Source organism: Triticum aestivum, chromosome 5A (genome assembly GCF_018294505.1).
Source record: "Triticum aestivum cultivar Chinese Spring chromosome 5A, IWGSC CS RefSeq v2.1, whole genome shotgun sequence".
Taxonomy (NCBI): domain Eukaryota; kingdom Viridiplantae; phylum Streptophyta; class Magnoliopsida; order Poales; family Poaceae; genus Triticum; species Triticum aestivum.
The window spans coordinates 3920881-4065059 of NC_057806.1; the positions used below are offsets into that span (position 1 = coordinate 3920881).

Here is a 144179-nt window from a genome sequence, read left to right on the forward strand (position 1 = left end):
AATATGACATCGTTGACTCCAAGGATATGATTTCCTTTAATAAGCTTGTCAAGGTTTCTCATGCCGACGTGACCTAATCGTCTATGCCACAACCAACCTTTTGAGGATTTAGCAACAAAGCAAGTTTTAGGTTGTGCCTTTTTAGAGAAATCGACAATGTAAAGATCACCTCTACGCATACCCATAAAGACCATTTTATGATTGTCTCGACGAAATACTTGGCAATCTACCTCAGTAAATAGGACATTCAAACCGAAATCAGCAAGTCTAGATACTGAAAGTAAGTTGTAGCCAAGAGATTCAACGAGCATGACATTTTGAATGGAACTATCATGTGAGATGGCCACCTTACCAAGGCCAACCACTTTACCCTTTGAATTATCACCAAAGGTGACATATTTTCGAGGGCCGTCATTTTCAGCAAGCTCACGAAACATCTCTTCATCTCCGGTCTATGATCAGTACATCCACTATCAAGAACCCATTCCTTTCCTCCTGATTCATATCCCCGAAGATTTGCCATAAGACCAAAGTGTCTCATTGCATCATCAAGATCGAGGTCACTATCATCATCATCATCATCATCATAATACTCATGTTCATCATGATCTTGTGACTCATCATTTCCTAGAGAGGGTAATTCATTAGATAAATGATCATCAAAGTGGTTACTTTTATGAATTCTTATAGCTTTGAATATGATATCATTAATGATTCCAACATCTCCTTTAGCATGCTTAAGATTGGCAAGTTCAAAAAGACATTTACCAAAACTAGGATCACTAGAGTTCATCTTACTCAAGGCAATAGATTTATGGAGAATTTCATCCAAAGTTTTCAAGGAATAATCGGGAAATCGTTCCTCAAGAAATTTCCATATGGTATAGGCACAATTGTGAGTAGGAAAACTAGCAATCAAATTTTTGGGCAATCCTCTAATGATGAGCTCAATAGTTCTAAGATTGCGAATCATGTCAATATCTTCATCTAGGGTAGGATGCAAGGGATCAATATGGGGTGCACAAGGGCTAGCAATATACTTGTTCAAATGATATTGATTGAAGATTACAAGCATCTCATTTTTCCACTCATGAAAATACTCTCCCTCAAGAATAGGCACTCTATGTCTAAGACTCCCTAATGTAGACACATCCATCTTCCTCCAATGGTGATTAAACCAAGGCAATGGAGACCAATGCTCTGATACCACTTGTAGGATCTAGAAGTAGATGTGTCTAGAGGGGGGTGATTAGACACTTAATGCTAGAGTTGCAATTTTTAAGCTTTTTCGGTTTAAGTGGAGTTTAGGCACAATTTCAACACACACAATACATATCAAGCAAGCATGCAAAGAGTATATGAGCAGCGGAATGTAAAGCATGCAACTTGCAAGAATGTAAAGGGAAGGGTTTGGAGAATTCAAACGCAATTGGAGACACGAATGTTTTTCCCGTGGTTCGGATAGGTGGTGCTATCCTACATCCACGTTGATGGAGACTTCAACCCACGAAGGGTAACGGTTGCGCGAGTCCACACAGGGCACCACCCAAGGGTAACGGTTGCGCGAGTCCACACAGGGCTCCACCCACGAAGGGTCCACGAAGAAGCAACCACCCACAAAGGGTCCACGAAGAAGCAACCTTGTCTATCCCACCATGGCCATCGCCCACACAGGACTTGCCTCACTAGCGGTAGATCTTCACGAAGTAGGCGATATCCTTGCCCTTACAAACTCCTTGGTTCAACTCCACAATCTTGTCGGAGGCTCCCAAGTGACACCTAGCCAATCTAGGAGACACCACTCTCCAAGAAGTAACAAATGGTGTGTAGGTAATGAACTCCTTGCTCTTGTGCTTCAAATGATAGTCTCCCCAACACTCAACTCTCTCTCATAGGATTTGGATTTGGTGGAAAGAAGATTTGAGTGGAAAGCAACTTGGGAAGGCTAGAGATCAAGATTCATATGGTAGGAATGGAATATCTTGGTCTCAACACATGAGTAGGTGGTTCTCTCTCATAACATATGAGTTGGAATGGTGTGTGTGTTCTGATCGCTCTCTCTCGGAATGAGAAGGAGGTGGAGGGGTATATATAGCCTCCACACAAAATCCAACCGTTACACAGTTTTCCAATCTCGGTGGGACCGAATCAATAAGCTCGGTCGGACCGAAAATGTAAACCTAGTGACCGTTGGTGATTTCCGGTGGGACTGACATGCAACTCGGTAGGACCGATATGGTTAGGGTTTGGGCATAACGTAATCTCGGTGAGACCGATTACACAAACTCGGTGAGACCGAATTTGGTAATTAGCTAACCAGAGAGTTGGTCAGGCAAACTCGGTGGGACCGATTTGCTCTTTCGGTGGGACCGAGTGGAACTCGGTGAGACCGAAAAGTTACAAAGGGTAAACACTGAGTTTACATTGCAATCTCGGTGGGACCGATTCGCTCTTTCGGTGAGACCGAAAAGTTACGAAAGGGAAAAAAAGAGTTTGCAACCCCATCTCGGTGAGACCGAGATACCTATCGGTAGGACCGAATTGCTAGGGTTTGGCAGTGGCTGATGACAAGTGAAACTCGGTGGCGCCGGATAGGAAGAATCGGTAGGACCGAGTTTGGCTTAGGGTTTAGGTCATATGTGGATGTGGGAAAGTAGCTGAGGATTTTGGAGCATATCATTAAGCACATGAAGCAAGAGGCTCATTAAGCAACACCTCATCCCTCCTTTATAGTATTGGCTTTTCCTAAAGACTCAATGTGATCTTGGATCACTAAAATATAAGATGAAGAGTCTTGAGCTTGAAGCTTTAGCCAATCCTTTGTCCTCAACATCTTGAAGGAGTTCCCACAACCTTTAGTCCATGCCACTCCATTGTTGAACTTATCTGAAACATGCTAGATCGAAATGTTAGTCCAACAAGAGATATGTTGTCATCAATTATCAAAACCACCTAGGGAGCACTTGTGCTTTCAGTCGGGAATGGTTCCAAGGTCGATGTGATCACCGTCGGCACGCTACCTCTACATTTACCTACGGGATTAGTTTTAAACCTCAATAATTGTTATTTAGTGCCAGCTTTGAGCATGAACATTGTATCCGGATCTCATTTAATTCGAGATGGCTACTCATTTAAATCTGAGAATAATGGTTGTTCTATTTATATGAGACATATGTTTTATGGTCATGCTCCGCTGGTGAATGGTTTATTCTTAATGAATCTCGAGCGTAATGTTACACATATTCATAGTGTGAATACCAAAAGATATAAGGTTGATAATGATAGTCCCACATACTTGTGGCACTGCCGCCTTGGTCACATAAGTGTCAAACGCATGAAGAAGCTCCATGCAGATGGACTTTTGGAGTCTCTTGATTACGAATCATTTGACACGTGCGAACCATGCCTCATGGGTAAAATGACCAAGACTCCGTTCTCAGGAACAATGGAGCGAGCAACCAACTTATTGGAAATCATACATACTGATGTGTGCGGTCCAATAAGTGTTGAGGCTCGCGGTGGCTATCGTTATGTTCTCACCCTCACTGATGACTTGAGTAGATATGGGTATGTCTACTTGATGAAACACAAGTCTGAGACCTTTGAAAAGTTCAAGGAATTTCAGAGTAAGGTTGAGAATCAATGTGATAGAAAAATCAAGTTCTTGCGAACAGATCATGGGGGAGAATACTTGAGTCACGAAGTTGGCACGCACTTAAGGAAATGTGGAATAGTTTCACAACTCACGCCGCCTGGAACACCTCAATGTAATGGTGTGTCCGAACATCGTAATCGCACTCTATTGGATATGGTGCGATCTATGATGTCTCTTACCGATCTACCGCTGTCATTTTGGGGCTATGCTTTAGAGACTGCCGCATTCACTTTAAATAGGGCTCCATCGAAATCCATTGAGATGACACCGTATGAATTATGGTTTGGGAAGAAACCTAAGCTGCCGTTTCTAAAAGTTTGGAGATGCAATACTTATGTCAAGAAACTTCAACCTGAAAAGCTCGAACCCAGGTCGGAAAAATGCGTCTTCATAGGATACCCTAAAGAAACTATTGGGTATACCTTCTACCTCAGATCCGAAGGCAAGATCTTTGTTGCCAAGAATGGATCGAGAAAGAGTTTCTCTCGAAGGAAGTAAGTGGGAGGAAAGTAGAACTCGATGAAGTATTACCTCTTGAACCGGTAAGTGGCGCAGCTCAAGAAAATATTCATGAGGTTCCTGCACCGACTAGAGAGGAAGTTAATGATGATGATCATGAAACTTCAGATCAAGTTGCTACTAAACTTCGTAGGTCCACAAGGACACGTTCCGCACCAGAGTGGTACGGCAACCCTGTCTTGGAAATCATGTTGTTAGACAATGGTGAACCTTCGAACTATGAAGAAGCGATGGCGGGCCCAGATTCCGACAAATGGCTGGAAGTCATGAAATCCGAGATAGGATCCATGTATGAAAATGAAGTATGGATTTCGACTGACTTGCCCGATGATCGGCGAGCCATAGAAAATAAATGGATGTTTAAGAAGAAGACAGACGCGGATGGTAATGTAACCATCTATAAAGCTCGGCTTGTCGCTAAGGGTTATCGACAAGTTCAAGGGGTTGACTACGATGAGACTTTCTCACCCGTAGCGAAGCTGAAGTCCGTTCGAATCATGTTAGCAATTCCCGCATTCTATGATTATGAGATATGGCAAATGGACGTCAAAACGACATTCCTTAATGGTTTACTTAAGGAAGAATTGTATATGATACGGCCGGAAGGTTTTGTCGATCCTAAGAATGCTGACAAGGTGTGCAAGCTCCAACGCTCGATCTATGGGCTGGTGCAAGCATCTCGGAGTTGGAACATTCGTTTTGATGAGATGATCAAAGCGTTTGGGTTTACGCAGACTTATGGAGAAGCCTGTATTTACAAGAAAGTGAGTGTGAGCTCTGTAGCATTTCTCATATTGTATGTGGATGAGATACTGTTGATGGGAAATGATATAGAATTCTTGGAAAGCATAAAGGCCTACTTGAACAAGTGTTTTTCAATGAAGGACCTTGGAGAAGCTGCATATATATTAGGCATCAAGATCTATAGAGATAGATCGAGACGCCTCATTGGTCTTTCACAGAGTACGTACCTTGACAAGATATTGAAGAAGTTCAATATGGACCAGTCAAAGAAGGGGTTCTTGCCTGTGTTGCAAGGTACGAGATTGAGCACGGCTCAATGCCCGACCACGGCAGAAGATAGAGAAAAGATGAGTGTCGTCCCCTATGCCTCGGCCATAGGGTCTATCATGTATGCTATGCTGTGTACCAGACCTGATGTAAACCTTGCCGTAAGTTTGGTAGGAAGGTACCAAAGTAATCCCGACATGGAACACTGGACAGCGGTCAAGAATATCCTGAAGTACCTGAAGAGGACTAAGGATATGTTTCTCGTTTATGGAGGTGACGAAGAGCTCGTTGTAAAGGGTTACGTCGATGCTAGCTTCGACACAGATCTGGATGACTCTAAGTCACAAACTGGATACATGTATATTTTGAATGGTGGGGCAGTAAGCTGGTGCAGTTGCAAGAAAAGCGTTGTGGCGGGATCTACATGTGAAGCGGAGTGCATGGCAGCCTCGGAGGCAGCACAAGAAGCAATCTGGGTGAAGGAGTTCATTACCGACCTAGGAGTCATTCCCAATGAGTCGGGCCCGATGACTCTCTTCTGTGACAACACTGGAGCTATTGCCCTTGCCAAGGAGCCCAGGTTTCACAGGAAGACCAGACATATCAATCGTCGCTTCAACTCCATTCGTGAAAGTGTTCAAAATGGAGACATAGATATTTGTAAAGTACATACGGACCTGAATGTAGCAGATCCGTCGACTAAACCTCTCCCTAGAGCAAAACATGATAACACCAGAACTCTATGGGTGTTCGATTCATCACAATGTAACTAGATTATTGACTCTAGTGCAAGTGGGAGACTGTTGGAAATATGCCCTAGAGGCAATAATAAAATGGTTATTATTATATTTCTTTGTTCATGATAATTGTCTATTGTTCATGCTATAATTGTGTTATCCGGAAATCGTAATACATGTGTGAATACATAGACCACAACACGTCCCTAGTGAGCCTCTAGTTGACTAGCTCGTTGATCAAAAGATAGTCATGGTTTCCTGACTATGGACATTGGATGTCATTGATAACGGGATCACATCATTAGGAGAATGATGTGATGGACAAGACCCAATCCTAAGCATAGCTTAAAGATCGTGTAGTTCGTTTGCTATAGCTTTTCCAAATGTCAAGTATCATTTCCTTAGACCATGAGATTGTGCAACTCCCGGATACCGTAGGAGTGCTTTGGGTGTGACAAACGTCACAACATAACTGGGTGACTGTAAAGGTGCACTACGGGTATCGCTGAAAGTGTCTGTTGGGTTGGCACGAATCAAGACTGGGATTTGTCACTCCGTATGACGGAGAGGTATCTCTGGGCTCACTCGGTAATGCATCATCATAATGAACTCAATGTGACCAAGTGGTTGATCACAGGATCATGCATTGCGGTACGAGTAAAGTGACTTACCGGTAACGAGATTGAACGAGGTATTGGATACCGACGATCGAGTCTCGGGCAAGTAACGTACTGATTGACAAAGGGAATTGTATACGGGATTGATTGAATCCTCGACATCGTGGTTCATCCGATGAGATCATCGAGGAGCATGTGGGAGCCAACATGGGTATCCAGATCCCGCTGTTGGTTATTGACCGGAGAGTCGTCTCGGTCATGTCTGCGTGTCTCCCGAACCCGTAGGGTCTACACACTTAAGGTTCGGTGACGCTAGTGTTGTTGAGATATTAGTATACGGTAACCCGAAAGTTGTTCGGAGTCCCGGATGAGATCCTAGACATCATGAGGAGTTCCGGAATGGTCCGAAGGTGAAGATTTATATGGGAAGTCAAGTTTCGGCCATCGGGAAAGTTTCGGGGATAATCGGTATTGTATCGGGACCACCGGAAGGGTCTCGAGGGTCCATCGGGTGGGGCCACCTATCCCGGAGGGCCCCATGGGCTGAAGTGCAAGGGGAACCAGCCCCTAGTGGGCTGGTGCGCCCCCCATGGGCCTCCCCCTGCGCCTAGGATTGGAAACCCTAGGGGTGGGGGGCGCCCCACTTGGCTTGGGGGGCACTCCACCCCCTTGGCTGCCGCCCCCCCTTGGAGATCTCATCTCCTAGGGCTGGCGCCCCCCTAGGGGTCCTATATATAGTGGGGGGAGGGAGGGCAGCCACACCCTAGCCCCTGGCGCCTCCCTCTCCCTCCCGTGACACTTCTCCCTCTCCCTGAGCTTGGCGAAGCCCTGCCGAGATCACCGTTGCTTCCACCACCACGCCGTCGTGCTGCTGGATCTCCATCAACCTCTCCTTCCCCCTTGCTGGATCAAGTTGGAGGAGACATCTTCCCAACCGTACGTGTGTTGAACGCGGTGGTGTCGTCCGTTCGGCGCTAGGTCATCGGTGATTTGGATCACGACGAGTACGACTCCATCAACCCCGTTCTCTTGAACGCTTACGCTCGTGATCTACAAGGGTATGTAGATTCACTCCCCTCTCCCTCGTTGCTAGATGACTCCATAGATTGATCTTGGTGATGCGTAGAAAATTTTAAAATTCTGCTACGTTCCCTAACAGTTACCACTATGGACAACTCATGCGGTGGGTCTCAAGCCCATCTCCATCGATGCATTATATATCACGTTATGTGATTGACCCTTTGTGAAGGGATCTGCCAAGTTTTTCGACGTTTGGATATAATCCAACGTAATAACTCCGGAGTTCCTCAATTTTTCGGACAGATTTTAGTCTCCTCTTCACATGCCGTGAGGACTTCATGTTGTCCTTAGAACTGTTTATCTTGACGATCACAGTTTGATTATCACAATTCATCAGGATAGGGGGTATTGGTTTTTCAACCATAGGTAAGTCCATCAAGAGCTCAGAGCCACTCTGCTTCAACAGTGGCAGTGTCTAATGTTGTGAGTTCTGCTTCCATAGTTGACCTCGTTAAGATGGTCTGCTTGCAAGACTTTCAGGAAACAGCGCCACCATCAAGTGTAAAAACATAACCACTTGTGGCCTTAATCTCATCAGCATCAGATATCCAGTTTGAGTCACTATAACCCTCCAGTACCCTTGGATACCCGGTGTAGTGAATCCCATAGCTCGCGGTGCCTTTCAAATAGCGCATAACTCTCTCATGCGCATGCCAATGATCATCACCCAGTTTTGACACAAACCGACTCAGCTTGCTCACAGCAAAAGAGATGTCAGGCCTCGTGGCACTCGCCAAATACATAAGCGGGCCAATAATCTGAGAATACCTCAGTTGATCTCTAGCAATCCATCGATTCTTTTGAAGCAACAAACTAGCATCATATGAAGTTGGAGAAGGCGCTATACCCAAAACGACTCAAGATCTTTTTCATATAGTGAGATTGAAGCAGTGTGATCCCACCATTCTCATCTCTCAACATCTTGATGTTTAAGATAACATCAGCTACTCCTAGATCCTTCATCTCAAAGCAGCGAGATAAGAAATCCTTAACCTCCTTGATTAAATCAAGTTTGGTTCCAAAGATCAGTATGTCGTCGACATACAAACAAAGAATAACTCCTTCGCCCCCACCATGGCGATAGTACACGCACTTGTCACCATCCTTTACTACGAAGCTAGTAGCAGTTAATGTTCTTTCGAACTTCTCATGCCACTCCTTAGGAGCTTGTTTGAGGCCATATAAAGACATTAATAACTTGCACACCTTTCCTTCCTGACCAGGTACTACAAAACCATCTGGCTGATCCATATAAATTTCCTCCTTTAACTCTCCATTGAGGAAAGCCGTCTTAACGTCCATTTGATAAACGAGAAGACCATGTGAGGCAGCCAGTGATAGTAGCACCCGAATTGTGGTCAATCTAGCCACGGGTGAGTACGTATCAAAGAAGTCTCCACCTTCTTTCTGGGTATAACCCTTAGCCACAAGCCGTGCCTTGTACTTTTCAATCGTACCATCATGTCTAAGCTTCTTCTTGAACACCAAGTTATATCCTATAGGTTTGCACCCATAAGGACGGTCAGTGATCTCCCAGGTACCGTTAGCTAAGATGGAATCCATCTCACTACGAACAGTTTCCTTCCAGTAGTCAGCATCAGGAGATGCATAGGCTTCTAAAATAGTCCTGGGTGTGTCATCCACGAGGTACACAATGAAATCATCACCAAAGGACTTTTGTCTCTTACTCCTCATAGGAGTTCCATTGTCACCCTCAACAGGATTCTCAACGTGTTCCATCGCAATGGTGGGTTCAGGAATTACAATGAATTCCTCACTAGATGGAGTAGGTATCTCCTGATTTGATGAACTCGACATATCCTTCATAGGAAATATGTCCTCAAATAAAGTTGCATTATTCGACTCCATAATCGTACCAACATGCATGTCGGATACCTCAGATTTTATTATCAAAAATCTATAGCCAACGCTATGAAAAGCATAGCCCAGAAGAACACAATCCACGGTTTTTGGTCCAAGCTTGTGCTTCTTAGGAATTGGTATATTGACTTTCGCCAAACAACCCCAAGTACGTAGGTAAGAGAGTTTCAATCTTTTCCTTTCCCATTCCTCAAATGGAGTCATGGTCTTATGCTTTGTGGGAACTCGGTTTAGGACATGGCACGCAGTCATTAGCACCTCCCCCCACCATTCCTTGGAATGACCCGATGTGTCTAACATGGTGTTAACCATATCAGTTAGAGTTCGGTTCTTTCTTTCGGCTACCCCATTTGACTGAGGTGAGTAGGGAGGCGTCCTCTCATGGATTATACCATGTTCCGCACAAAACAGATCAAATTCATTGGAAAAATACTCTCCACCATGATCGGACCTAAACCGTTTAATTTTTCGATCAAGTTGGTTCTCTACCTCAGCTTTATAGTTTTTGAAGAAAGTTAAAGCCTCATCTTTTGATTTCAGAAGATACACATAACAATATCTAGTGGAGTCATCAATCAACGTCATGAAGTATCTCTTTCCACCTTTTGTCAACACGCCATTCATCTCACAAAGATCAGAATGTATAAGCTCTAGTGGCGCCAAGTCTCTTGCCTCTGCAGTCTTATGGGACTTGCGAGGTTGCTTAGCTTGCACACATACTACACACTTAGAGCCTTTGACAGTAGATATTTCGGAATTAAATTCATATTGGCTAGCGGCGTCATGCAACCAAAGTTAATGTGACAAAGCCGTGAATGCCAAATATTAGACTCATTATTGTGGCAAACATTATTAATAACTTTAGTGCAAATATCTGACAAAGACAGGTGGAACAAGCCTCTGCTCTCATAGCCTTTTCCAACAAATTGTTCATATTTAGAAATTACAACTTTATTGGATTCGAAAACCAACTTAAAACCATCTCGACATAAACGGGAACCGCTAACGAGATTTTTATTAATGGACGACACATGATGAACGTTCTTCAGACGCACGGTCTTCCCCGAAGTAAACTTCAGATCGACCGTACCAACACCTCGAACGATGGCATGTGACCCGTTCCCCATCAGCACGGGAGAAGTCCCTGTGACCTGGTAAGAAGAAAACATGGAGGCATCAGCACAAACATGTACATTGGCACCGGTGTCAATTAACCAATCAGGAGATTGAAATACTGAACGGATGGTAGGAAGAATATAGTACCCATAATCCTTCATATTAGTATTATCGATGACAACATTAGCGGACTTGCCGCTCTTCTCATGTTCGCGCTCCTGAAAGCGGTTAGGACACTTCGGAGCCCAGTGATTAGGATCACCGTAGACATGGCAAAGTCCCTTCCCTTTCTTATGAGAATTCTTCTTGAAGTTGGTAGAATGTAACGGCTTGTTCTTTGTATCAAACTTGCCTTTGCCCTGAGTTTTGTTCTTGTTGTTTTTGAACTTGTTGGGCTGGAAGTTCATCTTTTGTACCATGTGGGCACTAGAAGCTCCCTCGGCAACTTGAGCATGTGTGTCCTTTGCTCTCGCCTTCTCTTCAACATCAAGAGTACCAATGAGATCCGCAACGGAAAACTCCTGTCTCGTGTTTCAGGGAAGTAGCAAAATTGTTCCACGAAGGTGGAAGCTTGGCAATGATGCCTCCGGCAACAAATTTGTCCGGCAACACACACTTGAAGTACTCAAATTCTTTTGCGAGCGACTGTATCTCATGAGACTGCTGTATAACAGAGCGCTCATCAGTCATCTTGTAGTCATAGAACTGCTCCATGACGTACAACTCGCTGCCGGCGTCCGAGGCACCAAACTTGGCCTCGAGCGCAGCCCACATGTCCTTGCCATTGTCAAACGACATATACGAATCCATAATGGAGTCATCAAGAACACTCAGAAGAGCACCTTTAAAGAGAGTATCGATCTTCTCAAAAGCTTCCAGTTGTGCTGGATTAAGATCGTCCTCAGGCTTGCCCTTGGTGGCGTCATAGCAACCCATGGTCTGAAACCAGTAGAATGCTCTCGTGCGCCACCTCTTATATTGTGCCCCCTTAAAGGCAGGCGGCTTCAGATGCGCAGCAAAACCACTCAGAGTAAATTGCCTATAATCAGGTTTTTGGATTATTGGAAATATGAGCAAATTACTACGAGATTTAATCCGAATGAACACAATATAAATCATGACAGCAGTAGCAGAGATTAAACTAATCATGCGAACTAGCATAGTAGATGAACATATCACATCTAGGGCACATACTAGAAACATGAATTCTACCACGATCTCGAACAGAAAGGATAGAATCACATACAGTGCAACGGGAGTAGCACCGCTAGCGTTGACGTTGTCGCCCATGTCATCGAGGATGAGGCTACCGAGGTCAGGGAAGAAGTCGTCGTTCGCGAAGTCGTCGCTGCCAGCAGTTGCGCGAGTGCGCTCCCCAAAAACCTGATCACCCCTCTCCCGTACAGGATCACGAGAGGCGGGGTTCCGGAGGCCTGTTGTCCCTTCTCCCGGTGCACGCCGAAAGAAGGGATGGAGAAGACTTGCTTGGCGGCGCAATGATCTGGAACGGTGGTGAGAAATCATACGAAGCGGTAGCGGTTAGGGTAGACGGCTGCCTGACTATATAGTGCGGGCCGGGTAGGTCGTGAGAGTAAACCCCACATCTGAGTCGTCACGATCCAAAAGAATCGGAAACGGTTTAGTAATTAACGCGTCCGTTAATTAATAATTAATGACTCATTAATTTTTTTTCCGAGCAGCAAAAATATAGATAACGTGCATAGCTCTGTCCTCGGCTCAATCCCGCAACCCGCGGCACGGCGTGGCGAGACGAGCGAGGAGGAGGAGCGCGCATGTATGTCTCCTCTTCTCATGCTCACACAAGTGGTAGAAGAGCTCACCTTATAAAGAGGTGCAACTCTCTCTCAACTTTCGGGATGGGACTAAACTTTAGTCTCACTCACTTCACTCACATGTGTACATGAATTTGCCAAGAGAATTTCAAAATTTTAGTCGAGCTTTGGCCAAAGGCCTACTAGCAAAATTTCAACACTACTTTGCTTGGTTCAAGGGTAGGTGGTGCTCCATCCTATCTCTAAATCTCACACCAATATCATTCATTTATTTTCAATCACCTACTACCTACCTAGACCTAATGCTTCTCTTCAGTTTGCAATAAGTTAATGATCATGCTAAAAATGGCCACAAGACAACGACCCCTTTCGTGTATTAACCGCGCAGTTGAATTTGACGACCAAGTAGGTGCGGTGCTTCAACTTCAACAATGTCACTTCCAGTTTCATGTTAGGTGGAGCATGCACCCTGTCAAAAAAAGAAGAAAAGGAAATGAAAATAACGCATGAATGAATGAATTCATTCATTGAGCCTCCATGTACTGCACAGTAAGATAACATTATAGAAAGCAAATCAAACTGAATCCTGCCAGAATTGATTGGAGAATTTGATCCCCCGGCATGCAAAATCTTTGACGACGACCAAGTTGGTTGATTTTAATTTGTCTGAAAACTAACAACATCAGATGATCAGAATGACAATGTGCACGGACAATATGTTGCGAGGTTCCTGTATCTGTCAAAATGAGACGTGAGATAAGCGCAGATCGGTTCAAACGTCACTGTATGTACCTGACTAACATTAACATCAGAAGGGAGGGTGTTGAGGTTTGACAGCCTCTTAATCACAAATTATTGCTTTAATTAGGGCACTGCTTGACAAATGGAATGTTGTACTACATGCATGCCTGTCCGAGTCTTGAAACATTCTATTGCTGCACTGGCCTTGTGGTACGACTTGCTCATCAACTAGTTGTACCGAGGAAAACATGATTAATGGTGTGCTAATTAAGAGGGACCGAATCAATTGGAACAGGCAGGCACTGCTCATTTGGAGCTTCATCCACCTCTCTTAAATAAAAAACAGACAGTAATTAACGATGATGATGCAATCTACATGTTGTATTATTCTGCTGTAGATTAGCTACTCTGGAACAGCTTGAGAATTTTCTTCCATTTCAGTACTTTCCATTCTCTCAGCATTTTTCATTGCGAGTACTACATTACAAGATATGATAATTCATATGCGACTATACGGATCAGATTGTGCAACTCTATGATCATGCATGTGCCAACTAGGACTACTATGTGTGCAACTACAACTACTGTGGATGCAGCTCCAAAAAATTGAGTTTGAAAAAAATTGCATTATGCAATACTAAAGTTGCACAAAGCAGTACTGAAATTGCACAATATAGCGCCAAAGTTTGCATCAAAAAAATTTCGTCGAAACATACCCATGCGGGATCTAGTTTTAAAGATCTCGTCGTAAAGAATTCAACAGTGAAGACAGATCTTAATTCCGACGCGCGGTTTGAAAGATATGACTTTTTAAAAATTCAGAAAACTAAAATAATTGTACGTGAAGTTGTTTCTTTCAAATCGGACTAACCAATATGAACACATTAAATATTAATAACGACATGCACTAGCAGACAAAAAAACAACTCATGCATGGTTAAGAAGCTCGGCCGCTTGTTGTCTTCAAATAGTGCGTATGCATTTTTTTAGATTTTAGGTAATTGATGACCATGTAACATATATACTACTCCCTCCGTTCGGATTTAGATGTCGCGGGGTTCTAAAATTTGAACTATGAAACATTTACAAGAAACCCCCTGCGCATCTTCAAATTGTACAAAAATAGACGACGACAGGCGTGCGCGGCTCGCGCGTGAAGAATCGGCCGCCGGCGAGGCTACAGGCCAGTGGAGCTCCGGTCGCCGGCCTGATCCCAATCCTTATCCCCTGCCAAAAATGTCCTGAAGCTCCTCCGCTGCCTCCGGCCGTGGATCAACGGAATCGAGGCCATCTCCTCCCACCACGACCGCCGCTGCCCCCACGAGCTCGACGCCGACGGGCGACCTCACTCCTCCCTGAGCCAGTCCGAGCTCCGCCGCGCCGAGAGCTACGCCCGCCTCGAGCCACGCTTGTCGGAAAGCAACGAATCAACTGAATCGCCGCCGTCCCCTCCCAATCCGGTCGCTGCTTGCCGCCGCTGAAGCTCGTCACGGCTCCTCCGGTGAACACAAAACGTCGGCGTCGTGCTTCTGCTTCTGCTTCTGCAGCCGGTCGAGCTCGTGCTTCTGCTTCTCCCCTGCAGCCGATGGAGCTCGAGCTGCTGCTGCTTCCCTGCCTTCGAGTTCTTCTCTGAAGAAGTTACAGGTTGTTGCTGCTGCTCCTTGCTCTGTAATTTTCTCAAAGAATCTGAAATTGCTGCTGCTCCTTGCTCTGTAAAAACATTCCCCACTGAAAGCATTGGAATAAATCATATACTCCATGTTCTGACCATGTTGCTCCACGGTAAGAAGAGCAACATTGTGCTTGAATTGGATTGGAGTGTTGCTGTCAGAGAGTTTTTGGTTTCAGATTCCTTAGATAGATACCAAAATCTTGCGCGGTTGCAATTAGTGTGTTCTTGGATTCAGATCTGGTTCAGGTTCTAGCCTACTGCAGCATGAATCAATCAAGCAAATCCCCATTTCTGAACCTATGCTAATCTTGCAAGCAGTATAACACCAGGCAATGTACTCCAAATACTATAAGAACTGGAGTAATCACTTCATCATGGAAATCCTCATGATGAAGTGATTTTGGGAGGCTCATTGGTTCTACATAGCCCTTTCTTTTTGCACCTTTTATTTGTGAACTGAACTTCCTTTAGCACTTGCGAATCCTCATAATGTTTGTAATGCTACAAGTGTTTATGTAGCTGAGGATTTTGGAGTGTACCTGTTGATGTTAAGTTGCAAGATTGGGCTCTACATACCACATAGCCCTTTGTTGCTCTTGATTGAAGTCGTCTTCCACTGCATCTCATTTGCTTTGCTTCTGAAGGTGAAAAACATGACAGACCTGCCGAGAAGCTACATTTCTGAAAGGGCATTTTGCCAGGCACCAAGTACCAGTGCAGAGATGTTAAAAAAACAAAAAGTACCAGTGTAGGGTTTTGTTAGCATTCACAGTAAAAGTAAAAAATAAATAAATAAAGTAAATGCATGGCTAATTTGTGTGACCAAAGAACACATGGCTAACAGGACAATGCTTTTCTAGAGACCAGCTGCGAGATGCTTATTCCATTTAGCTGCCTTGCATTAGTAAAGAATATCACTTTGTAAAATAAAGTAAATATGGAATTTGCTTTTCTGCAGGATATCACTTTGTAAAATACCTTATCAGTGTTGATTTGCTTTTTACTTTTTTCAGGAAAGAACAAGTTACTAACACTTCTTCAGGGAAGAACAAGAAATTATCATTTTTACAGGGAAAAGAATAAAGGTACCATCAGTTTTTAGTAGTTCAGTTTTGTGCCAGCAATTCCATTTTTCAGCTTGCTTTCATGTGCTGAGTGGGCAACTTGAAGGAGTGCTCATTTTTCATATAAACTTTCATGTTCTTTCTTATTGGATCATGAACAGTTACCTGAGCAAGTGCTCCACCGCCGCAATGATGTTTGGGATTGATCTCAACATGAGTCCTCGACAAGATAATGCCTCAGAACCTGCAGATCAACAGGAAGAACACAACAGTCAACAACGATACAACAATGAAGAACCAGTCAATAATGAAGCAACAGGTACTACCTCCAAAACTTTTGCATTTTCATTTTCATTTCCATGATCTACTCCTATTATTTGCAATAGCTACATGACTTATCTTTTGCTCCTTATTTGATAGGGGAAGAAACAAGTGGTGTAGAGGAACCAATTCATGAAGAAGCAAGTGGTCTAGAGGAAGCAATTCATGAGGAAGCAAGTGATGTACAGAAACCAATTCATGGGGAACTCACAAATGAGGAGATATATGGTATTTATTTTGCACTCATGGTGATCAAGACCCAAAATGGACAAGTTCTGAAAAAAGACAAGGAGGTCATTGCTAGCCTACTCGATACAACCGTAAGAACTGTTGAGAGAATATGGGAAAGAGCTCTTAAACAGATTGAAAAAGGGGAGAAAGTTGATGTCTCAAATCAAAAGCCAGGTAGAGTTGGCCGCAAGCGGAAAGATTTGGATCTGTCGAGGGTGGTGACAATCCCATTGAACAGAAGGAGAACATTGCGAGGTCTGTCAAAGGCATTGGGTGTAAGCTGCACGACCTTACACTCAAGGTTCGAGTGGGGTCATTTGAGGCGTCACAGTAATGCATCCAAGAGGTAATGAGAAACAAGGGAGCGATAAACTACTCGATCCCTCACATGAACAAGGTACGCCGGCAGGAAGAAGGACGGCTTCGTATAGCCTTTATAGAAGAGGCAGAAGCAATCTTAGCAGCAGAAAAAGAGCAGAAGCAGCAGGAAAAGAACAACAAGAAAAGAGCCCTAGCAGCCTTCAAGAAGCAGAAACACCCTTCGAATACCAGCAGCCTCCAAGCAGCAGGAAAAGAGAATCAGGAGCCTTCAAGCAGCAGGAAAAGAGTACCAGCAGTCTCCAAGAAGCAGGAGCGGAGCAGCAACAACCTTCAAGCAGCAGGAAAAGAGCACGAGCAGCCTCCGAGCAGCAGGAAAAGAGTACCAGCAGTCTCCAACAAGCAGGAGCGGAGCAGCAACAACCTTCAAGCAGCAGGAAAAGAGCAGCCACCTCCTTGAAGCGGCAGAAACACCCTTCGAGTACCAATAGCCTCCAAGCAGCAGGAAAAGAGAACCAGGAGCCTTCAAGCAGCAATAACAGAGCACCAGCAGCCTCCAAGCAGCAGGAAAAGAGCAGCTCTTCTTTACTCCAAGCAGGGGAGTACTTGGGATCAGCTAGTACTCTGGTTGGTGCGAGGAATAACCAGTTGGTTAAGCTGAATTACATTTGCAGCCAGGAGTACTTGAAGATTCAGATAAGGTGATTTTGGCAGAAGATTCAGATAAGCTGAATGACCAGTAACCGTTTTTGCATCTTTCTCTGTAAAATACTCCTGCTTATAATTAATTAATTAATTTCTCAAGGGAAGAAAGAAGAAGAAGATAAGAATGGGATTTAATTGGATAGCCCTGCCATCTCCTCTTGCTTAATGAGCTGTTAATGTGCCCCCCCCCCCTCTTTGTTGATGGATGTGGAGGCTACATTATTTTCCTGCAATAGAGAACTCGTGCTACAGTGATTTCAGGCTCCAAAAAAGTGATCCATGTGTGCTGTGCAAAACTAACTTTTTCATCTTGCAAGTTGCAAGAGCTCTACCCATAATGAAAAATTACTGTTGCTGTGCTTAATCAGAGTATACTAATTCATGTGGAAGATGAAAATACCTTTAAGAATCAAACATTCATTTGGCTAGTCCTTAATCAGAGAATAGTAACTAGAGATGTTCAGATCCATAGAGGTGGAAAGTGTATCAAACAATGCTTGTTTTGCTGGGGGGATGAATCTACTCCCCTTTTTTTCACCTGTCCCCATGGCTAGACAGGTTCAGTCTAGAAATTGTCAAGTGTGTGCAGTGAGTTGCAAGTGTCTCACTGAATCAAGATATGGTCTTTTAATGTCTGATATCTCATGGAACAGTGGTGTCTCTGCAAGTGTGGTGAGTCTTGCCAGTGTCTCTCTGAAGCAAGATAACACCATTGAAAGAGAAGAAAAACAAAAAAAACCATTGACCTCATGACCCATTAATTGTTCTGCTATATGTTTTCTATTCTTGTTCTTTTCTTCCAACATGCATCACACCACAGTTCATGGTTGCCATGTTCAGAAAACAATGCAGACAAGATACTCCAGTGGACAATGCAGTTCAGAAAACAAAAAACTGAGCAGCGGCAAGAAATTCAGATTATCAAATGATGCTTGTTTTGGAGGAGTATGCAGATGTGATTGCACGAACCGTGTCGGCAAAGGATTGTTCCCTTTAATTTCTACAGAACCATGACAGCCAATCGTCAGTTTTGCTATTGGAATTCAGAACTTGGTTGTTGCATCCAAACTACTCCGAGGAGAAATAAGCACCGCTGAGAATGCTAAACTAAAAATAAGAAGAACAAAATAGAGGGAAAGTGCGATAAACAGACATTTGAAATGATCCTGGTAGAACTGCACAGCTGCTTCTTGATGATACTCCACTGTTATGGTTATTGTTTGGTTGGAGCAGCCAATTAAGTCCTGAATGCCTAATCCACTGTCGGAGTATCAAAGAATTCAGTTTTGCTGTTGCATCCAAACTGTATATGCTGCATTATTAAACTGTCGGAGAAGGATTTGTCTCACCAGCTGACAGAGCAGGGGCGCCTCGCCGGCTGCCTCGGCAGAGGAGGATGCAGGGAAGGAGGTCTCCCCTGAAGCTCGCGGCCACCGGCGCCAGGAGCTTGGCGGCGGTGATGGGTGGTGCCTTCCTCTCCTCCTGCCCGTAGGTCCGTCCCTGACAGCGCCAACTCGCCACCGTCGCGTCGTGGTGGACGATAGCAGCTCGCCGGCGTCCCCGTGGCGTCCAGTCGCCAGCGTCGTGTTGGTGGTGGTCTGGATCTGGTGCCTTTGGCCTCGCATCGACGGAATCCGTCGCCGGCTTGAACTCAAAGGTCCAAGATTTTTGGAAGTTTGCCGCGGGAAGTGCAAATTAGTCATTGTCGGTCACGAAACGATGTCAATTTGATAGTTTTTTTCCTCGTGGGTTAAGTGGATTCCCCGTGGGCTAATAGGGCTAGCGCACATAAAAAAATCTGTCTAATGAATCAATCTAAGTGCGATGAGAGCCCACTAAACCACCTGCAGATTGCGTGCTTCCAGACGGCTTTCCAAACCGGCCGATGACGGTGCACCCCGAGCCAATCTCCTCATACAACACGCGCGGACACAAAATCATAATCAATCTAGGGTTTCTTCCAGATCGAAAAGCATCACGTACGGTAGGCACGCCATGGCTGCCGACGAAGACCGGCCGCTGAAGGCCGCACGCGTAGACGAAAGGGGGAGCAGGGGCTGACGCCTGACCTGCCGGAAGACGTGCCCGCCGCGTCTACAGGGCCTGGCGCGAAGTGGTCGACGCCCACCGCCTCATGCGCGCCGACCTGCTCCCGCTCTCGTTCGCCGGCCTCTTCGTCCACTTCATGGAGCACAAGTATCCCGAATTCTTCGCCCGCCCCTCCTCCTCCTCCTCGGGAGATGCCATCAGCGGCGACCTCAGCTTCCTGCCCTCCACCGGCCCTCGCGCCGGCACTATATGGGAACACTCTGATGATTGGCATGGCTACAACATCGAGGATCACTGTAACGGGCTACTCTTGCTCAGCAAAAATTGTGTCGTTAACCCTGCCACCCGTCAGTGGAATGCTTTCCCGCCGTGCCCGGCCCAAGATTGTACTAGATGGAACATGTGGTACTCTAGTCATTTGGTCTATGATCCGATGATATCCCCACACTATGAGGTACTTATGATCCCATGTTTGCGTGACAACAACGATCGTATATGTGACGAAGACGAGGCAGACCTCTCCATGGAGGAATCCGAGTGGCCACTGTCTCCATGCAAGATGTATGTGTTCTCATCAAGGACTAGTTGTTGGGAGGACAAGTATTTCGTCCGAGAAGGCGGTGCGGCAAGGACCGTCGGCGAGATGCGGGTGGGTTGGCAGGAATTCAACGAGGCTGCTGTCTATTTTCGAAGAGCACTTTATATGCACTGCGGGGCTGCTTTTCTTATGAGGTACATGTTTACCAGCTTTGTTATTATATTATCTGATGTCTATCTTGGTGGTGGTTTGTTATTAAAACATTTATGGACAATGCATGATTTGATTATGCAGAATATCATTGTCAGATAATGCATACCGTGTAATTAAAACACCAATTGTTATGAAAGTGGACGGCTCTCTAGATATTAATATAGCAAAATCAAAAAAGGGGGTGTACCTTGTGGCATTTGAAGAAGATAAGTGTTTGCTTCGAGTTTGGATCCTTAATGAATCATGTGGTCAAATGGAGTGGATGTTGAAGGATGACATAGACCTTAATCCCGTGCTAGTACGCCACCGGTTCAACCAACGAGTCCGTGGACACTGGATCTTAGAAGATATTAACTACAACTGGTTTCGTTCTATTCGTTCTCTAAATGACTTCAAGGAAGCATCAACTGAACAGATATATGAATGGGATTCTGACAATGATGATGTTCAAGATTGTTATTACCATAATAAAGAGAGTCATGATGATAATAAGAGCTATGATATTCAGATACTCGGATTTCACCCCTATAGAGAGATTCTGTTCTTGAGTGAATCAAGCGAGACAGGAATCACAGGACTGGCATATCATTTAAATGGCTCGAAGATTGAAGTCTTAGGAAATATATGCCCAAAGGGTTATTCGTATTTCAACATGAATGATGACATACAATACTTCATGTCTTCTCCTTACACCCCATGTTGGACTGGAGAGTTCCCTCCGAAGAACTAGTTCAGCTCTTGTACGGGCTTATGTGAGTTGATATCGATTTGAGCTACATACTCACCTTTAATTTATAAGGATAAGAATTTACAATTATATTTGTTTGTTTAATTACAATTGTTACTCCTACTATTGTACTATGTTTTATAGCTGGTGACTTCTTTGGAATTATGCACTCCTAGGTTAAGGTTCCCCAAAACTACCACATTTTAAAACGTGGCTCATACCTACCATAAAGTGTTTTATTCTTTTTGAAAACCCTGATGCCTGTGTGATTAAAATTTGATCGTTTTTATGACAGCCCGGGCCCGGACATTAGGTCCACGTGGCAACAATTATAGACGCCCACGATAAAAGAAAAGATATATATAGATGCCGCTAGTCAAACAAATGTCCATTGAGATAGTCAACTGAGCAGCTTCCATGGCATGCACATACACATCCTTCCAGCATTGATAATTTAGTGATCATGACTCACGAGAGTGATCCATATAGACTCGTAGAATGGTACAAGACCTAGAATATATACTCCTTCAGTGATGGACCATGCCTCTTGGATCTTAGACATCCTCTGGCCACTTGGACGTGCCAATCACTCTAATTCAGTGTAATGGCAGTATGCATGACTTTGGTTTTTGTCTGCTGACTCAACCTAAATCTAATCTATAGTACTTCCTCTGTAAAAAAATATAAGGGTGTTTAGATAACTAAATTAGCGATGTAAACACTCTTATATTTCTTTACAGAGGGAGTACTTATATCTCTAGCTAGGCAACTTGCTTGGTAGGAGACCAGAGTGAAGAGAGTCAGCCTCCACGGAGCATGCATATATACACATACGTCGTCGTCCAGTAGCTTGCTAGCTGGGTTGGGTTTTGCTTGCTCCATTGACTTGCGTGGTAATGATCTTTGGCTCTTTCAGCTGAGTCAGCCTTGCTATGTAGCTGGGTCCATGCCGGCCGGCCATGGATGGCTCTGAGTAAACACGTCGCTCTCCACCATTGACGTATCTAGGCTTTCAAAGAAGATATAAGCCCTGTTCGGTACCTCTCCCGTTTCAAAACTCCACTCCGTACGAGGAGCTGGGTCTCAGCCACTCCGTACGATTACGCTGCCGCTCCCTCCGCTCCGGGAGTTGCAGCCTTGAAGCGGAGTGGATCCGAACAGAGCTATAGTATGTTGTCCAACCGTAAGGGGCGTAAGACCAGATCCTAATTCACTTTGCGGAGCACCCTAACTAGATAGTGGAATGATCGGTCGATGTAGTCGACCCGGGTATGTGCCTACTGCTCCTTGTTGCCAACACGAAGCACTGGCAGTAGGCTGTGTGGACCGTGTGATGCAGAGACGCTAGGAGACCCCTCCCTTCAGAAGAAAAAACACTGTGATCAATGAGGTGATGACAAATGTTGTTATTTGTGCACACACGTACATATGCTCACCTATGAAAGATGTAGATCGAAGAACGGATTGATTAAAGTGCCACTACACCACCTCCACTCATTCCCCAGACTGGACAGATTTCTATGTTTTTCTTTATCCTTGACCCTTCCTTTTTTGTCTATTCTTTTGTTCTATTCTTTATTGCTTTATTTTTTTCGTTCTTCTTTCTTTCTAAAATTCATGAATTTTTTTAATCCTTATGGTTTTAGTGTATGACCATGTTTCTACATGTCATGAACATTTTATAAACAAATCGCAGAAAAAATTTCACATTTTATAAAAAATGCGCAAATATTTTTTTTTACAATTTCAAGAGCATTTTTTAAAAGATTGCGCAAACATTTACATTTTCATGAATATTTTATTAAACATGTGAACATTTTTTTGGCGTTATGAAAAATTGTTTGAAAATAGCACAGGTATTTCTTATATGTTATGACTATTTTTAAAAATTATGTGAACAAAGTTTTACATTACATGGTCTATAATGACATATTTTAAACATGTGAATACTTTTTAAATGTCATGAACAATTTTTTGAACATTACGGGTATATTTTTCAGATTATGCAAATAAACATTGATATTGGCATGAATATTTTTTGGATGTCATATACATATTTTCAAACATGTGAACAATTTTAAAATGTGTCACACATTTCTAATAATTTCTCAAATAATTATTTACACTTCATGAGCATTTTTCTTTAGTTAGTAAAACAGAAAAGTACAAATATAAGTTTTAAGAATATTTTTGAATGTATATAGAATGGAGAAAAAATGTTTCAAAGAAGAAAACCGAGCATGCTTTGTAGGAGAGAACTGTGGTGTGCTTTCCTGGAGATAATCCTGGCATGCTTCCTAGAGAAAAATGCGGTGCGCTTAACTTCATGCTTTTTGAGCCAGGCCCAATGTATTTCTTCATAAGCGAGGCGAGGGTCGCGCTCGCTAGAAGCGAGACATAACACTGCCCATCATTTCCTAATTGTAATGATAATGAAGAAAATGGGCCTACAATACTACTTTTACACGCGTGGATGCCATGGTTTTTTTTTCTTGTGCACAGTTCATAAGCAATGGTAAAAATTGGCGGGAAGAACCAAAACGCTTTTCTTATTTTTGCATTTGGAGCCAATGCTTACTTTGTTTTAAGCAGATTCGATTAAGTTAAAACTTTTAAATGGTTATAAGAAAGTACAAAAAGAATCCACAAATGTATTTGAACATGTAGATCGGAGCAGAGATAAAAAGACTTGGTGGTACATCTTGCAAGACAAAAGAAAGGGTACCTACCACCATCCTAAATAACATTAGAATTTGAATCAAAACTATGTCTTGCTAGATTATGCGCCACCTCTTGTTTGCCTCCCGCGAGCAGTGTTGGAAGTTAAATTGCACCAATATGTCTAGCTCTTTGGAAACAATCAGCAAGGATCGCTGTGTATGGACTCTACAATTGCAATAGTACCAGTGCATGCCCTAATAAGCTTCATATAACCTGATTCGACGATCACTGAGGAACAGCCCAGACTTTACAAAAAACCCAGGCCTTTCTCTTCAAAGCAATGGCTTCTGTCAAGTAGATTCTGCGGTGACCAAGATCCACCTGCTACTGCTTCACCATGATCCTTCCGACCCTGTTGTGTTGAGTTTCGCCACAGGATACAAGCCCTTGGCTAAAAGTTTTTTATCACATGTGTTCATGATTATTTGATGTGACCAATCTTGTTGGTCTCATTTCATTTTTGTGCCACCGAATAGAAAAAGGTCTACTATGATGTGTCACTCTTTCCGACTTTCTCTCTTTTGTAGCCATGCAGGACCAGCATGATCCAACAAGCAGAGAATGATCCTTAGACTTGTACTCCCTCTGTCTCAAAATGTAAGACATTTTTGACACCATCTGGAAGATATACTCCATGTGATGGATTCACCATACATCTCTTGGATCTTAAGATACCAGTCACTTAATGTTGCTGGCTAGGGGCTGAAGATTGGCATTAGCTAGCTAGATTTTGCTTACTCAATTTTGACTTGCTGCGTACTAATCGATCTCTTGTTTCTTTCATTCAGTTCAACTTGCCCCCGCCCTAGCTATAGCTTCTCGCGATACTGATCGATCTCCTGTAGGAAATTAAGTTGATGTATACTAGTGGTGGTGTTCAGTTTGCAACCGTGTACAAAGATCGAGGGGGGCTGCTTGTACTACGGTACGACAGCAATGTATATATGTATGGTCTTAATTCCACTAGCTACTAGTAAATGACGAGTATTACATGATTAATTGATTGATACAGAGGTTGATCGGCCGATCGATTTGGTCTGTATATTTTTCATTTTGGAAAATTAGTGTAATTGTTTCCCACGTGCGTGGAAACACAAATACACCATTCTTCCCTGTCCTAGAGCAGACTAGTCATATTTACGTGTTGGAATTTTTGTTGAATATATTTAGGTGTAAAAGTTAAAATTGAATTTCAGGTCTCTGGTTGGGATTAAACTGATGTTTGAGTCGAATGCATTTAGTTAAGGGAACCCTAGGTCGAGTGCCTTTGAACAGGAGATGGCAGGGTTTGGTTTGGTGGGAGAAGTAGTGGAAACATATTGTGCTAGCTCGTCAATCCATCTCATAGTGCAATGATCGATGTGGTTGTGGGCATCTTTGATTCACATATATCTACAAAAATGCTCATTTGAATACAAGACTTCGGTTGCTTTGACGGCGTCATGGAAAAAGAAAACGAAGGAGTCCTTTAATGAGGTTTGAGTGTATGCAAAATTTCCTATAAAAATGATATGCAAAGGAATAATTAGAACAACTTCCTAATGATTTCAGTCTTTTAAAATTCTTTTGAATCGAATAGGCCCTGCATCTTGGTACGTGCAGATGTTGCTCCTTGAGTCCTTGTTGATAACACGTTCTGATTGGGCGATCGACGATCGAGGTGATTTGGACAAATGGAAAATGCAGGCGCACAATCTCCACTCACCCCATCTGATAATGATAAGGGACCGGGAAAAGCTGGACATGTGGTGATGCATGCTCGATCTGGCCGGCCGGCCGGTTCCAGAAACTGCCTCCTGCACGCCTAGGTGTAAAATCCTGGTACTATCTATGCACTGTGCTTACCTACTACGTACAGGCAGACAAGCATGCTGTTCCAACTCCAGGCAAGGCATGGAGCAATCCAATCCAATCCAATCTGAACATACAGGAGTGGCAGTCACTGTACGCATACTCTAGTGGCAGTCTGAATTAATAGTGGCCAGCGTGCAAGGGGTCAGCAGCATCAAGCAAGCAAGCAAGCTGTAGTACGTACGTTCGAATAGTCGTCGATCGATTAGAGAGCATTCCCTTGTTAGAGTCCGAAGCAAAATGAAGCTCTCACGTTCGTTTGGATTTTGGACCGTTGGATCGAGCTCCCTGACGTGTAATGGCCGTCGGATCGTGGGTTCGGCTCACGCGAGACGTCCGATATTTACCAGATCATCGTGAGTCGTTAGATAAAATTCGCGCGACTGTAGGCTTGCCACCGCGTGTAAAACTAGATGGCTGCGGAGGGCATTTTCGTCATTTTTCATGGTTGGAAAAATACCCAATCGCCACATGGGTGTGACCTAGCCGTCACTCCTCCACATTCGCTCGTCCCACCTCCTCCTCTCCCTCTCTCGATCTCCTCTGCCTCGCACGCCGCCACCGCTCGCCCTCGCGCCGCTGCCGCCTCCGCTTGCCCTCGCGCCGCCTCTTTGCTCCCGACTTCCCTAACCCTAGCCCCTTTCTACGCCGCCTCCGCCGCCCGTTCCCTCTCCCTCCCCTGCCGTCGCGTCGCCGCCTTCGCCTCCTTCGCCGCCTTCGCCGACTCGCCCTCCCCTCCTTCTCCCCCTGCATAGCGGCAGGTCGAGGTGGTCGTGGCCGACCGCGCACTCGCCGGCGCTGCCCGTGAGTGCTCCATCGGCGACTTCCACCTTCTCCCTCTCCCTCCCCCTACCGCCGGTCTCTCCCTTGGTGGCGGCCAGATCTACCATGGCTACGGCCACGGACACGGACGGGGCTTCTGAATCCGCGCCGCCGTCTAGCTGGGTCCCGACGGTCGCCTCCTTCTCCACAACCGGCGCCACACTCTTCGGTGGATCGATCCGGCACCAGGAACCGTGAACACCAGACCCTTCTACCCCGCCGCCTCCTCGTGAGATCCCGACCATGGTGAGCTCCCCCGCCCTCCCCTCCCACCCCTGCTCCTCCTCCCAAGATCCTAGGTAAAAATACATGTAAGATGATTATCTTGAAGTAGGGATCTGTTTTTATTCATGCACTAGGAACTAAAGTATTCACTAGATTCAATTTCCATGCCCCTAATAAGGACAATATTTTCCTTGCTAAAAGGACAATATCTCATTGCACTATTACTTCCTTGCTTAGTTGATTCATAACACAACACATAATACAGAGGAACCTCTTACTTTTAGGGTTAAGCCCGTTGCATTTGTTCATTCAGAGGAGGCAGCTGATAGGTAGGGATTCAGAGGAAGCAATTGATAGAGATGCCGGTCTTCTCTTTCAGTTCTAGGTTTTTGTGTTTCCATTGATTTTGTGTTGAATTTATCATTGCAGGTCCGTTGTGGATGTTGTTTGTTCTGTTTGTCGAGGCTTCGGTCGGCCCGCTGTCTGCTGCCGTGTCGAGAGGTTGCAAGGTTCCTGGTTGGTGAGCTCTTCCTTTCCTTCCTGTCTAGCAGAGCGAATATATGTAGATTACTTGTTGTTATGTGCGGCTCCAGTAGCTTTTTGGATGTATTGGCTGCTCAAATCTGGTTTTTTTTTTTGGATGCATTGGCTGCTCCATCCTGGATCTGGTCGGGTTCCTTTGGATGGATTAGGTGCTCGGGTCTGCTTGGACCCCTGGTATTTGTTGTTGCTTTGTGGGAGACTCGGCCTCGTGCATATTTTCGTGGCAGATTTTTGTTGCCTTTCTTAATTTGGTGGTTGGATGCATTAGGTGCTTGGATATGATTAAATTACTTGTTGTTATGTGCGGCTCCAGTAGCTTTTTGGATGTATTGGCTGCTCAAATCTGGTTATTTTTTTGGATGCATTGGCTGCTCCATCCTGGATCTGGTCGGGTTCCTTTGGATGGATTAGGTGCCCGGGTCTGCTTGGATCCCTGGTATTTGTTGTTGCTTTGCGGGAGACTCGGCCTCGTGCATATTTTCGTGGCAGATTTTTGTTGCCTTTCTTAATTTGGTGGTTGGATGCATTATGTGCTTGGATATGATTAGATTCCTAGGAGTTTTTTGTTGCGGTCTGCCAAGATTCCTAGGTTTTTGTTGCCTTTTTTATTTTTTCTGGTACCTGATTTGTCCTTATCTGGCAGCGCGGAAATGATCCATGATCTGGTGGCGGGAAGCGGCTCCATATTGGTGATTGGACCTCCTGGTGTAGGCAAGACTATTCTGATCAGGTACTCATCACCTACACCCCAGTTCTTTGCTCAGTGGTGTTAGTCATTATGTAAGTCGAGTGCATGTTACTTGTATATAATTCATCAACATGGCTTAGAAGACCAAAGATAAATCGTTGGGTTTCTGTGAGCACTTTGCAAAGCATCTTGGATTCTGCCACCGCCATGGTCTTGGATTTGGAGCTAGATTAGTGATGCCTCACCAATCTGGATGCTACCGCCGAGCCTGAGGATTTGGGCCTTATTGGACCACTCTGATGCCAGTTTAGATGTTTTTGATTATTTGCTCCTTATCGGACTACTCGAGTGGGTTCAGCCTCAAGGTTTGTTCCCTCTTATCCAGTCTTCGCTTCTAGCTGTATATCTGTTTTGACCTGACATGATTTAGAAGAGGAAATGGAAAATATGAGTGGGTTTGGTTAGGAGTGCTATGATGCTTACATTGTATAAATAGATTTTTGCTGACCTCCAGTGCGCGTGGGTTATTGCATATCTAACGTCCTCTTAATTTTATACGCCTTGGTGGCGTTTAGTTGTTTATCTAACTCTTTATATGTTTATTTGGTCAATACTTGCTTCATTGGAGCCATTTTGTTTTTGTTCTGTATGATGCCACCTCTGAATTATTATGCATTCGCTCACAAGAAAAGCAGTAAGGACTAGAAAGTTGCATTGTTATTCCTTTTCCTTGGTTCAGACTGTAGTGTCAGGTTCAGAGATGGTTGCAGCAAGGTCAAGTTCCTTTTTTACGGCACATGGATGTTCTGAATATGTTCTACCAAAACATTTTCTAACTAACATATTGATTTCATATTGTTGTTTTCTGTGACCTTTGATGGAAGGATCTGATTATGTATTTTTCCTGTGTATATCTTTGTGCTAAAAAATGCATTTCTGCTAAATAGTAATTCCTAAATAATTGTTTCTGATAAACAACGATGCCTTTCTTACACAGGTTGTTTGATGCATTCGTGCTCGTTGGCCAGGCGGTGCAAGGCGCAACTCCGACGCGGTTCCTCGCCGGTTGGCCGACGTTCAGGCGCAACCCCGGCGCGCACTGAGTACTGCCTCGGCTACAACCTGCCTCGGTGAGGTCCATCTTCTTCCTGCTCCTCTACTTCGGCTACTGTATGGGACATGGCCATGGCTATATTGATGTGCTGCTCGTCTGGTTGATGCTCTATGCCCTACTCATGCATCGGTTCCTACTTGAGCTCTGTAGTTGTGGATCCATGCCATTTTATGGTTTCCAGGCTATTGTTCATGTTTAGTTGCTATCATAGGAGCTCATGTGATGCTCTGGTTTACATGTGGATGCCCTGGTCCTATAGCTATGCTCCTGGATTTGCTAGATTGATCAGTGGCATTCGTGCTAGGGCAATGATGATTAATCGTGGCTGAAATAAGTGTGCCTTTGAGCAATCGTGGCACCTATGCATATCAGGTTGGATCATCCCTCTTGTCTCTAGAATCCTTTTTGATCATGTGATACTTGTTGTTGTCCTTGGATGGTTATTCTTGTTGTGTGATAACCAGGGCAGCTCCACTGTATAAACAGATTGATCTGGTGACAAGAGATGACGGGGGTAGGTTATATGATCGAGAAAAGGTGAATCTGAGCCCACTATGCAATGAACCCTGAATCCTCAGAGCTCAAGAAACGGAGGGAGCACCGGACGTTCTCAGAGTTTAGCATCCCCTTGTTAGAGTCTGAAACAAAATGAAGCTCTCACGTTCGTTTGGATTCTGGACCGTTGGATCGAGCTCCCTGACGCGTAATGGCCGTCGGATCGCGGGTTCGGCTCACGCGAGACGTCCGATATTTACCAGATCGTCGTGAGCCGTTAGATAAAATTCCCGCGACTGTAGGCTTGCCACCGCGTGTAAAACTAGATGGCTGCGGAGGGCATTTTCATCATTTCCCATGGTTGGAAAAATATCCAATCACCACATGGGTGTGACCTAGCCGTCGCTCCTCCACATTCGCTCGTCCCACCTCCTCTCTCTCTCGATCTCCTCTGCCTCGCACGCCGCCACCGCTCGCCCTCGCGCCGCTGCCGCCTCCACTTGCCCTCGCGCCGCCTCTTTGCTCCTGACTTCCCTAACCCTAGCCCCTTTCTACGCCGCCATAGGTTATATGATGTTGCTTATTTATTCTCAAGTGGTGTTCGTGCTTGGGCAATGATGATTACCTTGGCTGGAAATAGTGTACATTTGAGCAATCGAGGCACCTGTGGGTATCAAGTTGGATCCTCCCTCTTGTCTCTAGAATCCTTTTTGATCCTGTGATACTTGTTGTTGTCCTTGGATGGTCATTCTTGTTGTGTGATAACCAGGGCAGCTCCACTGTATAAACAGATTGATCTGGTGACAAGAGATGACGAGGGTAGGTTATATGATCGAGGAAAGATGAATCTGAGCCCACTATGCAATGAACCCTGAATCCTCATAGCTCAAGAAACAGAGGGAGCACCGGACGCTCTCAGAGTTTAGCGACTCTCAGCCGTCTGATCGGTTTTCTGATGTGTTTCCGGCCGTCGGATCTCGGGTTCGGCTCACGTGAGACGTCGAATATTTACTAGATCGTCGTGAGCCGTTAGATAAAATTCCAATTGCAACAGCGCGCGACTGTAGGCTTTCCACCACGTGTAAAACTAGATAGCTGCCGAAGGCATTTTTGTCATTTCCCATGGTTGGAAAAATATCCAATCTCCACATAGGTGTGACCTAGCCGTCGCTCCTTCACATTCGCTCGTCCCACCTCCTCCTCTCCCTTTCTCGATCTCCTCTGCCTCGCATGCCACCACCGCTTGCCCTCGCGCCGCCGCCTCCGCTTGCCCTTGCGCCGCCTCTTTGCTCCCCACTTTCCCTAACCCTAGCCCCTTTCTACGCCGTCGTAGGTTATATGATGTTGCTTATTTATTCTCAAGTGGTGTTCGTGCTTGGGCAATGATGATTACCTTGGCTGGAAATAGTGTGCCTTTGAGCAATCGAGGCACCTGTGGGTATCAAGTTGGATCCTCCCTCTTGTCTCTAGAATCCTTTTTGATCATGTGATACTTGTTGTTGTCCTTGGATGGTCATTCTTGTTGAGTGATAACCAAGGCAGCTCTACTGTATAAATAGATTGATCTGGTGATAAGAGATGACGGTGGTAGGTTATATGATCGAGGAAAGGCGAATCTGAGCCCACTATGCATTGAACCCTAATCATTTTTATTTGTATTTAAAGTTGTTACATATTTTGTGTTACTGTCTTGACGCGAGGGTGTCGGGTCCCAACATTTTACTGTCCAGGGTTTAGCTTGTACTGTCGTTTCTGAAAGACAGTAATACAAGAAGGTCTTATCCGACTCCATAATTTTACTGTATGAGACAACCTGTATAATTTTCAGTTTGCAGAGCTCTGTGGTGCCCTGTTTTTCTGTTGTTCTATTTTTCTGTTGCTGCTCAGATCCATGTTGTCTTGAATTGTAAAGTACAACTACAAGTCCAAACCTGGACATTTTTAGAACCTGAACATTTTCAGTTAGTGGCTCAAAACTGCTCCACTAGAGTAGACATTTAACTTAATCAATTTACCATCTAGACAAATACTCCTATTAATTCCATCTGAGGAGTAGACATTTAACATAAGGTAGCCCCATTTTAATTTAAATGTAGTTGATGATGGCTGGCGACGTACGCTGGAGGGTTCGCTTCGCGGCGGATCTGGCGACCGCTAGTCACGTCACGCTCGACGACGGCGAGCTCTGGCTGCGCAGGGAGGCGCTCCGGATCGTGCTGCTCGATACTAGGGGGTACACGGTGGATGCACGATACCTACGCCCTGGTGAGTGGATCGATATCGGGGACATCGTCGCCTTTCCCTGCCACTTTGTTAGGGTTCATGACAGATCTCCGGCGAACGGAGGAATCTCCGACGGGGATGCACTGCCGCGTGGTTCACCGCGTGGGCTCACGATGCATGGGAGCGTTCGTGCGGATAGGGACATGCACCGCCGAGCGTCACGTATGACAGATGGACCAGGGGTTCTGGGGCGCAGACCGGTCCGCCATGGGACGGATGCGCGACACGTAGGCGAGGGGAGATCCAACCGCCATGAGAGCGATGGAGCTAGGGTTTTCGGGGGCGCCGCGGGTATAAATCTTGCGGCTGCTACTCCTTCCCCCATTTTGGATCTCGGCGAGGGGCTCGCCCACTTCTGGAGCACTTCGCCTCTCGCCAGATCTAGGGTTCGTCCTAGCTTTGCTTGGTGGGAGGGCAAAATCCATGGCGATCTGCGTTCTTTTACCCAAGTAGTTGCCTCTCAATCCCCCACAAATCCCCTTGCTAGATCCAAAGAGAATCCACCTACGAGTTCTTCCGCGAATCCTGCTGCTAGATCCAAAGAGAAGCCACCTGTTGAGATGAGAGGGGACGGATTTGGTGCGGGCCGCCATGGGCGCGGCGCTGGGCATTTCGACCGTGGCCGCAGCCGCGGCTTCGATTCTCACGTCTGGAAGCGCAAGACGGAGATGGGAAGCTCCTCCACCACCAACGACAAGTGGGATGAGGCGGCCGGCGCCCTGCAGGCAAACCGAACCCGGCAATCCAGATGGGATGGGGATGGTGGCGACCTGCAGGAGTCTCAGGTGCCGGCGACGAACCGATGGGCAGCAGGCACCTCGTCCCCACCGCCAGGAGCTGCGTGGTGGTGATGCCGGAAGCGACAAGGCTCACCACGCCTTCGAGAAGAACACTGCCACTGCTGCTAATCGCGAGTACTCCTCCTCTGGTACTATCGTTCCTCCTTGTGATGCTTGTCAGATCTGCCATCTTCCTGGGCATTTCACTGTTAGGTGTCCTCAGGCTCTTTGTGATAGATGTAAGAAAAGAGGTCACCTATCCTTTGTCTGCAATGAGTTCTTTCCTTGGGATTACACACCTGTGATGTGTGCTTTTCAAACTAAGGGCCAGGGCTTCTTTTACATTCCTGATTACAGCGTGGATAGGCAGAGTAGGGATAACATTTTCAACATTGTTGTTACCATTACTGATGGCTCTGCTCAGACCAAAGATATTGAACATGAGTTGAGTTTTTACGTTGGCCAGGGATGGCGATGCTCTGCTAGATTCTTTGCTCCACAAAAGTTTGTCATGAGAATGCCGAACCCTAGAGAGGTTGACAGAGCTCTTTTTGTTGAAAATATTAAACTGAAAAAGTGTGGGGTCAGTGTCAAGTTTTCTCCTTGGTCTGAGGATATTGATTCTGAGGGACTGTTAGAGATTGCTTGGGTTAAGGTCGGAAAAATTCCACCTAACAAGAGATGTGATAAAACTGTAGCTTATGTGGGAGGCCTTGTTGGAATTACTCTGGAAGTTGATATGTCTACCATAAACCGCCCATCCTCTGTCAGAGCTAAAATCGGTTGTAGATCGATAGCTCAACTCCCTGCCACTGCTGAAGGGGTGCTTGCAGGACGTTTCTACAGGTTTACATATGAGGTTGAGGAGGTTTTGGTTAAAAATCCTGTGGACACAGAAACCGTTGATCCTATTCCTGATGAAAGGACCAAGCCAGACCAGACCCTCAAAAGAAAACGTACTGAACAAGAAAAAGGGATGCCGCAGCCTGAGTCTGCTGGGCATGGCAATACTGGGGGCTCTTACCGTGGTGGCAAGTCCTGTCGCCTGCTATACGATGATAAGGAGGGATCTCCCTCTACTGAAAGTGATGGGGACAATTCCCTGCTCATTGAAACATTACAGAGAGAAATTGAGGAGAAAATGAAGGATGGCAAGGGAGATTCCTCCAACTGGATTGTCCCCAGGAATCCTGTTGTCATGGAGAAAACTGCTCAAGTCATTCAGGTGAAGAGAGCCATACATAATAATTATGCTTAGCCCCGTCAGGCTGCTTCTAACCATTCTCAGATTGTGGAGGTAACTGGTGAGGTGGACCCTGGGATCAAGACTTCGTGCAGCTATGTGGTACAACTCCCGTCCCCTGAAAACACTGAAGAGATCATTCTCACTCCTCCACTAGCAACTGAAGCCCCGCTGAGATTCAGCAAGCGTAACCTTTCTGGAATGCAGGACAAGGTGGAGGATAAGGCCAAAAAATGGCTAGTAAGAGGAATCTGGAAGGTAATAATATTCCTACTTCCAAAAATTCATTTGATGTGCTTTCTGATAATGAGTTAATTAGCAGAGCTTATAAGATAGGGGTAGAAATACCCAATGATGATTTCGTTGTTGTTGACATTATTAGAGAGCTTGAGTGCGCCCGAAAAGAATTAGATGATAAAAAAGAAGATAATAATGATGATAAAGAGCAGGATAACATGACTGTGACAAATGGCTTAGGCAGGAATACCCCTGTGATATTAGAGTGGTTAGACCAGGAAGAGCATATTTTTGAGCGTATTTCTTCTGTGAAACCTAAGAATAAAAAACATAATAAATCCAATATCAAAATTTCTAGGCCTGTGACTAGGAGTCAGAAAAGAAACAACACTGAGAAAGAATTGTTATGTAACCCTGCCCCGTCTCCTGGTAGGGTTACTAGAGCCAAATTCCACAAAAAACGTTCCAAATGAGAGGCCTCATTTGGAACTGTCGAGGGGTAGGCAAGAAAGGGATGGCCACCTGCCTCTCAGACATGATTAGTGACCATTTCCTTGACTTTCTGGGTCTACAAGAAACTACAAAAAAAGAATTCACACCAAAGTGTTTGAAAAGAATTGACCCCTTTGACATATTCCAGTGGAACTGGGTGCCCTCTATGGGGAAATCTGGGGGCATTTTATGTGGTACGAGGAAAGATACTTTTGATATAGTATCCTGTGCTAAGGGCAAATATGTTCTACAACTAGTGTTGTTTGACAAAAAGAAGAAAATTCAATGGGGGCTGCTGGTAGTTTATGGATCGGCGCATGATGAATTCAAAAATGAATTCCTGGTGGAGCTAGCATCCTTTTGTAGTGGCATGACCATACCCTACATTGTGGGGGGAGATTTTAATATCCCAAGACATTCGGGAGAGAAGAATAAAAAGATGGTGAACAACAAAGCCACTGACCTGTTTAACTCCATTATCAATACACTAGCTCTTAGGGAGATCCACATCAATGGGGGGAAGTATACTTGGACTAACAACCAGACTCATCCCACGCTGGAAAAACTAGACCGAATCCTTATGTCTGAATGTTGGGAAGATATTTTCCCATTGGTCTCAGTGAGGAAACTAGTTCGGGAGCTGTCTGATCATAACCCACTCCTGCTGTCCTCCGGGGAAGAGGGGCGCGAAGCCCCGAAACCCCGCGAATTTCGTTTTAACCTGTCCTGGATCAATGATGACAAGTTCATGCCCACTGTGAGGAGAATTTGGGCTAGAAAGTAGCTTCATCAGATCCAATTGATACCCTGAACATCAAGCTGAAAAGAATCAAAACTTATTTTAAAGGTTGGGGCTCGAATAAGTATGGGCATGATAAGAAAAAGAAAGAAGAACTACGTATGGAACTATCTATGCTTGAGAAACTGGAAGAAGAAGATATGTTGCCTCCTGACTTGTATAGTAGAAAAATGGACATCAACGTTGAGCTCTATGAGCTCCTGGTTAATGAGGAAATATTTTGGCTTCAATAGTCCCATGAGCGCTGGCTGCTCAAAGGAGACCTGAACACTGACTATTATCATAAAATTGCTAATGGACGGAAACGTAAAAATACAGTCCAATCACTTAAAGTGGGAGAGACATTGATTGAAGGCACGGACAATTTGATTGCAGACGCCACTGAGTTCTACAAAGAGCTGTTTGGACCAGCCCCTGGTAACCGGGTTCATCTTGACCCGGGAACCTGGTCCCCTGAAGAGAAATTAGATGAAAAAGATAATAAAGATCTTTGTCGAGAATTTACAGAACAAGAGGTCAAAGAGGCTCTTTTCGACATGGCTCCTAATAGAGCCCCTGGACCCGATAATATTCCTGCTGAGTTCTATCAGGTGTGTTGGGATATAGTCAAAAATGACATTATGGCCCTTTTTAAAGCTTTCCACCAAGGGACACTGGATGTTCAACGGCTTAACTATGGAGTTATTACTCTACTCCCTAAGGTTTCTGAAGCCGAGAAAATCCAACAATACAGGCCTATCTGCTTGTTGAGATGCCCATATAAGTTGATCACCAAAGTTCTTGACCGTAGAGTTGCCATTTATGCGAACAAACTCATTAGTACTACTCAAAACGCCTTTGTAAAAGGGAGAAACATCATGGACGGGGTCCTGTCCCTTCATGAAATTCTCAATTACACTTATGTTAAGAAGAAAGTGGGAATTGTCCTTAAGTTGGACTTTGAAAAAGCCTATGATAAGGTGAATTGGGACTTTCTCCTAGAATGCCACAAGATGCGGGGCTTTGACAAAACCTGGTGTGGTTGGATTGAAAAGATACTGCACAATGGGACGGTGAGCATCAAACTAAATGGTAGTGTTGGGCCGTATTTTCAAAGCAAAAAAGGAGTTAGGCAGGGGGACCCACACTCTCCTTTCCTGTTCAACCTAGCAGTTGAATGCCTCACTAGAATGATCAAAAATGCCCAAAAGAACAAACTAATTGTGGGCTTGGCTGCAGACCTCATCCCTGATGGGGTGGCGGTCCTGCAATATGCAGATGATACAATCATTTGTATTGAGGATGATGCTGATAAGGCTGTCAACCTGAAGTTGCTGCTATATATGTTTGAAATGATGTCTGGCCTGAAAGTTAACTTTCAAAAAAGTGAGATCCTCACTGTGGGTGGAGATGAAAATACGGTGAAAAAATATGCAGAAATCTTCAACTGTGAGGTTGGCAGTTTCCCGCTCAAATACTTGGGAATGCCTGTGAGCTATACTAATCTAAAATCTTCCGATTGGGAGTTTATTGTTGGTAAGTACCTCAAGAGGTTCGAGGCCTGGATCGGCAATGCTGCCTCAATAGGAGGGAGGCACACTTTGCTTGATTCTGTTGTCACACATATATCTCTCTACCACATGTCTATGTGGCTCATGAATAAGACTTTCATAGAGAGACTAGACAAACACAGACGTAGGTTCTTCTGGCAAGGGTGCAATAAAAAGAGGAGATACTATCTTGTTAAATGGAGCAAGATATGTAGATCCAAAGATAAAGGGGGTTTAGGTATTAAAGATCTTAGAAAGCAAAATATTAGTCTCATGGTCAAATGGTGGTGGAAATTAGAGACACAAAACGGGCTATGGCAGGATATAGTCCGGGCCAGATATCTTCGCAACACCTCTGTTGCTGAAGTTTCCCCCAAATTCTCTGACTCGCCCTGTTGGAAAGCTTTGCTCAAGATTAAAGATATATATATGATGGGCAGAAAGATTGAGACTGGGGCTGGGAACTTGATCAGGTTGTGGAAAGATCCGATAAATGGGCTGACCCCATTTCAAGATCAGTATCCGCGCTTGTTTGAAATCTGCAACTACCCAACAAGCACCCTGGACCAAAAAGACAGGCTTGACGACACCTTTATGTTCAGACGTGCTGTGGTCAATAAAATCCCCCTTACTGAGAGGGATGATCGTATTTTCTGGAGACTCAACCAGAATGGTAAGTTCACCACTAAGTCAGTATATAAGATACTGGAGAAACCCCTGAGTGGATGCCATTATAGATGGATTTGAAAAGCCAAGATCCCTCTTAAAATCAAGATCTTTCTGTGGCAAATGTCGCAAGATGCAGTCCTTACTAGACAAGTGATGAGCAAAAGAAAATGGACAGGGAATCCCTGTTGCTCTTTCTGCAAATAGGTGGAAACGGTGAAGCACTTGTTCTTTACTTGTCTCGTGGCCAGAATTGTTTGGTGATCCATTGGAGTAGCTCTTGGCACCGATAGATGCCCGTCGAATTACTGGCAATACTTTGTGTGGTGCCACAAATTCCTTCCTGGGAAGCAAAAGTTTCATACGGTGGGACTAGCGGCCGTATGTTGGGCCATTTGGTTGGCACGCAATCGAGCTACTTTTGAAAAGAAACAAATTAAGACTCCTTTTGAGATTGTGTTTTCTCTATGTTCCTTTCTTTTATATTGGACAGGGCTTCAACAAGGAGAGGACGCTAGGGATCTTCGCGCTGGAGCTGAGATGATCAGGACTGGGATGATGCAGTTGACGAAGATGTGTGGTGCTGTCAAGAAACCAATCCAAGGTGCCTGATGCTCTCTGGAGGTGTGCTGGATGAGGAGATGACGGGCGTGCGATCCCAATACTGTTTCCCCCTTCGAGTTTCGTGTGACTGTGTGTTTTGATACTTTGATCTGATCTTTTGAGAATGTAATAGGTTAGGTGTTATGCTGTGCTACCCAGGTTTTCGCCCCATGATACTCGTTTCGACGGCGAGCGAGTATGGTGGGTTTCCTGGTAGTGCTAGAACTCGCTATGCCTCTTTCCCCCTCCTGTTTTTCTAGCTTGAACTGGTTGTATTTCCGTTCGTTGCAATGGAAAGGGGTATAAAGCCCGGTTCTAAAAAAAATTAATGTAGTCTATTTTTGTGGCAATAGCACATTAGAGTGACTTATCGTTCATGAGCGGATCCTTTTTTAATGTGTTTGATTCGAGGCGCCACCTCCCTATGGCCTCGGCGCCTTCTCCCGGGCTCTCTCGGAGGTGAACTGTAGCGACATCTTGTGCGTGGTGGTCAAGCACGATAGCGCTGATGGGTGCTGTCTCCGTCGACCGGAGAAGCGCAGGTCGCGGCTCACGCCGCTGCTCTACTGGGGTCATCAGCCTTTGTACTCGCGTTGTGCGTGCACTCAGGTACTGCATCCCAGGTTCATGTCTCACAGATGTCCATGCGCACAGTTCTGACCCCCTTTTTCTGCAGCTCCATATAGTGAACCAACAGAGTCGTGGATGCAGTGAGCGTTGGGTGCTGTGTCCCTTGGCTGAGCGGCAAGCCAGAGCTGCAAGTTGTTGAACATGGGGTGCTATTGTGATATCTCATGCCTCACGCTCTATGTGTGTATCTCTCTGTCCTGTTCCCTTTTTGCTATTCATTCATGCCTATAGAATTACTAAGTTTTTTCTTGGTTTTGTAGTTGTGGATTGTTGTTAAGGAAGTATCTATTCAGGCCTGTTCAGGGGATATTGCATGATCAAGATCACTTCGTTCAGTACTGATTTCATAAGGCCTGACATTGAGCCAGATTTCCTGTTCTGTATGCTTTAACTCCGTTGGCTCTGCTCCCTTGCCCAACTGATATGCCTGAAAAGTTCACAGGTATTTCCCTACCACCCGTTCATCTGCCTATGCCTTTCTATAGTGCTGTTTACCATATATAGTATTTTTTTTTTGGTTTATTCGTGTAAACGTGTTCTGGCTCATTTGTGGTGTATAAGAGGCTGTTCAGTACCATAGTGCAACCAGGGCTGAACCATCACTAAGAGGCTCATATATGTCAAGAACCTCACATGTGTGTACTGATATTTATGGCTGTATCACCTTTCCTTTGTCATAACAGTCTTATTTATACTTTGCTGTTTATAGATGCAAGCAAACCAGTGTGGTGCTCTGGGATCAGATTGCCTTGGCATTTGCTGCCGTTGAAGTTATTGAACTGGGCAAGAAAGAACTGGTGGTTGCTACGTTTGTTGTGACGTTGTTCAAGAAATATGAAGGTGAGCCCGGTGCGGCTCTTCTGTGGTAGAAAAATATGAAGGTGAGCCCGGTGCGGCTCTTCTGTGGTAGAAAAATCTTGCCTGTTGAAGTAGATGTTATAGATCAATAATGGTGCATTCTTGGATAACGCACTGTTTGTTGATTATTGAAATAGTCGTGTGTCATAATAAAGTTTTTTTCCTGTTTGGTTGCATGTATGTGCATGGATGCTTCCTTTGGACTTCATTATTCTTTGTACGCTGCATACAGTGGGAATGCATATGCTAAACCTGGCGTTTGGACTGGCACCCTCGCACCAGGGCGCGATCCCGATCTGCACCCACTGCTACGTGTATCTTATTTGGTTTGAAATTGTGAGAGGAGACATTTTAGTTTCCCATGATGCATTTTCTTTTTGTTTACATATTTCATTGTTCTTACCCGCCGATGAAATTCTCTATTACAGTGCAATTGTAAAGCTTATACTTCAATCATTTCTGTTTTTTTCTGTCACAACAGTTTTGAGATTGGCCTTGATAGCTGGTTATCATTGTACAAGACATCTTAGGTAAGATCTACCGATGGGTTAGTTTCTCATGTAAACTCACCTTTCATGATGTTCTGTGATAATCATGGCAGACTGAAGATATGTTATCTATGCAGTATAATACTAGCGTTAAAATTCAAGCTCCTTTTGGCATTGTCTAATCATCATGCAGCCCAAATATCTAACTAAACTGCGCTATGGAGCTTGCACTAGCAGAATAAGTTGCCATCCTGAATCATATGTGTAGGCTAAAAAGAAGTGTGGAAACAGTAGTCGTTTCACAAGGATATGTTACTACGGTTGCTTTCAGATGTTGATTTATCTTTCTTCTTGTACTCATTTGCTATATAATTTTGAAGTTTACAAGTCATGAGATTTGATGCCATATTCTAAACCTTGGAGCATTCTTTTTAAGAATATCTTTATTTTCCGTCGCAGCATTATGGCAGAACAATTATTATGCGTCTATCAATGATAACAATGATACCTGATTGAAGATTAGGTGGTCTACAATCCTCAGGTTCTCCAAAACTATATCTCAAGCCTATCAACTCTGAAAATTAAAGGTCTGACTTGAAACTGTGCCCCTCCCCTTTTCCTGTTGCTCAACTCCCTTTTTGTGAATGATGTTCTGCATTAATATCCCAGATTGCAAAATGTTAGTATTGCTATTTCTTTTGTCATGTAGAGATGGGTGCGACATGGACAATTATGTATCTATAGCTATTATTTTTTAGAAGAATTACATCTCTACAGTCATTTTTGCTTTAAGACAATGATCATTACCTACTACATTCAATGTCACTTCCGTTCTTATAAGTACATGCTAAAGAGAATGCGATATGATATTTACTAACGAGAAATCATATACTTGCAGGTCGCCACCATGCTGTCTCTCTCTGGCCGCCCCTCACATCGTCTTGGTTTGTTGGTTGCCGCTATGTCTCCTGCCGGTTCGCCCGCCGCTATCGCTGGAAGGGTTGTATAGGCCGTCGCTTATGCCACTACTCTGCAGTGACCAGTGAGGACCATGGCATCAAGGCAGCCCAAAAGGGAAACACCGCCGGACACAACGCTGGTAGAGGCCTCCCTGTCTGCGCCGGTGACTGCTTAAAATCGCCGCCGCCACTGCCGTTGTCCTTGTTGCTTCTTTGCAGGCATTTGATTAAGTCAAAGGCAACATGAAGGCACGACGACGATCAAGGTCTTTATGTACGCCGAGTAGTATCTTTTGCCTACCATACAGTATGAAAATAGATCAAGATGAGACAATTAAGTCACGTACTATGTATTTACTGTGGTCTCTATAAGGAGAACATATCTGGTCTATATCTGAATCTATGAACTATTATATCGATGATGTCGATTATGTCTACATAGCCTGCCTTCGTATGCTTGTATAAGCTCAATGTATCCTTTGTACTGTTCTTCTTTGACTTGGCACGTCTGCTCATTTTCAGATAAATTTTAATGTGACTTCCAACGTCATAAACCAGAATTCTTTTTCTGAGGATGCTTATATATGAACTGTTCATCCTATTTGTTAATATATTTTATCCAATATGTTATCCATGTCTAAAACCCGTCTTAAATTTCATATCTTATTCATAGATAATGATTTGGTGTATGACACTGTACTTAATCAATATTATTGGTTATTTTTTATATTTGCAATGCTCCTATGACTATATTACCGGATTGGATATGATCATACCCGGCAGCATCGCTGCTGGGTGCGGCAAGGCACACTTCCTACCTAGTGGATATAGCATATCCAGCGTGGGCAAAAGGCACAAATTTGGCCTTAGGCCGAAACTATATTACAAACTAAAATGTTTTTGAAAGTATTTCATCCAATTGATCCCTAATATGCAGCGCCTGACAGTAAGACGCTCTTGTGCAGCGCCTAAGACTCAGGCGCCACATCTGTGCAGCGCCTAACTGTAAGGAGTTGCACTACACTATATAGCGCCTAGCTGTAAGGAGTTGCACAGTAGAGTGCAACGCCTTGCTGTCGGGTGCTGCACAAAAGAGTCAGCGACGTGAAATACTTTAAAAATCAGTTTAGTTTGTGAAATACTTTCACTCTGAGGTCAAATTTGTCAATTTTGCATCCAGCCATGTGGCCTGTCTCCAGATGAGTTGATACCGCATGAGCACTGCGGAAATACATGCTCAAGTACGTATGTCTCCATATGAAGATGAATGCAGCACTGCTAACTTTTAACCCGTTTTGGACTCATGCATCTTCCCTCCCGCTTTCTTGCTTGGCCTCAACACGCACGCAGCGGCCCTTCAGTCGGTGTCCACACGAGCTCACATCACCCATGCATTTACCCCTTCTGCTGACTGATTCATAGTATACCCTAGGACCTCTTCCCAGTTAAGTAAGAAAATGCCGTACGTAATTGTTCAGACGATTATTATTACTTCGACGTTGCGTGCTCGTTGCAGCTCACGGAGCGGTCGAAACTCCTTTCTTTAAGTTTGTGTGACAACAGCTCATAAAAACGAATGTTTGTACTCTCGGTGGTGTTGATTGCTTTCAATTTCTTAGCCCTTGCGGCGACCCAAGTAAATGCTCTATTTTTTATGCCGGAGAGAAGAACCATCGGCAGGCACTATTCTGTTGGAAGATACGGGCATTTCTTTCATTCCAAATTGCTCACGGGGTGAGCATAGTGAAGAAAGCGAAAGCCATTCTACTCAGGATGCCTTTGTTGGATAGGTCAGCCCACCACATCAGGTGCCAAGTAAAGGTGTCAATGCTCTCGAGTTGAAGCCAAACTTTGATCATTTCTCAGAGTCTAATGATGAGCCGACACTTGAAGAAAAGTTAGTGAACAGTCCTAAGCCCCTGATTGCATAACGGGCATGCCGTAATTGGGCCAGCCTCTCTTGGCCAACCAAGCGAGAAAAATCAATTTTTTGTGTTGTCATCAATCCAGCATGGATATGCTCATACGCAACTAGTGTGCGTATGTATGGAATTAATAAGTCAGCCAAATAGAATAGTACGTTGTCCCCTAGTCCATTATTATAATGTGACTTGGAGCTAGGTATCTCACTAAATCGACTTTATCTTTTGGCTTTCAGCGCCTCGTCCACCGGCTCATCTATCAGCTGACGCAGAGTTTCAAACATGGTAACAGTCCAAGCACACAGGAGCTAGATTAATCTACTTATTATTTTAGATAGTTACGTGCATGCAATTTTTTTTTTAGGCAAACGTGCATGCAGTTAAGTTGAGACTAAGGGCATCTCCAGCCGCGCCTCCAAGAAAGCCCCCAAGCGTGTTTTCGTCCGCCGGCGCCAAAAAATCGGTCCAGTCGCGCCCTCAAAAGCCCAGTTTTCGCCGGCTCGGGCTGAAATTGGCGTCGACGGACCCAACCCGAACCTGGCACGCTGGGGTCGCTCGGGGGCGCCGGGCGAATCGTTTTTGGCACGAAGAGCTGCGGGCCCGCCGCGTCAGCGACTCTACTCTCTTCTCGCACCTTCGTCGTCCTCATCGCCTCGTTTCCCGCGGCGAATCAATGCCAAAGCTACCGCGCGCTGCCGCGCCGGTCAGCCTCCATTGGTGCCTCACGAGCGGCGCAGTGAAGGCTGAGCAACGCGTCCCTCGGCCGCCACGCAATCACGCCACGCGTAACGCGCCGGTCAAGCCTACCACGCGGCGTCTCCGCCTATAAAAGCCGACTGTAAGCGCGCCGGAGAGACTCACCCCGATCATCCACCGACGACGCGCTCATTTCTTCCTCTATCCTCCTCTCGCCGTCACCAGTTGAGAAACCATGGCCGAGCGTTTCCCAGGCGACGGCGCGGCGGCGAACGGATTCGGGCGCCGTCATCTGCACGAGGACGAGGCTCGCCTCCTTTTAGAGGCCGAGTACCCGGTCCCGCCGGACATGCGGGTGCCCGGGGCGTGGAGGATCAGCGCCGGCGGCATGCCGGTGCCCCCGGTACCCACCGGCGCGGCGCGGCGTGCGGAGATCGCACGCATCCGCTCGTCCTTGCCGCGTGTGGCGAGGGAGGGGCCCCGGTACGTCCCCGACAGCCCAATCTGGGAGCCGTACTTCCGCCGCCGGCACGGCGAGCAGCTCGAGGCCACCAACGGCGTCGTGCCCTCCGGCAGGTTCAACGCCGCCGGTCGGCGTCGGTGATGGGGCGTGCCCGGGCGCACGTTGGAGTCCGTCCTTGAGTACATCGAGGGCGGCAACACGCCGCGCCTCGAGTACCCCGCTCCCCCGTCCTCCTCACGCCGCCGCCGGGGAAGCTCCTGGACGCCGAGGCGCATGGAGACCGGAGTGTCCTCCTCCTCGTCCGACGGCTCTCCCTGCCTCCACCTCCGCCCCGTCAAGTCGGAGCCCCAGGACACGCCTGTCAGCACGCATACCCGCAGCTCCGGCGGCTTTCCTGCCTCCACCTCTGCCCCGTCAAGCCGGAGCCCCAGGACACGCCTGTCAGCGCGCGCACACGCAGCTCCGGCGCCCTCGTCGAGCCCAAGGTGCAGTCCAGCCTCCCCCCGGAGTACGAGGAGATAGCCCGGCGCGGCTTCTCCGACGAGGACGCCATGCGGTGGTCGCGCGATGACTACCTGCGCGAGGAGATGATCCGGCAGTGCCGGGCCCTGGAGGAGATCGCCGCCCGCAAACGTGGGCGCGAGGACGAGGACGGTGTCGTCGTCCTCGATAGCGACGACGACGACGCCCCCGGACCGTCCAACCCGCCGCGCCAACCGGGGGAGGGATGCAGCAGGGACGGCGGAGGCGTAGGCGGGGGCGACGACGACGACGACGACGGTGACTACACGCGGTTCTACAGCCTCCTCGACATGTAGAACCGCGTGGGCGGGCGGCGAGGGAGACGGCGGGGGTAGCCCGCGGTAGTTTTTTTTTTGTATAATATGTTTAAATTTGAACGAACTCGCCCGTGTTTGCGTTGTGTTTGCGTCGAATTTAAACATTTTAAAAACCCGTGAGGGGCCGCGACTGGGGGGCATCATGCCCCCAGTGCGCGGTTTAGTGCCGGTGCGCTTCCAGGGAATGATTTTTTGCCTCTCCTGGGGGCCAACGGCTGGAGATGCCCTAAACAGTGCAAGAAGTAGAGTGATCGAGTCTCAAAGATGCTTTGGCCTGCTTTGGACTCATCCTTCCCGCTTGCTTACTTGGTCTGAAGTCTGAACACGTACGTACGCAGCTGCTAGTGTCCACATCAACCCTTGAATAATTCATTTTTTTCCAATCAACCCCCCCCCCCCCCCCCCCCCCCCTCCTTCCCCCGGCCCCTCCACATTTTTTTAACTTTCATATCTTTTGAATAAGTAATTCAAATTAAGTTTTGTTTTCATATTTCTGTTTCTCTAAACCGACAAAAAAACGCTTAAAGTTTAAACTCTGAAATTTGGTACGAGCGTCTGAGAGAATCAAATGTTTCATATGAAAAATCGCAAGTTTCAAAGATTAAAACTTATCGTGCCCTCATGCGAGATTCAAGTACTTCATAAATCGCGAGACAATCAAGCGTCGGGACAGAGCTTGCCAGGTGCGTACTCCCGTACCTGCGTGCCCCTGTGTATATCCGAATTAACCAGGACCTCTTCCTAATAATCAAGTAAGGCAGCGCCGTACATGCAATACAAAACAGATACTAGTACTAGTTGTAAACATCGACGTTGCGTGCGCGTTGCAGCACATGGAGAGATCAAAACTCATCGTGTGTACAGTAGATGCAAGAAACAAAACTGATACTGCTAGTTGTATACGTACATGTCGCTAGAGGTGGACATGCATGCATGTCCATGTCAAACAATCAAGCTGCAGCATGTGAGGTCTCCGTCCACGTCAACGGGAGACGCGGCAGCAACGCATGCAGTAACTAAACTCTGGCAGTTGATAATATTAAGCCTTGCTGGCCGGCTGCGTAGCGTAGGTATTCCTCCATGGCTCCATCCATGGATTTATACCGAAAATCTTGATCGATGGCGAAGTGCAGATATCCCGTGTGACTTGTTCTCTTATTTTTCTCCTACTAGAAGAATCAGATCTATTATAAAGATTCGTCAAAAATACAAAATACCTCAAATATAATAAAAATTATATTAAGGTCCATATACCACCGAACGATCATTACCGCCGCCAATACGAGCCGCCGACGCGCCCCTGTCGTCACTCCCATGCCAGAGCCGGTATGACCTTGTCGATAATAGTCGGGAAGTCTTCGCGCGCCTGCCCCTAATTAAGGACCAGCGCCCCGAAGACGCAGTCGTCTCCGCTGAATTATTGAATCGATCAGAAGAACCTGATACCAAGTATCGCTGTTGTGTACGCACGACTAGAAACCCTAACCTTGCCACCCCGAGAAGCTGGTAGGAATCTACACCGAAGCTCCATCTGATCCGTTCTAATGGACGAACTTGAGGAGGATCGTAGCTGGAAGACTACCTCAAAGAAGAAGCGCTTCCATCCGCCCAATCGACGCCCTATGAGGACTAAAACCCTACCAATCTACTAGCCCGATGGGGGGCACCAGAAATCCCCTCCCCACCACCGGCCATCGGAGCGACAGGCAGAGAAGAGGCGAATCCACAGGCTCGCCGGTGGAGATCGAGGGGAGGAAGGCTTTTCCCAGTCGCCTTACGAGAGGGGAAAGAAAAAGCTTAATGATTTGACGATGTCTGGTTTGTTCTCTTCCATGGCTGAGGTTTAGTTTTTATTTACTAGTACTTCCCATAAAATTTGGTGAATATATTTCCTTTTAAATTTCGTGATGAATATTAGTTGTGTATAAGCACTTAACTACACATCACCCGTATGAATAATTGGATGATGAATAGTACATGCTTGATAGATGCACTGATTCAGATAGCGCAAGATACCACGAGGACACATATTTCTTTTGCTTAATACATGTCTGGAAAATCTAGAGACCAAGCGTTCACTCCCTGGTCTTACCGAGTGAAATTTCTATCACCGCCCATATAGGGAACGTGTGGACGAGAAAGAACGTGAAAAGAGGAGAAAAAAGGAGCAACAGCGACACCACACATGGTTTGCGATGTCCACTGGCATCATATATGACTTGTCAATTGTTGATGAATTTTTCCTAGCACAAAATTCATTTATTTAACTAGGTCCGTCTCTTGCATGTCTACTTATCTCCAACCATCTGGCGGAGAAACAATAGAAGACCAAACCTGCACAAACTGGACTAATCTCAAAGCTTTCAAAAAGCTACATGAGCCGCTCCACCCAACGGGTGAGAGCCTAAGATCATTGAACACACTGTGGCCAAGGACACATCCCCTACAAGACAATTCGTGAAATTGCTGCTTTGTGGATGTACTATCGACAAAAAAGACCAGGAGCACAAAACATGAATCAACAAATCCAGTGGCAAGAGCATGTTTGACAATACTATCGCCGCCACCACCGCAATAATACGCTGAAGTACCGGACGATAATCCGGTAGAACGAAAACCATCGATCTGCGGAGCCAAAACACCATAGGCTCCCCGGTGTAGGTTGCATTGGCCACAACAACCACACCAGGACGGGGATAGAACTGTGGAACTTTTATTCTGTACGACGCTCCTCCATTGTCGGGACTTTGCTGTCAAAGACAGAAAAATCAAACAAATATGAAAAACTAACTGTACTCCGAGCATTTGTTTTCTCCACCTCCGAAAGCCGAAAAGGTGACCGAAGGTGGTGGGGGGGGGGGAGGGGGGGCAGTGGAAATCACGAAGCTAGTCGCCGTCTCTCTCTCTCTCTCTCTCTCTCTCTCTCTCTCTCTCTCTCTTATCATAAGTGGGTATACCTATGTAGCGCACACCGAAGCAGGTATTTGGGACAGGTTTTGTAAAGCCTGACCGGGAAATGCCGAGCATATAAAAATATATTAAACAAAGCATTTTACGATAACATGATGAAGGGCTATACCTATTTAAGAAAATGGAAGAATTTACACATGACCTCCACACGCACACACACACATAGATTTTTTTTTGCGGGGGGGGGGGGGGGGGGGGGGGAGGAGATCTTTCATTACTTAAGGTGGTGCATCATTCTTACAAAGACTAACAAGTAACAACTTCATCAGTGCCTCCTCCTAACCACACCGCAGTGCGAGGAGTGCACCGTCCATAGGTACCGAGATAGTGACTAACTTTATTCTGAGAACGACTAATCTTAGTAACGAAGATCTCCCTATCATCTTTCATCATCTCCTGGATCTCTCTGACTAGCACCATATATATGCCTTGAACGATCAGGTACTGTAGCTTGCAGCATCGTCACCACCTCGGCGCTATCAAGTTCCAACTGTATGGGGCAGTTGGTGCGGTGTAGGGCAATAGCTAGGCCCTCCTTGCACGCCTCCAACTCGGCTACAAGAGCGTCATCGCATGCAAATAACTGCCTGCAAGCCGAGTATATGATCTGACCTTGTGCGTCCCGCAGTACCATACCGCAGCCGCCGGTGTTGTTGCTTGCCACATAACTACCATCAGTATTAAACTTGGCCCACCCAACAACCGGCTTGCTCCACTTGAGCTCCATGCATGCGTTCCCGGCCGGCCGCTGATCAGGAGCTGGACGTACACGGCCAGGATACAACACCGTTTTTCCTTTAGCTTAGTCATGATGTAGAAATTGCTGTAGGCACAACAATGAGTTTATGTAACTCTGAAGAAATCTGCGGGAAGCTTTAGTAGGCGGTGGCAGTTTGTCATGGGTGATTTCGTTTCGGACGTGCCACGTACGCCAGAAGACCAGCAACAGAACCATGCGACTGAGCTCCGGCAGCTGATCAAGCATCCCAAGGAGCCATTCCGGCCCTGTGTTGCACACTTCGTCCACGTCCGGGAGTGGCCAGTCATGCGCCGGCTCTCCATAAATCCTTCACATGTAGGCATCTGCACATCGCGTGGAAACTGTCCTCGCGTTCCACACCACAAAGGGGACAAACATCATTAGTTTCTAAATTGCGGGGAAATTTGTTTGCCAAGTAGCAAGAGAATTTGTCGCCAATCTCCAGGCAAAAACTCGCACCTTAGGAGGAGCAGGGCACCCCCATATGGTCTTTCAGATGGCGCGATGGCCGTCCGGTGCCCTGCTCGACGCACTTGCTGTAGGACGCTCGCGCTCGTCCATGGCAAAGCGATATGCAGACCGAACAGAGAAGATGCCAGACTTCTCCGGTGCCCACGCGAGCACGTCGTCGGGGACACGTGGTGACATTTTGATGCGGACGATTATGTCGATGTCGACTGGCAGGAAGTACTGTTGAATAAGATCCAACCGCCAGCCGCCGTTGGCATCGAGGAGGTCGGCGACCCGCCGAAGTCTGCAGGTCCCCTGAGGCGAGATGAGCGTGCCCGACGGCTCCCGAGGCAGCCACCGGTCACGCCAAATACGGATTTGTGTCCTGCTGCCCATCCTTCAGATAAGGCCTTTTTTCAAAAGCTCCAGGCCATATTGAATAGATTGCCAAGCTACAGATGCCACCTTACGTAGAGACATATTGGTCGACATCATATATATCATCTTTGTTTTCTGGGCATGTTCTTTGCAGCCTAAAGTTACACGCCTAATCTTAGTCATGATGTCACATTTTAGATATGTGATTGGTTTATTGTCACATTTATGGCTTGCCAGATTTTTTCAACTACTCCCTTCTTCTATCTATATAGGGCCTAATACGTTTTTTGAGGCTAACTTTGACTAAACATTAGAGCAATAATATATGACATGCAACTTACACAAAGTATACCGCCAAATTCGTATGTGAAAGGAGCTTTTAATGATATAATTTTCACATTATACATTCCATGTACTATTAATCTTGTCAATAGTCAAAGACGGTCTTGAAAAACGCATTAGGCCCTATATAGATGGAAGGAGGGGGTACATGGTTGAGATCTAATTTGGCCCATTCTTTTTTGCCAATTCTTACCACACTTGTGGTCTGATCCCCTCTCTCTTTTTGCGGGGTGTTGGTCTGCAAGTTAACTGCATAGAGGTGAGGTACAGCGAGTACCGGACTGTCGATCAGAAGGCCACCCAGAATATTCCATGAGGGCGACTCCTCGGGCGACTCCCCGGGCGACGGTGGAGGCGACCACCGAGGCGCGTCGCCCCGCGGCGGCGGATCGGGCAGGCATCGACGGCCGATTCCGGGCTCTTCTGGATTCACTGCGATTTGGGTCTTTTGAGCCTGCTTCTGCGCCTCCCAGACTTTGGAGTGATCGGATGGAGACTGATGATATGTTTGAACACACGCTTCCTTTGTTGGACTTTGAGGGGGCTGCAGTTCGGGAAGGGGAGCTGGAGGTCGCTTCTATTTCCCTTGCTTCACCGGTGGTCGTGGCTCCGGTGATGTCTTCTATGTTCGAGGTGGGCCTTGGGCGAGGGGGGTCAGGGCAGGTGGCCTCGACTTCTCCATTCCCTGTACTGACACCGGTGACGCCGCTCGCGTCGGGGTCGCCCAGCGCTGGGAGTGGGAGCCCGAGGCAGGCGGCCTCGGCTCTTCCTCCTCAGGTCTTGGCGGTGGCACCCGCGTCTCCCGAAGCGCTGGCAGAGGGGGGGATGGGCCAGGTGGCCCTAGTCCTCCCTTCCTCCACTGCGGTCAGGAGGAGCGCGCCTCCTGCGACTTCGACGCTTCGCTCCGAGCCGGTGGGTGGGGCAGGGGGAGGGAGCGGGCAGGTGGCCCCAGCTGTCCCGTCTCTTGTCCTACCCGCGGGGAACTTGTCCGAGGGCCCTGGGAGCCCGCAGCCGCCTCCTGTGTTCACCAGAGAGGAGGTTGTTGCCTTTGGCGGGATCCCGGACCCGGTCTCGACGGGGAGACGGATGAGTGCTCGCGTTCAGGACCGTCCGGAGGTGGACGATATACAGCAGCGGTGCACTATGAGGGCGGCTAAGATTATGTCTGTCAACATATCTAATTCTTTATTGCATTTTTCTCATGAGGACATTATTAATAATGCAAACCAATTAGGAGTTTCACTTGGTGCTACTGCTAATGAGATCTCTAATTCGGTGAATGATATGTTAGATTTGGAGGCGGAGCGTGCCTTAGAGACTATTCATAATCTTGCAGCGGTTAAACCCATGAATGATGAGGAGATTGATGCGTTAGGGGTTAGAGTGCTAGATAATTTGTGTGCGGATCTAGCACCTTCTAATCAGGAGTCTGAGGACGGTGATGTGCCTTTAGATGTTCGAGCGGTTAGTTCCGTTCAGCCCGGTTATGAGGACCGGGCGACAGAGCCCACTATGCCAAAGTGTAAGTGGAAACGGAAGATTTATCCCGATTCTGCAGTTTGTAGGAGTGCTAGGATACGGACTACTAAAAAATTCCATGATGAACTATGAAAGGAATCTTTTGGAATAGCAGAGGTCTGAAAGACTTGGCTAAAAAAAGGTTTCTTCCTGAGGCTTCTCTGAAACATCGGTTAGATTTTATTGCTTTATCGGAAACCGGTCGAGATAATTTTGCGCCGCAGTTTCTATCCTCTCTTTTGGGTGGTATTGATTTCGATTGGTATTGCCTCCCTCCGCGAGGAAGATCAGGAGGTATCTGTTGGGTTTCGTAGTAATTTCAAAAAATTTCCTACGCACACGCAAGATCATGTGATGCATAGCAACGAGAGGGGAGAGTGTTGTCTACATACCCACGCAGACCGACTGCGGAAGCGTTGACACAACGTAGAGGAAGTAGTCGTACGTCTTCACGATCCAACCGATCAAGCACCGAAACTACGGCACCTCCGAGTTCGAGCACACGTTCAGCTCGATGACGATCCCCGGACTCCGATCCAGCAAAGTGTCGGGGAAGAGTTCCGTCAGCACGACGGTGTGGTGACGATCTTGATGTACTACAACAGCAGGGCTTCGCCTAAACTCCGCTACAGTATTATCGAGGACTATGGTGGCTGGGGGCACCGCACACGGCTAAGGAATAGATCACGTGGATCAACTTGTGTGTTTCTGGGGTGCCCCTGCCTCTGTATATAAAGGACTAGAGGGGGGAGGCTGGCCGGCCAAGGGTGGCGCGCCAGGAGAGTCCTACTCCCTCTGGGAGTAGGACCCCCCCACCAATCCTAGTTGGAATAGGACTCCTTGAGGGGGGAAAGAGAGAGAGGGGGGCCGGCCACCTCTCCTAGTCCTAATAGGACTAGGGGAGGGGGGAGGCACGCGGCCACCTTGGGCTGCTCCTTTCTCCTTTCCACTAAAGCCCACTAAGGCCCATATAGCTCCCGGGGGGTTCCGGTAACCTCCCGGTACTCCGGTAAAATCCCGATTTCACCCGGAACACTTCCGATATCCAAGCATAGGCTTCCAATATATCAATCTTTATGTCTCGACCATTTCGAGACTCCTCGTCATGTCCGTGATCACATCCGGGACTCCGAACAACCTTCGGTATATCAAAATGCATAAACTCATAATATAACTGTCATCGTAACCTTAAGCGTGCGGACCCTACGGGTTCGAGAACAATGTAGACATGACCGAGACACATCTCCGGTCAATAACCAATAGCGGGACCTGGATGCCCATATTGGCTCCTACATATTCTACGAAGATCTTTATCGGTCAGACCGCATAACAACATACGTTGTTCCCTTTGTCATCGGTATGTTACTTGCCCGAGATTCGATCGTCGGTATCCAATACCTAGTTCAATCTCGTTACCGGCAAGTCTCTTTACTCGTTCTGTAATACATCATCCCGCAACTAACTCATTAGTTGCAATGCTTGCAAGGCTTATGTGATGTGCATTACCGAGAGGGCCCAGAGATACCTCTCCGACAATCGGAGTGACAAAACCTAATCTCGAAATACGCCAACCCAACATGTACCTTTGGAGACACCTGTAGTACTCCTTTATAATCACCCAGTTACGTTGTGACGTTTGGTAGTACCCAAAGTGTTCCTCCGGTAAACGGGAGTTGCATAATCTCATAGTTATAGGAACATGTATAAGTCATGAAGAAAGCAATAGCAACATACTAAACGATCGGGTGCTAAGCTAATGGAATGGGTCATGTCAATCAGATCATTCTCTTAATGATGTGATCCCGTTAATCAAATAACAACTCATTGTTCATGGTTAGGAAACATAACCATCTTTGATTAACGAGCTAGTCAAGTAGAGGCATACTAGTGACACTTTGTTTGTCTATGTATTCACACATGTATTATGTTTCCGGTTAATACAATTCTAGCATGAATAATAAACCTTTATCATGATTATAAGGAAATAAATAATAACTTTATTATTGCCTCTAGGGCATATTTCCTTCAGTCTCCCACTTGCACTAGAGTCAATAATCTAGATTACACCGTAATGATTCTAACACCCATGGAGCCTTGGTGCTGATCATGTTTTGCTCGTGGAAGAGGCTTAGTCAACGGGTCTGCAACATTCAGATCCGTATGTATCTTGCAAATCTCTATGTCTCCCACCTGGACTAGATCCCGGATGGAATTGAAGCGTCTCTTGATGTGCTTGGTTCTCTTGTGAAATCTGGATTCCTTTGCCAAGGCAATTGCACCAGTATTGTCACAAAAGATTTTCATTGGTCCCGATGCACTAGGTATGACACCTAGATCGATATGAACTCCTTCATCCAGACTCCTTCGTTCGCTGCTTCCGAAGCAGCTATGTACTCCGCTTCACATGTAGATCCCGCTACGACGCTTTGTTTAGAACTGCACCAACTGACAGCTCCACCGTTTAATGTAAACACGTATCCGGTTTGCGATTTAGAATCGTCCGGATCAGTGTCAAAGCTTGCATCAACGTAACCTTTTACGATGAGCTCTTTGTCACCTCCATATATGAGAAACATATCCTTAGTCCTTTTCAGGTATTTCAGGATGTTCTTGACCGCTGTCCAGTGATCCACTCCTGGATTACTTTGGTACCTCCCTGCTAGACTTATAGCAAGGCACACATCGGGTCTGGTACACAGCATTGCATACATGATAGATCCTATGGCTGATGCATAGGGAACATCTTTCATATTCTCTCTATCTTCTGCAGTGGTCGGGCATTGAGTCTTACTCAACTTCACACCTTGTAACACAGGCAAGAATCCTTTCTTTGCTTGATCCATTTTGAACTTCTTCAAAATCTTGTCAAGGTATGTGCTTTGTGAAAGTCCAATTAAGCGTCTTGATCTATCTCTATAGATCTTTATGCCTAATATGTAAGCAGCTTCACCGAGGTCTTTCATTGAAAAACTCTTATTCAAGTATCCCTTTATGCTATCCAGAAATTCTATATCATTTCCAATTAGTAATATGTCATCCACATATAATATCAGAAATGCTACAGAGCTCCCACTCACTTTCTTGTAAATACAGGCTTCTCCGAAAGTCTGTATAAAACCAAATGCTTTGATCAGACTATCAAAGCGTTTATTCCAACTCCGAGAGGCTTGCACCAGTCCATAAATGGATCGCTGGAGCTTGCACACTTTGTTAGCTCCCTTTGGATCGACAAAACCTTCTGGTTGCATCATATACAACTCTTCTTCCAGAAATCCATTCAGGAATGCAGTTTTGACATCCATTTGCCAAATTTCATAATCATAAAATGCGGCAATTGCTAACATGATTCGGACAGACTTAAGCATCGCTACGGGTGAGAAGGTCTCATCGTAGTCAACCCCTTGAATTTGTCGAAAACCTTTTGCGACAAGTCGAGCTTTGTAGACAGTAACATTACCGTCAGCGTCAGTCTTCTTCTTGAAGATCCATTTATTCTCAATTGCTTGCCGATCATCGGGCAAGTCAACCAAAGTCCATACTTTGTTCTCATACATGGATCCCATCTCAGATTTCATGGCTTCAAGCCATTTTGCGGAATCTGGGCTCACCATCGCTTCTTCATAGTTCGTAGGTTCATCATGATCTAGTAGCATGACTTCCAGAACAGGATTACCGTACCACTCTGGCGCGGATCTCACTCTGGTTGATCTACGAGGTTCAGTAGTATCTTGATCTGAAGTTTCATGATCATTATCATTAGCTTCCTCACTAACTGGTGTAGGTGTCACTGGAACAGTTTTCTGTGATGTACTACTTTCCAGTAAGGGAGCAGGTACAGTTACCTCGTCAAGTTCTACTTTCCTCCCACTCACTTCTTTCGAGAGAAACTCCTTCTCTAGAAAGTTTCCGAATTTAGCAACAAAAGTCTTGCCTTCGGATCTGTGATAGAAGGTGTATCCAATAGTTTCCTTTGGATATCCTATGAAGACACATTTCTCCGATTTGGGTTCGAGCTTATCAGGTTGAAGCTTTTTCACATAAGCATCGCAGCCCCAAACTTTCAGAAACGACAACTTTGGTTTCTTGCCAAACCATAGTTCATAAGGCGTCGTCTCAACGGATTTTGATGGTGCCCTATTTAACGTGAATGCGGCCGTCTCTAGAGCGTATCCCCAAAACGATAGCGGTAAATCAGTAAGAGACATCATAGATCGCACCATATCTAGTAAAGTACGATTACGACGTTCGGACACACCATTACGCTGTGGTGTTCCGGGTGGCGTGAGTTGCGAAACTATTCCACAATTTTTCAAATGTACACCAAACTCGTAACTCAAATATTCTCCTCCACGATCAGATCGTAGAAACTTTATTTTCTTGTTACGATGATTTTCAACTTCACTCTGAAATTCCTTGAACTTTTCAAATGTTTCAGACTTATGTTTCATTAAGTAGATATACCCATATCTGCTTAAATCATCTGTGAAGGTGAGAAAATAACGATATCCGCCACGAGCCTCAATATTCATCGGACCACATACATCTGTATGTATGATTTCCAACAAATCTGTTGCTCTCTCCATAGTACCGGAGAACGGTGTTTTGGTCATCTTGCCCATGAGGCACGGTTCGCAAGTACCAAGTGATTCATAATCAAGTGGTTCCAAAAGTCCATCAGAATGGAGTTTCTTCATGCGCTTTACACCGATATGACCTAAACGGCAGTGCCACAAATAAGTTGCACTCTCATTATCAACTCTGCATCTTTTGGCTTCAACATTATGAATATGTGTGTTACTACTATCGAGATTCAACAAGAATAGACCACTCTTCAAGGGTGCATGACCATAAAAGATATTACTCATATAAATAGAACAACCATTATTCTCTGATTTAAATGAATAACCGTCTCGCATCAAACAAGATCCAGATATAATGTTCATGCTTAACGCTGGCACCAAATAACAATTATTTAGGTCTAATACTAATCCCGAAGGTAGATGTAGAGGTAGCGTGCCGACTGCGATCACATCGACTTTGGAACCGTTTCCCACGCGCATCGTCACCTCGTCCTTAACCAATCTTCGCTTGATCCGTAGTCCCTGTTTCGAGTTGCAAATATTAGCAACAGAACCAGTATCAAATACCCAGGTGCTACTGCGAGCATTAGTAAGGTACACATCAATAACATGTATATCACATATACCTTTGTTCACCTTGCCATCCTTCTTATCCGCCAAATACTTGGGGCAGTTCCGCTTCCAGTGACCAGTCTGCTTGCAATAGAAGCACTCAGTTTCAGGCTTAGGTCCAGGTTTGGGTTTCTTCTCTTGAGTAGCAACTTGCTTGCCGTTCTTTTTGAAGTTCCCCTTCTTCTTCCTTTGCCCTTTTTCTTGAAACTAGTGGTCTTGTTGACCATCAACACTTGATGCTCCTTCTTGATTTCTACCTCCGCAGCTTTCAGCATCGCGAAGAGCTCGGGAATAGTCTTGTTCATCCCTTGCATATTATAGTTCATCACGAAGCTCTTGTAGCTTGGTGGCAGTGATTGAAGAATTCTGTCAATGACGCAATCATCTGGAAGATTAACTCCCAATTGAATCAAGTGATTATTATACCCAGACATTTTGAGTATATGCTCACTGACAGAACTGTTCTCCTCCATCTTGCAGCTATAGAACTTATTGGAGACTTCATATCTCTCAATCCGGGCATTTGCTTGAAATATTAACTTCAACTCCTGGAACATCTCATATGCTCCATGACGTTCAAAACGTCGTTGAAGTCCCGATTCTAAGCCGTAAAGCATGGCACACTGAACTATCGAGTAGTCATCAGCTTTGCTCTGCCAGACGTTCATAACATCCGGCGTTGCTCCTGCAGCAGGCCTGGCACCCAGCGGTGCTTCCAGGACGTAATTCTTCTGTGCAGCAATGAGGATAATCCTCAAGTTACGGACCCAGTCCGTGTAATTGCTACCATCATCTTTCAACTTTGCTTTCTCAAGGAACGCATTAAAATTCAACGGAACAACAGCACGAGCCATCTATCTACAATCAAACATAAACAAGCAAGATACTAATCAGGTACTAAGTTTCATGATAAATTTAAGTTCAGTTAATCAAATTAATTAAAGAACTCCCACTTAGATAGACATCCCTCTAATCCTCTAAGTGATTACGTGATCCAAATCAACTAAACCATAACCGATCATCACGTGAGATGGAGTAGTTTTCAATGGTGAACATCGTTATGTTGATCATATCTACTATATGATTCACGCTCGACCTTTCGGTCTCCGTGTTCCGAGGCCATATCTGTATATGCTTGGCTCGTCAAGTATAACCTGAGTATTCCGCGTGTGCAACTGTTTTGCACCCGTTGTATTTGAACGTAGAACCTATCACACCCGATCATCACGTGGTGTCTCAGCACGAAGAACTTTCGCAACGGTGCATACTCAGGGAGAACACTTCTTGATAATTTAGTGAGAGATCATCTTATAATGCTACCGTCAATCAAAGCAAGATAAGATGCATAAAAGGATAAACATCACATGCAATCAATATAAGTGATATGATATGGCCATCATCATCTTGTGCTTGTGATCTCCATCTCCGAAGCACCGTCGTGATCACCATCGTCACCGGCGTGACACCTTGATCTCCATCGTAGCATCGTTGTCGTCTCGCCAAGCTTGTGCTTCTACGACTATCGCTACCGCTTAGTGATAAAAGTAAAGCATTACATCGCGATTGCATTGCATACAATAAAACGACAACCATAAGGCTCCTGCCAGTTGCCGATAACTCGGTTACAAAACATGATCATCTCATACAATAAAATTCAGCATCATGTCTTGACCATATCACATCACAACATGCCCTGCAAAAACAAGTTAGACGTCCTCTACTTTGTTGTTGCAAGTTTTACGTGGCTGCTACGGGCTTAAGCAAGAACCAATCTCACCTACGCATCAAAACCACAACGATAGTTTGTCAAATAGACTCCGTTTTAACCTTCGCAAGGACCGGGCGTAGCCATACTTGGTTCAACTAAAGTTGGAGAGACAGTCGCCCGCAAGCCACCTATGTGCAAAGCACGTCGGGGGAACCGGTCTCGCGTAAGCGTACGCGTAATGTTGGTCCGGGTCGTCTCGTCCAACAATGCCGCCGAACCAAAGTATGACATGCTGGTAGGCAGTATGACTTATATCGCCCACAACTCACTTGTGTTCTACTCGTGCATATAACATCAACATAAATAACCTAGGCTCGGATGCCACTGTTGGGTTTCGTAGTAATTTCAAAAAATTCCTACGCACACGCAAGATCATGTGATGCATAGCAACGAGAGGGGAGAGTGCTGTCTACGTACCCACGCAGACCGACTGCGGAAGCGTTGACACAACGTAGAGGAAGTAGTCGTACGTCTTCACGATCCAACCGATCAAGCACCGAAACTACGGCACCTCCGAGTTCGAGCACACGTTCAGCTCGATGACGATCCCCGGACTCCGATCCAGCAAAGTGTCGGGGAAGAGTTCCGTCAGCACGACGGCGTGGTGACGATCTTGATGTACTACAGCAGCAGGGCTTCGCCTAAACTCCGCTACAGTATTATCGAGGACTATGGTGGCTGGGGGCACCGCACACGGCTAAGGAATAGATCACGTGGATCAACTTGTGTGTTTCTGGGGTGCCCCTGCCTCCGTATATAAAGGACTAGAGGGGGGAGGCTGGCCGGCCAAGGGTGGCGCGCCAGGAGAGTCCTACTCCCTCTGGGAGTAGGATTCCCCCCCCCAATCCTAGTTGGAATAGGACTCCTTGAGGGGGGAAAGAGAGAGAGGGGGTCGGCCACCTCTCCTAGTCCTAATAGGACTAGGGGAGGGGGGAGGCGCGCAGCCACCTTGGGCTGCTCCTTTCTCCTTTCCACTAAAGCCCACTAAGGCCCATATAGCTCCCGGGGGGTTCCGGTAACCTCCCGGTACTCCGGTAAAATCCCGATTTCACCCGGAACACTTCCGATATCCAAACATAGGCTTCCAATATATCAATCTTTATGTCTCGACCATTTTGAGACTCCTCGTCATGTCCGTGATCACATCCGGGACTCTGAACAACCTTCGGTATATCAAAATGCATAAACTCATAATATAACTGTCATCGTAACCTTAAGCGTGCGGACCCTACGGGTTCGAGAACAATGTAGACATGACCGAGACACGTCTCCGGTCAATAACCAATAGCGGGACCTGGATGCCCATATTGGCTCCTACATATTCTACGAAGATCTTTATCGGTCAGACCGCATAACAACATACGTTGTTCCCTTTGTCATCGGTATGTTACTTGCCCGAGATTCGATCGTCGGTATCCAATACCTAGTTCAATCTCGTTACCGGCAAGTCTCTTTACTCGTTCTGTAATACATCATCCCGCAACTAACTCATTAGTTGCAATGCTTGCAAGGCTTATGTGATGTGCATTACCGAGAGGGCCCAGAGATACCTCTCCGACAATCGGAGTGACAAAACCTAATCTCGAAATACGCCAACCCAACATGTACCTTTGGAGACACCTGTAGTACTCCTTTATAATCACCCAGTTACGTTGTGACGTTTGGTAGTACCCAAAGTGTTCCTCCGGTAAACGGGAGTTGCATAATCTCATAGTTATAGGAACATGTATAAGTCATGAAGAAAGCAATAGCAACATACTAAACGATCGGGTGCTAAGCTAATGGAATGGGTCATGTCAATCAGATCATTCTCTTAATGATGTGATCCCGTTAATCAAATAACAACTCATTGTTCATGGTTAGGAAACATAACCATCTTTGATTAACGAGCTAGTCAAGTAGAGGCATACTAGTGACACTTTGTTTGTCTATGTATTCACACATGTATTATGTTTCCGGTTAATACAATTCTAGCATGAATAATAAACCTTTATCATGATTATAAGGAAATAAATAATAACTTTATTATTGCCTCTAGGGCATATTTCCTTCAGTATCTTACTAGGTGTGAGATGCGACTCCCTTGAAGTCCAGAGTGTAGTAATGGGTGACTTCGCGGTAAAGTTTCGAGTTAGGTCTAAAGTTGATGGGTTCAACTGGGCATTGGTGGCGGTTTATGGTGTCGCACAACCCAAACTTAAACCGGACTTTCTAGCGGACCTGGTTCAGATCTATGGATCTGAGCAGCTTCCGTTGTTGGTCGGGGGTGATTTCAATATCATTAGGAGGAGAGAGGAGAAAAATAATGATAATTTCGACGGCAGGTGGTCGTTTATGTTCAATACCATTATTGAAAGCTTGGATCTAAGGGAGATAGAGCTTTCTGGTAGAAAGTTTACCTGGGCTAATGCTCTGCCAAACCCGACATATGAAAAGCTTGATCGAGTTCTTGCGAGCGTGGAGTGGGAACAGAAGTTCCCTCTTGTTACGGTGCTAGCTCTCACGCGGGGAATTTCTGATCACACACCATTGTTCGTCGACTTAGGGGAGCCGAACCATTTAGGAAACAAAAACACCTTTTCATTTGAGATGGCCTAGTTCGAACGCGAGGGGTTCTTTGACCTCATAGCCAGGGAATGGGCTAAGGGGGTAGGAGGAAGGACGGCGGTCGAGCGTTGGCAGAATAAGATTAGGCATTTGCGAAGTTTCTTACGGGGTTGGGCTAAGCACCTCAGTGGGGTGTATAAGATCGAGAAGGATAGGCTCCTTTCTCTTGTACATGCCCTGGACATAAAAGCCAAATCCGCGATTTTGCTGCCTCCTGAGCTCCAGGTCAAAAATGAGGCGGAGAAGAGGCTGAAAGAACTTCTCCGCGAAGAAGAATTGAAGTGGGCTTCGCGAGCTAAGGTCCGCAAAGTGGTCCAAGGGGACGCGAATACTCAATTCTTTCACCTCATTGCTAATGGTAAGCACAGAAAGAAGCGGATCTTTCAGCTTGAACAACATGAGGGTATGATTTTAGGTCAAGATAATCTCAAAACCTATATTACCGAGTATTATGGACAATTATTTGGACCTCCGGAGGATAATTGTGTGTCCCTCGATGAGTCCAGGACTGAGGATGTGCCTCAGTTGTCTGCTGCTGATAATGATATCCTGGTTGCCCCGTTCTCAGAGAAGGAGGTGTTCGATGCTATTGCACAAATGAAAAACAATAAGGCTCCCGGACCGGATGGGTTCCCGGCTGAGTTCTATAAAAAGTGCTGGCACATTATTAACGAGGATTTACTACCTATGTTTTATGATCTCTTCTCTGGACAGCTTCAATTATTTCACCTGAATTTTGGAACTATCACATTGCTCCCTAAGAAAATGGATGATGTGAGAATTGAGCAGTTCAGACCGATCTGCCTCCTCAATGTTAGTTTCAAAATCTTCACGAAGGTCGGGACCAATAGGCTCACACAGATTGCGCATTCTATGGTGCAACAATCCCAAACTGCTTTCATGCCGGACAGGAACATCCTTGAAGGGGTGGTTGTTCTTCATGAAAGGCTCCATGAAATCCATTCCAAAAAATTAGATGGAGTAATTTTTAAGGTGGATTTCGAAAAAGCGTACGATAAGGTCAAATGGCCATTCCTCCAACAGGCATTGCGTATGAAGGGTTTTGATGAAGTGTGGCGCCGACAGGTCGAATCCTTTACGCAAAAAGGGAGTGTGGGAATTAAGGTGAATGACGATATAGGTCATTACTTCCAGACACATAAAGGCCTCAGACAAGGAGATCCGATGTCCCCTATCTTGTTTAACATTGTGGTGGATATGTTAGCAATTTTGATAGGGAGGGCTAAGGAGAATGGTCAAGTGGGTGGTTTGGTACCTCATCTCGTTGATGGAGGTATTTCCATCCTTCAATACGCAGATGATACAATCAGCTTTATGGAGCATGATTTGGCCAAGGCGAAAAATATGAAGCTGGTGTTATGCCTTTTTGAACAATTGACCGGGTTAAAGATTAACTTTCATAAGAGCGAGTTGTTTTGCTTTGGTAGAGCCAAAGAAGACCAGGAGTCTTATAGGCAATTGTTTGGGTGCAAGTTGGGGAGTTTACTTTCTCATACCTTGGTATTCCGATACACCATCGTAGGCTGACAAACAGAGAATGGAAGTGCATCGAGGATCGATTTGAGAAAGAACTGAGCTGCTGGAAGGGTAAGCTCATGTCATATGGAGGCCGTTTGATATTGATTAATTCGGTGCTCATGAGTATGCCTATGTTCCTCTTATCGTTTTTTGAGGTCCCAGTTGGTGTTAGGAAAAGACTGGACTTCTATCGGCCGCGTTTCTTCTGGCAGGGTGATGATCTTAAAAGAAAATACCGGCTTGCTAAATGGGACATCATCTGTCGACCGAAAGACCAAGGGGGTCTTGGTATTGAAAAATCTTAAAGTCAAGAACATATGCCTTCTTAGTAAGTGGTTGTGGAAGCTTTCTTCCGGGACTGAGGCCATGTGGGCGCAGATCCTCCGCAGCATGTACCTCCAGACTAAAACATTGTCCCAGGTCACAGTCAGACCGACTGATTCGCCTTTCTGGAAAGGACTAATGAAAGTCAAACAATCAATATTTAATAGGACGAGATTTGTTATTGAAAACGGTGCAAGTACACGTTTCTGGGAGGATACTTGGCTTGGCGACTCACCTTTAGCCATTCAATATCCGTCTTTATATCGGATTGCTCAACGACGTGAGGTATTTGTGGCAACGGTATTTCAATCTATCCCCCTTAATATTCAGTTTAGACGGTCACTAGCGGGCAATCGTTGGGAAGAATGGCTTCATCTAGTTAGGAGACTGATGGACATTCAACTTTCTCACCAACCCGATGAATTACGCTAGAAGTTGACTAGGTCTGAAGTATTTACAGTTAAATCAATGTATATTGATGTTATTAATTCGAACTCCATTCCAACTTCCAAGTATGTTTGGGCAGTCAAAGTTCCTTTAAAAATTAAAGTGTTTATGTGGTTTGTCCATAAACAAGTTATTTTAACAAAGAACAACTTGATAAAGCGTAATTGGACAGGACCTACTAGGTGTAATTTCTGTGATCGGGATGAGACGATTAAGCATTTATTCTTTAATTGTCCGTTGGCCAAAATCCTTTGACGGACTGTCCATATTGCTTTTAATATTACTCCACCGACTTCGGTCAATGCATTATTTGGGACATGGCTTAATGGGTTTGAGCCTGACTTAGCAAGACATATTCGGGTTGGAGTTTGCGCTTTGTTGTGGACTATCTGAAATTGCAGAAATGATTTGGTTTTTAATAGAACATCACTGATTCATTTTTTACAGGTTATTTTCCGAGCTACGGCAGTGATCCGTTCGTGGTCGCTATTCACTCCGATGAAGGCCCGTGAGCGTTTGGTTACTGGATCTATCCGTTGGGAGATGGTAACTCGGGATATCTTCAACCGGTTTAGATGACGGTCATGTAATAGGATAGGCAATTAGTTTACCTATCTATTTTTAGCCAGCCGGTTCTGGCATCTTTTCCTGGCTAGTTTGTGTATCTAGCCTTTTTAAGCTCTGTGTGAGCTGCATTTTCCTTCTATCAACTGGAGACTTTGGGACCTTGTTGACACCTTTTGTTATTTGGTTAATAAGATGGCCGTATGCATCACTCTAACGCAGAGACTGGGGAGCCCCCTTTTCAAAAAAAAACTGCATAGAGGTAGAGCAGCAGAGAAGTAGCCAGCTTCAGATGATCGGGAGGAAGAGAAATCATGCATATTATGCACGATCATGATCGATCGTTGTCTCACAGCCGAAAGAAAATGCACTCACCCCACTCGATCATGAACTAATGATAAGGGGGCAAAGTCGGACAGGTGTCGACGACCAATGTTTCATGCTCTAATTAATCAGATTCTAGAAACTAGAGACCTGCATGCATGGAGCAAAATACTTGAAAGCTGACAGGCGTTATCCAATCTATCTATCGATGCTGGTCAAAGATTTGGAGCCGCCTATCTAGTTGGTACTGTTAGAGACGTCTCCCCTAATGCTCTATGTACATGTTTTTCTTTGGCGGTAATATGTACATGTTTTCCTTCCCCTAATTGCTCACTAGTTATATTTGCGTCATTTATAAAGCCAGACAAAAGTTAGAGTTTGTTAACTAATATTGTTCTTTAGCTATATATCTGTGCGCATGGTCAAAGACCGGGAGCCGCCTAGCTAGTTGGTATTGCTAGAGCATCTACGGTCGGGCGCCTCAAACGTTCAGATGGGCCGTCCGGTCATTGGCTGGTCAAAAAATCCGACCCATCTAGATGCTTTAAACTGGACTGAAACGCCCGGGTTGACCGGCACCCCTCATATCCAGCCCAAATCTGAGGCGGATATGGAGACGCTCTGGCGTGACCGGACGCTTCCATCAAGTCGGACTGATGTGCGGGTCCCCCAAGGAATCGCCCTGGAAACCCAACGGTCTAACGGGCGTCTCCTCCGGTGAGGGTGTGAACAATGTGTGGCGCCGCGACTGATTGCCCGAGGCCAAAGTTTCACTAGTAGAAAAATGGGCTTTGGTTCGGCCAGAAAAGAGCATTAGTACTAGTTGCATTACGAACCGGGACTAATGTGAGCATTAGTCCCGGTTCGAGCGGCTAGGGCACCATACAGACATTACTCCCGGTTCAAATGGGACCTTTAGTCCCGGTTGGTGCCCCGAACCGAGACTAAAGGGTGCGATGCCCATTAGTACCGGTTCATAGCATGAACCGGTACTAAAGGTTAGACCTTTAGTATCGGTTCGTGCCATGAACCGGTACTAATGGGGTTGAGGCATTAGTACCAGTTCGTGGCACCAACCGGTATTAAAGGTTAGACCTTTAGTACCGGTTCGTGTCACGAACCGGTACTAATGGTGCAATTTTCAAATCCTACCCCCCCCCCTACCCCCCCCCCCCCCTTATCGCCTTTCCAGTTTTGCAAAAAGCAAAAGAAAATGATAAAAACTTCAAAAGTTAAAATCCTTTGAGATGTAGTTATGTTACTACATCTACTAGTTAGGAAAATTTAAAAACTTAAATTTAGACATGTTTTGCAAAAAGTGTAGGGAAAATGTAAAACGCCTATAACTTTTGCCTACGATGTTAGAAAAAAACGTATAATATATCAAAATGTTCAGCACGAAAATCCGCATCCTGTTTTGACGGCCGATGGCATGTTTGCAAATTTTTAGAATCCTCAAATTCTAAAAGGAAAAAAAGTTATGCTTAAATTTCAGTTTTTTTTAATTTTCGTTAAATCTGGTCAAACTACTTATTCAAGAAGTATTAGTGTTACTAAATAATTATTCAAGAATATTAGTGTTACTAAATAATTATTTCAATTTTTTTGAATTTTGGTCAAATCTGGTCAAACAATGGTCTGTTGGAAATATGCCCTAGAGGCAATAATAAATTAGTTATTATTATATTTCCTTGTTCATGATAATCGTTTATTATCCATGCTAGAATTGTATTGATAGGAAACTCAGATACATGTGTGGATACATAGACAACACCATGTCCCTAGTAATCCTCTAGTTGACTAGCTCGTTGATCAATAGATGGTTACGGTTTTCTGACCATGGACATTGGATGTCATTGATAACGGGATCACATCATTAGAAGAATGATGTGATGGACAAGACCCAATCCTAAGCCTAGCACAAGATAATGTAGTTCGTATGCTAAAGCTTTTCTAATGTCAAGTATCATTTCCTTAGACCATGAGATTGTGCAACTCCCGGATACCGAGGAATACTTTGGGTGTGCCAAACGTCACAACGTAACTGGGTGGCTATAAAGGTACACTACAGGTTTCTCCGAAAGTGTCTGTTGGGTTGGCACGAATCGAGACTGGGATTTGTCACTCCGTGTAAACGGAGAGGTATCTCTGGGCCCACTCGGTAGGACATCATCATAATGTGCACAATGTGATCAAGGAGTTGATCACGGGATGATGTGTTACGAAACGAGTAAAGAGACTTGCCGGTAACGAGACTGAACAAGGTATCGGGATACCGACGATCGAATCTCGGGCAAGTATCGTACCGCTAGACAAAGGGAATTGTATACGGGATTGATTAAGTCCTTGACATCGTGGTTCATCCGATGAGATCATCATGGAACATGTGGGAGCCAACATGGGTATCCAGATCCCGCTGATGGTTATTGACCGGAGAGTCATCTCGGTCATGTCTGCATGTCTCCCGAACCCGTAGGGTCTACACACTTAAGGTTCGGTGACGCTAGGGTTATAGAGATATTAGTATGCGGTAACCCGAAAGTTGTTCGGAGTCCCGGATGAGATCCCGGACATCACGAGGAGTTCCGGAATGGTCCGGAGGTAAAGAATTGTATATAGGAAGTGCTATTTCGGCCATCAGGACAAGTTTCGGGGTCACCGGTATTGTACCGGGACCACCGAAAGGGTCCCGGGGGTCCACCGGGTGGGGCCACCTGCCCTGGGGGGCCACATGGGCTGTAGGGGGTGCGCCTTGGCCTATATGGGCCAAGGGCACCAGCCCCAAGAGGCCCATGCGCCAAGAGTCAAAGGAAAGGAAGAGTCCTAAAGAGGGAAGGCACCTCCGAGGTGCCTTGGGGAGGAGGGACTCCTCCCTTGGCCGCACCCTTCCTTGGAGGAAGGGCCAAGGCTGCGCCCCCCCCCCCCTCTCCCTTGTCCCTATATGTAGTGGGGGGAAGGGAGGGCAGCCCAACCTAAGCCCTGGCGCCTCCCTCTCCCTCCCATGACACATCTCCCTCCTCCCGTAGCGCTTGGCGAAGCCCTGTTGGAATCCCGCTACTTCCACCACCACGCCGTCGTGCTGCTGGATCTCCATCAACCTCTCCTTCCCCTTGCTGGATCAATAAGGAGGAGACGTCACTGCTTCGTACGTGTGTTGAACGCGGAGGTGCCGTCCGTTCGGCGCTAGGATCATCGGTGATTTGGATCACGACGAGTACGACTCCATCAACCCCGTTCTCTTGAACGCTTCCGCGCGCGATCTACAAGGGTATGTAGATCAACTCCTCCCTCGTTGCTAGATGACTCCATAGATAGATCTTGGTGACACGTAGGAAAATTTTGAATTTATGCTACGTTCCCCAACATGGTCAAACTACTAATTCAAGAAATATTTGTGTTACTAAATAATTATTGTTTTTTAGAACGATAGTTTCAAACTCAAACAGCGAAATGTGTGACTTCATGCTCAAGCTAAACTCCTGAGGGTTAATAGGATTGACATCTTACTATTGTCAGGAAAACAACAAGTGCAGACTTAGAAACGAGGGAGAATAGAACCCGTAAGTTAAGCGTGCTCAGGCTGGGGTAGTGAGAGGATGGGTGACTGTTCGGGAAGTTAGATGGTTTGAAATCATGAGGGGTGATTAGATATTAGATGTTAAATTGAGCAGTGATGAGGGTTGATTAGAGATTAGAGGTTAAAATAATTCGGGAATTTTTTTCAAAAATAAAATTTCAAAAAATAAATAAATAAAGCATAAAAGTTTTTTTAGTACCAGTTGGTGGCACCAACCGGGACTAAAGGTGGACCTCCACGCAGCGGCCACGTGGAGGGCCTTTAGTCCCGGTTCGTATAAGAACCGGGACTAAAGGCCCTTATGAACCGGGACAAATTACCCTTTTTCTACTAGTGTTTGGCTAATTAAGCCAGACGGCATCCCTCAGCCCTAGCCACATCATTGTCCTTCCTCTCCGTGCCGCCAATCTGAGCCCATCCATTTCTCTTCGTCTCTGTGTCCCTCTTTCCTCGCCGTCCGCCAACATCATGGCCCCGTAGAAGAAGACCACTTACACTATGCTAACGCCGGGGTAGTGAGAGGATGGGTGACTGTTCGGGAAGTTAGATGGTTTGAAATCATGAGGGGTGATTAGATATTAGATGTTAAATTGAGCAGTGATGAGGGCTGATTAGAGATTAGAGGTTAAAATAATTCGGGAATTTTTTTCAAAAATAAAATTTCAAAAAATAAATAAATAAAGCATAAAAGTTTTTTTAGTACCAGTTGGTGGCACCAACCGGGACTAAAGGTGGACCTCCACGCAGCGGCCACGTGGAGGGCCTTTAGTCCCGGTTCGTATAAGAACCGGGACTAAAGGCCCTTATGAACCGGGACAAATTACCCTTTTTCTACTAGTGTTTGGCTAATTAAGCCAGACGGCATCCCTCAGCCCTAGCCACATCATTGTCCTCCCTCTCCGTGCCGCCAATCTGAGCCCATCCATTTCTCTTCGTCTCTGTGTCCCTCTTTCCTCGCCGTCCGCCAACATCATGGCCCCGTAGAAGAAGACCACTTACACTATGCTAACGCCGGAGCACCACTTCCATATCCAGGAGGAGATTCGGGCGAGGAACGCCTCCTGGATGCGGTCGGCCTGCCTCCGGACTCAAAGGAGCCGAAGGAGCAGGAGGAGGAGGAAGAGGAGGGGGAGCAGCAGCCGGAGCCCATGGAAGGGGCGGATCCGAATCCGAAGGAGGTGGCTAAGACGGAAGAGGAGTCGGCACCAGTTGCGGGCTTCACCATGGCGGAGTTTGAGGTCATCCAAGCGGCGGATATGGCGGAGCAGACCATTATCCTAGAGTCCATCCAAGATGAGGCATACGTGGAGTCCAACTGGCGTGCAAGAACATGCGAAGACTCATTTGCTTTTCAACGAGTTGGATGTAAAGATGGAGGCGGAGGCCGACGAGGAGCCAGAGTCGTGTCTGTTGCCCATGTACCCGGAGTTTCGAACAGAGATAGTGAACATCTCCGATGGCTACAAGTAGTGTCGTGTAGGTTTAGTTGATCTCCGTACTACGTACATGTTTTCTTTGCATGGTTTATATGGCTTTGAGGGATGAACTATGAGGTATTCGAATGAGAGAAGGAAACTTAAAGGCTTCCCGGTCACTGTCAGTGGACGCGTTCAGACACATTTGCAGGCGTTTGAGTGGCCAGATTTGGTATATCCGGCTATAGATGCTCTTACGTCTTCCCTAATACTCTAGGCACATATTTTCCTTCCCTTAGGCTCTTTTTGTTTGGGCTTATACAAACAAAAAATTGTAAAAACTGAATATAAACCCAAACAAACAGGGTCTTAATTACTCACAATTTATTTTTTTTGGGTTAATTGCTCACTACTTGTGTTGACTTTATTTATAAAGCGGGGTGAAAGTCAAGGTTTATTAACTAAAAACATTGTTCACTAGTTATGATGTATTTTTTAATAAGATTGCACCATGCGTTGTGTTTTCTAATTTCACGACAAGACGACTCCCTTTTTTGGGAAATATTTGGTCGTAAATTGTTATGGCACCTTGTACAGGATTTTGCTGATTCATCCAAGTACGTCCCTTGGAATGCCCTTTCAATTTGTATGCCTGATGACCTAATAATTCTATTTATCAATATACACTCGTTACAAGTAACATGGATCGAAGAGAGTAAAAGAATAATTACAGTTACTTCAAAAAGATTATGCAGACATGGATGGATGTATTTTACACATGTTAAAAATGTTTATGAAAGGATACATTAGTTTGTAGGCCGCAAATGAAAATATAAAATTGTGGTACGCGAAGCTGTGATTTGGTCCAGATATTTGTTTTCCTATATGTACACCACAGATGAGAACACTGTTGAGAAAATCGTTAACTGGTAGCTGCTCGGTTGGCTAGCGAGTAGGGGATTAATCGGCTAATCGGCAAATTAATCGGCCATTTAATCAATTAATCGGACGATTTTTTGGTTTATCGGCTACTCGATGACCCTACGAGTAAGGATTAATCGGCAAGTTAACTGGTTAATCGGATGAATTCTTGAACAGTGGATGAGAAGATTCGCCGATGTATTAAATGCATACACGCTATGGTGGATATCTATATTTTCTGTATGAAACATTGATTTTCACCATTATTTCTGAAAAAGAGCTAGCCAGGAGCTGTTTTAACTCTTGTGAGTATATAAAAACAGCTCAGACGTACGTGCTACGGCCGACATGTTGCTTGACGTGGAGCCGGCCGATCTAGGACCGGTCCACTTGAATCTCATCCCAGGGTTCACATGGGTGTGTCTGCATCACGTGCAATAATCCAATCTACTCTGGCTCACTCACTCTAACGCGCAGTAGCCAGCCAGCCAGCTGCTCCCTCTCTTCTTCCTCCATCCTTGCTTTCCCTCTAGCTAGCAACCTTGTCGTGTTGCACGCCCGTGCAATCCAGCCTATACACTCCTCACCTCGTTTAATATCACCTTGACGTTTGTCTGTCTGCAATCCGTGTATACAATTTGACTACATCCTCGACGTCGGTCTGTCTGCTTCCACTACTTCCTCTACGCTAGACGACCACCTTGTCTTGAACACCATCGTCTATACTACTCCTTCCGTTTCAAAATAAACGACCTAACTTTATACTAACTTTATAGAGTCTACAAAGTTAGTATATAATTGGGTTATCTATTTGGAAACGGAGAGGGTACATCTTTAACGTTTGCCCGCGTGCTTCCACTTATATTTCTCTACGGCGGACGATGGCCGACTATGTTGTTGCATGGGAGTTCCGGTGAATTTATATGTTCTGAACCTTTCTCTGTTGGCACGCGTCTTTGGTCCATGTGAGTATATATCAAATGTTCCTCCTAGCTAGTCCCTGTCTATGCGGTTTGCCGTACAAGCAATCATGTGATGTTGCTAATTTAATTAGATCAAGATTATAATCAAAAACTGCCTGATATCCGAACAAAGACCTCACCTCATTTTGAAGAGAGAAGAAGCAAAGACCCTCTACCGTTGCTGCCTCAATGATTTGCCTCCGGCAGGCTACAGCTAGCTGCATTTTTATGGCACGCCGGCCCCATTCAGAAAAACGACCACACGGAGGTCTCTCTCTGCTCATCACGCACGTTGCTTTCTTCCCGTCTCTGTACTGTATGAATGTACACGCAGCAGCTGGCCCCGTTTCACTACCGAGAGAGAGAGAGAGAGAGAGAGAGAGAGAGAGAGAGATTGAGTGAGAAAGAGAAACTTAATTTGCTCCCTCCGTCTCTCTGAAAAGTATCTTTGGAAGCAAGATCCCATACTCTGGCTGGAAGCTGAGCTTATATATACGGCCAGCATCTCCTCCCCTCCTCAGAAGCAACGCCACACCATCTACCTACCTACGTGCGCCAGCTGCTAGCTTGGTGCTTGCGTAGTGTTCAGTGAGCAAGAGATCGATGGAAGCAAATAAGCCTCGGCAGCAGCAGGAGGAGGAGGAGCACAAGGCCATGAGCAAGGAGCAGACGGCGATGAAGGCCGTCTCCGAGGAGGCCGGGTCGTCGTCCTCGGACGCCGGCGACGGCGAGGAGGAGGCGGGCGCCGTCCACAACCACCGCGGATGGAAGGCCATGCCGTACGTCATAGGTGATTTACCTGCCTGCTCCCTTTGATTTTCCCTGCATGCTCATGTCACGCTCAAATCTTCTCCTTGCATCTCTCGCCCTGCTCACTAGTAGCTAGCCATTGGACCCTGCTGAACTTGCTACTGTTTTCTCCTTCTTGTTCTTGTGCCAATAATCCAGTTCGTTGTTTACGGCCGAAAAGGCAAACAGTAAAGGCAGGAGTACGTAGGGACGGATGATGACAATAATTCAGTTAGTTGTTTACCTTTGCTTGCTACTAGTTGTTGCTAGCTAACGACATATTGCCATGGCGTGCCGTGGCAGGCCAACATGTGCCCTCCTTTTGCTTTGCTTTGCCTGACGATCGACGAGTGCCCACAATTCCATGAAAACGAGCTCTCATGCCATGTGTATGGTGATGTGTCTGCACCCAGCCAACAGTTCCAACAAAGCTGCTTTTCGCAACAACAAAAAAGGTCCAAGAAGGCTGCTAGCTATATATCTGCCCATGCCATGTATATCTCCTCCTCATTCCTCACCACTAGCGCACTTAAAAACAGTTTAAAACATATTCACATGTACATATAGATATGAACGATGTATACGTGTAAAATTTCATTAGTAAATCTTCTCACGCGCACAAAATGGGAAAACATGTGCGTGAAAATGGGATGTATATGCATACTACTATGTATTATGGATCCACACATTTCTCTTTCTTGTGTAGCTAAAAGTTTCAGAATTTACCCACACAAAACAGAACTTTTTTTTATACTAGTGTAGTGCAAAAAACGCTTGCAAAAAGATGCTAAACACTCGTATAACACACTAAGCCAAGAAATCACCAGTAACAAAAAAAAAGTTACCGCGCCAGGTAGGGGTCGAACCTACGGCCTTCCGCTTAGGAAACGGACGCTCTATCCACTGAGCTACAGGCGCTGCTATGCCTCCATTTTACTTTTCTGGTCGAACACCGTTAGTTTTTTGAATTTAATCTGAGCTAGTCAAACTGAGTGAATGTGGATTTGTAATCGCAGGGAACGAGACGTTCGAGAAGCTCGGGACGATCGGCACGCTGTCGAACATGCTGGTGTACCTGACGACGGTGTACCACATGCCGAGCGTCAACGCCGCCACCCTCCTCAACGTATTCTCCGGCACCAGCAACCTCGCCACCGTCCTGGGCGCCTACGTCAGCGACACCTACCTCGGCCGCTACACCACCATCGCCGCCGCCACCATGTCCTCCTTCGTCGGCATGCTCATCCTCACGCTCACGGCCGCCATCCACACCCTCCACCCTCCCGCGTGCAGCGCGTCCAAGGGGCAACAGTGTGAGGGCCCCACTGGGTCCCAGCTCGCCGCCATCCTGGTGTCCTTCTTCTTCCTGGTCGTCGGTGCGGGAGGCATCCGGCCATGCAACCTCGCCTTCGGGGCCGACCAGTTCAACCCGCGCACCGCCGACGGTCGTCGCGGCATCGCCAGCTTCTTCAACTGGTACTACTTCACCTTCACGGTCGCCATGATGCTCTCGGCAACCGTCATCATCTACCTCCAGAGCAACGTTAATTGGGCGCTAGGGCTCGCCGTGCCCGCCGCGCTCATGGGCCTCTCATGCGCCGTCTTCTTCATGGGCACGCGCCTCTACGTCCGTGTACGCCCCGAGGGCAGCCCCTTCACAAGCTTCGCCCAAGTCCTCGTCGCCGCAGCCCGCAAGCGCCACCTCCGTCGGGCTCGCGGCGACGCCGAGCTGTTTGACCCACCGCACCAGAGTAAGCTCGTCTCCAAGCTGGCATACACCGACCAGTTCGCGTGCCTCGATAAAGCGGCCGTGCGGACCCCCGACGACGCGTTGTGCGTCGACGGGAAGACGCCGGCAGACCCATGGCGGTTGTGCACGCTGCAGCAGGTGGAGGAGGTCAAGTGCCTGGCGCGCATCATTCCGGTGTGGTCGTCGGGGATCGTCTACTTCATCGTGCTCACCCAGCTGGGCACCTACGTCGTGCTCCAGGCCGCGCAGATGGACCGCCGGATCAGCAAGTCCAGCAGCTTCCAGATCCCGCAGGGCTCCTTCGTCGTCTTCCAGATGCTCGCCCTCACGACGTGGATCCCTGTCTACGACCGGTTCGTGGTGCCGGCGCTCCGCCGCTTCACGAAGCGCGAGGGCGGCATCACCCTGCTCCAGCGGATCGGCGTCGGGTTGGCGTTGTCCGTGGCGACGATGGTGGTCTCAGCGGCCGTGGAGCAGCGACGACGGAAGGTCGGCTCGTCGATGTCGTGCTTCTGGCTGGTGCCGCAGCAACTGCTGGCGGGCCTGTCGGAGGCGTTCGGCGCCATCGGGCAGATTGAATTCTACTACCGGCAGTTCCCGGAGAACATGCGGAGCGTGGCGGGGGCGCTCTACTTCCTGGGGTTCGCCATGGCGAGCTACGCAAGCGGGCTGATGGTGATGGTGGTGCACCGGGCGACGCGCGGGCGGGACGGTCAGCCTGACTGGCTGGCGCAGGACCTGGACGAGGGTAGGGTGGACCTATTCTACCTGGTCACCGCCGCCATCGCCGCCGTGAACCTCGTCTACTTTGTGATCTGTGCACGGTGGTACAGGTTCAAGAAGTCCGACGATGCCGGCGCCGGAGATGTGGAGCTCGACGACGACGGCCCGAAGAAGGCTGGCGCTGGTTTAGCTTAGTTATTATTGCCTCCTTTTGGGGCTTAATATACTCCGATGCGTGCATAGAATGGTAGAGTCTAATGGATATATGTGCATATGTATGCTCATCGATCGATCCCGGTGAATCTATGTAATAGAGATTTGGAATCAATCAAAACAGAACAGGGGAGATTGAATAGCAGCAAAACACAACACTACGTCTCCTGTGAACATGTGTATCCCGCACGGACACACAAACTGGAGTATCTTGCCTCATGATTACCTGCATCCGTCATTGATGCAATCCATGTAAACTACATACAGATATAGTGACAATTGAGCGGTTTCATCAATGGGTCTCTCTATGTCACATCTAGATGTGAGATATTATCTCACATCTAAGGTGACATCATCATGTAATATGTCCCCACTTGTTGACAAACAACCAGCATGGTTGCTTCCGATCACCCCGCACAATTGGCGCTTGTTTGTTTGTGGCGGCCTGTTTGTTTGTATGTGGGCCGCCCACCTCTTCCAGTACAACTACCCCCACACCCTGGGCCTTTTTGTGTTGGGCTTGTTTGTTCGTTTGTCTGACATGAGAGAAACTGTCCTTGTAGATCCTTTGTAGATCCCTTTTTGATTGTAAAACCTTGGGAAATTGGTTTGGTTACCAAGATCATGTGCGCCTGTAATATCCTTCTCTTTTTCTATGAAACATATGCTAGTCCTCATCTGTGGGAAAAACACACACCAGACTATCAGAGGTCAACTAACGCATGCTGAAGTTCAGAAAAAATCAGATCAAGTAACTTGCGAAGCAGACCATAGGTACAAAGAACACACAGACATCATTATGTTTGACCCAAGCACACTATGATTTAGTTTCAGAAAACACATAGTTAGCACAAGTGTTATTTAGTTTCAGAAAAATAATTGTTCTGGCCCTAAGAAACTGAACATAGAAAAACTGCATTTTACTGTCTTTTGCATGGTCAGATAGGTTGTTTGTTTTTGATATGTTCAGCTTAATACGTGTGTTGACTGAATAATGGTAATAATCAAACAACTCCTTGTTCCAGTTTATTCAGAGTGCGTTTGTTTCCATTTATCTAGAGAGAAACTACTTTGAAAAAGAAAAACAAGTCCTAGTACTAAAGTAGAATAATCCATGAGAAACAGAACAGTGTAGGACAAAAAATGCTAGCCTGATACCCCTAAGGAAAATAACTTATGGATGTGCTCCTCCATTTTCATACAAACTTTGGTGCGAATAGAGTATAATATTAAAATGTTGTACAAAGAATGCATTCATACAGGAGACTACATTGGAACTGAGGTATGATTCTCTTATTCACAAAGAACGCATGGGACCATTACAAAAAATTGACAGCAAAAAAAATATAGTTGAAACTTACTGATGAATTTTGATTGCATCCTGTGCAATCCCAGTACCCAGCGGTGATGTTTGAACCAAGGCTTTTTCAATGGAAGACAGTGGACAGCAATACCTGCAAATGACTCCACCTTACTCGTTCACCACTCCAGTTTATGAGTTGGCAACACCATCGAATGCTGCTCTGAATCTTGTGAGTAATAGATCAAACCCACTTGCTGGTCAACATGTTGGCCGTTTTGTGCAGCAGAAAGAAGATGTAAGTTGGTTTATTGTTTTGGATCAAATAAAAATAGTAAAGGTGCTTTTGAAGAAAAAATCATGAAATTTATGTTCTCTGTCTAGTTGGTATGAACCGTATCTATTTCAAAATTTTAACCCCCATGAACTAATAAAAAATTGCAGGTATTGGCGTTGAATGAAGGCTTCGGCAGGAACATGTCATACACAGAAATGCTACTAGCTGCTGACTCTAAGGTTTGAACAAATACACATCTAGGGTGTAGCACTTCAAAAATTCTATCCTACTTATGTGGTTCATATAACAAAAGCAGATGATTGAAAAATAAAAAGAGTGGGCTTAACTTTGTTTTGTGTTGTGCAGGCTGCATTTTTTGGTTGAGCACACACAGATCATTATCCTGTTGGTGCTGAGGTATTATCAGGAAACTGGAAACTTCTGTAAACATTAGGACAAAAAAAGTGTTAAAAAAATACAACACTTAACTAAAAAAACTTATGTTGGAAGACCAATAATAGTAGCAAAAAACATCTATGTCGAATAGGAAAATTCGTATTGTTGTTTTTGTCCAACAAAATTGCAGAATGAAACATTCATGTTGACTGGACCGAGTACAAGGCTAAGTGAGCAAAATATGAAACAAAAACTACGGGACCACAATTGCGAGTCGATGGTGGACTTGCAACAGGGGCTATTACAACTAGACAAACACCATAGTTGCGAGTCGAGGGTCGGCTTGCAGGTAGCATCAAACAAAGAACCCGTTTGCAAAGTCGAGGGTCAACTTGTAAGTGGTATCAAACAAAAAGACCCAATTGCAAGTCGAGGGTCGACTTGCAAGTGGCATCAAACAAAAAAACCTAGTTGCAAGTCGAGGGTCGACTTGCAAGTGGCATCAAACAAAAAAACCTAGTTGCAAATCGACTTGCAAAGTGGAAATGAAACAAAAACTATGGACCCACAATTGTGAGTCGATGATGGACTTGCAACCGGGGCTATTACAACTACACAAACACCACAGTTGCGAGTCGAGAGTTGACTTGCAAGTGGAATGAACTAAAGAACCCGGTTGCAAAGTCGAGGGTTTACTTGCAAGTGGCATCAAAACAAAAAACCTAGTTGCAAGTCAAGGGTCGACTTGCAAGTGGCACCAAAGAAAAACCCTAGTTGCAAGTTGAGGCTTCACTTGCAAGTGGAAATGAAAACAAAAACTACAGGCCCACAATTGTGAGTCGATGGTGGACTTGCAACTGCGGCAATTACAACTAGAGAAACACCACAGTTGCGAGTCGATTGTCGGCTTGCAAGTGGCATCAAACAAAGGAACCCAGTTGTGAGTCGAGGGTCGAATTGCAAATGACATAAAATAGAAGACCCAGTTGCAAGTCGAGGGTCGACTTGCAAGTGGCATCAAAACAAAAAACCTAATTGCAAGTCGAGGGTCGACTTGCAAGTGGCGTAAAAAATAGAAGACCCAGTTGCAAGTCGAGGGTCGACTTGCAAGTGGCGTAAAAAATAGAAGACCCAGTTGCAAGTCGAGGGTCGACTTGCAAGTGGAATAAAACTAAAGACCCAATTCCCAGTCAAGGGTCGACTTGCAAGTGGCATCAAACAAAAAAAACTAGTTGCAAGTCAAGGCTTCACTTGCAAGTTGGAAAATGAAAAAAAAGTGCGGGTCCACAATTGCGAGTCGATGTTGGACTTGCAACTAGGCTATTACAACTAGACAAATACCATAGTTGCAAGTCGATGGGCGGCTTGCAACTGGGGCTATTACAACTAGACAAGCACCACAGTTGCGAGTCGAGGATCGACATGCAAGAGGCTTCAAACAAAGAACCCGGTTGCAAGTCGAGGGTCGACTTGCAAGTGGCATCAAACAAAAAGACCCAGTTGCAAGTCAAGGGTCGACTTGCAAGTGGCATCAAACAAAAAACCTAGTTGCAAGTCGAGGCTTCACTTGCAAAGTGGAAATGAAAACAAAAACTGCCGGCCCACAATTGCGAGTCGATTGTGGACTTGCAACTAGGGCTATTACAACTAGAGAAACACCATAGTTGCGAGTCGATTGTCGGCTTGCAAGTGGCATCAAACAACAAAAACCATTTGCGGGTCGAGGGTTGACTTGCAAGTGGCATTAAACAAAACACCCAGTTGCAAGTCGACGGTCGACTTGCAGGTGGCATCAAAACAAAAGACCCAGTTGCAAGTCAAGGGTCGACTTGCAAACGGCATCAAAACAAAAAAGTCAAGGGTCGGCTTGCAAGTGGCATCAAACAAAAAACCAAGTTGCAAGTCGAGACTTTACTTGCAAGTTGGAAAATGAAAAAAACTAGGGGCCGACAATTGTGAGTCAATATGGTGGAGTTGCAAATGAGGCTATTGCAACTAGACAAACACCACAGTTGCGAGTCGAGGGTCGACTTGCAACTGGGGCTATTACAACTAGACAAACACCACAGTTGTGAGTCGGGTGTCGACTTGCAAGTGGCATCGAACAAAAAACCCGGTTGCAAGTCGAGGGTCAACTTGCAAGTGGAATTAAAAAAAACCCAGTTGCAAGTCAAAGGTCAACTTGCAAGTGGCATCAAACAAAAACCCTAGTTGCAAGTTGAGGCTTCACTTTGCAAGTGGAAGTGAAACAAAAACTATGGGGCCACAATTGTGGGTCGATGGTGAACTTCGAAGTCAGGATATAAAAACTAGAGAAATACCACAGTTACGAGTCGATTATCGGCTTGGAAGTGGCATCAACCAAAGAACCCAGTTGCGAGTCGACGGTCGACTTGCAAGTGGCATAAAACGAAAGGCCCAGTTGCAAGTCAAGGGTCAACTTGCAAGTGGCATTAAACTTGCAAGTGGCCCAGTTTCCAGTTACGGGTGGAGGGTTGACTTGCAAGTGGCATTAAACAAAACACCCAGATGCAAGTCGAAGGTCGACTTGCAAGTGGCATCAAAATGAAAGACCCAGTTGCAGGTCGAGGGTCGACTTGCAAACGACATCAAAACAAAAAACCTAGTTGCAAGTTGAGGGTCGACTTGCAAGTGGCATACAAATAGAAGAACCAGTTGCGAGTCGAGGGTCGACTTGCAAGTGGCATAAAACCAAAGACCTAATTGAAAGTCAAGGGTCGGCTTGCAAGTGGCATCAAACAAAAAACCAAGTTGCAAGTCAAGACTTTACTTGCAAGTTGGAAAATGAAAAAAAACTAGGGGCCGGCAATTGGCAGTCGATGGTGGAGTTGCAAATGGGGCTTTTACAACTAGACAAACACCACAACTGCGAGTCGAGGGTCGGCTTGCAACTGGGGCTATTACAACTAGACAAACACTACAGTTGTGAGTCGAGTGTCGACTTGCAAGTGGCATCGAACAAAAAACTCGGCTACAATTCGAGGGTCAACTTGCAAGTGGAATTAAACAAAAAGACCCAGTTGCAAGTCAAGGGTCGACTTGCAAGTGGCATTAAACAAAAACCCTAGTTGCAAGTCGAGGCTTCACTTGCAAGTGGAAATGAAACAAAAACTATGGGACCACAATTGCGGGTCGATGGTGGACTTCGAACTAGGGATATTAAAAAGACCACAGTTGCGAGTCGATTATCGGCTTGGAAGTGGCATCAAACAAAGAACCCAGTTGTGAGTCGAGGGTCGACTTGCAAGTGGCATAAAACAAAAGGCCCAGTTGCAAGTCAAGGGTCAACTTGCAAGTGGCATGAAACGAAAAACCTAGTTGCAAGTCGAGGGTCAATTTGCAAGTGGTATCAAACAAAAAACCTAGTTGCAAGTCAAGGGGCGGCTTGCAACTGGGGCTATTACAACTAGACAAGCACCACAGTTGCGAGTCGAGGGTCGACCTGCAAGAGGCATCAAACAAAGAACCCGGTTGCAAGTCAAGGGTCAACTTGCCAGTGGCACCAAACAAAAAGACCCAGTTGCAAGTCAAGGGTCGACTTGTAAGTGGCATCAAACAAAAAACCTAGTTGCAAGTCGAGGCTTCACTTGCAAGTGGAAATGAAACAAAAACTATGGTCCCACAATTACGTGTCGATGGTGGGCTTGCAACTGGGGCTATTACAACTAGAGAAAGACCACAGTTGTGAGTTGATGGTTGGCCTGCAACTGGCATCAAACAAAAGAACTCGGTTGCAGGTTGAGGGTTTACTTGCAAGTGGCATAAAAATAGAAGACCCAGTTGCTAGTCGAGGGTCGACTTGCAAGTGGCATAAAATAAAAGATCCAGTTGCAGGTCGAGGGTCGACTTACAAGTGGCATCAAACAAAAACCTAGTTTGAAGGTCGAGGCTGAAACTCTCGCTGTTGCCCACATCGCAATGAGCAAAAGCAAAACTGGGCACACCATCCTGGTTCATAGCAAAAAGAAACAAAAAAATATTAGATGGGACCTTCAAAAAATATTTTTCAAACTAAAAAACAAATATATAGATAAAAAGATGCCGTACTGGTGTTTCAGGATGCTAAAAAAACAACCTGATAATAACCTATATAAAAACTGCATCAGCCTAGTAACTGAGGGGTGCTTCATACTAATGCTTACGCTGACAGAAAAATGCTGTTAAACCACTAGTAAATAGAACTCTTGTAATGTTTTTAGTTTATGTGATTATCATTTCCCACACATTATTATTCATCTATAGTTACCCAACAGCAAAAATCCAAAAAAGAAAACACAGGCAAAAAAACCACTGCTCTTCTCCGTTTTGTGCTCGCAACTCGACAACAAATACAGACTTGCAAAATTCACTGCATCATCCTACTACTAGTATGGGCAGAAGCAACAGACAATGGCTACATGTAAAGCACAAGATAGTATTTTGTATATACAACGTCTGCCTAGTTAAAAAGTTGTTTACCAGAATCCCGCAGATAATGTCGCCACTTGTGGCAGAGAAACATATATATGATTTCCAGAATTATGCATATAACTGAACCTATTAGACTAAATAGATCATCTTGAGTGTTTTCCTACATACATACATACATACATACATACATATGGTCCCTCCCTTTAAAATCTCATCTGCTGCCTACTGAGAATATTAGTGTGTAGGGATGACTCTGGACAAAAGTTTAGGTACTTTTAAGTGGTAAAAAAGTAAGAAGTTGTAGTTCCCTGCCATGTAGTAGTGTGTATGTAAATGGAACAAGACATGGAGAGATGGGTAGGTGTTGATCAAAATATTCAGACTAGCAAAACATGTGGTTTACGTTAGTAGTCGTTATGTAACACACATGACTTGAATACGTGAAGAAAAAAAATTAAGCACAGTTGACTTGACAAATCCTCTCATGGTCATGGATGAGAGGAGCAAAAAAAAAACAGATTCGGTTCCGTTAGACATTGCTTTCTCTAGTCTAGGTCTCAAGGCAAGAGCACGAGTATTGACTAAAGAAAGCAGATACTAATCGTGTGACCGACATGACCGATTACAATACTAGGACTATCTATTACTACCATGATTATATCAAGTCATGAAAATTTCTCACAGATTACACACATGCCCATACTTCAAAAAAATAAATCATATACTACCACAAAGAGGCCATCTATCTATCCTGCCTCTTTGAGTTAGGGGTTTTGAACCAACTAGCAATCAATCAAAAGAGGCCAAACTGTCAACGTGCACAGTCATCTTGGGTTCTTGCTAGAGAAAATGATGCATCATCTTCCTGTTTCATCTCACCAGCACACAAAGCTTAAAACCACTGCTACACACTACTTTAACCTATGCACCTTTCAAAAAAACTGAACCAAAACCGGCTTAATCTAAAAAAGCTAAATCAAAAAAGAAAAAAAATAATTACCTACCCTAATCCTCTACACACACAAAAAATACCCCCACAGCTGTCAACTTAATCTTAACTACAACAAAACCCAACCTCCTCCCACATTTAGGTACACTGGACAAACGAAAAAAAAAAGACTAACTAATGAAAAAGAACACTAACAAGAAAACAGAGCACATTTACTACATCTGATGGGGACAAATAAGAACCACAAAAATCCTATAAAAAAAGGCCACGTACTTGACTGCCGCTATCCTCCCCTTCCCTTCTCACTCCCAACAATCACCACCACCTGACATGGAAAAGAATGTCACAAAACACATAAATATAGAGTTAAGAAAGAAAAAGGAAAACCCTGTTTGATACAAATTGAAAACTAGGTCTGACAAAAAAATTGCTTAACAAATTTAAACCCTAAATCTAGAAAAAGCATAAACAATGTACAATCCGCCGTTGAATCTAGCAAAGACATTAATCCAGAAAATCAACTCCTTCATTCCACTGACTCTCTCTATACACAAAAACTACACCCTCTAGGCACTGAAAAAAAACTTCACTACCTGAAAAACCCCACCCGCTCCCACAATTGCGTGAACTGATGACAAAGAAAAAATCCTGTGTATATTAAGATACGCAAAAACTAAAAAGACGGATGGTCTACCTTGATTCATTTGTGAGTTGCTCCTCTGTTTATATTCAGTTCTGTTTCCAAAGTTGCTTAAACAAGACTGTTAGAACAGTTGATTTCAGCCTGCCATAAGTAGTCCACAAGCTCACTAAAGACATACAAAAAAAATAATGTATAATTCAACATACAAAAAACATACAGACCCTTAACATGGAAAAATCTGCCTAGTTGATTGATGCAACAACATCAATCTAGCAGGGGATATGAAGTCTGCCCCATAGATCATACCCCTGACACTAAAAAATCACCCCGCCTCTGAAAAAGGGCAAAATCCCCACCTCCCTAACTCTATATACTAACCAGTGACACACTGGACCAATCTTTACCTACTTCGAAATCCCCACCTCCCCACATAGAGGAACAAACACCCTCACCCCTCCCCTAGAAAAGATGAACAGAAACACAAACAAAAGGGGTACGCTGCTAAAAATAACTGTGAGCAACCCTACTAACAATCAGATAGATTGAACGGGACAAAAAAACCTAAAAATTGATGGACACACAAACAAAAAGAAAAGAAGCATGTGTCCTAAATCTGTGAGGAACCCTGCACACAACAGGACACATTGATGCACAAACCCTAGAATGATGAACAGACAAATCTCCAGATCTATGAGCAAAACCGCATACATACAAAAGAAGAGAGGGGGAGGAAAGACAAAGGCAACTCACTCAGATGCGTCTGCCTCTCCTTCTCGCTCTCCAGTAGTCGCCGCTGCCTCGAGAAGCAACTGTCGAAGGGGACAAAAATGGGGAACAGGCTGACTGCTTCGAGGAAAGAGGAGGTAAAGGGGAAGGGAAAAACTGAATCGCCGCCCTCTATCGGCTCTTCAAAACCAGCGGCGCGGCCCGCTATGCAAACACACTAACAGAAACGGGCCGGGCGACAACAAACAAAACCAACGACGCGAAGGGACGCGCGAAGCGGCGGCAGAAAAAAAGTGTGGGCGTGAATCTTAAAACAATCCAATGACTCTGCACTTAGATGTAAGATAGCTATTTCACATCTAGATGTGAAATAGTAAACCTGTTCATCAATTACTACTTTTTGTTTAGCAGTTCCTCAATTAGTACTAGTAGACTACTAAAATCAAGTAAACCATCCTGCTTACAGTACGTTGCAGAAATCAACAACATGGTATGAGGCTCTGAGCCGAGCCTGACTAGCTGAGAGAGGCCCATTTTAATTCGTGAATCCCGCATGCAAATAATTGAGGGGGAGGAGTAAAATGCACGAAAAACCATCATTTTACAAAACTTTGCAAAAATCACCACGCCGAAATTTTTTTGACAAGTGCAAAAAACACTGATGATAAATGCTAAGCGCTTTAATGTCGTCACTAATTGGTCAGGCCCGCCCGTCAGGCTGAGTCGTAGGCCGCACAGACATATTGTGCCAATGCCACATATTGGTGGTGTGGTGTCATGAGATGGTTGGTGTTGATATGGTCATTGTTATTTTGCCAATGTCGTACGCTCCAAGACCACCATCTTGACTCGTACGCCAATGCTGCCGCCTAAGGCGGCCGTCGTCCGTCATCTCCTGAGCAGAGCCTCCTACACCGGTTGCTCACGTGATTGAGCAGGCTTGATTAGGTTTGTAAGTCCAAGTGGCGGCTGTCAAGATGGTTATAGGGTGTTTGCTCTGGTTGGTGGGGTAACGGAGTAGGCAACTTCCTTGGCATGCAGCCTCAGGGTCAGCATGGATGCCAAAGCGGCGGCTTCGACCTTGGTGCCAGGGTATCCGAACCGATTGCTTGGGTGACGGAACCGATTGCTCCTTTGTTCATGGCAAACTTCTTCTTTGGATGCCAGGGCACATATCTACCTTCTTATTTTTGCCTCTAGTTGTCTTTCCTGTCAGAAGACACGCAATTGCTTTGTCATATTCAGGACTAGCCGCCTCCAAGCTGACGAGCACGTTACAAAAAACTCTTTCACGAAGAGACCATCTTAATTCATGACGGAGCTTTTATTGCTTGGTAGGTTGATGAAACCATCATTTGAGAGTGCGTACAGATTCTTTTGCACAACATGGATGTGTGGGTCCTTGGCATCTTAGGAACAGTTCCTTTTCGAATAGAAGAAAGACAAAGCAAGACTCCTACATTTATTTTAATTAAATATTTCTGAATTAAATGGTCAAGATTTCTTATGTAACTTCCGGCCAAATATACTTTAACATAAATACATTCATAATTATACGCATGTCCAAATATAAATAAACTGCTTGCTGCTATTTTTCTCCTCCTTAATATGTTGGCAAAAAATGCCATTTCCTCGGAAAAACAAGTGGCACCTCGGCTAGACGCATGCATGGGCGATCAAATATGGATATCCAACTTTGACCTGTTGTCTTATGCTTGCATCCTAATTATCTGTTGGGGAGCAACACACGGAATTCATAGACGGGTACAAAGTATGTTTGTATGCATCAAAGAGGCCGAGATTGTCCTCATTTTCAAAAGGGAAATGAGTACTTCCTGGAGAAAATCCAATCAAGATAGAAAATAATGCGGTCGGCTTGGTAAAAACTGAGAAAAACCAAAATTATTGTTGATGGAGAGAGATGGACATGTAAAGCATGCTGCATGCATGTCCATGTCAACCAAGATGCAGCAGTATCCACGCAGTAATTGAACGCCGAAACTAAGCACAACTACTACGAGGTACTTCTAATGCTTATTTATAGTTTAGGAAAACTGGAGATGGACTTGTTGGTTTTGTTGATTTTGATTTTGCTGGTGATTTGGATAAGAGAAGATCGCTCACAGGTTATATTTTCACCATTGATGGTTGTGCTGTGAGTTGCAGAGCAACTTTGCAGTCTATTATGGCTTATTCCACTACTGATGCAGAGTATATGGCTATTTCTGAGGCATGCAAAAAAGCTATCTGGTTAAGAGGTTTATACACTTAGCTTTGTGGAGATTCATGTTGCCCTATCATATTTTCTGACAGTCAAAGTGCCATATATCTTACAAAGAATCCAATAAATCATGGGAGGACAAAGCACATTGGTGTCAAATTTCGTTATGTTCGAGATGTTATTGCTGAAGGCAATTTGAAGGTATGCAAGATAAGTACTCATGATAATCCTGCAGATATGATGACAAAGCCAGTTCCTACTAATAAGTTTGAGCTTTGCCCAGGCTTAGTTGATACTTCTCAATAGTCCTATGGACTTTGACGCACAAGGTGTTTATGCTGATTGGATGGAATTATTTACTTTCTTTAACTAATTGAGGGAATTTGGATCAAGGTGGAGATTGTTAAATTGTGATCAAATTATATTGTGTTGGAATAGACGTATTACAACCGGTGTGGGCCTTTGTTTTGACGTCGACGCGTACGAGTACAACTCGTTTACTTGTCCTACAAGGACTCTCATGTATTGCCCTCATATATACTCCATGTAGTCGCACCTAAGGTGTTCTGTCGTCTCGTGCTTGTAATACTCCTCCATCATAGTGATTGCGCCTTCATACGTCCGTGGTTTTCTCCCGCAAGGCTTTCCATGTTAAATCCGTGTCTCTCGTGTCTCGTTTATTTCTCGTTATTATCTAACAGAGCAGGCTTGCTTAGGTTTGTAAGCCCAAGTGGCGACTCTCAAGATGGTTGTAGGGTGCTGGCTCTTGTTGGTGGGGTAACGGAGTAGGTCACTTCCTTGGTGCGCCATCGAGGTCAGCATGGATGCCCAATAGGTAGCTTCGGCCCAGGTGTAAGGGTATCCGAACCGATTGCTCGGGCTATGGAACCGATTGTTGTATTATATATATATATGCATGTACGTGTTGTATACCCATTGTATTCCTTGTTGTACAAGTTGATCTAATCAATATAAAGAGATGCCAGCCGGTTGGGGCTAACCACGGCAAATAATTCCTTTTGACTTGGTATACAGAGCGGTCGATCCGACCTAGGGTTTCGCGCACGCGCTTCCGCCGCCGCCGACTCTTTTCCCCGCTGCTGCCGCCGCCGCAGCACCTCGACGCGATGGTGACACCGCCGCCGCGTTGCAGCTTGCTCTCTCCACATCGAGCACCTCGTCCCAGTCCTCCGCACCATCCATCCCCGTCGGCGCCATCATCTCCGCCCCTACCGGCCAGAACCTCAACACCATCACGGTGCGTCTAGATCGCACCAATTATCTTCTCTAGAAGACGCAGGTCGTCCCCAACATCGCCGGCCAGGGCTGGTACGACTTCCTGGATGGCTCCTATGGAGCCCCTCCGGCCACGATCACCGAAGGAGACGGTGCCAAGGCCGTGACCAAGCCCAATCCGGAGTACTCCTTGTGGTTCTACACGGATCAGCGTGTTCTCAGCATCCTCGTCGGCTCCAAGACGGAGGAGATCCTCGGCCGCACCACCGCGTCCTCTGTGTGGGCGTGCCTCGAGTCCATGTTCTCGGCGCAGAAAAGGGCCGGGGTGCGCCAGATGCGGCATCAACTCTCGACGCTGAAGAAGAACGACCTCACCGCTGCCGCCTAGTTTCACAAGATGAAGGGTTTCGCGGACGCCATGGCCCAGGTGGGGTCTCCTCTCTCTGATGCTGAGGTGATCGACTACATCGTCGTCGGTCTCAGGCCTCAGTACGAGTCCCTCCAGCACTCTCTCACGGTGTTGGCAGCCGCCGGCGCTGACAACCTTAGCCTATCGGATTTCTACTCCATGCTCCTCTCCTGCGAATCCCTCAAGGAGTAGAACGCCTTCGCCCCCGAGTTCTCCACCTCCGCTAATGTCGTGGCACGGCAAGGCGACGGCCGTGGAGGGGGGCGCATCTTCGCCGACACTACCAACGACGGCCGCGGCGGGGGTCGTCCTACTGGCTCGCACGGAGGCGGCTAGTACAACGGCGGCCAGCAGGCCTCCCGCTGTAACAACCGCCCCAACCAAGGGGGCGGTGGTGGTGGCAACGGCGGAGGAGGATGACAGGGCAACGACGGTGACAGGCGCAACAACCGGCGCGAGCGCCCACGCTGTCAAGTTTGCCGGTACTGGGGGCATGAGGCTCTCCAGTGCAAACAATGCTACAACCACGCGTTTCAGTACGACGAAAATCGTGCTAGCAATTCTGCCTCTTTCCAACCTGCCCCAGTCAACCTTGGCTCTTCGACACCGGCGCCACGGATCATCTCACCAACGACATGAGCCGGATGATCATCCAGGAGCGCTACAACGGCACGGACCAAGTGCTAGTCGCCAACGGTGCAGGTTTGTCTATTACACATGTTGGTCACTCTCGTTTACCTGGTTCATCCGCCCCTATTGAACTCAAAAATATTCTTCTTGTTCCTGACCTTAGCACTAATTTACTCTCCGTTTATCATCTTGTTTCTGACAATAAAATCTTTGTTGAATTTCATAAATTCTTTTTCTATGTCAAGGACAAGTTCACGAAGAAAATTCTTCTTCACGGTAGGAGTCGTGGCGGCCTCTACCCTCTTCCGTTCAGTCGCGCCGTCACCTCTGGACGTCATGTGTCTTCCGGCGTTAGGCTGACTACCGAGCAGTGACATCGGCATCTTGGTCATCCTTCAAATAAAATAGTTCATACCAATTTTAGCTCCAATAAATTGTTGTGCTCTCCAAACAATGAGTCCTCTGTGTGTGATGCTTGTCAGCGTGCTAAGAGTCACCATTTACCATATAATTATTCTACCCGTGTTTCTACATCACCACTTGAGCTTATTCATACCGATGTTTGGGGGCCTGCTTTGCCATCTTCCGGGGGTTTCAAGTACTATGTCAGCTTCATTGATGACTATAGTCGTTACTGCTGGATATACTTGATCAAGCATAAATCTGATGTTGAGAGCATTTTTTTACACTTTTCAAAACCATTGAGCGTCTCTTGAATGCTAAGGTTCGTTCTGTTCAGTCAGACTGGGGTGGTGAGTATAACCGTTTCCATGCTTATTTTCAGCGCACCGCATTGCTCATCCTGTGTCTTGTCCACATACCTCCCAACAGAATGGTATAGCTGAACGCAAGCACCGTCATCTCGTTGAGACGGGTCTAGCCCCCTCGCGCACTCCTCCCTGCCTCTTCGGTTTTGGGATGAGGCATTTCTTACTGCTTGCTATCTCATCAATAGGATGCCTACGCCTGTTATCAACCATGCCACACCCGTGTTTCGCCTCCTCAACATGCTTCCTGAGTATTCTTTTCTCCGCACTTTTGGTTGTGCGTGTTGGCCTAGTTTGCGTAAGTACAATTCACATAAACTCGAGTTTCGCTCTAGGATGTGTGTGTCTCTTGGTTATACTCCCATGCATAAAGGCTACAAGTGCCTTGATCGCTCCACTGGTCGTATTTACATCTCCCGTGACGTCGTGTTCGACGAGACGGTGTTTCCCTATGCCACTCCCGGTGCCACTATTGATGTATCCCAACTCCTTCCCGTGTCGTTTCCGTCAGATGAGCCAGTTACTCAGAGTACTGACACACATAATTATGACATTACCTTGTTACCGGCTAATGCACCTGGTGTTGTTGATAGTTCTCCTGTGTAGGTCCCGCGACGTTAACTTCGCCGCTCGATGTCCCTGCTCCATCAGCGCCACCGCCTCTGCATGTCTCGGGCGGCGCGCCTGGGCCCGGCTCTCCTGCAGGCATGCCCCGCTCGCCTGGGCCGGCCTCTCCTCTGCATGCCTCGGGCGGCACGCCAGGGGCCCGCTTGCATGCAGGCACGCAGGCTGCTCCCGGATTGGCACCGCCTCTGCATGCCTCAGCTGGCATGCCTGGGCCCGGCTCGCATGCAGGCACGCCCCGCTCGCCCGGGTCGGCTTCTGGTGCCGCTTCTGGTGCCGACCCCGCCCAGGCCGATTCGCCGGTCCTGGTCGTCAGCACGGTCTCGCTCTCCGTCGCCAGCACGGTCATCTGCCTTGCCGGCTCCTGACGGGGCTTCTTCGCCTGGCCTCTCTCCGGCCCGTGACGAGGCCGCTTCCTCTCCCTCGTCGACGTCTTCTACACCACCAGCGTCACCGCCTCCAGCGCCTCCCGCTACTGAACTGGCACAGGTCATCGTCACGCGACGGCGCAATGATATTTCTCGTCCCAAGGTGTATCGGGATGGCACGGTTTGATATGATCCCTATCGTCGCCGGGCGTTTATGGTGGAGCCTGCATTTCATCGTACTGATCTCTCTGAGCTAGCCTGGTGTGCTTCTATGGAGGCTGAGTTCGAGGCACTTCAGGCTAACAAAACGTGGATATTGGAACCCCGTCCACCTGACACTAACATTGTTGGTAGCAAATGGATCTTCAAAACGAAGTTCCGTCCCGATGGTTCTGTTGATAAATACAAGGCGCGGCTTGTGGCTCGAGGCTTCATACAGCAGTACGGTATAGATTATCATGATACTTTCAGTCCTGTGGTTAAACCAGTCACCGTTCGCCTGGTGCTTGCTCTTGTTGTTTCTCGTGGTTGGTGCCTTCATCAGATTGATGTGAGTAATGCCTTCCTTCATGGTTTTCTGTCTGAGGAAGTGTATATGCAGCATCGCCCCCGGTTTTGAGGATTCACGGTACCCTCGGCATGTTTGCAAGCTGCAGCGTGCTCTCTATGGTCTCAAATAGTCGCCTCGTGCCTGGTATGCCCGTTTGAGTGACAAGCTTCATCAGCTCAGTTTTGTTGCTAGCAAGGCCAATACCTCTCTGTTCATCTTTGATCATCATGGGGTTATTATATATATGCTTGTCTATGTTGACGATATTGTTTTGGCTGGGTCCTCTTCGGCTGCTGTCAAGGGCCTTGGGCGTCTGGAGTATTTCCTTGGTATTGAGGCCACTTATAATTCTGAGGGTCTGGTCTTGTCGCAGCACAAATATGCTCTTGATCTCTTGCATCGGGCCAACATGGAGCAATGTCGGGCTGTTACTACTCCCATGTCTACTTCCGACAAAATGTCTTGAGATCAAGGCCAGCCGTTGAGCTCTGAGGATGTTTTCAAGTACAGGAGTCTTGTTGGGGGTCTCCAGTACCTCACTCTGACACGTCCTGACTTGTCCTTTGCTGTTAACAAGGTGTGCCAATACTTGTCGCAGCCTACTACCGCTCACTATGAGGCAGTGAAGCGAATTCTTCGCTATATCTGAGGTACTGTGTCTACTGGCTTGCGTTTCCGGCGCTCCGCTTCTATGGGACTGAGTATTTTTCACTGATGCCGATTTGGTGGGCTGTCCTGATGATCGTCGGTCTACGGGCGGTTTTGCCATTTTTCTTGGCTCCAACCTCTTCTCTTGGAGTTCTCGCAAGCAACCCACAGTTTCTCGTTCTAGCACTGAAGCAGAATACAAGGCTTTGGCTAATGGCACCGCCGAGGCTATATGGATACAATCGGTGTTGAAGGAGCTTGGTGTGTTTCTTTCTCGCCCTCTGGTGTTGTGGTGTGACAATGTTGGCGCCACATACTTATCTGCCAATCCAATTTTTCATGCCCGCACAAAGCATATCGAGGTTCATTTTCACTTTGTGCGTGAGCGGGTTGCATTGGGTGCTCTTGATGTTCGGTTCATCTCCACTGGCGATCAGTGGGCTGACGTCTTCACGAAGCCTACTTCTCAGCTCACACTTCGTCGTTTTAGTTCCAATCTCAACCTTGTTCACGACGGTTTAGATTGAGGGGGTGTTAGAGTTGTATTATATATATATATAGGACAAATGTTTCCTATAAGCAGTGGTAGTTACCACCACTTGCGTTTTGTATGTTGTATGTAGTATCTGTCGAAACTGAGAGTATGTACGTGTAGTATGTAGTATATAACAATGTTTAGGTAGTATATATATACTAATTTTTAGGTAGTATGTATCATATTTTCAGTATGCTCTTTTTTACGTACAAATATATATGTATTTCACAAATATAACAAAAACTATGGACTCATATGCAATTTTTTCATGTAACTTGTTTTGAAATATCTTAGATATAGTGTATGAACATATTTAAAATAATAAAATAGTATATATAATACTGCATGGTAGTATATGAGATATGTGTGGTAACTACCACCGGATGGTAGGATGGATTTTCCCTATATATATATATATATATATACACACACACACGTGTACGTGTTGTATACCCATTGTATTTCTTTGTTGTACAAGTTGATCTAATCAATATAAAGAGATGCCAGCCGGTTGGGGCTAACCACGGCAAATAATTCCTTTTGACTCTTTGTACCCGGCAAACTTCTTCTTTGGGATGGCAGGGCACACATCTACCTTCTTATTTTTGCCCCTAGCTACCTTCCCGGTCAGAAGACAAGCAATTGCTTTGCCATATTCAAGACTAGCCGCCTCCAAGCTGACAAGCACGTCACAGAAGCTCTTTCATGAAGAGAGCATCTTAATTTATGACGGCGCTTTTATTGCTTGATAGTTTGATGAAACCTTTATTTGAGAGTGCATACAAATTCTTTTGCAGGACATGGATGTGTGGGTCCTTGGCATCTTAGGAACAGTTCTTTTTTCGAATAGGAGAAAGACAAAGCAAGACTCCTAAATTTATTTTTATTAAATATTCTGAATTAAATGGTCAACATTTCTAATGTAACTTCTGGCCAAATATATTTTAACATAAATACATTCATAATTTATACGCATGTCCAAATATAAATAAACTACTTGCTGCTATTTTTCTCCTCCTCAATATGCCGGCAGAAAAATGCCATTTCCTTGGAAAAACAAGTGTCCGCTCGGTTAGACGCATGCATGGGCGATCAAATTGTTGGGAAACGTAGCAGAAATTTAAAATTTTCTATGCATCACCAAGATCAATCTAGGGAGTAATCTAGCAACGAGGAAAGGAGAGTGCATCTACATACCCTTGTAGAACGCTAAGCGGAAGCGTTACAAGAACGCGGTTGATGGAGTCGTACTCGCGGCGATTCAAATCGCGGAAGATCCGATCCAAGTGCCGAATGGACGGCATCTCCGCGTTCAACACACGTACAGCCCGGGGACGTCTCCTCCTTCTTGATCCAGCAAGGGGAGAGGAGAAGTTGAGGGAAAGCTCCGTCAGCACGACGGCGTGGTGATGGTGGAGCTCGTGGTTCTCCGGCAGGGCTTCGCCAAGCACCATGGAGGAGGAGGAGAAGGTAGGAGGAGGGAGGGCTGCGCCAGGGAAGAGGTCCCGGCTGCCCTCCCACCCCTCCACTATATATAGGGGCAAGGGGAGAGGGGGAGGCGCCCTAGGGTTCCCCTAGGGGGCGGCGGCTAGGCAGATTGGATCTCCCTAGGGAAAATCCTAGGGAGACTTGCCCCCCAAGCCAAGCAGGTGGAGGCTTGCCTCCCAAGCCAGGTGGAGGCGCCCCACCTTCTCAAGTAACATGGAAAAGGGTGTGGGAGGCGCACCAACCCTTAGTGGGCTGGTTTGCCCCTTCCCCTTTGTCCCATGAGGCCCTCCAACACTTGCCGGGGCTCCCGAAACACCTTTCGGTCATGCTGGCCATAGCCTGATACCTCCGGAACACTTCCGGACTCCAATACCCTTCGTCCAACATATCGATCTTCACCGCCGGACCATTCCGGAACTCCTCGTGACGTCCGGGATCTCATCCAGGACTCCGAACTACCTTTGGTAACCACATACTATTTCCCATAACAACTCTAGCGTCACCGAACCTTAAGTGTGTAGACCCTACAGGTTCGGAAACCATGCAGACATGACCGAGACACCTCTCCGGCCAATAACCAATAGCGGGATCTGGATACCCATATTGGCTCCCACATGTTCCACGATGATCTCATCGGATGAACCACGATGTCAAGGATTTAATCAATCCCGTATTCAATTCCCTTTGTCTACCGGTATAGTACTTGCCCGAGATTCGATCGTCGGTATCTCGATACCTTGTTCAATCTCGTTACCGGCAAGTCTCTTTACTCGTTCCGTAACACATCATCCCGTGATCAACTTCTTGATCATATTGTGCACATTATGATGATGTCCTACCGAGTGGGCCCAGAGATACCTCTCCGTCACACGGAGTGACAAGTCCCAGTCTCGATTCATGCCAACCTAACAGACACTTTCGGAGATACCCGTAGTGCACCTTTATAGCCACCCAGTTACGTTGTGACGTTTGGCACACCCAAAGCACTCCTATCGTGTCCGGGAGTTGCACAATCTCATGGTCTAAGGAAATGATACTTGACATTAGAAAAGTTTTAGCATACGAACTACATGATCTTGTGCTATGCTTAGGATTGGGTCTTGTCCATCACATCATTCTCCTAATGATGTGATCCCGTTATCAATGACATCCAATGTCCATGGTCAGGAAACTATAACCATCTATTGATCAACGAGCTAGTCAACTAGAAGCTTGCTAGGGACATGGTGTTGTCTATGTATCCACACATGTATCTGAGTTTCCTATCAATACAATTCTAGCATGGATAATAAATGATTATCATGAACAAGGAAATATAATAATAACTAATTTATTATTGCCTCTAGGGCATATTTCCAACACAAATATGGATATCCAACTTTGACATGTTGTCTTGTGCTTGCATCCTAATTATCTGTTGCAGAGCAACACACGGAACTCTTAGACGGGTAGAAAGTATGTTTGTGTGCATCAAAGAGGCCGAGATCATCCTCATTTTCAAAAGGGAGATGAGTACTTTTCCTGGAGAAAATCAAATCAAGATAGACAATAATGCGGTCGGCGTGGTCAAAATCTGAGGAAAACCAAAATTATTGCTGATGGCGAGAGATGGACATGTAAAGCATGTTGCATGCATGTCCATGTCAACCAAGATGCAGCAGTATCCACGCAGTAATTGAACGCCGAAACTAAGCACAACTATTACTAGCTATCAAATGATTGATTCACTGACGTTTGCACATGGATAGCTTTGCTTGTGTCGCTTTACTTCTTCTACCTTTAGAGGGTGTTTGTTTCCAGGGATTTATTGGCTTAGGGGCTTAAAAAAGTCCCTATAAGTCCCATCTAAACCAAACAGGAGGGACTTATAGGGACTTAAAGTGGGCATTTGGAACTTATAAAATAAGACTCTTAAGGAGGGACTTATAGGGACTTATAGTTGTAATATGGTCTTATAGGGACTTATAAGTCCCAGCAACCAAACATACAGGGACTTTTTAGGGACTTATGACTTATAAGTTGAGACTAAAAAAAGTCCTAGTACTTATGAACCAAACAGGGCCTAATTACTTCTTGTAGTATCATTTTCAAGATTACATTGAGTGTGTATTATCAATCGACTAGTACTAGATACCGATCAATCTTCCGTAGAAGAGATTGACGTATACCGATCAATCCGGTCTGTCATAATCGCAATTTGAAACAACCGACGCCGACTCTGATAGTTATCAGTCATAAAAAAAATTATGTAATTTTTTTGGAACCATAATGCGAATTGTGATAGTTTTATGCTATTCACTCCTGCCTAAGTGTATGTATAATCCTACCCGTGCACTGTGCTTACCTACTAGCTAGAGATAGCAGGCAAGCTTGCATGCTTCCAACTCCGCCAGGCATGGAGCAAACTGCATGTACGTATACTACCATCTACAGGCAAACTTGCATGATTCCAACTCACCCAATCGGCTTCATCTTTTGGCTTTCAGCGTAGGCCTCATCCACCGGCTCATCTCTCAGCTGACGCCGACGTTCAAAGTTGATGCAGTCCAAGCACGCAAAAGCTAGATTAGTTGTACATACAAATTAGTTGAGTTGATGCAGGGCGGCAGCTCCGGTTGCTTATGTGATGGATCAGGCTTGCTTACGTTGGTAAGCCGGAGTGGTGGCTCTGAAGACGGTGGTAGGGTGTCGGCTCTGGTTGGTGGGCTAACGGAGCAGGCGACTTCCTTGGCATGCAGCCTCAGGGTTAGCATGAATGCCAAAGCGGCTGTTTTGACCCTAGTTTCAGGGTATCGGCACCAGTTGCTCGGGTGATGGAGCCGGCGGCTCGCCATGTGCATGGCCTCAGGGTGGCTGTGTGTGTTGCTGATATATGGGTTTCCTTATTAACTAAACATGCCCCTCCTCTCTCTTGTTGGAATTTTGCTAGTAGGCTTTTGGCCCAAAGCCCAACTAAAATTTTGAAATTCTCTTGGCCCATTCATGCAAACATGTGAGTGGAGTGAGTGAGGCTAAAGTTTAGTCCCACCTTATAAGTTGAGAGAGAGTTGCACCTCTTTATAAGGTGAGCTCTTTTACCACTTGTATGAGCATGAGAAGAGGAGACCTACACGCGCGCTCCTCCTCCTCGCTCGTCACGACGCGGCGCGACGCGACGCGACGCGACGCGGGTTGCGGGATTGAGCCGAGCCGAGGACACGGGAAAAATTAATGAGTCATTAATTAATAATTAACGGACGCGTTAATTACTGAACCGTTTCCGATTCTTTTGGATCGTGACGACTCGGACGTGGGGTTTACTCCCACGACCTACCCGGCCCGCAATATATAGTCAGACAGACGTCTACCCTAGCCGCCGCTTCGTATGGTTTCTCACCACCGTTCCAGATCATTGCGCCGCCAAGCAAGTCTTCTCCATCCCTCCTTCCGGCGTGCACCGCAAGAAGGGACAGGAGGCCTCCGGAACCCCGCCACTCGTGATCCTATACGGGAGAGGGGCGATCAGGTTTTTGGGGAGCGCACTCGCGCGAATGCTAGCAGCGACGACTTCGGCAACCTCATCCTCGACGACATGGGCAACAACGTCAACGCCGGCGGTGCTGCATCATATGTGATTCTATCCTTTCTGTTCGAGATCGTGATAGAATTCATGTTTCTAATATGTGCCCTAGATGTGATATGTTCATCTGCTATGCTAGTTCACATGATTAGTTTAATCTCTGTTGTTGTGGTCATGATTTATCTTCTGTTTATTCGGATTAAATCTCGTAGTAATTTGCTCATATTTCCAACAATCCAAAAACCTGATTATAGGCAATTTACTCCGAGTGGTTTTGCTGCGCATCTGAAGCCGCCTGCCTTTAAGGGGGCGCAATATAAGAGGTGGCGCACGAGAGCAGTATACTGGTTTCAGACCATGAGCTGCTATGATGCCACCAAGGGCAAGCCTGAGGGCGATCTTAATCCAGCACAGCTGGAAGCTTTTGAGAAGATCGATACCCTCTTTAAAGGCGCTCTTCTGAGTGTTCTTGATGACTCCATTGTGGATTCGTATATGCCGTTTGACAACGGCAAGGACATGTGGGCTGCGCTCGAGGCCAAGTTTGGTGCCTCGGACGCCGGCAGCGAGTTGTACGTCATGGAACAATTCTATGACTACAAGATGACTGATGAGCGCCCTGTTGTACAGCAGGCTCATGAGATACAGTCGCTCGCAAAAGAACTTGAGTAATTCAAGTGTGTGTTGCCGGACAAATTTGTTGCTGGAGGCATCATTGCCAAGCTTCCACCTTCGTGGAACAATTTTGCTAATTCCCTGAAACACAAGAGACAGGAGTTTTCCGTTGCGGATCTCATTGGTACTCTTGATGTTGAAGAGAAGGCGAGAGCAAAGGACACACGTGCTCGAGTTGCTGAGGGAGGTTCTAGTGCCCACATGGTACAGAAGAAGAACTTCCAGCCCAACAAGTTAAAAAACAACAAGAACAAAACTCAGGGCAAAGGCAAGTTTGATACAAAGAACAAGCCATCACATTCTACCAACTTCAAGAAGAATTCTCATAAGAAGGGGAAAGGACTTTGCCATGTCTGCGGTGATCCTAATCACTGGGCTCCGAAGTGTCCTAACCGCTTTGAGGAGTGCAAACATGAGAAGACGGCAAGTCCGCTAATGTTGTCATCGGTGATACTGATATGAAGGAATCAGGGTACGGTATTTTTCCTACCATCCTTTCAGTATTTCAATCCCCTGATTGGTTAATTGACACCGGTGCCAATGTACATGTTTGTGCTGACGCCTCCATGTTTTCTTCTTACCAGGCAACAGGGACTTCACCCGTGCTGATGGGGAATGGGTCACATGCCATCGTTCGAGGTGTTGGTACGGTCGATCTGAAGTTTACTTCGGGGAAGACTGTGCGTCTGAAGAACGTTCATCATGTGCCGTCCATCAATAAAAATCTCGTTAGCGGTTCCCGTTTATGTCGAGATGGTTTTAAGTTGGTTTTCGAATCCAATAAATTTGTAATTTCTAAGTGTGGACAATTTGTTGGAAAAGGCTATGAGTGCGGAGGCTTGTTCCGCCTATCTTTGTCAGATATTTGCACTAAAGTTATTAATAATGTTTGCCACAATAATGAGTCTGATATTTGGCATTCACGACTTTGTCATATTAACTTTGGTTGCATGACGCGGCTAGCCAATATGAATTTAATTCCAAAAATCTCTACTGCCAAAGGCTCCAAAGTGCCAAGTATGTGTGCAAGCTAAGCAACCTCGCAAGTCCCATAAGACTGCAGAGGCAAGAGACTTGGCGCCACTAGAGCTTATACATTCTGGTCTTTGTGAGATGAATGGCGTGTTGACAAAAGATGGAAAGAGATACTTCATGACATTGATTGATGACTCCACTAGATATTGTTATGTGTATCTTCTGAAATCAAAAGATGAGGCTTTGACTTTCTTTAAAAACTATAAAGCTGAGGCAGAGAACTAACTTGATCGAAAAATTAAACGGCTTAGGTCCGATCGTGGTGGAGAGTATTTTTCCAATGAATTTGATCTGTTTTATGCGAAACACGGTATAATCCATGAGAGGACGCCTCCCTACTCACCCCAGTCAAATGGGGTAGCCGAAAGAAAGAAACGAACTCTAACTGATATGGTTAACACCATGTTAGACACTTCGGGTCTATCCAAGGAATGGTGGGGGGAGGTGCTAATGACTGCGTGTCATGTCCTAAACCGAGTTCCCACAAAGCATAAGACCATGACTCCATTTGAGGAATGGGAAAGGAAAAGGTTGAAACTCTCTTACCTACGTACTTTGGGTTGTTTGGCGAAAGTCAATATACCAATTCCCAAGAAACGCAAGCTTGGACCAAAAACCGTGGATTGTGTTCTTCTGGGCTATGCTTTTCATAGCATCGGCTATAGATTTTTAATAATAAAATCTGAGGTATCCGACATGCATGTTGGTACGATTATGGAATCAAATGATGCAACTTTCTTTGAGGACATATTTCCTATGAAGGATATGTCAAGTTCATCAAATCAGGAGATACCTACTCCATCTAGTGAGGAATTCACTGTAATTCCTGAACCCACCATTGCGATGGAACACGTTGAGAATCCTGTTGAGGGTGACAATGGAACTCCTATGAGGAGTAAGAGACAGAGGACTGCAAAGTCTTTTGGTGATGATTTCATTGTGTACCTCGTGGATGACACACCCAGGACTATTTCAGAAGCCTATGCATCTTCTGATGCTGACTACTGAAAGGAAGCTATACGTAGCGAGATGGATTCCATCTTAGCTAACGGTACCTGGGAGATCACTGATCGTCCTTATGGGTGCAAACCTGTAGGACGTAAGTGGGTGTTCAAGAAGAAGCTTAGACCTGATGGTACGATTGAAAAGTACAAGGCACGGCTTGTGGCTAAGGGTTATACCCAGAAAGAAGGTGAAGACTTCTTTGATACTTACTCACCCGTGGCTAGACTGACCACAATTCGGGTGCTACTATCACTGGTTGCCTCACATGGTCTTCTCGTTCATCAAATGGACGTTAAGACGGCTTTCCTCAATGGACAGTTGAAGGAGGAAATTTACATGGATCAGCCAGATGGTTTTGTAGTACCTAGTCAGGAAGGAAAGGTGTGCAAGTTATTAAAGTCTTTATATGGCCTTAAACAAGCTCCTAAGGAGTGGCATGAGAAGTTCGAAAAAACATTAACTGCTGCCGGCTTTGTAGTTAACGATGGTGACAAGTGCGTGTACTATCGCTATGGTGGGGGCGAAGCAGTTATTCTTTGTCTGTATGTTGACGACATATTGATCTTTGGAACCAAACTTGATTTAATCAAGGAGGTTAACGATTTCTTATCTCGCCGTTTTGAGATGAAGGATCTAGGAGTAGCTGATGTTATCTTAAACATCAAGCTGTTGAGAGATGAGAATGGTGAGATCACACTGCTTCAGTCTCATTATGTGGAAAAGATCTTGAGTCGTTTGGGTATAGCGACTGCACGCCTTCTCCAACTCCATATGATGCTAGTGTGTTGCTTCGAAAGAATTGACGGATTGCTAGAGATCAACTGAGGTATTCTCTGATTATTGGCTCGCTTATGTATTTGGCGAGTGCCACAAGGCCTGACATCTCTTTTGCTGTGAGCAAGCTGAGTCGGTTTGTGTCAAAACCGGGAGATGATCATTGGCATGCGCTTGAGAGAGTTATGCGCTATTTGAAAGGCACCGCGAGCTATGGGATGCACTACACCAGGTATCCAAGGGTACTGGAGGGTTATAGTGACTCAAACTGGATATCTGATACTAATGAGATTAAGGCCACAAGTGGTTATGTTTTTACACTTGATGGTGGCGCTGTTTCCTGGAAGTCTTGCAAGCAGACCATTTTAACGAGGTCAACTATGAAAGCAGAACTCACAACATTAGACACTGCCACTGTTGAAGCAGAGTGGCTCGGTGAACTCTTGATGGACTTACCTATGGTTGAAAAACCAATACCCCCTATCCTGATGAACTGTGATAATCAAACTGTGATCGTCAAGATAAACAGTTCTAAGGACAATATGAAGTCCTCAAGGCATGTGAAGAGGAGACTAAAATCTGTCAGAAAATTGAGGAACTCCGGAGTTATTATGTTGGATTATATCCAAACGTCGAAAAACTTGGCAGATCCCTTCACAAAGGGTCTATCACGTAATGTGATAGATAATGCATCGATGGAGATGGGTTTGAGACCCACCGCATGAGTTATCCATAGTGGTAACCCACTCTATGTGATCGGAGATCCCATGAAGTAGAAGTGGGAGACAAGCTGTTGGTCAGCTGGGAGGAGAGTATCCCTATATTAATTATCCCACTCCGTGAAGATGTAATACTCTCCTGATCTGCATGGCATGTTGATACTTATCTTAATGTGTTCCAAGTGGCTTATTCGGGTAAGCAGAGATATTGTCCTGCAGACCATCTTCTGAAGAACACACCTATATGAATCTGACTGTTAACGTCGCAGTCTGTGACAATTGGGTGTTCTCTAATAAATTCATGAAAGGCCCTGGAGTATGACGTATACGCTCCACCCGCGGGGAAGCCTTGCGGCAGCCCAGTATCGGTCAAGAATTTGTGTGAAACTAGTTTCACAGAAAACTTGTAGTTCAAGGCATAGTCCACTATTCAAGTTGTGATCTAGTGTAGCATAAATTTCTAAGTGGAAGTTCAACTTCAGAGTCTCCACTAAGCACCGGTATATAAAACAATATTTTGGAACTAAATGATGAGATGTGCCAATGAGACTTTGTGGGGGATTGTTGGAATTTTTCTAGTAGGCCTTTGGCCCAAAGCCCAACTAAAATTCTGAAATTCTCTTGACCCATTCATGCACACATGTGAGTGGAGTGAGTGAGGCTAAAGTTTAGTCTCACCTCATAAGTTGAGAGAGAGAGTTGCACCTCTTTATAAGGTGAGCTCTTCTATCACTTGTATGAGCATGAGAAGAGGAGACCTACACGCGCGCTCCTCCTCCTCGCTCGCCTCGCCTCGTCACGACGCGCCACAGGTTGCGGGATTGAGCGGAGCCGAGGACAGAGCTATGCACGTTGTCTATATTTTTGCTGCATGGGAAAAATTAATGAGTCATTAATTAATAATTAACGGACGCGTTAATTACTGAACCGTTTCCGATTCTTTTGGATCGTGACGACTCGGACGTGGGGTTTACTCCCACGACCTACCCGGCCCGCAATATATAGTCAGACAGACGTCTACCCTAGCCGCCACTTTGTATGGTTTCTCACCATTGTTCCAGATCATTGTGCCGCCAAGAAAGTCTTTTCCATCCCTCCTTTCGGTGTGCACCGCGAGAAGGGACAGCAGGCCTCCGGAACCCCGCCTCTCGTGATCCTGTACGGGAGAGGGGCGATCAGGTTTTTGGGGAGCGCACTCGCGCGACTGCTGGCAGCGACGACTTCTTCCCCGACCTCGGCAACCTCATCCTCGACGACATGGGCGACAACGTCAACGCCGGCGGTGTTGCACCGTATGTGATTCTATCCTTCCTGTTCGAGATCGTGATAGAATTCATGTTTCTAGTATGTGCCCTAGATGTGATATGTTCATCTGCTATGCTAGTTCGCATGATTAGTTTAATCTCTGTTGCTGTGGTCATGATTTATCTTCTGTTTATTCGGATTAAATCTCGTAGTAATTTGCTCATATTTCCAACACCCCCTCCCCCCTCCTGAATTTCAGGTGGGTAGGGCCCTTCCATCCCCTTAGTCCAATCACAATATGCCAGCTTAAACTCACCCCGTAAAACCCCATAAGTCTCTGTTGGTGTAGCAGTATTGATTTTGGATTCATCCTTCCCGCTTGCTTCCTGCTCCTCCGTTAGTGTCCACATCAACCCATTTACACCATCTATTGAATAACTAACATATACTAAAAACCTAGTAGTCCAATAATTAAGGAAAGGAAATGCCGTATGTAACTGTTCAGCCGGTTCTTACTTGGACGTAGTGTGCGCGTTGCCGCTCACAGAGCCATCATACCAATTGTATACATGTCGATAGAGGTGGACATATACGCAACCAATTGAGGTGCAGCAGACAGGGTGTGCAAAACCAAACTGAAATTTTGCCTTTTTCTGGTTTCAGTTTTTAAATTTGAAAACCATTTGCATTTACGTTTTTTGGTTAGAAACCCAAAAACCATTTGGTTAAACTAAATAAACCAAAATTTAGGTTTTTCTGGTTCAAAACGTAATGGGCTTCTATAGTACAATAATTTTTAGCCCATTTAGTGCTTCAATTTACATGATTAGCCTGACTGCTTATCCAATGTCCCTTCTTTTCTTTTTCTACTTGTTCTTTTCTCGTTATGATATATATCATGTTTTTTACACATGAAAAAGTTGTTTGTTGGCTCAAAAATTCACATCAACATTGGTTAATTTGGTTATTACTGAAACCGAACCGAAAGTGAATGGTTACTACTGAAGCCAAACTGTAACTATGTATAAAATCGTATAAACCAAAGTACAAAAATCATATGAAGCATAAACTGTATAAACTGAACCAAATCAAACCGAATGCACATCTTGATGCAGCGGATAGCCGGCATGTGACACGTCAATCGGAGACGCATGCAGTAAGGAAATGCATGCAGGCCCATCTCCTCTGTGCTTGCTTTCTCACTAACTGGCTAGCTTTCAACCTTGTCTTGTTGCAGTGCTCATAGGTCCAATCCACTGTACACACTTCTCATAACTAGTGTAGTTTTTCCCTTTCTAATTATGCACTACACATGTGAATTGAAATGCACAACTTGGCCGGATGCATGCATGCAGGATAGACAAATCGCATATCACTAGCTTATGCACGCAAAGTACTAATAAGACAAATGTGTCTTTTTGGCTACACATGCACACTCTATCCTAATGAGTATCTTTGAGAGACTGAGCCGTCATATTATCTTGACATTTTAAGAAGTCACAGCAGGTGCCTAGTAGTCGACGGAAACGTCTCCTTACACCGAATGCACATCATCCAAAATTCTGAAATAAATCTAGAAAAATATGAACATCAGGACTTAAACCCTGGTGGGATGATGATACCACTGTCCTCCTAACCATCCAACCAATTTTGGTTGACGGCTACACAACGATTGGTGTACATGTTAGCTACACCCAAGTTTTTGACGCCATCAACAGCAATATTTATTAATTCACGAATTGAGCTTAGACTTGGCTGCTCAGGTCCCTTGGTCCAAGTGATAGGCTTAGCAGAAGTGCCCGCAGTTTTTTGAATTTTCTCTAGGATTTAATAGCTTAAATCTTTCAGTGGTAAGCGACATGTCTGTGTGTGTTCATAAAGGGTGAGTACATGAACGTGCATTAGCATTTGCGTCAGTGCTTCAAGAAAAAACCTGTAAAATTAATTATTCTTTGATAAACTCCATTTGAAAAATATTTTCCAACTATTGTAAAAAAAGCGAAAATGCTTTCTAACTATCGTAGCCGGAGATCAAGCTCTAATAGCTGGGCTGCCCCGTACTTGTTGTAAAGCGACATGTAGCTAGAGTGCTTGATAGCAAGGGGTCGACATGCATTCATGATAAATTAATTCTACTAATCAACGAACTCAAGGATCAGTACATTCATTAATTAACTGCATGTGCACTGTGAAGGATGGCCAAAACCATCACCGATGTGACCTGATTGAGTCAATTACACCATTGGTGCCATAAAGTGACGCGAAAAGTCAGTTTAGTGCTAAAACTTGCGGTATACATTAAACTGATGCCATAACTTGGCTTTGACGTGCATATACAGTACAAATCACGTTTCTATATAAACACAGTGCTGATTAGGTGCGCCAACATGGCATAGGACCCGCTATCAGTGACTGGGCACAAAGAGGGCGTGTGCCTGCTATTTTGCAGAAAAACCTAAAAACAATTTTCACAAAAGAGGCCCCGACCCGGACGCAAGGGTCCACTCGTCAGTATGACAGAAATCTATACCTAATAATAGAGAGGCTATTGCTTCTAGCGACACGTCAAGGAAATTACCCCAAAGTTGCAAAATACAACTAACCAATGCCACCTGTAAGTGATAAAAAAAATGTTTTACACCAGGGAATCCCTTGTGTGGACTGGACCATGCAGTAAGGACCTGCTATACTGCGCTCTGCGTGTCGGGAGAAGACGCGGCATTCTTTTTGGGGCGGCCCATGGGTGGCCAATTTTTAAAATTTCGTTTTTTTATTCTTTAGTTTAATTTATGTTTTCGTTTTTTACTTTAAATAATTTGGAACTTGAAAAAGTTGCAAAAAATTATAAAAACACGAATTTTCAAATAAGAGTTTGATCAATCATAAAATATTTATAGAAACAAAAAATGTTTGTCATCTTCTAAAATATGTTTAGTTATTCAAAAAATGTTTGATTTTTCTAAAACAAGTATTTGGGAAATAAAAAATGTTCATGATTTTTAAAAAGTTTATCTGTTCAAAAATATTATTGAAATTGAACAAAATTTCGCTAATTCAAAAAATATTCATGAATGGAAAAATATCGTTAAAATTCAAAATAGTTATTCATAAAATGTTCGCTGATACAAAAAATGATCATGCATATCACAAATTGTTCGATAGATCAAAACAATGTTCGTTAATTTCATCAACTGTTCCACCAATTTCAAAAAACAAATTCGTCAATTCTAGAAATGTTTGCCGAATCAAGGAAATTATTTAGAAAAATGCTCACAATTTCAAAAATGTTTGCAAATAGTATAAAATCTTCATGAATTCAAACAATGTTATTGATTTTCAAAAATGTTCTAAAATTTGTAAAATTGTTCACGAATTTCAAGAATGTTCACGAGTTGAAGAAAATTTTCTTGATTTCAAAAATTGTTCATGATTGCACGAAATCGAGTCTGATAGTGTACCTCGCTGATCTGCAACTAGTAGGTGCACTCGGCCAACAACCTGACCCGAGTACTTTTTAACGGACATTGGAGATTATGATTTTTTTTCCGTTACAATGCACAAGCACTTTTGCTAGTAATTGGACAAAAATCCGGATATACGGGAACTCGAACCGCTGACCTGCAACTAGTAGGTGCGCTCGGCCAACAACCTGACCCGAGTACTTTTCACGTTATAATCAGATACCACCACTATATATTCGTTTCACTCTAAGTGGGCTACAGTCCTTACGGCCTTGTTTTGCAATATTTGTTTTCAGAAATTTATATTATAATGTACTCCCTCCGTCCCAAAATAAGTGTCTTGAGCATAGTACAAATTTGTACTAGAGCTAGTACAAAGTTGAGACACTTATTTTGGAACGGAGGAAGTATGTAACTAATAATAATGCGTTATAAAATAATGTACATATAAACTAAGTAAGTTACATTGTAAAATAATCACGTATTGATTTAAAATTTAGCCATATAAAGAATTAATAAATTACCAAATTATTCATGTAATAATTTGCATACTGAATAAAAACATATATTCAACAAATTCTTATATAAGTTTAAAATTGTTCACAGTGTAAAAAATATATTTATGTAATATATAAAAGTATTCATGCTTTAAGAAAGTGTTTATTTTTCATATAGTCTAATAAATGATTTTATAAGTTTAAAATGTTCACAGTTTAGAAAATATATTCATGTAGTATGTAAAGGTGTTCATGCCTTAAGAAATATCTATTTTCTATATATTTTCATAAATTCTTATGTAAATTTTCAAATATTCAAAGTTCTAACAAAATATTCATGTAGTATATAGAAGTGTCTATGCTTTAAGGAACATATATACATATAATATAAGAATAGTTGGCTGGGATTCAAAGCAGCTACATGTAGTCATCAGGTGCGAGTGGCCACCACTCCTCCCAGCAGCGTTACTTTTTTGGGAAATTATAAAATATATGTAAATTATATTCTTATGTTATAAATAATAATGAAATTGAATAATATTACATTATAAAAATATTCAAGTATTATTTCAAAAAATATCTATATAAATAAAAAGATTTATGTAGTATATAAATGTGTTCATTGTTATTTAAAAAATAGAAGACACGGTTACAATTTACATGTATTTTATAACTGTTTTGAACATAACAGTGCAAAATGGGCCGCTGGGACTCCAGCCGGCTAAGCCAGAAAGGTTATATCAAAGAACATAAAGCACTGTTAGGGAGTGCGGATTGCTGGAGGCCGAGCTCCACTGAGCTGGGTATTTTGAAAATACCAAAAAAAATTCAAAAGTTTCAAAAAAATTAGATTTTTTTCCCATGGAAACATATATTTATTCCGCAGCAATGTGTTGATCGTCAAAAAATGTTGTGATTTCTAGGCTGTACAAAAAAGACAAATTTCAGGCCCAATAACAAAAATAAAAGGCCCATTTAGAAATGTATATTTGTCTTTTTTTCTATACGCCACATGTAAGAGTGTGATGCTGTGAAATTTTGCACATATGTAGGATACATGTGCATGTGTGTTCACAAATAAATTTGGAATTCATCGCTCTCCGAAAAAAATAAAATTTGAAAACGAGCTCGCTGGAGCTTGGCTTTCGTTGGCATTTCACTCATAACGTGAAATGTTCGTGCACTAGGTGGTTAGCAAAGCACAGCTGCTCGTTATGGGCCAGCGATTCGAATGCCGGCTTTAGCTAACTTTTAATTATTTATATGGCGCTGACAAGTGGGCCCTTGTGGCCGTGGCACGGAGTTTTTCGTGAGAAAAAAAATTCAAGGCTGTTATTTGCAAAATAGCAGGCCACATATATTCTTTTTGCCATACAGTCGCTGACAGCAAGCCTCATGCCATGTGATGCGCCTAATCAACACCCGTTCATATATAAACGTGATTTGCACTGTATATGCACGTCAAAACCAAGTTGTGACACGAGTTCAATGTACACCCCACGTTTTAGCACTGAACTGACTTTTCATGTCATGTTGTGGCATCAATGGTGTAATTGACTCGACCTGTTTCTTTGATAAACAACATTTTTCATTCAATTGATATATCAAGCTGATACAATCACACCTCTGCGTAACCATCACACATCGATATATCGATATGAAACAAGACGCCGTTGCTTTCCTTCTACCTGTTTTTCTATCTGAGAAGTATCTTGGAAGCAAGATCTCCTAATCTGGCTGGCTGGCTTATTTATACGGCAGGCCTCGACCCCTCTGCTTCTTGCACCAGCCACCTGGAGATTTTTAAGTAAGAGATTGATGGAGGCAAATAGGCCTCAGCAGGAGCAGAAGGCCATCAGCATGGAGAAGATGGCGCCGGTGAGGGTCGCATCGGAGGAGGCCGAGTCGTCTTCGTCGGACGCCGGTGATGGCGAGGAGGCGGGCGGTGTCCACAACCACCACGGATGGCGAGGAGGCGGGCCGTACGTCATAGGTGCTTTTGCCTACCTGCCTCCGTTTTTCTTTTCCTTGAACTGCATGCGCTACTGTCTTCTTCTTCGTCTTCTTGGCTGGATCTCAACAAACTTTGTACACACCACGAATGACCAGTCTGCTGAAACGGCTGAAAAGGCACTCAGGAGTATGTAGGGACGGATGATTTGCTACTAAGTTGCTTACTAACGACAAATTGCCATGCTACCGAAAAAAAAAGACAAATTGCCATGCCGTGCCGTGCCATGACAACATGTTGCACTGAGCTATTAGACAACAATTTGCAAGTGGGAACAGAATATCACAAAAATTAACACTGGTGGAAAAAAGGCCTTTGGTCGCGGTTCGCAACTGCCATTAGTCGCGGTTGCGCAACCGCGACCGAACGGGCGCGACTAAAGGCCCCACCCTTTAGTCGCGGTTGCTTAAGAACCGCGACTAAAGGCCCGTCCACGTGGGCGCCAGGCGGCCGTCGGGGCGGAGGACCTTTAGTCGCGGTTCTTCTGGCCAACCGCGACTAAAGGCCGCCGCAGGTTTAGGGTTTTAGCCCCCCCTAAACCTGTTTTCTGTTTAATTTGTATTGTTTTATTTCTTTTGTGCTTTATTTTAATTTTGAAGGAGTTTCACATATTCTACGGTACTACATACATGCATATGAATGTACAATTTCAAACAAATTTGAAATTAGAACCAAAAAGAATTCAAGAGGAATATACAATATATATTCAATATCATCGGATGACCATATACAATTTTGAACAAGTTTCCATACATAATTTAATGCATATAAAGTTCTACGTCCTCGTAATGGTGTTCTCCTTTAGGATGGAGGACTTCCCTCCTGAACCATCCAGCTAGTTCCTCTTGAAGTGGTCGGAAGCGAGCTTCTGGACTAAGCATCATCCGGAGGTTATTCCTCTGAGCATTGGTATCACTCGGAACCCGCTCAGAGGTGTATCTCCGGATCATCTCACAGACATAGTATGCACATAGATTGGTCCCCGCTGGCTGAATATCCTCACCATTCTTAGCCTTTGCCCTTTTGAATTCTAGCTCTTTTTTGAATTCACCGACCTTTGTATCTACGAACCGTCTCCAAACCCTACGAGGCAAAGAAAATTAAATGAACAAGAGAGTTATTAGTTACTTGACATTAGGAAATGAACGAAATAGGCCGATCGATATAGAGCGCAAATGAATGAAAATAATTACTTCTGCAGCATTCTTCTCATGTCGACCCAAAGCTTTGGATCCTTATTCAGAGAGTCGTGGACGAGACATTCTGAGGTGTCAACTTTAATTACTAGCAGAATCCAGTGGAACCTGCGGACACGATACATGCACAGTACGTCATGCATAACTCATCGATTAGCCGGCCACATACCATGCATGGAGTAAACAAAAGAGAATGTGCTCAAGACAGAAACACTCACCCAAAATGGTAAGGAAATAGAATATCACTTTTGAGTTCCTGCTTTGTAAGAAACTGCCACAGGTCTGCCTCCATGTCGGCGGGGTGATGCTCCAACACATATCCATTAATGATGTGTGGGTCAATGAACCCAACATCATGGATGTTCCTTACTCTGCATTCCTTAATCTTCATTCTGCATGTATAATAGCGGACACAACAATATAGTTAGGACATATATATAGTGCAGGCAATATGAACGAGATGGGGTAGAAATAAATCACTTACAGAACGTAGCAACTGATGATAGATTTGTCGAGCTCGCGCAGATTGAAAAGCTGGAACAATTCACTCAGATGAATTTGTACATAGTAATGTTTGAAGTGATGCTCATATCTAACTTCCGCATAAATATATTCTTTGGCGTTTTTATTTTTTATGTAACCCTTGTACCATTTCAGCAGACCTTTCATTTGTGGAGGTAGATCCTCTTCCTGCGCAGGCTCGACGAGAGGCCCATTCTTCACATATGTAATTACTACCTCCTTCACTGGCGCCTCATCAAGGCCTAACAGTTCACGAAGAGTAATACCTAAGTTGGCCGCTTGTTCTCTGGCACTCGTTACAGTCAATCCATGTGCTGCCGCAGCTGCTATGATATCGGGGTCATCCGGACCGGCGGCTTTCACTATAAGCGGGGCAATCGATTGTTTACTTTGTTCCCCGAGCTGGGCAACTCGTTTCCCGCTTTTTTTACTTTCTAATTCCGTTTTCTCGGCCTCCTCCAAGGCTTTGTTCTCCTGGTTCTCTGCCCGCTCTTTCTTCTCCTTCAACATGAGTGCCTGCCTACGAAGTTCACGTGCATAGTCGTCAGGCAGATTCTTCGCGGCTTGGGACAGTGTGCTCAAAAATGACTTAGCCCACTTCTTTTGCTCATCAGAAAATACTGGCTTGGGCTCGGGCTCTCTTTTCTTTTTGCAGTCCGCCTTCCATTTCTCATGATCAGCAGCCGCGGCCGCGGCAGTTTCCTCGGCACTACGTTCCCAAGGCCTTGTGGGGAGAGGCTTCAGTGATGGCTCCAGTACCTTTGTGGTCTTAGGTACATAAGGGTTCGGGTTAATAATCCAGGACTGCTTCTGCTTCTTTGCCAGAGGTGGATTGGGGGGCGGCGTCTGATCACCCGCCGGACGAGGACTGGGGGGCGGCGTCTGATCACCCGCCGGACGTTGTGGACTGGGGGGCGTCGGCTGACGTGACGGAGGTGTAGGTGAACCGCCACCACCGTAGGGGGGTGGACTTGTTGTCCTTGGCGCCTCGCTTGGAAACTTGATAAACTTCTTTTGCCATAGAATGAAATGGCGCTTGACATCTCCAAGTCTTTTCTCCCCTTCAGGTGTAGCAATGTCAATCTCCAGCTCCTCAAACCCTTGGACTATGTACTCCACCGTGACACGAGCATAGCCATCTTGAATGGGGTTGTTGTGGTGGAGTGCTCCAGGTAAACATGGTAAAGCACTGCCGATGGCTACCTTCATGGACATGTTCCCGATAGGATAATACAGATGACATTCTTTCATCTCCTTTATATCGTCCACGGGGTAGCGAGGAGGCTCCGGTGCAGTAATTTCGACCACCAGAGGCTCCGGTGCAGTAATTTCGACCACCAGAGGCTCCGGTGCAGTAATTTCGATCGTCGGTGCATCTGCACCAGCCGGTGGGGCCTCCGTGGAAGCCACACTGCTTCTCCGCTGCTGGCTTCTGAGATCCGCTGGATGATCTTCATGCTGCGCCCGAGCTGCATCTCTTTCGGCTACTAGTACACTCACGGTTTTCTTCATCACATCCATTTCCGATGCCAACCGCGCCACAACATCTGCTTCCCGATCCATCTTTCTCTTCCGGCTTCTGTAACCGTACGGGTCATCGTTCTGGGGGAACCCTATTTTCCACGGAATGTGCCCCATGCCTCGTACACGTCCTCCGTGTTCAGGATTCCCGAGGGCTTTTGTCAGCGCGTCGTTCTCTCTGTTGAACTTGATCTTCCCCTCTTGAGCATCCCTCATTGCGTCAATAAGGGCTTGGGTGGGTTTAATTATTTTGCCCCGGTAAACACACTCCCCTGTCTCCGGGTTCAGCGTTCCCCCATGCCCGTACCACCACCTTTTGGCCCTTGGGTCCCATCCCTCCGTACCTGGACGGATTCCTCGCGCCCTCAGCTCGTTCTCCATCTTCTCCCACCTAGGCTCCCAAAGGCGATACCCTCCTGGCCCCATAATATGATTGTACTCCTTCTTAGCCGCATTTTCCTTATTTTTTTTCGATATTTGAATGAACTGCTCCGATTTCTTTTGCTTCACAAATTCTGGCCAATCATGTTTCAGTTTCTCATATTGTCCTTTGAAATCCGGAGTCTTGTTCTGCTTGACAAAGTCATGGGCTAGATTTTGCTTGAATTTCCGGAATGCGTCGGCCATCTTATGAAGAGCGAACTGTTTGACTAGCCTCCTCCTCTCCTTGTTTTCCTCAATCTTGTTACCCTCCTCATCGAATTTGTTGTATTCTGGAGGTAGAACGAAATGTTCCATAAGCTTCTTGAAGCAATCTTTTTTTGTTCTCTTATCGACAAAAGTGAAACCAGCAATTCGTGCCTTCTTTGGCTTATTCCACTCCTGGACGGTGATCGAGACGTTGTCTCTAACAATGGCTCCGCATTGGTTGACAAACTTGGTGGCGTTCTTGCGGGGCTCCAGCGGCCTGCCGGTTGCACTGTCGACAACCTCGATGGTGCATGTTTCTCCTTGTTTCATCGTCTTGGTTGCGCCACGCTTTGACGACGTACTCGATTGTTTCGACGATCCGGCCGAGGGCTAAAATAAGAAAGAGAGTCGCGCGCGTTAGTCCACACATATTTATTCAAATCAGTTAGTTTGTATCACCAGAGGCTCAATGTATATATATACCTCGGCGCCGGAGGTGGTTGCTACTTCCATTTGAAGATCGTCGTTTATCGACGTTTGTTCGGCATCATCTTACTGACGGCGCCCTTCATCTTCACCGTCAAGGTTCAGATAAGAAGAGATATCATCTTCTTCTTGTCCGGTCGGCACATATAGAATATCGCCGTTTATGATGCCGAACATATGTGCTTCACCGTCCGGATCATAGTTGTCCATAATCGGGTCAGCTCTATCGTCCGCCATTATGTCAGTCCTGAAAACATGTAGTAAAAACAAATTAATTAAGTGAAGAAGGGGGGCGGTGGCGGTGGCGGTGGCGAAAGGGCGGTGGCAAAAGGAGGGGGCGAGGAAGGGGTGGGAGAGGGTGTCGCGGTAGAGCGCGAGACGAGGCGGCAGACGACGGCGTCACGGAGAGGGAGGCGAGGACAACACACATGTATAACCCTCGCCGCCCCCTCTCGATCCCTAAAAAAAACACCGCGCGCATCGCCGCCCCCCTCGCCGCCCCCTCTTCGTATATACGTTTTTTTTGTTAATTATCAAATTTTACGGTTATTTGTTAAGTTATACGTTTTTTGTTAATTAAGTTATTTTACGGTTATACGTTTTTTGTTAAGTTATTTTACCGTTTTTGTTAAGTTATTTTACGGTTATACGGTTATCAAATTTTACGGTTATACGTTTTTTGTTAAGTTATTTTACCGTTTTTGTTAAACTAATTAACTAGTTAAAATTAAAAAGAACAAAAAAAATTCTCTCTCTCTCTCCACGATCTCGCTAGCTCTCTGTACGTGGGCGAGAGGGGGCGGCGGGCGACGGCGGGCGGCGTTGAGGGCGGGCGAGAGGCGGCGCGGTGGGCGAGGGAGGCCGGCCGGCGTGGGCGAGAGGGGGCGGCGGGCGACGGACGTGGGCGAGAGGGGGCGGCGGGCGACGGCGGGCGGTGTACGAGGGCGAGAGGGGGCGGCGGGCGCCGTACGTGGGCGAGAGGGGGCGGCGGGCGACGGCGGGCGGCGTCGAGGGCGAGGGCGACGGCGGTAGGCCTTCGGCGCGGCAGAGAAGACGAGAAATGCCCGCGACGGGTCGGGCCCTTGTATTTATAGCCCTCACCTTTAGTCGCGGTTGGGGAGGCGACCCGCGACTAAAGGGCAACCTTTAGTCGCGATTGGGGAGGCGACCCGCGACTAAAGGGTAACCTTTAGTCGCGGTTGGGGAGGCGACCCGCGACTAAAGGGCTTTTTTGGCGGGTTTTTCGTTCCCGCGCGCAATGACCTTTAGTCGCGGTTGGGCAGGCCAACCGCGACTAAAGGTATTTTTAAAATACTTTTTCTTTTTCAAAATGTTAAAAATACAAATAATATATCAAAAAATTCAGAAAAATAAAACTAATTCAATTCAATATGTTAAAAACACAAATATTATATCAAAAAATTCAGAAAAATAAAACTAATTCAATTCAAAATTCTAAAAATATAAATAATATATCAAAAAATTAAGAAAAATAAAACTAATTCAATTCAAAATGTTAAAAATACAAATAATATATCAAAAAATTCAGAAAAATAAAACTAATTCAATTCAAAATTTTATACGCCTAGGCAGGAGTACGACAGCGCGCGACGACAGCAGCGAGGACGACGGCGGCAACTTAGAAGGCGACGACTACCAGTACAACGGCGGCGGCTATGAAGACTACGAGTATGCATATTATACGCCTAGGCAGGAGTATGACTAAATCACTCCAAATTTCATGTATCATCAGTGGTATCTCGAATCATTCGAAAATGGACACCAAACACATCACGGGTAATATAATTCACATGATCCATTCAACAAAGTTTGGTACAATAAATTATTACACATCATTTCTTCCCTTGTGTCCCTGCGTGCTTACGATTGTGTCGTATCCATGGAGCATCCTCATCATTTAACTTAATGCTTGGGTCGGTGTTCACTTTGAAGGGCGGAATTTCAGCAAACATATTATAATCTTCTGGCATGTCTGTCTTGTCCTCCACTCCCACGATGTTTCTTTTCCCTGAAAGAACAATGTGGCGCTTTGGATCATCGCATGATGTACTGATCGTTTTCTTATCTTTCTGTTTCCTCGGTTTGCTACTCATGTCCTTCACATATAAAACCTGAGCGACATCTTTCGCTAGGACGAATGGTTCGTCAAGGTAACCAAGATTGTTGAAATCCACCATTGTCATTCCGTATTGCTGGTCCACCTTTACCCCACCTCCTGTTAGCTTGAACCATTTGCACCGGAACAAAGGGACCTTAAAGGAGGGTCCATAGTCAAGTTCCCATATCTCCTCTATGTAACCATAATATGTGACCTTTTGCCCATTCTCGGTTGCTGCATCAAAGCGGACACCACTGTTTTGGTTGGTGCTCTTTTTATCTTGGGCGATCGTGTAAAATGTATTCCCATTTATCTCGTACCCTTGGAAAGTCGTTATAGTCGAAGATGGTGTCTTGGCCAACATGTACAGCTGATCTACAACATCATTGTCATTCATTAAATGTTTTCTCAACCAACTGCCGAAAGTCTCCATGTGGGCCTTCCTAATCCAGGATTCAGGCTTCCCCGGGTTGTCCGAGCGTAAAATATTCTTGTGTTTCTCAAAGTACGGAGCCACCAAGCTGGAATTGGTCAGTACAGTGGTGGTGTGCTTCAGTCAGAGAATGGCCGTCCATACATGTCGTTGATTTCCTTCCGATCGTGCCTTTTCCACTTAGTCTCCCCTCGTGCCGCGATCGAGGAAGACCAATCGGCTTAAGGTCAGGAACAAAGTCAACACAAAACTCAATTACCTCCTCATTTCCATAGCCCTTGGCGATGCTTCCTTCTGGCCTAGCACGGTTACGAACATATTTCTTTAATACTCCCATGAACCTCTCGAAGGGGAACATATTGTGTAGAAATACAGGACCGAGAATGAAAATCTCTTCGACTAGGTGAACCAAGAGGTGCGTCATAATATTGAAGAAGGATGGCGGGAACACCAACTCGAAACTGACAAGACATTGGATCACATCGTTCTGTAACCGTGGTAGATCTTCTGGATTGATTACCTTCTGAGAGATTGCATTGAGGAATGCACATAGCTTCACAATGGCTACTCGAACATTTTCCGGCAGGAGCCCCCTCAAAGCAATCGGAAGCAATTGCGTCATAATCACGTGGCAGTCGTGAGACTTCAGGTTTTGGAACTTTTTCTCCGCCATGTTTATTATTCCCTTTATATTGGACGAGAATCCAGACGGGACCTTCATACTGCTCAGGCATTCAAAAAAGATGACCTTCTCTTCTTTGGTCAGAGCGTAGCTGGCACGACCTTGAAACCATTCCGGATGCCGGTCATCAGGGTCTTTCAAACGTTGCTGGTCCTGCCGTGCTTCCTTTGTATCATTTGTCTTCCCATACACGCCCAAGAAGCTTAGGAGGTTCACGCAAATATTCTTCGTAACGTGCATCACGTCGATTGCAGAGCGGACTTCTAGGACTTTCCAATATTCTAGCTCCCAGAATATAGATTTCTTCTTCCACATGGCTGCGTGCCCGTCAGCTCCCTTCGGAACTGATTGTCCGCCAGGACCCTTTCCAAAGATGACTTTCAAATCCTTGACCATATCAAATACCTCAGCACCAGTGCGTTCCGCAGGCTTCGGCCGGTGATCTGCCTTGCCGTTGTAATGCTTGCCTTTCTTTCTTACTGGATGAATTTTCGGAAGAAATCGACGATGCCCAAGGTACACGTTCTTCTTACAATTTGGCAAATGTACACTTTCAGTCTCATGTAAGCAGTGCGTGCATGCATTGTATCCCTTATTTGACAGTCCCGAAAGGTTACTAAGAGCAGGCCAATCGTTGATGGTTACGAAAAGCAACGCTCGTAGGTTAAATTCCTCTTTTTTGTGCTCATCCCACACACGGACACCAGGTCTGCCCCACAGCTGTAAAAGTTCATCAACTAATGGCCTTAGGTACACATCGATGTCGTTGCCGGGTTGCTTCGGACCTTGGATGAGCACTGGCATCATAATGAACTTCCGCTTCATGCACAACCAAGGAGGAAGGTTGTAGATGCATAGAGTCACGGGCCAGGTGCTATGGCTGGAGCTCTGCTCGCCAAAAGGATTCATGCCATCTGTACTTAGACCAAATCTTATGTTCCTTGCGTCAGCTGCAAAATCTTTGAACTCTCTGTCGATCTTTCTCCATTGCGTTCCATCTGCGGTGTGTCTCAACTCCCCGTCCGACTTACGGTCCTCTTTGTGCCATCGCAACAACTTGGCATGCTCTTTGTTCCTGAACAGACGTTTCAACCGTGGTATTATAGGAGCATACCACATCACCTTGGCGGGAACCCTCTTCCTGGGTTTCTCGCCCTCAACATCGTCACCAGGGTCATCGCCTCTGATCTTATAACGCAATGCAGTGCATACCGGGCATTCATTCAAATTCTCGTATTCACCGCGGTAGAGGATGCAGTCGTTGATGCATGCATGTATCTTCAGAACCTCTAAACCTAGAGGGCAGACAACCTTCTTTGCTTCGTACGTACTGGCGGGCAACTCGTTATTCTTTGGAAACATATTCTTCAACATTTTCAGCAAGTTTTCAAATGCCGAGTCAGCTACACCTGCCTGTGCCTTCCATTTCAGCAAATCCAGTGTGCAGCCCAGCTTTTTCAGACCATCATCGCATCCGGGTACAACGACTTTCTGTGATCCTCTAACATGCGATCCAAATTCTCCCTCTCCTTTTCAGTTTCGCAGCGTCTCCGTGCATCAGCAATGGTCCGACCAAGATCATCAACGGTCTCATCACGTGCCTCTTCTTCACCTTCACCTTCACCTTCCCCTTCACCTTCCCCTTCACCTTCCCCTTCACCTTCAGCATCCTCCATGAAAGTATCACCGAAATGAGCAAGATAGCTTTCATCGATGAAATCATCCCCTTCTTCATCTTCTTCCATTATAACCCCTCTTTCTCCATGCTTGGTCCAACAATTATAGCTTGGCATGAAACCGTGCCGAAGCAGGTGCAGGTGAACTTCTCTTGAGGAAGAGTAACCCTTCTGATTCTTACAGTCAACACATGGACAGATAACAAAACCCTTCTGCTTGTTCGCATTAGCCACTACGAGGAAATCTTTCAAACCCGTAGTGAACTCGCGGGAGAGTCGGTTACCGTACATCCATTGCCGATTCATCTGCATTATTATAATATAAAATATATAATTAACCATCATGCATTTGTTAAAGTAACTAGCTATAAACAATAGAAATTAAACAATGAACAACACACATGCATATTTTATCAATGACACACATGCATGAAAGGTTCAAGTTGCTAACCGCGATCGAGGAGGAACCTCAAGTGTGGCTCCAACACTTCATATCATGTTTGTTTCACGCTGTTGGGCATTTCATCAAACACCTTGTGTGCATAAGAGGAACCAAAAGCAAACCTACACCCCCTTGTGAAGAGAAGTGGCACCAAATGGCTAAGTGAGTGCGCTGAACTGGTATATATAGGGGAGGAGCTTTAGTCGCGGTTGGCCAGGCCAACCGCGACTAAAGGCCTTTGGGCACCTTTAGTCGCGGTTGGCCTGGCCAACCGCGACTAAAGCCCCTCACGTGCACCAGCTGGCCACCGAGCGCCCTGGCCCAAGCCTTTGGTCGCGGTTCGTCTGCCGAACCGCGACTAAAGACTTCATTAGTCGCGGTTCCTACAGTTTCGCGACTAATGGGGCTGGACGGAAGCCTCTTTTTCTACCAGTGTAAATGCTGTTAATTTTTGGTGAATTAATTTTCTACAAGTAATACTAAGATAATATGGAGTTATTGTCTCAGGGAACGAGACGTTCGAGAAGCTTGGGACGATCGGGGCGTTGTCCAACATGCTGGTGTACTTAACAACGGTGTACCACATGCCAAGCGTCAACGCTGCCACCCTCCTCAACGTCTTCTCTGGCACCAGCAACCTCGCCACCGTCTTGGGCGCATACATCAGTGACACCTACCTCGGTCGCTACACCACCATCGCCGCTGCCACCATGTCCTCCTTCGTCGGCATGCTCATCCTCACCCTCACAGCCGCTATCCACACCCTCCATCCTCCGGCATGCAACACATCCAAGGGGCAAAAGTGCGAGGGTCCCAATTGTTCCCAGCTTGCCACCATACTATTGTCATTCTTCTTCCTAGTTGCCGGTGCTAGAGGCATCCGACCATGCAACCTCGCCTTCGGGGCCGACCAGTTCAACCCGCACACCGCCGATGGCCGCCGAGGCATTGCCAGCTTCTTCAATTGGTACTATTTCACCTTCACTGTTGCCATGATGCTCTCCGCCACGGTAATCATCTATCTTGAAAGCAACGTCAATTGGGCGTTGGGGCTCGCAGTGCCCGCCGCGCTCATGGGCCTTTCTTGCATCGTATTCTTCATGGGCACTCGCCTCTACGTCCGTGTACGCCCCGAGGGCAGCCCCTTCACAAGCTTCGCCCAGGTCCTCGTCGCCGCTGCTCTCGCAAGCGCCACCTTCGGCGACCTAGCGGCACTGCCGAGCTGTTCGACCCGCCACACCGAAGCAAGCTAGTCTCCAAGCTTGCCTTCACCGACCAGTTCACGTGCTTGGACAAGGCGGCATTGCGGACCCCTCAGGACGCATTGTGCTCCGATGGGAGGATACCGGCAGATCCGTGGAGGCTATGCACGATGCAATAGGTGGAGGAGGTGAAGTGTCTTGCACGCATCATCCCAGTGTGGTTGTCGGGGGTCATCTACTTCATCGTCCTCACCCAGCTAGGCACATACGTCGTGCTCCAGGCCGCGCAGACCGACCGCCGGATCAGCAACTCCAGCAGCTTCTAGATCCCTCAAGGCTCGTTTGTCGTCTTTCAGATGATCTCCCTCACGATGTGGATCCCTTGCATGACTGGTTCGTGGTGCCGACGCTCCGCCGCTTCATGAAGCGCGATGGTGGCATCACACTGCTCCAGCGGATTGGCATCGGCCTGGCGCTGTCAGTGGCGACGATGCTGGTGTCAGTGGCTGTGGAGCAGTGTGGCGCAGCAGCAGCTTCTGGCAGGCTTATCTGAGGCCTTTGGCGCCATCGGGCAAATCGAGTTCTACTACCGGCAGTTCCCAGAGAACATGAGGAGTGTAGCTGGGGCGCTCCACTTCCTGGGGTTTGCATTGGCAAGCTATGAGAGCGGGCTGATGGTGGTGGTGGTGCACCGGGCGACGCGTGGCTACGACGGGGGGCCGGACTGGCTGGCACAGGACCTGGACCAGGGGAGCGTGGACCTATTCTACCTGGTCACAGCCGTCATTGCCACTATAAACCTTGTCTACTTTGTGATTTGCGCGCGGTGGTATAGGTTCAAGAAGTCCGGCGACGATCACGTCGGGGTTGGCGATGTGTGCCTGGGTATTTGATACTAGTTCTGTTGCTATTATTTGCAACTCGAAACAGGGACTACGGATTAAGCGAAGATTGGCTAAGGACGAGGTGACGATGCGCGTGGGAAATGGTTCCAAAGTCGATGTGATCGCCGTCGACATGCTACCTCTACATCTACCTTCAGGATTAGTTTTAGACCTGAATAATTGTTATTTGGTGCCAGCGTTAAGCATGAACATTATATCTGGATCTTGTTTGGTGCGAGACGGTTATTCATTTAAATCTGAGAATAATGGTTGTTCTATTTACACGAGTAATATCTTTTATGGTCATGCACCCTTGAAGAGTGGTCTATTTTTGTTGAATCTCGATAGTAGTGATACACATATTCATAATATTAAAGCCAAAAGATGCAGAGTTGATAATGATAGTGCAACTTATTTGTGGCACTGCAGTTTGGGTCATATTGGTGTAAAGCGCATGAAGAAACTCCATACTGATGGACTTTTGAAATCACTTGATTATGAATCACTTGGTACTTGCGAACCATGCCTCATGGGCAAGATGACTAAAACTCTGTTCTCCAAAACAATGGAGTGAGCAACAGATTTCTTAGAAATAATACATACTGATGTATGCGGTCCAATGAATATTGAGGCTCGCAGCGGCTATCATTATTTTATGACCTTTACAGATGATTTAAGTAGATATGGGTATATCTACTTGATGAAACATAAGTCCGAAACATTTGAAAAGTTCAAAAAAATTTAGAGTGAAGTGGAAAATCATCGTAACAAGAAAATAAAGTTTCTGCGATCTGATCGTGGAGGAGAATATTTGAGTTACGAGTTTGGTCTTCATTTGAAACAACGCGAAATAGTTTCCCAACTCACGCCACCCGGAACACCACATCGTAATGGTGTGTCCAAATGTCGTAACCGCACTTTATTAGATATGGTGCGATCTATGATGTCTCTTACTAATTTACCGCTATCGTTTTGGGGTTATTCTTTAGAGACGGGTGCATTCACGTTAAATAGGGCACCATCTAAATCCATTGAGACGACACCTTATGAACTATGGTTTGGCAAGAAACCCAAGTTGTCGTTTCTTAAAGTTTGGGGCTGCAATGCTTATGTGAAAAAGCTTCAACCTGATAAGCTCGAACCCAAGTCGGAGAAATGTATCTTCATAGGATACCCAAAGGAGACTATTAGGTACACCTTCTATCACAGATCCGAAGGCAAGACATTCATTGCTAAGAATGGATCCTTTCTGGAGAAGGAGTTTCTCTCGAAAGAAGTGACTGAGAGGAAAGTAGAACTTGATGAGGTAACTGTACCTGCTCCCTTATTGGAAAGTAGTTCATCACAGAAATCAGTTCCTGTGACTCCTACACCAATTAGTGAGGAAGTGTTGGGGAACGTAGTAATTTCAAAAAATTTCCTACGCACACGCAAGATCATGGTGATGCATAGCAACAAGAGGGGAGAGTGTTGTCCACGTACCCTCGTAGACCGAAAGTGGAAGCGTTATGACAACGCAGTTGATGTAGTCGTATGTCTTCGCGACCCGACCGATCAAGCACCGAAACTACGCCACCTCCGAGTTCTAGCACACGTTCAGCTCGATGACGATCCCCGGACTCTGATCCAGCAAAGTGTCGGGGAAGAGTTCCGTCAGCACGACGACATGGTGACGATCTTGATGTTCTATCATCGCAGGGCTTCGCCTAAGCACCGCTACAATATTATCGAGGATTATGGTGGAGGGGGGCACCGCACACGGCTAAGAGAACGATCACGAAGATCAACTTGTGTCTATGGGGTGCCCCCTGCCCCCGTATATAAAGGAGTGGAGGAGGGGAGGGCCGGCCCTCTCTATGGCGCGCCCTAGGGGAGTCCTACTCCCATCGGGAGTGGGATTCCCCTTTTCCTAGTCCAACTAGGAGTCCTTCCAAGTAGTAGGAGTAGGAGACAAGGAAGGGGAAGAGGGAAGAGAAGGAAGGAGGGGGCGCCGCCCTTCCCCCTAGTCCAATTTGGACTAGTCAATGGGGGGGCGCGCGGCCTGCCTCTCCCTCTCCCCTAAAGCCCAATAAGGCCCATATACTTCTTCCCCCGTATTCCCGTAACTCCCCGGTACTCCGAAAAATACCCGAACCACTAGGAACCTTTCCAATGTCCGAATATAGTCGTCCAATATATCGATCTTTACGTCTCGACCATTCGAGACTCCTCGTCATGTCCCCGATCTCATCCGGGACTCCGAACTCCTTCGGTACATCAAAACTCATAAACTCATAATATAACTGTCATCGAAACCTTAAGCGTGCGGACCCTACGGGTTCGAGAACAATGTAGACATGACCGAGACACGTCTCCGGTCAATAACCAATAGCGGAACCTGGATGCTCATATTGGCTCCTACATATTCTACGAAGATCTTTATCGGTCAGACCGCATAACAACATACGTTGTTCCCTTTATCATCGGTATGTTACTTGCCCGAGATTCGATCGTCGGTATCTCAATACCTAGTTCAATCTCGTTACGGCAAGTCTCTTTACTCGTTTTGTAATACATCATCTCGCAACTAACTCATTAGTTGCAATGCTTGCAAGGCTTATGTGACGTGCATTACCGAGAGGGCCCAAAGATACCTCTCCGACAATCGGAGTGACAAATCCTAATCTCAAAATACGCCAACCCAACATGTACCTTTGGAGACACCTGTAGAGCTCCTTTATAATCACCCAGTTAAGTTGTGACATTTGGTAGCACACAAAGTGTTCCTCCGGTAAACGGGAGTTGCATAATCTCATAGTCATAGGAACATGTATTGTTGGGGAACGTAGTAATTTCAAAATTTTCCTACGCACACGCAAGATCATGGTGATGCATAGCAACGAGAGGGAAGAGTGTGATCTACGTACCCTTGTAGATCGATAGCGGAAGCGTTATGACAACGCGGTTGATGTAGTCGTACATCTTCACGGCCCGACCGATCAAGCACTGAAACTACGGCACCTCCGAGTTTTAGCACACGTTCAGCTCGATGACGATCCCCGGACTCCGATCCAGCAAAGTGTCGGGGAAGAGTTCCGTCAGCACGACGGCGTGGTGACGATCTTGATGTACTACTGTCGCAGGGCTTCGCCTAAGCACCGCTACAATATTATCGAGGACTATGGTGGCAGGGGGCGCCGCACACGGCTAAGAATATGATCACGTGGATCAACTTGTGTGTTTCTGGGGTGCCCCTGCCTTCGTATATAAAGGTTCAAGAGAGGAGGAGGCCGGCCGGCCCCTATGGTGCGCCAAGGAGGAGTCCTCCTCCTAGTAGGAGTAGGACTCCTACTAGGAGGGGGAAAGAAGTGGGGAGGGAGAGGGAAAGGGGGGCGCCGCCCCCCCCTCTCCTAGTCCAATTCGGACCAAGGGGGGAGGAGGCGCGCGGCCCACCTTTGGCTGCCCCTCTCTCTCTCTCCACTAAGGCCCATATGGCCCATTACTTCTCCGGGGGGGGGGGGGGGGTTCCGGTAACCCTCCGGCCTTCCGGTTTTCTCCGAAATCACCCGGAACACTTCCGGTGTCCGAATATAGCCGTCCAATATATCAATCTTTAAGTCTCGACCATTTCGAGACTCCTCGTCATGTCTGTGATCACATCCGGGACTCTGAACAACCTTCGGTACATCAAAACGTATAAACTCATAATATAACTGTCATCGAAACCTTAAGCGTGCGGACCCTACGGGTTCGAGAACGATGTAGACATGCCCGAGACATGTCTCCGTTCAATAACCAATAGCGGGACCTGGATGCCCATATTGTCTCCTACATATTCTACGAAGATCTTTATCGGTCAGACCGCATAACAACATAAGTTGTTCCCTTTGTCATCGGTATGTTACTTGCCTGAGATTCGATCGTCGGTATCCAATACCTAGTTCAATCTCGTTACCGGCAAGTCTCTTTACTCGTTCTGTAATACATCATCTCGCAACTGACTCATTAGTTGCATTGCTTGCAAGGCTTAAGTGATGTGCATTACCGAGAGGGCCCAGAGATACCTCTCCGACAATCGGAGTGACAAATCCTAATCTCGAAATACGTCAACCCAACATGTACCTTTGGAGACACCTGTAGAGCACCTTTATAATCACCCAGTTACGTTGTGACGTTTGGTAGCACACAAAGTGTTCCTCCGGCACACGGGAGTTACATAATCTCATAGTCATGGGAACATGTATAAGTCATGAAGAAAGCAATAGCAACATACTAACCGATCGGATGCTAAGCTAATGGAATGGGTCATGTCAATCAGATCATTCAACTAATGATGTGATCCCATTAATCAAATGACAACTCTTTGTCAATGGTTAGGAAACATAACCATCTTTGATTAACGAGCTAGTCAAGTAGAGGCATACTAGTGACACTCTGTTTGTCTATGTATTCACACATGTATTATGTTTCCGGTTAATACAATTCTAGCATGAATAATAAACTCTTATCATGATATAAGGAAATAAATAATAACTTTATTATTGCCTCTAGGGCATATTTCCTTCAGTCTCCCACTTGCACTAGAGTCAATAATCTAGATTACACAGTAATGATTCTAACACCCGTGGAGCTTTGGTGCTGATCATGTTTTGCTCGTGGAAGAGGCTTAGTCAACGGGTCTGCTACATTCAGCTCCGTATGTATCTTGCAAATCTCTATGTCTCCCACCTGGACTAGATCCCGGATGGAATTGAAGCGTCTCTTGATGTGCTTGATTCTCCTGTGAAATCTGGATTCCTTTGCCAAGGCAATTGCACTAGTATTGTCACAAAAGATTTTCATTGGACCCGATGCACTAGGTATGACACCTAGATCGGATATGAACTCCTTCATCCAGACTCCTTCATTTGCTGCTTCCGAAGTAGCTATGTACTCTGCTTCACATGTAGATCCCGCCACGACGCTTTGTTTTGAACTGCACCAACTGACAGCTCCACCGTTTGATGTAAACACGTATCCGGTTTGTGATTTAGAATCGTCCGGATCAGTGTCAAAGCTTGCATCAATGTAACCGTTTACAATGAGCTCTTTGTCACCTCCATATACGAGAAACATATCCTTAGTCCTTTTCAGGTATTTCAGGATGTTCTTAACCGCTGTCCAGTGATCCACTCCTGGATTACTTTGGTACCTCCCTGCTAAACTTATAGCAAGGCACACATCAGGTCTGGTACACAGCATTGCATACATGATAGAGCCTATGGCTGAAGCATAGGGAACATCTTTCATTTTCTCTCTATCTTCTGTAGTGGTCGGGCATTGAGTCTGACTCAACTTCACACCTTGTAACACATGCAAGAACCCTTTCTTTGCTTGATCCATTTTGAACTTCTTCAAAATCTTGTCAACGTATGTGCTTTGTGAAAGTCCAATTAAGTGTCTTGATCTATCTCTATAGATCTTTATGCCTAATATGTAAGCAGCTTCACCGAGGTCTTTCATTGAAAAACTCTTATTCAAGTATCCCTTTATGCTATCCAGAAATTCTATATCATTTCCAGTCAGTAATATGTCATCCACATATAATATCAGAAATGCTACAGAGCTCCCACTCACTTTCTTGTAAATACAGGCTTCTCCGAAAGTCTGTATAAAACCAAATGCTTTGATCACACTATCAAAGCGTTTATTCCAACTCCGAGAGGCTTGCACCAGTCCATAAATGGATCGCTGGAGCTTGCACACTTTGTTAGCTCCCTTTGGATCGACAAAACCTTCCGGTTGCATCATATACAACTCTTCTTCCAGAAATCCATTCAGGAATGCAGTTTTGACATCCATCTGCCAAATTTCATAATCATAAAATTCGGCAATTGCTAACATGATTCGGACAGACTTAAGCATCGCTACGGGTGAGAAGGTCTCATCGTAGTCAACCCCTTGAACTTGTCGAAAACCTTTTGCAACAAGTCGAGCTTTGTAGACAGTAACATTACCGTCAGCGACAGTCTTCTTCTTGAAGATCCATTTATTCTCAATTGCTTGCCGATCATCGGGCAAGTCAACGAAAGTCCATACTTTGTTCTCATACATGGATCCCATCTCAGATTTCATGGCTTCAAGCCATTTTGCGGAATCTGGGCTCACCATCGCTTCTTCATAGTTCTTAGGTTCATCATGATCTAGCAGCATGATTTCTAGAACAGGATTACCGTACCACTCTGGCGTGGTTCTCACTCTGGTTGATCTACGAGGTTCAGTAGTATCTTGTCCTGAAGTTTCATGATCATTATCATTAGCTTCCTCACTAATTGGTGTAGGTGTCGCAGAAACAGTTTTCTGTGATGTACTACTTTCCAATAAGGGAGCAGGTACAGTTACCTCATCAAGTTCTACTTTCCTCCCACTCACATCTTTCGAGAAAAACTCCTTCTCCAGAAAGTTTCCGAATTTAGCAACAAAAGTCTTGCCTTCAGATCTATGATAGAAGGTGTATCCAATAGTTTCCTTTGGATATCCTATGAAGACACATTTCTCCGATTTGGGTTCGAGCTTATCAGGTTGAAGCTTTTTCACATAAGCATCGCAGCCCCAAACTTTCAGAAACGACAACTTTGGTTTCTTGCCAAACCATAGTTCATAAGGCGTCGTCTCAACGGATTTCGATGGTGCCCTATTCAATGTGAATGCGGCCGTCTCTAAAGCATAACCCCAAAACGATAGCGGTAAATCAGTAAGAGACATCATAGGTCGCACCATATCTAGTAAAGTACGATTACGACGTTCGGACACACCATTACGCTGTGGTGTTCCGGGTGGCGTGAGTTGCGAAACTATTCCGCATTGCTTCAAATGTACACCAAACTCGTAACTCAAATATTCTCCTCCACGATCAGATCGTAGAAACTTTATTTTCTTGTTACGATGATTTTCAACTTCACTCTAAAATTCTTTGAACTTTTCAAATGTTTCAGACTTATGTTTCATTAAGTAGATATACCCATATCTTCTTAAGTCATCTGTGAAGGTGAGAAAATAACGATATCCGCCACGAGCCTCAATATTCATCGGACCACATACATCTGTATGTATGATTTCCAACAAATCTGTTGCTCTCTCCATAGTACCGGAGAACGGTGTTTTAGTCATCTTGCCCATGAGGCACGGTTCGCAAGTACCAAGTGATTCATAATCAAGTGATTCCAAAAGTCCATTAGTATGGAGTTTCTTCATGCGCTTTACACCGATATGACCTAAACGGCAGTGCCACAAATAAGTTGCACCATCATTATCAACTCTGCATCTTTTGGCTTCAACATTATGAATATGTGTATCACTACTATCGAGATTCAATAAGAATAGACCACTCTTCAAGGGTGCATGACCATAAAAGATATTACTCATATAAATAGAACAACCATTATTCTTTGATTTAAATGAATAACCGTGCATTAAACAAGATCCAGATATAATGTTCATGCTCAACGCTGGCACCAAATAACAATTATTTAGGTCTAATACTAATCCCGAAGGTAGATGTAGAGGTAGCGTGCCGACTGCGATCACATCGACTTTGGAACCGTTTCCCACGCACATCGTCACCTCGTCCTTAGCCAATCTTCGCTTAATCCGTAGTCCCTGTTTCGAGTTGCAAATATTAGCAACAGAACCAGTATCAAATACCCAGGTGCTATTGCGAGCATTAGTAAGGTACACATCAATAACATGTATATCACATATACCTTTGTTCACCTTGCCATCCTTCTTATCCGCCAAATACTTGGGGCAGTTCCGCTTCCAGTGACCAATCTGCTTGCAGTAGAAGCACTCAGTTTCAGGCTTAGGTCCAGACTTGGGTTTCTTCTCTTGAGCAGCAACTTGCTTGCTGTTCCTTTTGAAGTTCCCCTTCTTCTTCCCTTTGCCCTTTTTCTTGAAACTAGTGGTCTTGTTGACCATCAACACTTGATGCTCCTTTTTGATTTCTACCTCCGCAGCTTTCAGCATTGCGAAGAGCTCGGGAATAGTCTTATTCATCCCTTGCATATTATAGTTCATCACGAAGCTCTTGTAGCTTGGTGGCAGTGATTGGAGAATTCTGTCAATGACGCAATCATCTGGAAGATTAACTCCCATCTGAATCAAGTGATTATTATACCCAGACATTTTGAGTATATGCTCACTGACAGAACTGTTCTCCTCCATCTTGCAGCTATAGAACTTATTGGAGACTTCATATCTCTCAATCCGGGCATTTGCTTAAAATATTAACTTCAACTCCTGGAACATCTCATATGCTCCATGACGTTCAAAACGTCGTTGAAGTCCCGATTCTAAGCCGTAAAGCATGGCACACTAAACTATCGAGTAGTCATCAGCTTTGCTCTGCCAGACGTTCATAACATCTGGTGTTGCTCCAGCAGCAGGCCTGGCACCCAGCGGTGCTTCCAGGACGTAATTCTTCTGTGCAGCAATGAGGATAATCCTCAAGTTACGGACCCAGTCCGTGTAATTGCTACCATCATATTTCAACTTTGCTTTCTCAAGGAACGCATTAAAATTCAACGGAACAACAACACGGGCTATCTATCTACAATCAAACATACATAAGCAAGATACTATCAGGTACTAAATTCATGATAAATTTAAGTTCAATTAATCAAATTACTTAAGAACTCCCACTTAGACAGACATCCCTCTAATCCTCTAAGTGATCACGTGATCCAAATCAACTAAACCATGTCCGATCATCACGTGAGATGGAGTAGTTTCATTGGTGAACATCACTATGTTGATCATATCTACTATATGATTCACGCTCGACCTTTCGGTCTCCGTGTTCCGAGGCCATATCTGTATATGCTTGGCTCGTCAAGTATAACCTGAGTATTCTGCGTGTGCAACTATTTTGCACCCGTTGTATTTGAACATAGAGCCTATCACACCCGATCATCACGTGGTGTCTCTGCACGAAGAACTTTCGCAATGGTGCATACTCAGGGAGAACACTTCTTGATAATTTTAGTGAGAGATCATCTTATAATGCTACCGTCAATCAAAGCAAGATAAGATGCATAAAAGATAAACATCACATGCAATCAATATAAGTGATATGATATGGCCACCATCATCTTGTGCCTGTGATCTCCATCTCCGAAGCACCGTCATGATCACCATCGTCACCGGTGCGACACCTTGATCTCCATCATAGCATCGTTGTCGTCTCGCCAATTTTATGCTTCCACGACTATCGCTACCGCTTAGTGATAAAGTAAAGCATTACAACGCGATTGCATTGCATACAATAAAGCAACAACCATATGGCTCCTGCCAGTTGCCGATAACCCGGTTACAAAACATGATCATCTCATACAATGAAATCAGCATCATGTCTTGACCATATCACATCACAACATGCCCTGCAAAAACAAGTTAGACGTCCTCTACTTTGGTTGTTGCAAGTTTTACGTGACTGCTACGGGCTTAAGCAAGAACCAATCTTACCTACGCATCAAAACCACAACGATAGTTTATCAAGTTGATGCCGTTTTAACCTTCGCAAGGACCGGGCATAGCCACACTCGATTCAACTAACGTTGGAGAAACAGTCACCCGCAAGCCACCTATGTGCAAAGCACGTCGGGAGAACCGGTCTCGCGTAAGCGTACGCGTAATGTCGGTCCGGGCCGCTTCATCCAACAATACCGCCGAACCAAAGTATGACATGCTGGTAGGCAGTATGACTTATATCGCCCACAACTCACTTGTGTTCTACTCGTGCATATAACATCAAACCATAAAACCTAGGCTCTGATACCACTGTTGGGGAACATAGTAATTTCAAAATTTTCCTACGCACACGCAAGATCATGGTGATGCACAGCAACGAGAGGGAAGAGTGTGATCTACATGCCCTTGTAGATCGATAGCGGAAGCATTATGATAACGCGGTTGATGTAATCGTACGTCTTCACGGCCCGACCGATCAAGCACCGAAACTACGGCACCTCCGAGTTTTAGCACACGTTCAGCTCGATGACGGTCCCCGGACTCCGATCCAGCAAAGTGTCGGGGAAGAGTTCCGTCAGCACGACGGTATGGTGACGATCTTGATGTACTACTGTCGCAGGGCTTCGCCTAAGCACCGCTACAATATTATCGAGGACTATGGTGGCAGGGGGCGCCGCACACGGCTAAGAATATGATCACGTGGATCAACTTGTGTGTTTCTGGGCTGCCCCTGCCTCCGTATATAAAGGTTCAAGAGAGGAGGAGGCCGGCCGGCCCCTATGGCGCGCCAAGGAGGAGTCCTCCTCCTAGTAGGAGTAGGACTCCTACTAGGAGGGGGAAAGAAGTGGGGAGGGAGAGGGAAAGGGGGGCGCCGCCCCCCCTCTCCTAGTCCAATTCAGACCAAGGGGGGAGGAGGCGCGCGGCCCACCTTTGGCTGCCCCTCTCTCTCTCCACTAAGGCCCATATGGCCTATTACTTCTCCCGGGGGGGGGGGGTTCCGGTAACCCTCCGGCCTTCCGGTTTTCTCCGAAATCACCCGGAACACTTCCGGTGTCCGAATATAGCCATCCAATATATCAATCTTTATGTCTCGACCATTTTGAGACTCCTCGTCATGTCCGTGATCACATCCGGGACTCCGAACAACCTTCGGTACATCAAAACATATAAACTCATAATATAACTGTCATCGAAACCTTAAGCGTGCGGACCCTACGGGTTCGAGAACGATGTAGACATGACCGAGACATGTCTCCGGTCAATAACCAATAGCGGGACCTGGATGCCCATATTGTCTCCTACATATTCTACGAAGATCTTTATCGGTCAGACCGCATAACAACATACGTTGTTCCCTTTGTCATCGGTATGTTACTTGCCCGAGATTCGATCGTCGGTATCCAATACCTAGTTCAATCTCATTACCGGCAAGTCTCTTTACTCATTCTATAATACATCATCTCGCAACTGACTCATTAGTTGCATTGCTTGCAAGGCTTAAGTGATGTGCATTACCGAGAGGGCCCAGAGATACCTCTCCGACAATCGGAGTGACAAATCCTAATCTCGAAATACGTCAACCCAACATGTACCTTTGGAGACACCTGTAGAGCACCTTTATAATCACCCAGTTATGTTGTGACGTTTGGTAGCACACAAAGTGTTCCTCCGGCACACGGGAGTTACATAATCTCATAGTCATAGGAACATGTATAAGTCATGAAGAAAGCAATAGCAACATACTAAACGATCGGATGCTAAGCTAATGGAATGGGTCATGTCAATCAGATCATTCAACTAATGATGTGATCCCGTTAATCAAATGACAACTCTTTGTCAATGGTTAGGAAACATAACCATCTTTGATTAACGAGCTAGTCAAGTAGAGGCATACTAGTGACACTCTGTTTGTCTATGTATTCACACATGTATTATGTTTCCGGTTAATACAATTCTAGCATGAATAATAAACTTTTATCATGATATAAGGAAATAAATAATAACTTTATTATTGCCTCTAGGGTATATTTCCTTCATGTATAAGTCATGAAGAAAGCAATAGCAACATACTAAACAATCGAGTGCTAAGCTAACGGAATGGGTCAAGTCAATCACATCATTCTCCTAATTATGTGATTGCGTTAATCAAATAACAACTCTTTGTCTATGGTTAGGAAACACAACCATCTTTTATTAACGAGCTAGTCAAGTAGAGGCATACTAGTGACACTCTGTTTGTCTATGTATTCACACATGTATTATGTTTCCGGTTAATACAATTCTAGCTTGAATAATAAACATTTATCATGAAATAAGGAAATAAATAATAACTTTATTATTGCCTCTAGGGCATATTTCCTTTAGGAAGCTAATGATGATTATCATGTAACTTCAGATCAAGTTACTACCGAACCTCGTAGGTCAACCAGAGTAAGATCCGCACCAGAGTGGTATGGTAATCCTATTCTTGAAGTCATGTTACTTGACCATGACGAACCTACGAACTATGAGGAAGAGATGATGAGCCCAGATTCCGCGAAATGGCTTGAGGCCATGAAATATGAGATGGGATCCATGTATGAGAACAAAGTGTGGACTTTGGTTGACTTGCCCGATGATCGGCAAGCCATGGAGAATAAATGGATCTTCAAGAAGAAGACTGACGCTGACGGTAATGTTACTATCTACAAAGCTCGACTTATTGCGAAAGGTTTTCAACAAGTTCAAGGAGTTGACTACGATGAGACCTTCTCACCCGTAGCGATGCTTAAGTCCGTCCGAATCATGTTAGCAATTGCTGCATTTTATGATTATGAATTTTGGCGAATGGATGTAAAAACTGCATTCCTGAAAGGATTTCTGAAAGAATAGTTGTATATGATGCAACCCGAAGGTTTTATCGATCCAAAGGATGCTAGCAAAGTGTGCAAGCTCCAGCGATCCATTAATGGACTGGTGCAAGCATCTCGGAGTTGGAATAAACATTTTAATAGTGTTATCAAAGCATATGGCTTTATGCAGACTTTTGGAGAAGCCTATATTTACAAGAAAGTGAGTGGGAGTTCTGTAGCATTTCTAATATTATATGTGGATGACATATTGTTGATTGGAAATGATATAGAATTTCTGGATAGCATAAAATATACTTGAACAAGAGTTTTTCAATAAAAGACCTTGGTGAAGCTGCTTATATATTGGGCATCAAGATCTATAGAGATAGATCGAGACGCTTAATTAGACTTTCACAAAGCACATACCTTGATAAAGTTTTGAAGAAGTTCAAAATGGATCAAGCAAAGAAAGGGTTCTTGCCTGTGTTACAAGGTGTGAAGTTGAGTCAGACTCAATGCCCGACCACTGCAGAAGATAGAGAGAAAATGAAAGATGTTCCCTATGCTTCAGCCATAGGCTCTATCATGTATGCAATGCTGTGTACCAGACCTGATGTGTGCCTTGCTATAAGTTTAGCAGGGAGGTACCAAAGTAATCCAGGAGTGGATCACTGGACAGCGGTCAAGAACATCCTGAAATACCTGAAAAGGACTAAGGATATGTTTCTCGTTTATGGAGGTGACAAAGAGCTCGTCGTAAATGGTTACGTCGATGCAAACTTTGACACTAATCCGGATGACTCTAATTCACAAACCAGATACATATTTATATTGAACGGTGGAGCTGTCAGTTGGTGCAGTTCCAAGCAAAGCTTCGTGGTGGGATCTATATGTGAAGCGGAGTACATAGCTGCTTCGGAAACAGCAAATGAAGGAGTCTGGATGAAGGAGTTCATATCCAATCTAGGTGTCATACCTAGTGCATCGGGTCCAATGAAAATCTTTTGTGAAAATACTGGTGCAATTGCCTTGGCAAAGGAATCCAGATTTCACAAGAGAACAAAGCACATCAAGAGACGCTTCAATTCCATCCGCGATCAAGTCAAGGAGGGAGACATAGGATTTGCAAGATACATACGGATCTGAATGTTGCAGACCCATTGACTAAGCCTCTCTCACGAGCAAAACATGATCAGCACCAAGACTCGATGGTTGTTAGAATCATTACTATGTAATCTAGATTATTGACTCTAGTGCAAGGGGGAGACTAAAGGATATATGCCCTAGAGGCAATAATAAAGTTGTTATTTATATTTCCTTTTATCATGATAAATGCTTATTATTCATGCTAGAATTGTATTAATCGCAAACTTAGTACATGTGTGAATACATAGACAAACAGAGTGTCACTAGTATGCCTCTAGTAGACTAGCTCGTTAAATCAAAGATGGTTAAGTTTCCTAACTATAGACATGAGTTGTCCTTTGATTAATGGGATCACATCATTAGTGAATGATGTGATTGACAAGACCCATCCATTAGCTTAGCACGATGATCGTTTAGTTTGTTGCTATTACTTTCTTCATGACTTATACATGTTCCTATGACTATGAGATTATGCAACTCCCGAATACTGGAGGAACACTTAGTGTGCTATCAAACGTCACAACGTCACTGGGTGATTATAAAGATGCTCTACAGGTGTCTCCGATGGTGTTTGTTGAGTTGGCATAGATCGAGATTAGGATTTGTCACTCCGACTATCGAAGAGGTATCTCTAGGCCCTCTCGATAAATGCACATCACTATAAGCCTTGCAAGCAATGTGATTAATGAGTTAGTTACGGGATGATGCATTACGGAAAGAGTAAAGAGACTTGCCGGTAACGAGATTGAACTAGGTATTGAGATACCGACGATCGAATCTTGGGCAAGTAACATACCGATGACAAAGGGAACAACGTATGTTGTTATGCGGTTTGACCAATAAAGATCTTCGTAGAATATGTTTGAGCCAATATGAGCATCTAGGTTCCGCTATTGGTTATTGACCGGAGATGAGTCTCGGTCATGTCTAAAATGTTCTCGAACCCGTAGGGTCCGCACGCATAACGTTCGATGATGATCGGTATTATGAGTTTATGTGTTTTGATGTACCGAAGATAGTTCGGAGTCCCGGATGTGATCACGGACATAATGAGGAGTCTCGAAATGGTCGATACATAAAGAATGATATATTAAACGATGTTATTCAGACACCGGATGAGTTCCGGGGGTCACCGGATAAATATCAGAGTGCCGGAAGGGTTATCGGAACGACCGGAGAAGTAATGGGCCTTATTGGGCCTATGGGAGAGAGAGGGGTTGTCAAGGGATGGCCGCGCCCCCCCCCCATGGGCCTAGTCCGAATTGGACTAGGGGGAGGGGCGGCGCCCCCTCCTTCCTTCTCTTTCCCCCTCCTTCCTTCTTCTCCTAGTAGGACTAGGAAAGGGGGGAGTCCTACTCCTACTAGGAGGAGGATTCCTCCCCCCTTGGCGCGCCTATGAGGGCCGGCCGGCCTCCCCCTCCCTCCTTTATATACATGGGGAGGGGGGCTCCCTAGAACACATCAAAGTTGATCTTAGCCGTGTGCGGTGCCCCCCTCCACAGATTTCCACCTCGGTCATATCATTGTAGTGCTTAGGCGAAGCCCTGCGTCGGTAACTTCATCAACACCGTCACCACGTCATCGTGCTGGCGGAACTTTCCCTCGGCCTTAGCTGGATCAAGGGTTCGACATGAGGTACACGGCCTGAGCCATCCCACTATCGACGACGCCCACCTCCACTGCTCCACACGATGCGCAACCTGACAAACAGCGTTTGCGCTCCCAGGCGAGCGTCGAAGCGGTGTTCTCCGGCAATCCACCTGCCACACGACTGCAGACGGCAACGACAGCGAATAGCAAGATGTCGGCGTGGCGGCAACGTCTACGCGACATGGTCCACTGCAATCAACCCCTACGCCTCCGCCTGTGTCCTCGGCTCAGATGGCCAACGTCCATGGCCGCTCACAACATGTGGCCATGGCCTGGCGGCACTCGACCCTTAAATGCTCCCGGCGAGGCCAGTCCCACAGAATGGTTGCCGACGACAGTGGCGGCGCACGGCCCGGCACGAAGACATCTGACCCCTGCCACCGCTGCAATGATGGATGACCTCTTTTTGCAACCACGCTCTGCCGAAAAGGTGAGGGAAAAACATGAAATTTTGTTTTTGCTGCATCATCGGAAGATTTGATGCAAAATTTGTCAGGTGCTGAATTGTGATCATCTAGAGTTCGATAAGGTGAGAGAGATCCCAGAATTTATTTTGCTGAAGGCATTTTGTTCAAAAAATCTGCCATGGTATTTTGGATGACGTCAATATTTAATGAGAAGAAGATTCTTGGGCAGGTATTAAGAGGTGCGTAGCATACTTTTGTTTTTTGACGTGAGTAGCATTCTTTTCAATGTAGTAATTCATGCATTTGGTTGAATACCTCTATTTTGGAGGCTATCACCTCTCAAAATGCGTGGTGTGTAATTCATGTATGTTGGGTGCTGGCCTAGCTGGTACAGAAGACAGTGACATTATTCATACCACCTGATCGCATTATCAAGCTCACATTTTTTTACGGTACTGCTCAGTGACCGAAACGGGAACCGACGCTGAATAGAACCGAAATGGGTAGTGGCCTAATCGCAGCCTTGCTTCCTTTTTTTCTGAGCTGTGTTGTGCTGCTGGTTCAGGAAAAAAAAAAGGCCACCGTTTTTTGATATTTTTAATATGTTCAGCAAATAAGAAAACTTCATGGAATTATCAAATATTGGTGGCTTTACAAAAAGTTCATGAATTAGAAAAGGTATATAAATTTGAAAAAAAAATCACAAAAGGAATTATGATTTTCGAAAAAAAACTGCAACATTTACAAAAAAACACATTAATTTGAAAGAGTTCACAAATTTGAAAAAAGGTATGAATTTGAGAAAAAATTTACAAAATTTCAAAGTTCACGAATTTGAGAAATGTTGGCAAAATTGAATTAGTTCAGGAATTTAAGAAAAGTTCACAAAAATTGAAAAAAAATCATGAATTTGAGAAAAGTTCACAAAAATTAAAAAATTCATGAATTTGAAAAATAAGTTAAGGAAATTTGGAAAAAGTCCATACATTCTTAAAAATTCAGGAATTAAGAATGAAAACCTTTTGCCCGTTATTTTCAAGTTTAAGAAACGAATTTGAATAGCTTGAAAAATTCCAAAATTTTGTATACATGTACGTCTGGCAGTGCAGTATAACGTGTCATAATTTCACCAATATACATGCTTGCATGTGATAGATACAAAAAAGACAAAATACATGCAAATTTGGGGCCAGTTGTTTCAATTTTTGGGTCGAAATTTTGTCTTTTTTGTGCAGCGTACATTACAACATTTTTTCTAACGAAATTTCACACGTACTTAGACCACATGCATGCGTATTCATGTAAGAAGAATCAAATTATTATACAATCTTTTAAGCACTTGTTTTGGGGGGTTCAAAATAAAGTGCTCCGTGCCAACTTCTGAAAATCCGTTTTAGGAGCGAGATGTCTTTTTAGGCGCGTTCAGCACCAGTAAACTCTCTCTTGGCGGACATTACCGACTGTACTAGGCCTCGGCCCACTACTGCTCCTCTGTTGGTGGTAAGTTGTTCGATACAGTGATAAAAAAAAAGTTGTACGATAGAGTTTTTTCTGTTTAATATTTTCTACTCCCTGCTCTACTATAGAATCTCAAAAAATTAAAAATTGAAAATTAGCACGAATGTTAAAAACGTTGAAAAAGGCTAAGTTTTTGACCGGCTTGCCATGGAGCTTTGACTTCCGACCTGTTCAATTGACCCGTTAACATTCTGGAAACATTTGACTGATGTGAGAAAAAGTTCACAAAATTTCAAAACGTTTGCAAGTTAAGAACAATTCATGAATTTGAAAAAAAATCATGGCTTTCCAAAGATCATGAATTCCAAAAAAATCATGAAATTGAAAAAAAAGTTCACAAAGATTTTAAAAATGTTCATGAAGTTTATAAAAAATTCATGAATTTGAGAATAGATGATTTGAAAACAAAGTTAACAAAAAAAATGGAATGATAAAGACAATTTTTTAAGAGTTCACGAATTGGTGAAAGCTCTAGAATTTAATAAAATATAACATAAAATAAAAAGAAATAAAAAAATTAAAAAAAGAAGAAATAAAAGACAAACAAAATGTGAAAACCGGCCAAAAAGATGTTGTGGAAACCAGAAGAAAAAATGCCAGAAAAACCGTCAGTACAATCATTGAAACGGTTCCCAATAAATAGGTGAAGAAGAAATGACCTACATGGGCCGGCCCATTTATACACTTGCCAGTGGAGGATATGCGCCGGTTAGTGAATTACAATATGAATGAGCGTGGTAGCTATATCTCGCATTAAGCGAGATCAAAGATGTTATCGCTGAACGGAATAGCACCTAGCGCAAGAAACTGAGCCAGACCATTAGCTCGCGGGGAGATCCTATTCGCCGCTCGCTGCGGCAAAGAGGCGCGGTTTCGCACACATGGGTGTCAAACTGGGCTGGCCCATGAATATAGCGAACGACAGTGCGCTTTAGCTAAAAAAGAAATACCACTGTCACGGGAATTCAAATACTGGACCTGACACTACACCAAACGTGGTACTACCAGTTGAGCTAGCAGTCGTTATCGATTCTATAACAGCGCCAAGCTTAAAGAACCAATCCCTTAGCAGATCCAAATTATATCTTGAATTTTAAAAGCATTTTTTATTGAAAAACCGAAGGGATCTGTGACACACAAGCAAATTGCTGATTTACAAAAAATATTGAAATATTTGTAAAAATCAGCTACATTTTTTTGAAAATGGGAACATTTTTTGAAATTCCAAGATAGAATTTGAAAACGCGAACATATTTTGAAAAATGTGAAACAAGAACATTTTCTCGAAATTTCAAATTGAAATTTTTTCGAAACTCCTGAAAAAAAGAAAACATGCACATTTTTTAAAATTGGGAACAATTTTTGGAAACGGGAGCATGTTTTGAACTGCCCAAACATTTTTTGAAATTTGTGAACGAAAATTTCAAATTGGACAATTTCAAAACTCGTGAAAAAAATGAAAACATGCACAGTTTTGAAAATTGAGAATTTTTTTTGAAAACGGGAACATATTTTGAACAGCCCGAACATTTTTTGAAATTTGTGAAAAAAATTGAAACTGCACAATTTCGAAACCCCTGGAAAAAAAAGAAAATCTAAACATTTTCGAAAATTCTGAATTCTTTTTGAAAACGGGAACATGTTTTGAACCGTCCAAATATTGTTTTTGAAATTTGTGAACAAAAATTTGAAACTGAACAATTTCGAAATTCAAAAATGTGAACGAGCACAATTTCCTGAATTATTTTGAACAATTTTCATAAATGAGAATTTTTTTAAAAATTCCTGAGCATTTTCTAATTCACGAACAAAGTTTAAATACACGAACACTTTTGGAATTTGTTAGCAAATTTTGAAACATGAATATGTTTAGAATTTTTGAACAATTTTTAAAGCGGGAACATATTTCTTAAACCGAACATTTTTTAGTTTGTGAACAAAATTTAAAAAGATGAACACTTTTTTTAAAATGAGCGAACAATTTTTTAAATTATAAGATTTTATGAAATTTCTGAAATAAAATTTGAAAACAGGAACATTTTCTAAGAAAAGGAACAAAATCTGAAAATTAAATTTTTAGAAAAATTTCTGAAAACATTCGTTGAAAAAAAGAAAAAGAAGAAAAAATAAAAAAGAGCAAGAAGAAAGAAAAAAAGACAGAAAAAACATGAACAAGGGAAGGAAAAAATAAATAATAAAAACGAAAATAAATATAAAAAGGAAAAACCCGGTTCAGGAACCTTCTGGAAGGTTTCCAAAACCGGTAAAAACCCGGCTAGGAACAGTCTCAAAACCGGTGTACTTGGAACGCTTAACAGGGAAGCCCAGGCGGGTCGCTCGCACGATAGCCCCTGTGTGGAACCCCGACTGTGCGGAACCAGGATTCAAACCGGGGTCTCATGGATGAAAGGCATCGATTCTAGCCACATAGTTACAATCAAATTCATGGTATATACTAGAGAGCGTCCTACTTGAGGGTTAAACCGCTAGCTTTTTGTTGTTTTTTTCAGGGTTTTTTGTTTTTTTGTTTTCTTCCTTTTTCACCGGCTTTTCTACGTTAGTTTCTCTGTTTTTGTTTTTTTCCTTTTTCTTCAGTTTTACTTATTTTTGCTCCGTTTTATCAAAAAAAAATCTTCTTTCTTTTTATTCCTTTTATTTCGGTTTTTTCTATTTCTCATCAGTTTTTATTTGCTTTTTCCCAGGTTTCACTAGTTTTAATATATATTTCATATTTCTAAATGCTTTATTAACTTTTTGATATATACAAAAATAACATTTTCTCAATACATGGTAAATATTTTTTCTATACACTTTTAGCATTCGTCGAAATGCTTGATTAATATTTTCAAATACAAGTTTAACATTTTTTAAGACATGGTCAACATTTTTTCAAAACAAATTTAGTATTTTTTTAAATAAAAGATTAACATTTTTATTACATGAGTTGTCCTATATACATTTTTTAAATGCTCGATTCACTTTTTGCAAGTACAAGATTAATTTTTTCTGTACATTTAATATTTTTGAAAAACAAGATTAATAGTGTTTGAATACATGGTCAACATTTTTCCTTTATACTTGTTTTTTTTGAAATGCTTGATTATCATTTTCGTCAAATACAAAAATAAACTTCTACACACATTTAACATTTTTGAAATACTAGATTGACCTTTTTTTTAATACATGATCAAAAAATTTCTATATCCATTTAATAGTTATTTTCAAATGCTTGATTAACATTTTTAATATATTCTTTTAACATTTATTTTCAAATGCTTGATTATCATTTTTATTACATGAATAACATTGCTTGATACACATTTAGCATTTTTCAAATGGTTTATCAATGTTTTTAAATGCAAGATTATCATTTTCCCAATGGATTGTCAATATTTTCTATACAAATTTAACATTTTCAAATGCTTGATTTACATGTTTCAAATTATTGTTTAACATTTTTTTTGAAATGCTAGATTGAAATTTTTTATATACATGATGAACTTTTTTCACGCAGATTGTACACATGGTCAACATTTTATATACATGATGAAATATGTTTCAACATGTTATGTAAATTATATTTTTTAATATATATGTTCATGATACTTGGAAGTGTAAAAAAAGTAAGAAAAATAAAAAAACGAAGTTGTGGCTTCCAGCATAGCTGGGCCGACCCATCTCGCGTTGCCCTTATGCTGGGTTCCCTAGGCCTCACATTGAGCGAGACATAGGGGCGGTCATGGCTGGGGAGAGGAACTCACCACTACGGAAGGGTTGTCAACAATCGCCTAGCATTAAACTCATACTTGGGCTGTTTACAAATGGTCTATGACCAATACCAGGCTAAGTTTTTGAACAGGGGGAAGCTGGTCCAAATTAGGCATAGTTGAGCAGCAGGAAAAACAAGACGCGCCAACCCAATTCTGCTAGCAATCACATGCACAAAGTGATAGTGAGACGTCCCCAGTTGCTGGTTTCGTCGTCGCCGCCGCCACCAGGAGGCAAGATGCCGTACCACCTCGCTACCTGCTAGTACAAGGTCAGCACGCTATTCCTCCAGCTCGTTCTGTCTTTCTCACAATACGGCGACCGGAGGGCGAAACCCTAACACTATTTCTTTTCCCTACCCAACTTTAACTAAATCCACAGTACCTATGCGTACATACGTGCTTCGGATGATTCCATCGGTCAAAACTCTAGGTTGATATATATCATCGTGCGTTTTGCAAAACATAGGAATGGTTCCGATGTTGCCGGGACTCTCCTATGCTGCTGCAGGGATGATTCTAAGGGGGAGCGATGGGGGGCTAGACCCGGGACCTCCTATTTTACGCATTCTAAGTCAAACAGAGCAGCGACGCACAAGGGCAAACATGACTGGGCTGGCCCATTAGAGGCTCCCGCGAGCAGGCTACTGTGTACCAGCTTCGGTACCGTAGCGCTAAAATGCAAAAGTAATTCACTGACCTAGATTCGATCAGAAGATCTCATGTTCATGTGAGAGTGTTGCTAGCCACAGGAGCCAATGTGGGTTCTTGACTATGTATCCGTGCGAGACTGTAAGACTAACGATGGCGGCAAATCCGAAACCTTTTAAATTTTGAACGGAAACATTTTCCCAAAAAGGGAGCCAAAATTCTTTTGAAACACAAACACTTTTCATGTCTCCTGACCAAAAGTTTACAAAACATTTCACGTTCGCGGATTTGCGGCAAAAAAATTGTTCATGTTTCCAACAATTTTGGACGGATTCAATGTGGGTTAATATTCTCACGTTTTTCAAATCAGAAACATTTCACATTTTAAATTTTAGAAACACAAACATTTTTCAAATCCGTGAACAAAAATTTACAAACTGAAAACACCGAACTGTTTTGAATCCCTGAACAAGATTGAAATTTTGAACAAAATTTGAAAATGTGAACAGTTTTTTCAAACACTAACATTTTCTTAAAACAGGAAAGTATTTTGAAACTCATAATCAAAATTTGAAAATTCAAACAATTTTATAATTTTTCAAACAAATTCTGAAAGCATGAAGATTTTGGATATTTGTGAACAAATTTTAACGGGAACATTTTTGGAAATGCCCAAACATTGGTATTATTTGTGAGTAAATTATGAAAAAACATGAACAGTTATTACAAATATGAACATTTTTTAAAATCTACTGAACAAATATGAACATGCGAACAATTTTTGGAAAAAGGAACATTTTTTAAAATTTGTGACTTTTTGTCGAAAACATCAATATTTTTCCTTCAAATTTATAAAAATCAGTTTTTTTCCAAAAAACTATTGTTTTATCAAACCTGCGCACTTTTCAAATTTTGAGAACAATCAAACATTTTAAAAAATATGACGATTTTTTTGAATATATGAGCAATTTTTAAATTGGATTTTTTAGAAAAGTATTTACAAAATTGGAAAATGAGAACAAATTTTGGAAAGGAGCACATTTTTTTAAACGTTCCCGTGTAAAATTGATAACACAATTTTTTTCGAAATTTGTGAACAATTTTTGAAAACAAGAAATTCTTTTGGAAACGTGAACATTTTTGAAACCCCAAATTTTTTGAAAACATGAATGAGTTATGGTAATGCGAATAGTTTTAGATATTAGTGAATAATTTTTGAAAAACATGAACATATAAACAAACAATTGGAAAAGTGAAAAGAAATTGAAAGCAAAAGAAACAAAAAAGAGAGAAAAGGAGAGAAAAGAGTAACCGGGAAGAATAAAATCGAAGAAGAAACAGAAACAAAAAAAAACAGATCAGGAACCTCCTAGAAGGTTCCCCAAACCAGAGAAAACCGTCTGGAACCTCCTGTAGTGTCGCCCCCCTATTGCGCTGCTGGATGATGAAGAAGCCCATTAGAGCTATTAGTCCAAATATCACAAATAGATAATTATAAAGCAGCCAACTTTGGGTGTAATCAAGCCGTGCAAGCAAGACAATCGCTGCTGATCATTATTCAACCACGCCGCAAGCTGATCGATCGCTGATCTCTTCCGTTTTCCACCACTCGCCGCCGGCTCGTCCACTCGGCGGTTGCGGACGCGAGTTGCGCCTGTACAGGCCCCTGCCCCCCTATCACCTTTTTCTGGCTCCGTCGCTGTGCTGCTGCATATAAACATCAACAAATTCTGTGGTATAGGTTGGTGCATTCGCATGCATCTTTTGGGTTCAATAATTATTGTTTTACTGATAGATATCTGTATGAAACCTCACCATTCAGTGAAGTGGCATGTACTCTTTTTAAGAGTTGTTAGAATCTTATGCTTCGTTTCAAACTGATTGCCATGTTTTGTGCGTAGAGCACCATTTGGTTTTCTTTCTTTTGCTGCTCATCAACATCAAGTACAGCGTGTAAAAGCACATTTGGGGATCACCAATACTAGCACTCGGAGGAACCTGGCAATATATTGTAATAACTAAATCATTTCGAATAAATATAACCAGTTTGTAGATATGTGGACAAGTGTATCATGGCAAAGGAGGTGGTCGTGTGAGGAGGAGGCAGTGTGGTTGGGCTCACCGTCGATCTGGATCCCGTGCTGCTGGAGAGGTAGGAGAAGACAAGGCAATGTTGGCGACGACTGCTGTGATGGAGTAAGAAAGTGGTGTCGAGTTCGTACCGGGTGTGACGGATCTCAAGTTAGTTGCAGGCTATGGCACGCGTGCGGTTGCGGCCTGTTGGCTTCCTGCTAGTGCATTTGTGAGAGGGATTTGACTTTTTTCTTGCGAAACGAGGGATCTTTGACTTTGACTGCTGACATGGCAGGTGGGATTCCAAAACCAGTGACATGTCAGCATCAATACCACTTTGCTTCGGTTTTGGATGAAAATTTTCCGGTTTTGTGACATGCAGGACTAAATGTTGCCCAAAAATTCTTAAGGGACTAGATGTAGACTTTTGGTAAACTTAAGGGATCAAAAGCATACCTTTCTCTTTTCTTTTTTGATAGACGTATCATGCATGGAACATTCTCAGCTCATTTGGTGTTTCTAACTTCAAAGCTATCTACATCGTGTATGTCTGATTTTAAGTATTCATTCGTTGCACTGCTGGATCCATGCAGTCGGCTGTGTGGTGAAATGTCAGAACTAGCCTCAATCCCCTTCAGTTCCAAGAGCACGTGAGGCACCGATGATAGGAGCCTTCCCAACGAGCTGCTCCACCATGTGATGTCCTTCTGGTCAATGGTGGAGGCCATGCACACAAGTCTGCTCTCGACGAGGTGGCGCTATCTCCGGGCTTCTACGCCATTCATTTGCATCGATCACCAGAACTTCATGGATGGTGACAAGTTAGATAAGATCGGGGATCGCTTGCTCGTTGCTGCCCTTACGTGACAACACTGCTTCCTTGGATGAATCCCAGATCTTTGTCCACGAAGTTGATAGTATCATGTGTTGTGAGTGGATTCTTCATGTCATGATGCACAAAGTTCATCTCCTTCATGTTTCAGGACCCGTGTTTCTGGATAGCACAACCATGTTTTGTATACAACACCTCAAAATAGTCAGGCTCCAATCTCTCTTGTCGAGAGATGAGTTCTTTAGGTCGCTGAACTGCGACTGCCCAATCCTTGAGCATTTAGAGCTAGAGCATTGTTGTTTGGTGGACTTGATGGAGATCTCATCGAGGTCACTCAAGGTTCTACATATCATTAGCTACCTTATCACCAAGGTGTCCTG

At 44.9% G+C, this 144179-nt stretch overlaps 4 protein-coding genes, 2 long non-coding RNA genes, 1 other non-coding gene and 1 pseudogene across 9 annotated transcripts; 5 read left to right on the forward strand and 3 right to left on the reverse strand.

Moving 5' to 3' along the window:
* Positions 1-18568: 18568 nt before the first annotated feature.
* Positions 18569-19130, reverse strand: LOC123106218 (uncharacterized). Its single transcript, XM_044528444.1, has 2 exons — positions 18811-19130; positions 18569-18721 (listed from the first exon to the last, which is right to left on the reverse strand). Exons 1-2 carry the CDS (start codon positions 19084-19086, stop codon positions 18569-18571), a joined length of 429 nt encoding a protein of 142 aa, XP_044384379.1. The 5' UTR covers positions 19087-19130.
* Positions 19131-19340: 210 nt separating this feature from the next.
* On the forward strand, positions 19341-21039 carry LOC123106267 (uncharacterized). The gene is made up of 2 exons (XM_044528475.1): positions 19341-20242; positions 20343-21039. Exons 1-2 carry the CDS (start codon positions 19596-19598, stop codon positions 20989-20991), a joined length of 1296 nt encoding a protein of 431 aa, XP_044384410.1. The 5' UTR covers positions 19341-19595; the 3' UTR covers positions 20992-21039.
* Positions 21040-32321: 11282 nt separating this feature from the next.
* LOC123106219 (uncharacterized) lies at positions 32322-34462 on the forward strand. Its single transcript, XM_044528445.1, has 4 exons — positions 32322-33383; positions 33537-33734; positions 33798-34010; positions 34064-34462. Exons 1-4 carry the CDS (start codon positions 32322-32324, stop codon positions 34460-34462), a joined length of 1872 nt encoding a protein of 623 aa, XP_044384380.1.
* A 5029-nt stretch (positions 34463-39491) lies between these two features.
* LOC123106268 (uncharacterized) lies at positions 39492-41122 on the forward strand. Its single transcript, XR_006451262.1, has 4 exons — positions 39492-39548; positions 40048-40096; positions 40514-40641; positions 40953-41122. It is a non-coding gene; the product is annotated as an uncharacterized lncRNA (long non-coding RNA).
* Positions 41123-71358: 30236 nt separating this feature from the next.
* LOC123101935 (protein NRT1/ PTR FAMILY 2.11) lies at positions 71359-74723 on the forward strand. The gene is made up of 2 exons (XM_044523180.1): positions 71359-71781; positions 72797-74723. Exons 1-2 carry the CDS (start codon positions 71595-71597, stop codon positions 74446-74448), a joined length of 1839 nt encoding a protein of 612 aa, XP_044379115.1. The 5' UTR covers positions 71359-71594; the 3' UTR covers positions 74449-74723.
* Positions 72626-72698, reverse strand: TRNAR-CCU (transfer RNA arginine (anticodon CCU)). Its single transcript has one exon. It is a non-coding gene; the product is annotated as a tRNA-Arg (tRNA).
* On the reverse strand, positions 74578-83431 carry LOC123101936 (uncharacterized). 3 transcript variants are annotated; one of them, XR_006448663.1, is made up of 6 exons: positions 83213-83431; positions 82514-82603; positions 82093-82144; positions 80312-80408; positions 75828-76484; positions 74578-75144 (listed from the first exon to the last, which is right to left on the reverse strand). It is a non-coding gene; the product is annotated as an uncharacterized lncRNA (long non-coding RNA). The 3 variants fall into 3 exon arrangements; XR_006448665.1 differs by having other exon boundaries at positions 82514-82628; positions 83213-83375; XR_006448664.1 differs by lacking the exon at positions 82514-82603 and having other exon boundaries at positions 83213-83387.
* A 24021-nt stretch (positions 83432-107452) lies between these two features.
* LOC123106220 (protein NRT1/ PTR FAMILY 2.11-like) lies at positions 107453-119447 on the forward strand (annotated as a pseudogene).
* Positions 119448-144179: the final 24732 nt, after the last annotated feature.

Bases quoted from the DNA above. Each gene is read 5' to 3' on its own strand.
- LOC123106219 (XM_044528445.1), top strand. From the start codon at position 32,322: ATGGGCGCGGCGCTGGGCATTTCGACCGTGGCCGCAGCCGCGGCTTCG. The intron at 33,384-33,536 runs GTTAAAAATCCT...GGCTCTTACCGT, and splicing joins ATGAGGTTGAGGAGGTTTTG to GGTGGCAAGTCCTGTCGCCT. The intron at 34,011-34,063 runs GTAATAATATTC...TCTGATAATGAG, and splicing joins TAGTAAGAGGAATCTGGAAG to TTAATTAGCAGAGCTTATAA.
- LOC123106218 (XM_044528444.1), bottom strand. From the start codon at position 19,086: ATGCGAGGCCAAAGGCACCAGATCCAGACCACCACCAACACGACGCTG. The intron at 18,722-18,810 runs GTGAGACAAATC...ATACTCCGACAG, and splicing joins CGCCCCTGCTCTGTCAGCTG to TGGATTAGGCATTCAGGACT.
- LOC123101935 (XM_044523180.1), top strand. From the start codon at position 71,595: ATGGAAGCAAATAAGCCTCGGCAGCAGCAGGAGGAGGAGGAGCACAAG. The intron at 71,782-72,796 runs GTGATTTACCTG...TTGTAATCGCAG, and splicing joins GGCCATGCCGTACGTCATAG to GGAACGAGACGTTCGAGAAG.
- LOC123106267 (XM_044528475.1), top strand. From the start codon at position 19,596: ATGCGCGCCGACCTGCTCCCGCTCTCGTTCGCCGGCCTCTTCGTCCAC. The intron at 20,243-20,342 runs GTACATGTTTAC...TTGATTATGCAG, and splicing joins GGGGCTGCTTTTCTTATGAG to AATATCATTGTCAGATAATG.